General features: G+C 40.4%; 2 protein-coding genes across 3 annotated transcripts; both read right to left on the bottom strand.

Annotated features, from left to right (window-relative positions):
* Window positions 1-97,077: 97,077 nt before the first annotated feature.
* Window positions 97,078-126,214, bottom strand: DPPA2 (developmental pluripotency associated 2). Its single transcript, XM_027587084.2, has 7 exons — window positions 126,005-126,214; window positions 105,189-105,336; window positions 103,221-103,384; window positions 103,075-103,128; window positions 101,887-102,148; window positions 99,434-99,629; window positions 97,078-97,197 (listed from the first exon to the last, which is right to left on the bottom strand). Exons 1-7 carry the CDS (start codon window positions 126,062-126,064, stop codon window positions 97,092-97,094), a joined length of 990 nt encoding a protein of 329 aa, XP_027442885.2. The 5' UTR covers window positions 126,065-126,214; the 3' UTR covers window positions 97,078-97,091.
* Window positions 126,215-128,468: 2,254 nt separating this feature from the next.
* DPPA4 (developmental pluripotency associated 4) lies at window positions 128,469-137,406 on the bottom strand. 2 transcript variants are annotated; one of them, XM_035723045.1, is made up of 7 exons: window positions 137,330-137,406; window positions 135,277-135,430; window positions 134,110-134,270; window positions 133,973-134,023; window positions 133,392-133,704; window positions 131,899-132,094; window positions 128,469-128,974 (listed from the first exon to the last, which is right to left on the bottom strand). In XM_035723045.1, exons 1-7 carry the CDS (start codon window positions 137,351-137,353, stop codon window positions 128,944-128,946), a joined length of 930 nt encoding a protein of 309 aa, XP_035578938.1. In that variant the 5' UTR covers window positions 137,354-137,406; the 3' UTR covers window positions 128,469-128,943. The 2 variants fall into 2 exon arrangements, with proteins under 2 accessions (XP_035578938.1, XP_035578941.1); XM_035723048.1 differs by lacking the exon at window positions 133,973-134,023.
* Window positions 137,407-144,179: the final 6,773 nt, after the last annotated feature.

Here is a 144,179-nt window from a genome sequence, read left to right as displayed (position 1 = left end):
AAAATGAACTACTAGGACTTCATCAAGATAAAAATCTTTTGCACAGCAAAAGAAACAGTCCACAAAACCAAAAGACAACCAACAGAATGGGAGAAGGTATTTGCAAATGACATATCAGATAAAGGGTGAGTATCCAAAATCTATAAAGAACTTACTAAACTCAACACTGAAAGAACAAATGATCCAATTAAGAAATGGGCAGAAGACAAGAACAGACATTTTTCCAAAGAAGACATCCAAATCGCCAACAGATACATGAAAAAGTGCTCAACATCACTCAGCATCAGGGAAATCCAGATCAAAACCTTAATGAGATACCACCTCACACCAGTCAGAATGGCCAAAATTAACAGGTCAGGAAACAATAGATGTTGGTGAGGATGCAGGGGAAGGGGAACCCTCCTACACTGTTGGTGGGAATGCAAGCTGGTGCAGCCACTCTGGAAAACAGTATGGAGGTTCTTCAAAAAGTTGAAAATAGAGCTACCCTATGACCCAGCAATTGCACTACTGGTTATCTACCCCAAAGATACAAATGTAGGGATCCAAAGGGGTACATGCACCCCGATGTTTATAGAAGCCATGTCCACAATGGCCAAACTATGGAAAGAGCCAAGATGTTCATCGACAGATGAATGGATAAAGAAGATATAGTATACATACACACACACACACACACACACACACACACACACACACACACACACACACAATGGAATATTATGCAGCCATCAAAAGGAATGAGATCTTGCCATTTGCAACGACGTGGATGGAACTGGAGGGTATTATGCTGAGCGAAATAAGTCAATCAGAGAAAGATATGTATCATATGACCTCACTGATATGAGGAATTCTTAATCTCAGGAAACAAACTGAGGGTTGCTGGAGTGGTGGGGGTGGGAGGGATGGGGTGGCTGGGTGATAGACATTGGGGAGGGTATTGCTATGGTGAGCGCTGTGAATTGTGTAAGACTGTTGAATCACAGACCTGTACCTCTGAAACAAATAATGCATTATATGTAAAAAAAAAAAAAGAAGAAGAAGGAGGAGGAGGAGGAGATAGCAGGAAGCGAAAAATGAAGGGGGAGAAATTGGAGGGGGAGATGGACCATGACAGACTATGGACTCTGAGAAACAAACTGAGGGTTCTAGAGGGGAGGGGGGTGGGGGGATGGGTTAGCCTGGTGATGGGTATTAAAGAGGGCACGTACTGAATGGAGCACTGGGTGTTATACACAAACAATGAATCATGGAACACTACATCAAAAACTAATGATGTAATGTATGGTGACTAACATAACATAATAAAATTAAAAAAAAACTAATGATGTAATGTATGGTGATTAACATAACATAAAAAAATAAAAAGAGGCACCAAGAACTTTGTAGGATGGTGGGGACAGAGCCAAAGAAACACTGTTCCCTATTTTTAGTGTTAACTGGTTTTATATATTTTCTTAAGATTTTGTTTATTTATTTGATGGAGAGAGAGAAAGGGCACAAGCATGGGGAGGGTCAGAGGGAGAAGCAGACTCCCCGCTGAGCAGGGAGCCTGACCCGGGCTCCATCCCAGGACGCTGGGATCATGACCTGAGCTGAAGGCAGACGCTTAACCTACTGAGCCACCCAGGTGCCCCAGTTTTATGTTTTAATCCAGAGGCTTAAAGTGGTTTGGAGAAGCACCAGTTTGTCAGATTGGTCCTGGTATTGTTTTCTTCGCATATAAATGGAAGTGATCACTTTCAATGAAGGGAATAGTGCTGTGTGACTAAGGGAATATGCTAGTTCTACTCATGTTCTCAGTAGCTGTATGACCTTGGGAAAAGTCCCTCAATTTCTCTGGGCCTCAGGTTTGTTCTCCATGTAGTAAGGGGCTAAAATAAAAATACCTAAAGAACCTTCTTGTGTTAAATGTGTTATACATTAGTTTGATATTATAGCCATTAATTAACTAGCAGTTGTTCCTTCAGTCACCTACTATGTTTGAAACATGGTACTAGGTAATGAGATGGAGGGAAACGAAAGTCTCTGCCCTCAAGAATCTCTCTAAAAATAAATGAACACTTACAATGTAAGTTATTAAAAGTTAAGCTAGAGGTATGCCTTGGTTGCTATGGAATTTTGGAGGACCGACACTTCATAGAAATCAGAACTTAGGCCAAAGCTCCCATAGTAACACTTTATTGAGCAGCAAGAGGGGAAAACAAAGGTGATGCATTCATAATAAAACGAAGTTGACATCTTGGTCACACTAGACATCTCCAGACAGCTATATGAAAACCTCTGTGCTTTAGAATGTCTGAATGGGGCTGATGCACAGGGACATGAGTCTACCTGTCTCTCGCTGGTTAAAGCTCATATAATAAAGGGACTCTCCTCTTTTGTATCTCTAAATGATATAACGTGGACCCAGGACTGGGGTTGTCAGAACTCAGACCCCACTGCATGGTGCTTCATCTGACTCTGGGAGCAGCCGGCGCAGCTGGAAGTGAGAGGGCACAGCAGGTCAGGCCCGAGCACTAGGGTCTCGGCGGGGCTATCATGGGGGTGTGATGGAGCCATGCCAGAGTACCGCCATCACCTGGGCAAGGCTGAGAAAGACGGCAGGCCCAGCGGTTGTGTGTAGAGTAGGTCCAGAGGATGGTAGATGAAGGGCTCTCCACTAGGCAAGTGACTGAGGCCTGCAAAGTAGAGGAGTCCAGCGAATCTGGAGAGGTGTAAGAACTAGGGCCAAAACTGGAGATTTGAAAAGGTTTTCCCAGAGGAGGTGTTGCTTGAATTACTGCTGGAAAGACAGCAGCTTCCAGGTAGACAAGCTGGAGGGAGGTGGGGGGTTGGGGATGACAATGTGGGGGTTCACAACAAGCAATTTTCAGACCAAGAGAATAGGACTTGCAAAGGCATGGGGCGTGAAAGATCATCAGTCCAGTGAGCTGCAAGCCTGGCCTGGATGGGGAATAGGGATGCCTGAACAACCAGAGGCCTTTTCATTCTGACCAACCAATTTACCATCGTCCAACAGAAATTGGACCAAAAAAAAAAAACCCAAAAAGAAATTGAACACACATGGGGCAGGTGAAATGGGAGATTTTGTTACATACAAATGTCATGTTGGAAAGATGACCAATCATCATTTATGTGTTCATTCCTTCAATTCATTGAACAAATACTGTGCATGGAATACCTTATTGTCGTTTAATTTATTTATTAATGAACAAGCAGTAGCTTGTTCACCATATTCACCAACACCTACATTGTTATAAAATTGTGAGAGGAAGAGGAAGAGGAAAAGGAAAGGGAAAAGCATTCCCCTTTCCTTTAAGGACATGTACACCTCTAATTATGTCTTACTTCTAATTATGTCTTACTGACCAAAGCTTGCAGAAAACCATATCTACCAACCACAAGGAAAGCTGAGAAATGTAGTATGCATTTTCTTTCCTTGTGCTGTATTTGTCTGGGTTTTATATCAAGGTAATGCTACACTCATATAATGTATTTGGGTGTTCCCTGCTCTTCATATTTTTTTGGAAGAATTTGCTAAAGCTTGGTATTAATTCTTCTTTAAATATTTGGTAGAATTCACTAGTGAAGACATTTGGTCCCCGGCTTTTCTTCCTTGTGAGATTTTTTTATTACTGACTCAATCACCTTAATCATTATTGGTCTATTCAAGTTTTCCATTTCTTCATGATTCAATCTTGGTAGGTTGTATATTTCTAGGAATTTATCAATTTCTAGAATCAACCTTGAGAAAGAACAAAATTGAAGGCATCACACTTCCTGATTTCAAAATATGCTACAAAGTTACAGTGATTAAAACAGGATGGTACTGGCATAAAGACAGACAGAGAGACCAATATAATAGAATAGAGAGACCAGAAATCAACCCATGCATAAATGGTCAACTGATTGTCAAGAAGTTTACCAAGAATACATGGTGGAGAAAAGACAGTCTCTTCAACAAATGGTGTTGGAAAAACTGGATATCCACAGGCAAGAGAAGGAAATTAGGCCCTTATCTTACACCATACAAAAATCCAACTCAAAATGGATTAAAGACTTAAATGTAAGACCCAAAACTGTAAAACTCCCAGAAGAAAACAGGGAAAACACTTCATGACATTGGTCTTGGCAATGATTTTATGGATATGATAATGAAAAGCACAGGCAACAAAAGCCAAAATAGAAAAATGGGGCTACATCAAATTACAAAGCTTCTGCACAGCAAAGGAAACAATCAACAGAATGAAAGACAACTTAAAGAATGGGAGAAAATATTTGCAAACCATGTGTTGGATATGGGGTTAATTGCCAAGATATATAAGATATGCCTATAACTGAATAGAAAAAAAAATTAATGACCTGATTTAAAGATGGTCTAGAGACTTGAGGGTTGTAGCAACAACAAAAATCTATTTCCAAGATTAAAATCAGAAGAAAGGAGAATTTTCTGGTAAGAGAGGCGGGGAAAGGGAAACTGGCCGCCAATAAGACAAACTATAGAAAAGTAATCACTAGTGTGTGAACCTTTTCCAGAGTAAGTCAAAACTGGCATTTGAAGATCTAGGCACCTGCAGAGGAATCCTTCTAGAGCAATGAGAAAACAATATTATTAAAATTTATTGAACCTTTATTGAACCCTGGCTATGTTCCAGGTCCTTACCTGAGCCTTTCATGGATGTTAATTCATTTCATTCTCACCACAGCCTTATCAAGAAGATATCACTATCTCTGAGAGGCAGAGAGATTAAATAATCTGCCCAAGGCCACATAATTAGGAAGTTAGGGGGCCAGGAGCTGAACCCGGACAGTGTGGTTCCAGAGCCCACGTTCTTAGTTTTTTTAAGATTTTAACTTTTTTAAACTTTTAAAAAAGATGTTAAGCTTTTTAGAGACATAATTTTGTATCATAAAATTCACCCTTTTCGAGTATACAATTCAGTGATTTTTCGTATGGCGGAGTTGCACAACTATCACCACTGTCAACTGCAGAACATCTCATCACTCCAAAAGAAATGCCATACTCCTTGGAGATCACTCCCCTTTTCCCCCTAGCTCCCCAGCAAGGCAAGCACTCATGCATTTTCTGTCTCTGTGGATTTTCAAATAAATTGAAATCATTGAATATGTGGTCTTTTGTGGCTGTCTTCTTTCACTTATAACACACGGTGTTTTCAAGGTTCATCCATGTTATAGCGTGTATCAGTACTCCATTTCTTTTTATTGTTGGGTATTTCATTGTATAGATATACCACATTTTATTTATCTATTCACAGTTAAAGAACACTGGGTTGTTTCTACTTTTGGGCTATTATGAATAATGCTGCTATAAACATTTGTGTAGAAGTTTTTGTGGGGACATGCATTTTCATTTCTTTTGAGTCTATATGTTGGAGTGGAACTGCTAGCTGATGTGGTAACACAGTGTTAAACCCCTTTTGGAATCCGTGCTCTTTCTTAGCCACTACCCTTGTGGTATCTGATTAGGGTATCTCATACAGCAGGTATGAAGTCAAACTGTCTCTGAAGAAAGATATTTCGGTTACTATTGCCTCTTGCATTCCAGAAACTTTGTATTTTTCTTCTTTTGATGGTCAACATCCTATTCTTTCAAAATAAAATAGATGTTGGCTAATTTGAATTTTGAGAAAGGCAAATATTATTGAATCTATGATACATGCCAAGGACTATAATAAGATCTATGAGAGATTTAGAAAAAAATACATATTTATTCCATCCTTTAATAAATATTTACTTAGTATCTGGCAAGTACCATTCACTAGTGGTAGGCAGTAGGAATTCAAGGATGAGTTAAAACCCTGATGAACTCTATCCATGAAAAATTTTAAAACTTCTGGAAAAGACAAATACAAAAAAATGTGAAATGTTACAAGGTCTACTAAAGAAAAATAGGAGTGTTCTGAGACCCTATTATAGGAACATTGGACTCAGGTGAATTAGCAAAGGCTTCCTTGAGATTTAAAAAAAAAAAAAAAGTGAGTGAAGTTCTGAAGGGCAAGAATGAGATAACTGGTAAAATGCAGGAGGGGAGAGGGTTGCAGGCACATGGACTGGTCTGTGCCAAGGCATTGATGCAAGAAGAAACTGTGCAGGTATGAGGACTCCAAATAAAAGTGAGAGCAGAGGATGCTGGCCATGCGACATAGGAGGGGCCAGTCTTACAGGCCAGGTTACAACATTGGTTTTTAAAAAGTAAATTAAAAGGAAGGCAAAAGAATTGAAAAACGGGGACTCCAACAGATAGTTGTATGCCAACTTTCATGACAGCATTATTCACAATAGTCCAAAGGTGGAAACAAACCATGTGTCCATCAACAGGTGAATGAATCAACAATATGTGGTATATCCATACAGTGGCATATTATTCAGCCCTAAAAATAATGAAATTCTGATACATACTACAACATGGATGAACCTCAGAAACATTATACTAAGTAAAAAAAAAAGCCAGACACAAAGGGACAAATATTGTATGATTCCAACCATATCAAACATCTAAAATAGGCACATTCGTAGAGAATGAAAATAGATTAGACATTACCACATACTGGAGAGGGAAAATGAGGAATTTACTGCTTAATAGTTATAGAATTTCTATTTGGGATGATGAAAAAGAATTGGAAAAAATGGCTATATGGCATGAATGTACTTAATTTCCCTGAATTTTACACTTAAAAATGGTTAAAATGACAAATTTTATGTTATATATATATTTACCATAATAATAAATTTCAAAAGAAAAAGGAAGAGGAGCCATTATTAACAGGTTTAAAATAGGTTGTATAGAAGTGTAGGGCATGACATGATCAAATTGAGAGTTTGCAAAGATCACTTTGGTTGTAGAAGAAGATAGGATGAGGTCCAGGATGTATGAGTAGACCATTTAGATTTGCAGTGGGGGTCAACAAAGCAGGACAGATTTCAGGTATGTAAATTTTGACTTGGTAATTGGGGTAAGAGGTAGGGAGGTAATAAGGATGTCAGTCCAACAAATCCTAGCTTTAGTATGCCAAGATAAACTAGAAATTTAAAACAATGATTCAGATTTCTCTTCTAAAAAACTGCCATATTTTTGAGGCCATAACACTTGCCTCTATAGACAAATCAGAAGAAAATACAAGATGGTAGGTGATCAAATGCCAAAACGTTTGACCTCAATAATAATTTGTAAAGCTGTGGAGACATAGAAAAGGGAGCAACAAAGGCAGTCCTGGATTACTGGGCTACATTACCTAAGATGGGATTGGAGTTGCCCTGGGAAGATAAAGATTTGGTTTGTCAGAGAGGAGGAGAAAGAGCACAAATTTGAACAAGGGAAGTGGCGGAAAAGCTGTACTAATTAGTGGGAGATTTTAGAGGCTCAGCAAAGACAGAATTAAAGAAATGGAATTGAGAGTATCAATGGATAGAATAACAATAGGATAACACGATTATACATCATCACCCATTGAGCACTTCAGCCAATCGACTTAAGTCCAGAGAAGCCAGGTGTACTGGCCTCTCACCCCCGTGCCTCTGAAGCAGCCTGGCCTCCTAGCAGGGCTCTAGCTCTCCTGCTGAGCTTCTATTCAGAGAGCCAACCACTGTGCCCAACTTGGCGCCAACTCACCACTCTGCAGAGCACTCATGCTGTTCCCTATGGGGGGGCCACCTGGCCTCGGGAAGGAGCCATTAAAGACCTAGGGCTATCAATGACTACCACAGAGCCAGCTAATGGAGTTGAGGCAATGAGAAAGTATTGTTCAATGAGGAGCACCTCGCTGGGGCTTTGAGCATAGCAGAACCCCTTCAGGTACCATGACTCACAACGCATACTTCTGAGTCAGCGCTTAGATGGTACTCCTAGATCCATTGCTTTGGAACATGGTAAAATGATGTTCCGATGCAGCAAAGCAGGTTGGGTGCTTCTACCCATTGCTAGCTTTTATTACTTACGGTTTTGAGATGGGAAAATGCACCAAATCAGCTGAAATTTCAAAAAGAAAGAAAATATCTATTGTTGAAGAAACTCTGAAACTGGCGCTCATATTTTTTTAAGCAATTGGGCAACACAGTAAATTTTCCTTAAAATTGGCACAGTCATTCTATCTCAAGGAAATGATCCTAAGGACAAAAATCTAAGATACATAAATAAGAAATAAGTTTTGTGCACAAAGATGTTCATTATAGAATTATTTAAACTAACAAACATTGGAGAAATCTTACCGTTCAGCAATTAGAGAATGGTTATGTAAGCTATTACCATGCACTGTAATATTAGACAACAAAAATATTTTAGTTTTTATTTGTTAAACTTTAAAATTTTTACATTGAAACACTAAGCCACAAAACTAAAATAGGAAAATCATATATACAATGTGAACTCAACTTTGCTAAGAAGAAAAAACAACAACAGCTATTCAACAAAATAGATAGTAGTTATCACTATGGTTCATGGGATTATAGACGATTTTTAAAATCTCCAGCTGTACTTCACAGATTTTCTATAATGAGTAGATACTGATTTTGTCATTATAAATAAATAAACATCTCATTAGAAAGAACAGAAATCAAAACAAAACTGGGAGGGGAAATTGGAAATTATGATTGAATTATTTTACTTATCTGGGGTTCAGAATTCGGTTCCATGCTGCCCTGTCTGGTTGACCACAAACACTGCCTTTGCCGTCCCCAAAGGCACCTGCCTCAGTCCCACATTAAGTCAGTGGGGGTACCACTGTCACAGGAAGTCCCAGGGCAGGCATCCTTCTACATCTGCCATCAGGGAAGCTGGCTGGCGTTGGTTTGGAAGCAAGCTTTCCTGCCTCAAGAGTGTCAAACGCAGAGTTCAGCGTGGCCCCTGCCCTCTCATGCCTCGCGCAGCAAGCTGCAAGGCCAGAGGGGGCAGCCTAGACCCACAGCTAGTGTTGCCTGGCCAGCCAGCTTGAAAAGGCAACAGGAAGCAGATGGCCAGCAGTGCCTCCTTTGGCTGGCTTGTGAGAACCATCTGGAGGAAAGGAAATTGGTCCGCCGCCTAGACAGGAAGGTGCCGGGAAGAAAGAACTCTGATTCTCATCACATTTTACAATGTGCAGTGTCCAGAGAGGAACCCAGGAAGATCTCCTTCAGGTGTTGATGGGAAAAACAGTCCCAAATACCACAACTCAGAGGATACCTGCGGTAACCTTATAGGAGGGGACAGCTTTCTGGAGGCCAGGAGCCCACAGAACTCCACCACCCCACTGGCACAATCGGTGACTCAGTGGTGTTGGGAACACCAGAGAAGCAGACACAGAAAATGCAGAAGGCCCTGTCTTCTCCCCGGACCACAGGCTGGTCAATGTGCGTGCCGTGTGGGATCCTGAGGCCCTCCACATTTGCCTCTCAGTCTCCAGGTTCTCCGGCTGCCCTTCATGCCTCTGAGTTAAGAGTTCCGAATGGAACCATGTACAGCCTTGGTCCAATTACTCCGTGTATCTTCAGATGCTTTTTTCCCTTTTGAATTAAATTTCTGCCTCCCCAAATAGCGGTTATAGTCCTGTCCTTTAGTGGTGTAAGTACCTGTGTTCTGGACGTTGAAATGTAAATAAGGTTGTGCTTAAATGAGGGCAAGAGTGAGAGAAGAGGAGATGAGATGAGGTTCTCAGTCTCCAGCTTCGGAAGCTCAGCAGGCTGTCCTTTGCTCTGTGCTTTCCTGCAGCTCTGTAGCCCACAGAAGGGCCAGGTGGAGCACCGCACCCCAGTGAAGGGCCTCCAAAGCCTCTTAGATATACCACCATGGGCAGTCAGTGCGTGACCACAGGGTAACTCTGTCCAAATAAAGTGTCCCCTCTAGGAGGACGCAGCCCTTCTCCAGGGTACATAATCTGGGATAGAGACCAAGGGCTGGATTTCAGACCTTGGTCATCCCTTTGGTTGTTAATGCAGTGAACAACCAGCACAACCATACAGAGAGACCCTGACTGTGGGGTTTCGCCAGCCTCAGGTCTTCAGCACCGACCCAAAAACAAGGCCTAGATTTATCATGGGCCTGAACTGCCATTCACTCCAGGAGCTCAGAAGCATGGTTTATTTATGTGCTCAAGCATGCAATTATTCAACAAACATTTATCAAAAGTTTATTATGTGTTAGGTGACAAGATAAAAAGTGCCAACTTCTATAAAGACTACTTATAAAGTAGATGTCAACTTTTATAAGACTACTTATAAAGGCTTCCTATGGTAAGGGAAAGAGAAGTTTAAATACATATATTTCTCACATGTATGAGATACATACCAAATGTTTGGTAAGCATGGGAGGAAAAGCTTCCTCTGAGTGGGAAAGTTAAGGGAAAAAGAAAAGCATTTTAGCTGGCTTTTAAAGCTGTGAGTTGGACTCTTCTTTTCTATCAGAAACCTTGTATTTATGGGGAATTGGCAATATACCCAGCTCAAAATCTACATTTTGCAGCTTCCCCAGCAGCTCTGCATGGCAATGGGACCAAGTTCTATACAATGAGATGTGTGTAGATGATGTGAGACTTCCAAAAAGTTTCCTTAAGAGAAAAGCAATAAGTATTTTTCTTCTTCCTCTCCATGTCAGCCTGGAACTCTAATGTGATGGTGAGAGCTCTAGAAGCTCTAGAAGCCACCTTGGGTCATGAGGTGTACCTAAGAAGGATGGAGGCCATGTATTGGTAGTAAAACAGAAGATAGAGGAGTGTGGGGCTGGGGTAACTGCAGGGCTGCCACACCATCCTTGCACTGCCCATCTCTTGACTTCTTTTAGGTGAAAGACATTGAATTTCTATTTCGTGTGGGTCACTTGTGACATTTTTCCTTTCCCATAAATCCAAATTTAATCCTAAAGACATACAGATTTTTTTAAATGATATAATTTTTTAAATGTTTTAAAATGTTATAATGGGATGAATAAGGAACATGGTAAAAATAAAGATAGAGGGACACCTGGGTGGCTCAGTTGGTTAAGCATCTGCCTTTGGCTCAGGTCATGACCCCAGGGTCCTGGGATTGAGTCCCACATCCGGTTCCTTGCTCAGTGGGGAGCTTCTCCCTCTGCCTCCACTCCCCCTGCTTGTGCTCTCTCTCTCTCTCTCTCTCTGACAAATAAATAAAATCTTTAAAAATAAATAAATAAATAATAAAGATAGGTATTCTGGAAGCAGATTGATTAGGTTTGGGGTGCTATATGAAGGGATTTGGATGTCTTTACTTATAAAAGGGACATGATCATAATTGCTTCTTTGGAAGCTGTATGATGGAAAGGTGGATTAGAGAGAGGAGAATGTGGCAAGGAAATCATTTAGAAAACTGTTGCTTGAATCCAGGTGAGAAATGACAAAGGGTTAGGACAGGGTGGAAGCAATAAGGATGAAAAGGATGTGACCAGTTCAGAAGACAGTTCTGAGGTAGAATTAATAGACTTGACCTCCCAATGGCTAAGGACGATGGAGTTCACGATTCCATCTTGGTGGATGGTCATGGCATTATCTAAAAGAGGGATGCAGTAGGAGAAATGGATCCAGAGGCAGGTTATAGTTAAGTTCCACTAGTAACTATCTGTCTTGTGATGTTAGACAAATCACTTAACCTCCATGGGTCTCACCTGTAAAAGGAGTAGATTAGACTTGGTGACTTCAGATGTCCATACCTCTATAAGAAAATTAGTTCACCGGGGCGCCTGGGTGGCTCAGTCAGTTAAGTGTCCAACTCTTGATTTCAGCTCAGGTCATGATCTCAGAATCATGAGATTGAGCCCCAAGTCGGGCTCTGCACTTGGTGTGGAGTCTGCTTGAGAGTCTCTCCCTCTCCCTCTACCCTTCCCCCATCCTCTCTAAAAAAAAATTAGTTCACTGTTTCACAAAATAGTCAGATTCCCATGGTGCTGTGTTAGGCAATATCTCAAGGGACAGAAACTATTGATTCATCTCAATGTACCAAGATACAAGTTCTCACAGAAGACATCTGAAGAACTATCCAACAAACTTAGTTGATCCTTTCCTTTTACTAAAATTGCATAAGTTAGGAGTGCCTGGGTGGCTCAGTGGGTTGAGCATCTGACTCCTGGTTTTGGCTCAGGTCATGATCTCAGGGTCATGGGTTCAAGCCCTGAGTTGGACTCCGTGCTCAGCAAGGAGCCTGCTTGGGATTCTCCCCCCTCTCCTTTCCCCTCTACCTTCCCCTCACACTGCGTTCTCACTCTCTCTCAAAAATAAATAAATAAATAAATAAATAAATCGTTTTTAAAAATTGCACAAGTTACCCTTTTGTTTTAGCTAATAATCAATGGATTCATACAAGTCATAAAGAAAACAGATGAAAAGATCATTTTCTAGAGGTTGAAACTCCTAAGAAAAAAACGTGGCTTAGCTCACTCAATATGGCTGGATGTAAAAATACATTAAACAAATAAATGTCAGGGAAATTAATAGATTGTCCTCATACTTCTCATTCTGCTCAATATTAGAAAGGATCTGAAATAAAAATCTAGGAGCGCCTGAGTGGCTCAGTCAGTTAAGGGCCCACTCTTGATTTCGGCTCAGATCATAATCTCAGGGTTGTGGGATGGAGCCCCATGATGGTCTCTGTGATCAGTGGAGAATCTGCTTGAGATTCTCTCCCTCTCCCCCTGCTCATGTTCTCTCTCTCTCTTTCTCTCAGATAAATAAGTAAATCTTTGAAATAAAAATCTAACATGGGGTCTCTACTTATAAAAACTCAGATTTTGTAGATTACTTTTTTTTTTGACCGAATTTTGAGACTTGAGGTCTCTCTGTCTTGTCAGACCCCTAAATCTAAACTCTAGCATTCTCAATCAGTACTTGTTTCTTTAGGTGCATGTTTTCCTAGAGATTTCTAATTGAATTTTTCTGCAAAGGTTTTTCTGATCTTGTTAAATCTAGGCTGTGAGTGGTGAAGGTGAGATATGGAAATTCCCTGAGTTAATGTTAGAAAGTCCTTTCAGCTATGGAAGTCCCAATAAAGTCCTTGCCTCAGAAACCCACTCCAACCATCCATCCATCCAATAAAGTATGTATTGAATACCTTCTATGTGTCAGTCACTCTTCCAGGTTCTAGGAAATGGAACCAAAATTAAAAGATAAAAACTCCTATTTTCATGAGGTTTATATTCTGGTGTGGAAGGGGATAGTGGATAATAATATAAGTAAGTTACATATTCCGTGTTAGATAAGTACTAAAGAGAAAAAAAATAACACATGAAGCAGGGGAGTGTAGGTATTACAGAGGAACTAAACTGTTAGGATTTCCCAGAATGGCCTTACTGAGAAGATGACCCAAAGGATGTGATGCCTGTACTGGAGAAAAAGCAATTCAGGCAGAGGGAATGGCAGGTACAACGTCCTAGAGGTGGGAGAGTCCCTGTCATGCTTGAGAAACAGTAAGGAGGCCAACAGAGTTGGAGCAGAGTTGGGGTGGGGCGCATAGGAGTTAAAGCCAATGAGGTAACAAAACAGGGACTGCGACCAGGTGAGGCTAAGAAGTCAAGCCGGAGGGGTTTCCCTCAGATTGTTAGGGACACTCATAATGTGTCTTTTCTAATGGTCCAGCGGGTTACAAATGCAGAAGACAGGTATCAGGCTGAGGTCATGGAAAGCCGCACAAACATCAGGGAGCCAAATTCCCTTATGTGTTAGGGGAAAATCCATTTTCTACTAGACCTTTTTCTTTCCATCCTGATTGGAAATTCAGCTCTGAAAATAAAACCAAGGAGAACTGACTTCAGGGACTGCCAGGAACTTGGCTCTGTTGAAGGGTCTTCCTAAGGAAGATATGCAATCTTTTTCATTTTTATTTAGAATAAACTCAACAGTCTTGTCCACGGATGAATTACGACCTCTGACAGTTACTTACAGTGCTGTGATCCAACAAGTGCTCTCCTCTGGTGTTTTCCCAATCTGCTTCTGCTTTTTTTTTTTTCTTTTTTTCAATAAGCCCATTCCATCTTCTCATTCAGCCTAATCCCCACTGCAATCAGTTCTCAACCCACACTGAAATTTTCATCAGCTGAGCCATTGCAGTTGAATAACACAGCCATGTCCCCAGGAAGTGGACAAGATGACCTAAGGGGACTTTTTCCTTTCTAGCACCAGTGATACATCGAATACAGTGTCGCCAGCAGCGTGCTCAGCATTGGGAAAGAGTGGAACTTCTATATTTTTAGAATAATCAGTCCTCGTTGGAAAAACAGTGAAAATTAGTGACCCTGACAGAAGTTAGAACATGAACATTTTATTCCTAGCTTTATTACTGATTTAGCACGAGACCTTAATTGATATGCTGCATTTTCCTTGGTCTTATTTTCTGTAGCTGGAGAATCTAAGCCTGCTTTCATTCTGTAGTTTCTGATTATTGGCGCTATCAGAGATGAACAGGAGTGTAGATAATCAAAAGACATTTCCATTCGGCTTAAGAATTATTAATTTACTTTTGTGAAACTGACTTTTTGGGAAGTCACAGTGTTTGAAATTAGAAAATAAAGCCACACTATAAAAACTGATTTAATGGGCGCCTGGGTGGCTCAGTTGGTTAAGCAACTGCCTTCGGCTCAGGTCATGATCCCAGAGTCCCAGGATGGGGCTCCCTGCTCAGTAGGAAGTCTGCTTCTCCCTCTGACCCTACCCCCTCTTGTGCTCTCTCTCTCACTCTCTCTCTCAAATAAACAAAAAAAATCTTTAAAAAAAAACTGATTTAGGGGTGCTGGGGTGGCTCAGTCATTAGGTGTGTCTGCCTTCGACTCAGGTCAGGATCCCAGGGTCCTGGGATGGAGCCCCGCATCGGGCTCCCTGCTCGGCGGGAAGCCTGCTTCTCCCTCTCCCACTCCCCCTGCTTGTGTCCCCTCTCTCTCTGTGTGTCTCTCTGTCAAGTAAATAAATAAAATCTTTTAAAATAATAATGAACAAAATAAAACTGATTTAAGAAAAATTAGAAAATTTGTATATATATCTTTTGTTATCTCATCACTCACCCATCCTTTCCTCCCTCCCTCCCTCCATCCCTCCCTCCCTCCTTTCACTACTCAAAGTAAATTTGCCCTTCCTCTTTCTTTCCAAACAAGCTTTCTAGATATCTCACCTTGTCTAGAATCTGGAAAACAAACAGGTTTGTTTTTAGAAGGAAGTTAAAACTTCCTGGACTTGAAACACTCATGTTTATGATATATCTGTTCCCACTTAAGGTAGCCTGTAAAAGAAAGGTAACCAGATCAAATTACAAGTACCAGGGTCCAAGGTCAGAAAAATCCATGCACACTGATTTCAGTGGCTTCAGCTTTGAATTGTCTCCAGTTAAGCAGCCGGAATGGGCTGGCTCTTTGCTGGATACAATGAGTGCAAGTCTTGCTTTTGGATTTAATATTTTCTGGCATTTTATCTCGAGTCTACATTAGTTCTAAAGCACTTTCCTTTCCCAATAATCCAAGTCATCTATCATCTAGACCTCTTCAAACCAAGGGACAATCTTAGAAAATACACTCGGAAGTATTTAAAGACAAAGGACCATGCTGTGCGAAGCTTACCCTCAAGTGGTTCAGGGAATGGGGAAAGGGGTTCTAGATAGTACAAATTATAAAGCAAACGGGACAAAAAATTAACAGTAAGTGAATCTGGGTAAAGGGTGTATCAGTGTTATTTGTAATATCTTTATTTTTGCAACTTTCCTCTAAGGTTGAAATTATTTCTAAACAAAATATTGTAAAAAGCAGGTTTACAGTATGAGTATATTTTATATATGTATATATTCTATGTATATGTATATGAGTGTATATATATATATATTTTTTTTAAAGATTTTATTTATTTATTTGTCAGAGAGAGAGAGAGCACAAGGAGGGGGTGGGGCAGGAGAGGGAGAAGTCCCCACTGAGCGAGGACTCCGATGCAGGACTTGATCCCAGGACCCTGGGATCATGACCTGAGCCAAAGGCAGACGCTTAACTGACGGAGCCAACCAGGTGCCCCTATATATACATTTTATTTATTTTTTTAAAAGACTTTATTTATTCATTTGAGACACAGAGATACAGAGAGAGAGAGAGAGAGAGAGAGCATGAGCAGGGAGAGAGGCAGAGGGAAAGGGAAAAGCAGGCTCTCCGCTGAGCCAGGAGCCTGATGTGGGGCTCAATCCCAGGACAATGGGATCATGACCTGAGCTGAAGGCAGACACTTAACCATCTGAGCCACCCAGGCGCCCTATATATACATTTTATACACAGAGAAAGTTCCAAACAAACAGGCACTACAGTATTACAAAGGGATCTCTGGAGGACGGAATGTGAAGTTTTCATTTTTGCCTGCCTATACTACTTTTTTGCAACACAAACATACTACCTCTGGAATAAGAACCATTGTTTAAAGAACAGACAAAACCCCCACTTGTCTTGGTTACCCTTGGATAGAGCACTGCTGTCAGTGCTCACTACAGTTCCCCATATACAGTTCTTCTCTACCCCAGGCTCACAGAAAACGTTAAGACCCTTAGAGATGAAGTAGAAGCACTTGGTGCTTTTCTCCACCCTGCCTGCCTTAAACAAGGTAATGAAGCTTTGCCTTAGACATTGAATTATTGGAGAAAGGGAAGAGCCACCCAAATTTTGGCCATAACACTTTTAAGAGGACTTCCAGCCCCTTCTGAGTCATAAATTGCTTTGGCTCTTTCTAAGCAATACTTTTGTCATCCTATATAAAGTGTCTTTGGAAATGTGCATCCACATATCTTGATGGTGAGGCCTGATTTATAATAAACATTAGAATATGTCAGCTAGATCAACCACCCACCAGGCAGTCTAGTTTGGCCTGAATGAGCATTTTGCTAATGGTCCATACTTTAAAAGCCACCCCATTTACATATCCCTGAAATCTGTCAGTAATGGTCCATTTTAGGGCCAGAAAAATAGTAATGTGTGAGTGTATATCCGGTTGCAACCCAACAGACAATGGCTGGTGAACACTGCAGGCTTGTTTCCTCTTTTTGGGCAGAACAGCTCCTAAACCTAGACTTGACATCTATATAGGTAATAAAGGCATAGCAGGGGGAGCAAAAGCCAAGTTAGGTTTCTGTGATTGCCTGGTCACAGGCTTTCAACTGGTAATCCCCGAAAAATTGTAGAGGCCACATGGCCACATGCTGGGTGACCCAAGGCTTTCCCTGCCTTGAACCTTTCTTGATGGGGTAAACTGTCAGTTGTTAATGGCTTAGCAATTAGGGAATACTCTTCACAGTGTCTTGTGGTCATTGCTAACGTCGAAGAACAATGCTAATTTGATGTCACTGGGGTGATCCGGGTATTTTTTTCAGGAACAGTGCACGCCATGCTGTGTCACTTCTTGCCTATCATAATTCATGAAGTTTTGTCAGCACTAATACTTATCAGGGAACATCATCAAACCTGCCCTTCCTTAACTTTAAGAAGTCTTTGCTCTGGCTTTTCCAGAAGCCTGCCAAAATTGATTATGTCACCTAAATAGATAAACGCCTCTAGGTAATTTATATTCCCCAATTACCTTCTCCATTAAACACTGAAAACTGGCAGAAGCCCTGGAAACACTTTTGGGCATATTTTCAAATTAATAGTCTGCCCCCTTTTCAAACACAGGGCAGATAAAGTCAATTTTTTTCTTGGCCCACCTCAGCCATGGATTCTGATCATTCTTATTTCTCAAGTCTAGGTGTGACCTCCAATGTCTTCCTACACACAGTTCAGGAGCAGGTTACTGGTTTATTTTAATGCACTTACATGGAATGCTGTAATCCATGCAATTATGCTCTGCCAGATTGCTTTCAAACCCATGGAGGACCCATACTCAGTTTTGTTGGTGAAGAACTTTAATACATTCACATATGTGCTTAATTTCACACCTTACAACCTATCTAGAAGGCTTCTGAAAAGTGTGTGGGTCATTTCTATTCTACTCTTTATTGTAACTCTGAACACAACATATTTCTTACTCAAAGGACAAAAATTGCTCCTATTTTCTCCTTCCCCTCATTAGGTGCTAGGAAATTTGCAAAATCCAAATTTGGGGCTTTAGTTTAGGAAATACTATGGATGCAACTCTAATTAAAGAGCAAGGGTTATGGCATATATTTCTGTTTGGCCAACATGTCCACTATCTTCTTTTTTTTTAAATAGCAGCAAATAAATATGAGTAAAAAAGAACATCTAAATATACAAGGTGTGTCTGCTGCTGACTCTACTGACTTGCCTCCATAAAAAATAGGAATTCAGGGGCACCTGGCTGGCTCAGTTGGTTAAGCGTCTGCCTTTGGCTCAGGTCATGATCCCAGGGTCCTGGGATCGAGTCCCGCATCTGGCTCCCTGCTCAGCGGGAAGCCTGCTTCTCCCCCTCCCACTCCCCCTGCTTGTGTTCCCTCTCTCGCTGTGTTTCTCTCTGTCAAATAAATACATAAAATCTTTTTAAAAAATTGGAATTCATTCTCATAAGTAATGACACATGCAGCAGGCCTCCTAGATTGGTGCCTATAATTCTAGATTATCTACCTTCTAAATGAACACAGGCCACTGAGAAAAAAAATCTAGTCTAAAATTAAAAGCAAAGGGGCACCTGGTGGCTCAGTTAGTTAAGTGTCCGACTCTTGATTTTGGCTCAGGTCATGATCTCAGGGTCATGGAATTGAGCTCCAGGCTCCCTGCTCACTGGTGGTGGTGGGGGGATCTGCTTGTCTCCCTCTTTCTCTGTCCCTCCCTCTGCCCTTAACCCTGCTCAAGCTCTCTCTCTTTCTCTAAAGTAAATAAATAAATCTTTAAAAAATTAAATTAAAAACAGACAAAAAACCAAGATAATAATTCTCTAACTTAAGTCACACAGGCTCAAAATCATCTACCTCTGCATTGTGGGATGGCATCAGTAATTCCCCTTAGGCTTGGATTCAGGTTTTTAGGGGGTTCAACCTTATTCAATTTGGTGGCTCTCTTTAAGAGGAATTTTTTTAAAGATTTTATTTATTTGAGAGAGAGAGTGAGAGAGAAAGCACATGAGCAGGGGTGGGGGGAGGTAGGTGGGGGCAGAGAGAGAAGGAGAAACAGGCTCCCCACTGAGCAGGGAGCTTGACTTGGGGCTTGATCCCAGGACCCTGAGATCATGACCTGAGCTGAAGGCAGACGCTTAATAGACTGAGCCACCCAGGAGCCCCTAAGAGGAATATTTAAAAATTCATATGCAAAATCAAATATGAAAGGGAGTACTTATTTAGAATGAGAAAAAGTCACAGTGAATTAAAAAGTTCAAAAAGCTGACTATGGTAAAACAAAGATGGTCCAATTTCTTTGCTACTCATCCCATTGAGAGGTGAAATCTAGTTCTATTCCCTTAAATGTGCACTGGTTTTAATGTCTTGATGTCCAATTCACTGTAGTGGAGGTGACATTTGAGGACTTGTACAATTAGATCTCATCAGATGCCCTGCACTTTCACTCGGGCCTCTTAGAACACTTATTCTTAGAACCTACCCACCCACCATGTTGTATCCCCAAGAGGGGATATCTCACGACTATGCCCAAGAGGCCCATGAGGACAGAAGCTGAGGCTGCTGGTTGAACAGTTCCAGCTGAGCAGTCAACCAACAGCGAGAACCAACTTGTTAAGCCATTGAGCTGAACCATCATAGAAATGGACCCTCTTAGCCCATCTGAACCACCCTACCTGAAACAGAAAAGCTATTTTCTCCTAAGCCCTGCCCAAATGGAAGATTTAGGAGGAAATTAGAAGTCTATGGTTTTTTTGTTGTTTTAAGTCAGCACATTGTGAGGTGATCTGTTTTATAGCAATAGATAACTAAAACACTGACAGTATCATAAAATCCAGAAAATCATAATGTATCTCTACTATCATTAACTATCCAACACACCCCTATATTTTTTTCTACCTTTTTGGGCTTCATTCTATTTGATCACCTCTTCCTATGGCAATTTTATAATATCAATTTCTCCCATCCACGTACTAACCAGGCCCAACCCTGCTTAGCTTCCAAGATCAGACAAGATCGGGTGCATTCAGGGTGATATGGCCGTAGACTATAATATCAATTTCTATAGCAGGAACAAAAAGCAATGTAGACCTTTCTATGACAAGACTGATAAAAATTTGGTTTTTATTTTTTATAATTTTTTTAAGTATTCTTTCAGTTTCACAACTTGTTCGAGTTAATGCTTCATGTCTACCTTCATCCAGTTTGTCAGATGATGCTTCTTACCCGTGGGTAACTGTAGCCTTTTGATCTCATATGACCTGGCCTCAGACTGTCAGCTGTTGCATAGTCGCTGGTCCGGCTCCACCAGAAGTCAAGCCTTTGGTCCTGCCCCCACCCCCACCCATTTTTACCCTCCCTACCTCTCGATGGGTTCTTGGTCATAGTGGCCCCCAGCCAGAAACAAATCTTACTCTAACGGCTTCTCCTTGGGATGCAGTTCATGGGAACGAGTTGTTGCTAGAGGCCTGCTAAAAGTGGAGACGGTGTTGACAGCCCTCTGGCTGCACCCAGAGCCCAGGACCACCATCAGACTAGGGAAGTTGTCCCAGGCTGGGCTCTATGCATCTCCAGAGAAAAATCTACCAGTTTGGGGACGGGAATGCATGTGAATGAAAAACCATGAAATTTTAACCTCATTGACTTTATATAAATCTGTCTCTGTTTCTCATTAGAAGATTTGTTCCTATCTGTCTCTGTTTCTCATTGGAAGATTTGTTCCCATCTTCGTATAACCTGCTAGTTAGGACCAAAGAGCTCCAATGCCTGCTCTTCTGCATTTGCAGTAACCTCCACATAAGGCCCTACCAGCCCGGGAGGTAAGAGCACTAGTGCTGTAATCAGGTGTGGACTACTCAGGAAGAGCCTGGAAAAGTCTTGATCATGGGCCCATTTGCCCTTTCCTGATTTAATTCTAGGATCCCAACCCCCAAAATACAGATTCTATACACTTTTCTCATCCCTATCCCTCCTTATCTACCTCTTGACCCCCACAAAATACAATGACCCCAGTCTACTCTGGGAAAGTACCACGTCCACTACATCCTAGCAGCCTAGCTCTTGAGAGGCCAATGGCAGAGTTTTTTTTCTGAAACCCAGCAAGGCTGCAATTAAGAACTGTGTTCATTTTGCTCTCACATCCTCAGTATCTAGACTTTGACTAGTGCTGGCTGATACCCTCTTCCAAGATGTCCTTGCCTGGTTCCTCTAAAGCCTTAGCTTTCTTATCTTTCTCCTTTGGGGCCAGCATTATTAACCAAAAAAAGTTAGAGAAGTAAAGGATCTTGCTCAGATCCTATATAGTGAACCTTAAAGCAGAGGTTTTGTTTAGAGTATTCTCAGCCTACCAGTGGTCCAAGCAATATCAACCTATGTTTCCAGAATCTGAACATCACCTGCCTAGTGCCTTCTGTCCCTCAGGAACCAGATATATATGTGACTTTTGGTGGAAAGTCCTCGCCGTACAGTAAAAAGAGGAATGGCTAATGTGGTCAACCCTTAGCCATCATGTAGAGATTTCCTCTGCTGTTAATAAATGGTCTATAGACATTTGCAATAATGATTAATAGTGATTAATGAGGTTCTGAAACCAGACTGCCCAGCTTTGAATCTCTGACCCCCACTTAAAGCTGTGTGGCTTTGGGAAAGTTATCTAAGTGCCAAACCTCAGTTTCTTCGTTTATAAAATGGAGAAATAATTCTTCTTACCTCATACGTTATTGGGATTAAACAACATGATGAGATTGGTTATTGTAAAAATCGCTTATAACAATGCCTGCCACATAGCAAGTACTTAATAAATGTGAGTCACTGCTATTACTAGGTGTCTTCTACGCTTCCATAAAACTCTTGGATGCTGGCTATCAGAGAATGTTCAGCGGTCTCCTAATTCTAACCTGTTCCTCTTCCACATGATTCTCCGAGGTCTCCCATCCAGTCTCTTCCCCATGGACCTCCTCTCAGCCTTCAGTCTCAGGAAGGAGGAGCAGCTCAGGCTCATTATTACTCTCCAGGTGCATCTTTCTGATGTAAATTCTGGACCTTTCTTCTTCAGGTCTTCCCTTCTGACTCTTTACAATTTGTCAGTATTTTAGTCACGCTATAAAATTCTTATTTCTCATGTTTGATCTGATCAAGGGAAAGATTTCAGACAAGGATGGTGGCTAAGGAAGCAAAAAGATGAATATTTTAAGATACTTTCTGCCTATTCTTAAACAGGAAGCCCCCCATATTCTTTAACTTTCCTGCTCTGAATCCCAGCCTTTCTCATCCTCTCAAGAACTTTGGTCCTTCAGTTATCCCTTCTCTCTTCTACATCAACTAACCCTTCCTCCTGCTGGGTCATTCCTCTCATGCAAAGATGTGTTACTCTCATTCATCCTTAAAAGCTAAACCAAATAAAACATTGCCTGATCCAATGATCCTCTCCAATTACTACACCAACTCTCTCTCCTCGTTCACAGTAAAACAGATTACAGACATTTTCTACATACATCATTTCTACTACTTCACCTTTCATTACCTTCTCAATCTACTTTATTCTCAACAATAACCCGAGATGCCTTCATGCTAAGGTCACCAATAACATCCACTTCTCTGACATCATCTTACTTGACCACTCAGAAGCACTTAGAGCACTAGATACTGCCTCATTCTTGAATTACTCTCCTCTTAGCTTCCCTGACATCATCTTCTCTCAGTCTGGCCACTTCATTTCAGTCTCCTTCACCTGCTCCTCATCTAAAAGTTAGAAATTCAACTGGATCTCTTCTTCTTTTACATATTTTCTTTGTGTGATCTCATCTGTTTACATAGCTTTTGAAACCATCTATATGCTGACAACTCGCAAATTTATGTCTCTATTCCACCCCCTGAGCTTCTGCAGTTGTATATCCAACAACCTAGTCGACATCTCTTAGCACTTTTACATGCATCTCACCATACCAAAATAAAACTTGATCTTTCCCAGGGCTTGGTACTTGAACGAAAAGAACAAGCTTGTGGATAAAACATCAAAAAAACTGGGGAACTCCTCCAAAATATTTTTTAAAGAAAGCATTGAATATGTAATATTTTTTAAATAAAACTATATAGGTGGCCATCAGGGTTAAGAATCAAGCTGTTAAGACAGCTTTTCATTTGTTATAACTTACTGTTGTTTTTATTTTTTATTATGTTTAAAGGAAGGAGGCACCATGAGATTTTTATTGTATGAGATCTCTGAAGATTCTAACCTGCTTCCAACCTCCGCAGTTCTCCTCATATCAGTAAATGCACCAACATTGTCATCCATTCAGTGTCAAAGTCAGAAACCTGGGTACCATCCTTGATAACTTTCCTCATTTCACACATTCATTCCAGGACCAAGTCCTGGTATATGGATTTCCAAAATATCTCAACTCATGCACTGTTCAGCAACACGGCCACTGACATCTCTCACCTTTGCAAAGAGCCTCCTACTGCATGTTCCATGCCCGTGCTGGCTCCCTTCTGATACATTCTCCACTCACCAGGCAGAATGGCCTTTTAAAAATACATACTGCCACTCCCCATTGCTAAACCGCCCTTGATGATTTCTCACTGCTCTCCAAATGTAATTGCAACTCCACACTATGGTTTTGGGGCCCCTCTTGTTCTGGCCCCTATACTTTTCACAATCACAACCTAAACACAACACCAGATCACACCTGAGTCTTGGCTTGATCTTTCTTATCATTTGGCCTCAGCATTCTTCAACGACATCCTCTCAGAGAAACCGTCTAATTTGAATCTGCTCTCGAGTTTTCTATCACTTCACCCTGTTTATTTTCACAATTCGTAATCTTTTCTTCATTTGTTTGCTTGCTTCCTTCTTGCCTGTCTCTTCAATTAGACTGTAAACTGAGCAAGAGTAGAGGTTTCACCTGATTTCCTTGCTCTGTGTTCTCCTATGCCTGACACGTAGTGGGGGCTCCAAAAATTAACGGTGAATTATGGATTCTACCATAAGTAAATTCAAGGCTCAACCCAATCCCATGACAGCAGTGCTTCTTCCACTCCTTCTCCCACTAAAAGAAACAAGTCTAAAATTTTGGACACTAGAGTGAGCCATGACTTACTTGCTTTTGATCACAGGATCCAATAGAGAGTCAAGCCTATAGACCGTGTTTAATGAATGACGATGGAATGGATGCATACATGAATGAGCAAGTTACTTTGGTCTTCCATTTCCTCATCAATAAAATGAGGACAATAATATTTCAAGACCCCTGGAAGTCTCATCAGACAAGAGGTTTAACCACAAATCTGGACCCTGCTTCTGGAAGGTTCTCAGCAAATTTAGTCCTTGAAGTGTTATAAAGGGATTATTAGGAATTCATCATAACAAATGTCTTGCCATCTCCATCATCCTTTGCTGATATTTCATTGTCTATTCTTACATGAAAATGGGGGTGCTTGATCTCATCAAGCACCCCCATTTTCATGAAACACTGATGAGACTGAGCGGTGCTTATAGTTTATCATATGATCCATATAAATGCTTAATAAAGTATCTATTGCAAAGTAAGTCTTCACAATTAATGTTAATATATAAAAATTGTCTACATAGATTGACATATACATCAAATTCACATGGCTTAAGATACAGGAGCTGTACCCAACATGAAAATTTAAAAAGCTGGTGTTTAAAATCCTTTACCCCAATTCTGTCTGCAGAAGAAACCTCACAGACAGCTTTGAAAAATAGTTTAGAAGCACAGATTTGGCCTCCCCAACTAGGTATACTTTCTGTTTTGCTACTCAGAAGATGACATATGAAGGGGGGGTGGGCAAGTTGACAAAATTCAGTAAGACATTTAACAGTTTCTGATGCATTTGGACCCAAGGTTTTTTAGAATTAATATTCTAATTTCCATGGAATATTTTATTAGGCTTCAGTAAATCTATTTGATATGTTAAAATTCAATCCCACACTAAATGGAGCATGGCTTTTAGACTGTTAAATTCAGCCCCTCTTTAAGGGGTGGATATTTACTCCAAATGACCTATCACATTGAATAAAGATCACTTTCTAAAACACTTTTTAGAGGTTCTCATTGGTGTCTACTGAATTAGTGGTCAAATACTAAACCATAAAAATCATCCATTAAAAGCTGGGAAATATACAACCCAAGATGGAATAAATTTGGTAATCATTTTGACAAGAGCGAAATTGAAGGAAGAGACCTTGCTTAATCCACTGAACCAAACGTGAAGGAGTGTGATACAGACACCACCCTTCAGTGCTGTACTCCATCAGGTTCTTGGGTCTGGGGAAGAGGAAATGACGTCACCAGAAGCAGTCTCACTCCGGGTGGGGATGGGTATTCCGCTACACTTTGAACAAGCTGACACCCAGTCCCTACTTGGGCACAGGCACACAATCTAAAATCTGCTCTTAGGCACAGATGCATTGGCACAAAATCTGCCCTTAGACCCAGAAACTGGGATTTTTGGCTTCATTTACATAATATGTCATTCCAACAAAGTGATTGAAACTGCAGGGGTGGGCCAATTGGATGAAATGCAGCAGGCAGAGCAGGAAGAATTCAAACATTGTTGGCAATAGACCTACAGTCTTAAGGAGAAAAAAATAATTCGTGTGGAAATTTTCTGGAAGAAAGTATGCCAAATTGTTCAGAGTAGTTATCTCTTAAAGAAAGGATTATTGGAGATTTTTAAATTACTTATTTCTGTAATTTTGAATTTTTTAAAAAAACGTATTCTAAGAAAAAATACAAATAATTACAAAGCAGCAAAAACACCACACCCATAATCTAATCATCAACAATCAACCCCCAGATCTTTACTTTTAGATGACTGGAAGGGAAATTTGGAATTTCCCCCTTTTGACTTCCACTTACAAGAAATAGTATATCATCTCCCTCACAAATGTTAAAAGAGGGGCGCCTGGGTGGCTCAGTCGTTAAGCGTCTGCCTTCGGCTCAGGTCATGATCCCAGGGTTCTGGGATTGATTCCCACATCGGGCTCCATGCTCCGCGGGAACCCTGCTTCTCCCTCTCCCACTCCCCCTGCCTGTGTTCCTGCTCTCCCTCTCTGTCAAATAAATAAATAAAATCTTAAAAAAAAACAAAAAACAAATGTTAAAAGATTCCCTTTTCCTTTATGGAATAAACTCCCCACAAAGTAGATTTACCTGGTATTCGACATGAAGCTGAACTATATTTATAAAATACTTTTAGGGCGCCTGGGTGGCTCAGTTGGTTAAGCGACTGTCTTCCGTTCAGGTCATGATCCTGGAGTCCCAGGATCGAGTCCCACATTGGGATCCCTGTTTGGCAGGGAGTCTGCTTCTCCCTCTGACCCTCCCCCCTCTATGCTCTCTCTCTCATTCTCTCTTTCTCTCTCAAATAAATAAATAAAATTCATTTTCAGTAAAACAGAATATTCTTAAACTAGTAGTGCTAGTAGGAAAAATGATTTCATTAACAAAAGTGTTTAGCCAAGATACTGGATGGTACCTTTCACCTGCCACAGCAATTAAAATGTCTCTAATAAAATACCATTGAGATAAACGATAGTCCTTTATTCAGAGCTCATCAGAGAAAATCTAATTTATAGCATTGACTATAACTTGTTAAAAAGTCTCTATTTGAAAGCTAATTCCATGATAAATTTTAATTATGTGAATAGAACTAGCTTCAAAGCTATATTAATTATACATTTAAGCTCTACATACAAACTCGTACATTACAGTACACCCCGAACATGTAAAATATAGTCTGAACCAAATTAAAATACGCCAATTTCCTCAGCAGTTATTTGCTTTTGATTATACTGTAGCTATTTCAGTCCATGCTTTATAAACATTAAATTACTGCCGTGCTTTCTTAGCCACTTTCCTCCCCTAGAGACAACTCTGGGCTCTGGTTAACTTTCTGGCATGATTTTCTACTTCTGCAGGTTACAAAGTAGATATCCAGAAGGACTTTTTCCACCCAAGATAAGTACTTTAATAAAAGGGGGGCACCTGGGTGGTTCAGTCGGTTGGGCGTCTGCCTTTGGCTGGGGCTGGGTCCCAGGATCCTGGGATCGAGCCCCAGAGCCCCATGGGTGGGCTCCCGGCTCAGCGGGGAGTCTTCTTCTCCCTCTCCCTCTGCCCCTCCCCTCCACTTGTGCTCTCTCTCTCTTTCTCTGCCAAATAAAAACTTTAATCATCATCATCATACATGATATGTTAATTAGTTGAATTTAAATTTTAAAAAATAAAAAATAATACTTTCACAAAAGGGATGAAAGTTGCAGCAAGTTTTACTTTCTTATCCCAACGTCTGGCAGCTATGTCCACCACACCCCCTGCAGTTCCTGGTCTCACCATCCCGTTACTCTCTAGGTTTAATCCCCAGCATCACCAACACAGGTCAAGTCACCAGTGTCCCAGAAAGTATACGCACACATTCCCTGTTTCAGAAACAGTCTAGACCAGAAGCCTGTCAGCACACTTACCAAGATAAAAACTTGGACAAGACAAAAGCTTGTGCCATATGTAAGTGAACATTCCAACCTCCATTGAGAAAGTCTTGATACCAAGAAAAGATCAACTGAACTGAAGAGTATGCTAGTGCTGTAGTTTAATATAACATACATACAATATACCACACAGCGAAAAATTCAAATAAAAATTTATGGATTAAAAATTTAGTCTATTTCACCTCTCCGTTCCTTTAGTTTCCTAGTTTCATTCCTTAGAAGTAACTTTATCAATTTACAGATATGGGTGTATAAAAGCATACGTGTGTAAGACAAAAAATTACCTAGTGTATACAACATTCTTCACTTACTCGTTTAACATTATATATTGGAAATTGTCTGAAATCAATACTTACAGAACAGCTTCATTCATTATGAAGTTTGTATGGTATTCCATACCATACATGTACGTAATTTTTTAACCAGTGCCTTAATAGAGATATTTATGTTATTTTCAATCTTTTTTTTTTTTTTTACTGTTTCAAAGAACGTTATGATGAATATCCTTGTATGTATTTAAGTCATGGTGAGGATATCTGTGGATAAATTCTTAGAGTAGAATTGCAGGATTAAAGAATATGTGCATTTGTAATTTTGATAAAGTATTGCTCAATAGCTTTTTGTAAAGTTTACATCAAACTAAGAACAGTATATTAAATGCCTATTTTCTCATACCGCTTTCAGTATAGTATGCTATCAAAATTCTTTTATTTTTGCCAAACTGACAGGAGAAAATGGCACTTCATTACACTTTTAATTTTTAAATTAGTATTTTTCTTTCTATGTATAAAGTGAATGTATTTTCATATAAGACCCATTTATATTTCCTATGGCACAAACTGTTCATTTCTTTCTAGGATTGTTGGTATTTTTCTTCCATATTTATTGGTATAGGCTAAGGAACATATCCTTTGGTCTATGTCATGAGTTGCAGACAAATAATTTTCCCTGGTATGTCGTTTGTGGTTTGTCCTTTGTTTATGGTATTTTAATGCCATGAAAATTTTATTTTAGGGGCGCCTGGGTGGCTCAGTCATTAAGCGTCTGCCTTCGGCCCAGGTCATGATCCCAGAGTCCTGGAATCGAGCCCCGCATCGGGCTCCCTGCTCAGCCGGAAGCCTGCTTCTCCCTCTTCCACTCCACCTGCTTGTGTTCCCTCTCTCGCTGTCTCTCTCTCTGTCAAATAAATAAAAAAAATTTAAAAAAAAATTATTTTAACCTTGTATGTTCAAATTAATCTATCTTTTTATTTATGATTTCTTAGTTTTGGATTAACCCAAGAAATTTTTCCCAACTTCAAAGTTATTTACACACACAGATACACATGTAACATACACATCTGTGCATCTACATATACATAATATTTCCCTAGTATACTTGTATTTTAATTTTTCTATTTAAATCTTCAAAACATTTGGAACTTTGATGTAAGTAATGAGGTAAGTATCCAAAAATAATTTCATTTTCCAGATAACTATCCAGTTTTTCTGGTACCATTTGCTACACTCTTCTTGCCATATACTAATATCTAATATATATTTGGGTCTACTTACAGATTTTCTTGACTGTTTCATTTATCTGCATATCAATTCATGCATTATTACATTAGTATAACTACTATAATTGTACGTTTTAAGATATAAGAGGGCTTCTCTTCCCAGGATTTTTTTGAATATTTTTTCTATTTTCCATGTGAATCAATCTTTCAGTTAAAAAAAAAAATGAATGAATAAGTAATGACTTATTGTACTTATTGGCATAGAATTAAGTTTATTGCTTATATGAGAAAGGCCTGACATCTTTATATTGAATCTTATTTAAGAAAATGTATACTTTCAAAAAAAATGTATACTTTCCTTGTTTGTACAGATTTTGCATATTTCTAGTTAAATTTATTTCTATAAATTGTTTTTTTGTTATTATAAATGTCATCTTTTCTTCCATCAAATCTTCCAATTGGTTACTGTCTTGTACTCATGAAAGCTGTCGATTACTGTTTATTATTGTACTCCACCATTTATAAATCCTTGTTTGTTATAATTTTTAGTTGATTCTTTTATATATTCATGTAAGCAAGTATAAGATTTGCAAATAATGATAATTTTATCTTCCTTTCAAATATATATGCCTTGTTTCTTCTCCTTTCTCATTGCATTAAGCAAGTACCTTCAGAACCATTTTAAGAAAAGTAATAGTGACAATGGACACTCTGGTTTTGCTCTTGAATTAATGGGAATTTTTCCAGTGTATTTTCATTAAACATGATTCTGGCTCTTAGATGGTAACTATCAGTTTAAAACATGACCATACAGTACTTAGTTTATTGAGTTTTTTTCTAATACTTCATTGGTATAATTATATGATTTTTTTAATTTGTTCTCCTCCAGGTGAATTGTATTAACAGAGTTGCTAATGTTGAATCATTTTCCCCTTCTTGGAATAAGCCAGTGCTATTTTTCCTACTGTGATCAGTCATTGTCTGGGGGCAACCCAGGGGAAGGAAGTATGGTCTCAGTACGAACACCACAGCGGGTCTGAAGATGTTGGCAGCTAGAATCTGTCATCAACTATGTTCCTCACACTAGGTTCTCTTGAAAGAGATTTGAGAAGCACATTTCTGCAACCACATGAGTCAATAAAGGACTAGAAGTCAGAAAATTTGAGCTCCAGAACTATGATTGCCAACCAGCTATCCATGTTATCTTAGATAAGTAATTTACTCTCCGAGCCTCACCTTTTTCCTTGGTTGATAAAGATAGACAAATAATAGGCCACGTGCATTTAAAGTACTAGAAAGAGATTCTGGCACATAGTGTGCAATAAATATTTAGCTATGATTATTTGTATTATTATTAAAAATCCCTTCAGGGAGGAGTCCCAGAGCCTAGAAAGTAGTATTAGCTGCCATTTATTGAGTACTTACTACATTCCAAACAGTCCGTGTGGGCAAAGAAGGCAGGATCAGAAGGGAAGAGAGGAGTAAAAAGGGAGGAATTGTGGCACTTCATTGTCTTACCACCTTTAAAGGAAGAGAATTTCTAGCATTTAGAATTTTCTAGAACAAAAAGAGAGACCTATGAGGAAGAAAGAAAGTGAACCAAAAAAATTTCTTCCCGGTGTGTTAAATTTACTGAGAAGGAAAAAATAGCAAGGATTTAAGATGACAGCAATGTTCAGAGTATTATGGATACTTAGCTAGAGCTTTCATTTGGCTCTGTCTCCTAAGTTCCCCTGGTGGCAAAATGGGTGAAGGAAATGTATATGGAATTAACATATAAAGACAGAGTAAAAATTTTGCACAGGCAAACATGGCTTCCAATCCTGCTTCTTCCACTTTCTAAATTTGAACAAAATCCTTAACTTTCCAGTCTTTATTCTTCAAATGGGATTGTTTTATGGAATAAATGAGATAATTATAATGTATGTAATGTACTTGACACAGAATAGTTGCACAATAAGCATAGCTATTAATTGATATTATTAAAGCATAACTCATGTTTTACAATGACCCAAATTTTACTTATAAAACTACTATCAGAGGGGCACCTGGCTGGTTTAGTCCATAGAGCATGCAACTCTTGATCTCAAGGTTGTAAGTTCAAGCCCCATGTTGGGTGTAGAGATTACTTAAAAATAAAATCTTAAGAAAAACATAAAAATGCCATCAGAAATGATGTTTATTTTTAATAAGTATTGCTAGCTACCAAAAATATTTTTCATGAATTTTAATCTTACAAGTCTTAGAAAAAAACACACATGCTACTAAAAAACTCAATAATTACACTTATGCTCTAATTGTAGTTTTCATCTTCCAATGAAAAAAATTTTAAAAGAACATTTTTAAAATAAATTCATCTTTTCTGGCCAAACTAGCTGAAATGTTCTTTTTAAAATAAATACTAACCAAAAGCTACTCCCTTTCCAACTCCTAAGTCACATGTAATAGTTGAAAGTACAAGAACCTAAGCCACAAATACCCAGTCATTATATTAACATGATCTTTTATGTAAACCCAAATCAACACACACTCAGCAGACTATAATAGTTAATTTGGAGATGGATGTTCTTATTTCAATGGATGAAATATGCATGTTTTGGGGCGCCTGGGTGGCTCAGATGGTTAAAGCGTCTGCCTTCGGCTCAGGTTGTGATCTCGGGGTCCTGAGATTGAGGCCCACATTCGGGCTCCTGGCTCAGCAGGGAGTCTGCCTCTCCCTTTCCCTTTCCCTCTCCCTCTGCCTCTCCCCCCCCACCCCACCACCGCCCTGTGCTCATTCTCTCTTTCTCTCTCTCTCTCTTCCCTTCTCTCTCTCTCTGTCTCAAAAAATAAAATCTTTAAAAAAAAAAAGAAATATGCATGTTTTTGGAAAATCCTAGGTAAGGTGAGTCTTTTTTTTTTTTTTAATCTAAGGGGAGATTTCTTTGATCCTGAGAGGATGCAAAGATCAAATTAAAAGTTTGCATGAGAACATACACAAACACTTTAAAAGGCAAAGACCACAGTTGATATAAGATGATTTCTAGAGAGAAAGCATTTATTGTACAGCCTTGTAATTGTTTCCATTCACATGGAACAACTCCAGCTGCTTTCAAAAATCAACAAAAGATAAGCAGAAGGAAGATGGGAGGGAACAATAGCATTTTTGTTATGTCCATATGATAAACACTGGGCTGCATATATATGATGGTAAGCATAATTAAGCACAGAATTAACATCATTTGTAATGCAATGAAATAAGATAGCTGAGACAGATGCAAAAATGTCTCCAACACATTGTTTTGATGATCTAAATTCACATTGCCAAGTTATACATTTATAAAAAATATGGAAAAAGCGTCAATTAATTTTTTTCTGGATGTATGTGCATAAGCTATGGCTAAAGGTCTGAAGCAACTTTCATCCTGTTATTCATCAAGTTTGTTAAATCTTAACCTTCCATGAACCATGCTTCTCACACAGTATCTAATTAACCTAGAATGAATCCAAAAATAGCCCCAACCCTACATTTTAGTAGTAGAAGTATCATGGGTAAGAGATACATCTTTTCCTTCATAAAACTTTGGGAACCCAAATTTATAAAAGAAATCAAGAACAAATTATTGAATTTCCAATGTTTTATGTACTAGGCAAGAACTTGAAATATATCATTCATTTACCGAACAAATATTTACTGAGCTCATACTCTGAATAAGCAGGTACCCTATTCAGTGTTGAAGATAAAAGGATTATAAGGATATCACAGTCTGGTGGGAGTGACAGGTATATACAGATGCAATTTCAATACAATGAGAAATACAGTGGTAGCGTGGGGTCCTGGTGTAGGGCAAGGCATGTTACATGATGTTGCGAGAGAAGAGAATCAAGAATAGCTGCTCAGAAAGACATGTATCATATGACCTCACTGATATGAGGAATTCTTAATCTCAGGAAACAAACTGAGGGTTGCTGGAGTGGGGAGGGGGAGAGATGGGGTGGCTGGGTGATAGACATTGGGGAGGGTATCTGCTATGTTGAGCGCTGTGAATTGTGCAAGACTGTTGAACCACAGATCTGCACCTCTGAAACAAATAATGCAATCTATGTTAAGAAAAAAAAAGAAGAAGAAGAAGATAGCAGGAGGGGAGGAATGAAGGGGGGGAAATCGGAGGGGGAGACGAACCATGAGAGACGATGGACTCTGAGAAACAAACTGAGGGTTCTAGAGGGGAGGGGGGTGGGGGATGGGTTAGCCTGGTGATGGGTATTAAGGAGGGCATGTATTGCATGGACCACTGGGTGTTATACACAAACAATGAATCATGGAACACTACATCAAAAACTAATGATGTAATGTATGGTGATTAACATAACAATAAAAATTAAAAAAAAAAAAGAAGAGCTGCTCAGAGGAGGTGATGACCACATTGCAACCTCAAGGATGAAAAAGGGTTGACTTTCCTAATAATCTCTAATAATCCTCGATAGCAGGTAACATAAGCATTCCCATCTTATAGATGAGGAAATGGGTGTACTCTGATTCACAGATGATAACTGACAGGACCAAGGATACCTGATTCCAGGGTCATCCATCTTCTGTTTTCTCTGAAGGTTGAGAAAAAGACTCTGTATGTATCTCCAAGTCACAAAATGCTTTTACCATTACTTATCTCATCTAACAATATAACACAGCATTCCCTTCTTACAGTTGTCACCATACTCAGCTAAGAGAATACAATTGCTGGCATGTATTTCTGCCATATATTCTTAGAAATTCTCAGGAAAGCTCAATATATTACAGTTATCATAGAATAAAAACTGTCACTGAGAGGAGAAGATGCTCTATTAAGGCCTTTATAATAAGTGTCTGGAAATATTTCTTTTAATTGACCAAATAATCTCAGATTTAATCAGACGAAGAGGAAGCAGTCTAAAGATCCTCTGGAATAAGAGTTTATTTACTTCCTCTCATGATGAGACACAATAGGAATTTCTTGATCTTTAGCCTATATTCATAAAAGAATTAGTGGACAGTTTTTTAAATTTTATTTGTTTGAGATAGAAAGAGAGCAAGAGAGAGGTACAAGCATGGGGGAGGGGCAGGCAGAGGGAGAGGGAGAGGGAGACTCCCCTCTGAGCAGGGAGCCCAATGCAGGGTTCCATTCCAGGACCCTGAGATCACGACCTGAGCCGAAGGCAAATGCTTAACCAACTGAGTCACCCAGGCGCCCCGCCAGTTTTGTTTCAACCTACTATATTCTCCAATTGAAAGAGACTATGAAAGAGATTTAGGAATTTCGGAACCATCCTGAGTAGGAAGCACTCGCTGTTCCTGTGTGTCTCTCCTTTACAAACATGTCACTTCTGACACTTCCAGTCACCAAATGTGTGGCTTTTTTCCCCACACAAAGAAATTTTGTGACACCAGTGGGTATCCTACAATTTAACTCAATTTTGACACTACCCAGAGATAGCATCAGATCCCACAGGCTAAGGCAATTTTGACAAGACTGTCTCCCCTCAGCCCCTCACCCCCTACTTCAGATGCCAATTGCAAGTCCAGTCTGTCACTCATGCTTGACTTATTGACTATAAATCAGAGGTTCCCACGACCTCCACCTCAGGTTCAATTAATTTTCTAGAGTAGCTCATAGAACTCAGGAAAAATTTACTGTTTACCAATTTATAATAAAAGGATATAATAAAAGATACAGAAGAACATCCAGATGGAAGAGATGCAAAGGACAAGGTATGAGGGAAGGGGCACAGAGCTTGCATGCTCTATCCCAGAGAACCACTCTCCCAGCACCTCCACTTGCTCACCAACTCAGAAGCTCTTCTAATTCATACTTTAGATATGTTTATTAAGCTTTATCATGTAGGCATGATTGATCATTAACTCTACTTCCACCCCCTCTCCTCTCTGGAGAATGGGGGATAGAGCTAAAACCTCCAGGCTTCTAATCATGGCTTGGTCTTTTTGGTGACTACCCGCTTCAGGAGCCCACCAAGAATCACCTCATTAGAGCAAAAGGCAGAGAAATACATACACATACACACACACACACACACACACACACACACACACACACACAGTATTATATATAATATATAGTATATATACACACAGTATATATAATATAAATAATATATAATATAAATACTATACTAATTATACCCTGTGTATGTGTATGTGTATATATATATATATATATATTTCCATTATCTCACACATCCTCATCACTTATTTCCAGCAGTTCATACTTCAAATTTAGCTATCCATGAAAGCACACAACGTCATCAATATCATATAATCATTAAGCCATGTCATCAAAATGACATGTCATCAATATCATATCATCATTAAGCCATAAAATAAGGGAGCTGGAGAGATCCACAGATGCCTTCAATATTTAACAGATATTTATTGATGCCATACTACATGCCACTCAATGTGCTACCCACTAAGGAATTAATGTTGAGTAAACCATGTAGTACCTGAACTTAGGAAATTGCCATCAATGGTGGGAGACAATCAAGTAATTAGAATATAAATGCATAGTACCAGCTCACTCATTTTACATATGTAGAAAAGAAGATAAGAAAATAAGTAGTTTGTCAAATCTTATTATGCATTGTTGATGGAAGTGGAAATTGGTATAACCTTTTCTGGAAGATAATTTGGAATGTCTTGATGCAACTATCCTAAACAGGAATTTATCCTTCAGATGTACTTGCAGAAATTCCAAAGACATGTGAGAATATTCTTGCAGTATTGTTCATATTAGAGAAACATTGGGAACAATAAGTGATTGAATGAACTACAGAATACTATGCAGCAATTTAAAAATGGAGTAGATTTGGGTGCCTGGGTGGCTCAGTTGGGTTAAGCAACTGCCTTCGGCTCAGGTCATGATCCCGGGGTCCTGGGATCGAGCCCCACATCGGGCTCCCTGCTCCGCGGGGAGCCTGCTTCTCCCTCTGCCTCTGCCACTCCCCCTGCTTGTGCTCTCTCTCTCTCTCTCTGGCAAATAAATAAATAAAATCTTTAAAATAAATAAATAAATAAATAAATAAATAAATAATATAAAAATGGAGTAGATCTGACATAACGTAAACACGGGAAGATATTCAAGATACATGAAAAACGTGGTAAAACAGCATGGGTAATATTATTCTATCTTTGTTTAAAAAGGAAAAATATCACCCAACAAGTACATGTTTAGAAAAATAAAGCTCAGGGAAATGTACACCAAACTATAAACAGTGGATAATACAAGGACTGCAAATATTTTTTATCTTTTATGTTAATATCTCTGTAATGTTGGATTGGATTTTTTTCTAAATAAAGAGTATGTTCAACTAAGTTAATATGATTTATAAACACTGTGTCTTTCAAAAAAAGATTTGACATTTTTAGGCTTGTATAGGTATAAAAATTCTTTGAAAACTGTAAAGCCGTAAATAAATTATGGGATTATCTATTTGTATTAGTGATAAATAATATTCCACATTATTTTGAGGTACTCTGAAAGAGAATATGCTTATGCAGAAAAAAAAGATTTTAAAGTCACTAAAAATAATATTAGGAAGTAGAATAATAATTGCAAGCATTCCTGAACTTTAATCTGGGTTTCTGGAGTCCTGGTCTAGTTCTCTTTCTATGCACTTATCTCTTGCCTTATGGGTAATCTGTTAAAAGCTTCTGCTCAAAGTCAAAAACTTGTCTAAGCAACACAGATTCTCATTACAGAAAATGCAAATATTGGAGTGTTTCTATGAATGGAAAAGAAAGTTGCTAAGATTGCTAATAAGCACTTGTAATGATACATTGATACACTTACTTATAAAGTTAGCTTCACACCACCAGAAAGTAAAGTTGAAACAACCAGTGGCTTGGCCTGTCAATATGCAGGCCTCACAGTATCTAGAACTCAGTTACCAATGCATTTGGGAGGGATTTTTGTACAAAAATGTAATCTTACACAAATAAATATTTACACTTAGCCGGAAGAAGATGTAATATGAGGGTCCCCTCTTACCCAAACAGAAAACTCCAACAAACTGAGATCAGAAACTCAGTGTGTGGGGTACCTGGGTGGCTCAGTGGGTTAAGCATGTGTCTTCGGCTCGGGTCATGATCCCAGGGTCCTACAATTGAGCCCCAGGTTGGGCTCCAGCTCAGCAGGGCTCTGCTTCTCCCTCTGCCCCTCTCCCCAACTCGTGTGCGTGCGTGTGCACTTCTCTCTCAAATAAATAAATAAAATCTTAACAACAACCAACAGAAAGAAACTCACCAAAAGAACGAGGTACACAATTGGACAACTAAAGTTCCCATGCATCTGCAGGCAGGCTCTGGGCTCACGTGAAGCAGAGAAGTTTGCTTGAATAGCAAAATCAAGTGTAAAACCACATAACAGAGGATTTAATGTTTGCTGAGTGTTCTCTTTGCAAATGGATGGAATTCACATACCATAAATTGAAGGATGTAAAATTTAAGGTAATGTAAAATTTATCAATCTTCAGATTTGGCCACTTCAATGCACAGAGGTGAAAGTGAAGCTACCACTTTATTCAAATTTGAATTGCCCAGTTGGGTGGTTGAGTATGTAAAAGGATACCAGGATAAAAATTTCTGCTGAGACCAAAGACCGACATCAGATAACAACAAAAGCCGTGACACACGCCAGCCTCTAGAATTTGGAGTAAAATCTGTGTAACTTTTTATTTTTGATTATTCCTAAACCTTCTCACTTACATGAAAGAAACAAACTGGTACTCTCATATCAAGTCTGGCAAGCGGACTCCCAGGAACCACTTGGAGGGACTGTTATATGTCCCTGCAGTCTGGGAACACTGGGGACTAGTGCCACACTCTCATCTGAGAAATCTAAGTGGGAAGAGGAGCACTGTCTAAAAGCTGGTAGAAAAGGGAGAGAGAATACAGCATTAAATAGCCTAAAATCCCGGAATTATCAGGGCAAAACATGCAGGGGTGTTTCCCATGGATGAGATGTAAGCCATGTGCAAGACAGCCAGGGTGGGGTTATCTTAGAACCTGTCTATGAGGTCTAATAGACCTCAGCAAAGAGAAGCTGGAGGCATCACCAGATTCCATGTGGCTGGAGGAAGGATTAATCCTCCTGTGAAGTGGAGATTGATTTGCCTATCTTAAGGACTACAGATAAGAGATCCCTTGGGGACTCCAAAGTATTCAAAATAGAGTCAGCTCTCTAATTAGAAATTTGAATACTGACTGGATACTTGGTCATATTTAAAAATCAGTAATTTTTAGGTATGATAATGGTATTATGGTTATTTATGTTTTTAAAAGGAATTCTTCACTTTTAGAGAAAGATGCTGATGTATTTCTAAATATCATGCAACGATACATGTGGGATTTCCTTTAAAAGAATACGGGGGGATAGAGACATAAGGAAAACAAAATTGGCAATTCACTGATAATTCTTGAAGCTGAGCGAAAAAGTACATTGCGGTTGATGAAACTATCCTACTTCCGTATAGCCTTGAAAATTTTCCAAAATGGAATTGAGAAGAAGAAAAAAAGAGTAGACTTAAAATTTTGCTAAAGTATTAATCAATGTGTAGAGTTACCATACCTCTGATATAAGAAAAGAGGGGAAATAAGAATATATATTATTTGCCTAAGTTTGAAGGGAAAGAAAGCGACTATTAGAGGAACAGGCAAAAATAAAAATACTTATTTTTATGTTTTCTCCCCATGAAGACAGAGAGAATGAGGTGTTGGAGATAAGGCTGGAAGCAAGACTTTACTGGGGATACCTTTTAACACAGTTCTAACTTTTAAATTATGTAAAGATTTTTTTATGTTCACAAAATCAATTACGGTTAAAAAGCAAACTCTACACTGAAAACAAAGTAATATGAATGAACTGAACTGTACATTAAGTTAGTCAAATAACCATATAGAAAATAATTATTCCAAGTCATTTTGGAAAAAAAAAGTAGTCTCTCTTTTCATCCCAAGTGGGATATGGCCTAAGGACAAAAAGAACTGTAAGTAAACCTTAAACTTCACTCAGTGTACTTGTTATTAGTAGGAATATTGGTATCATAATCTTTTAAGAGTTTATTTATTTAGGGGCACCTGGGTGGCTCAGTCGGTTAAGCGTCTGCCTTCGGCTCAGGTCACGATCCCAGAGTTCTGGGATCGAGCCCCGCATCGGGCTCCCTGCTCGGCGGGGAGCCTGCCTCTCCCCCTCCCGCTCCCCCTGCTTGTGTTCCCTCTCTCGCTGTGTCTCTCTCTCTCTGTCAAATACATTCATTTGACAGAGATGGCGAGAGAGAGCCCAAGCAGGGGCGAGAGGGAGAAGAAGGCTTCCCGCGGGGCAGGGAGCCTGACGCGGGGCTCGATCCCAGGACGCTGGGATCATGACCTGAGCCGAAGGCAGAAGCTCACAACCCACTGAGCCACCCAGGCGCCCCGTGGTATCACAACTTTGAAACCATTTTCTATATAAGATATATACAGCAAATGATAAACCTTGTTCATATAATTAAAAGATAAGATTTACAATGTAACAGAAAAGAGATCCAATTATAAAATCAAAGGAGTTCAGGAAAAAAACTGTATTACTAAATTTGAGTAGCAAATACTGCCATGAGTTCATGATTAAAATATATGCTCCTCTGTCTTGGATCATGGGGGTGGGAGAGTTTCTGAAACCTTGAGAAAAAGACATTTGGCATCTCAAGACATAATTAATTCAAGCCTCTTTGGAAACAAAAAAAATGATCATGACACACACTTGGACAGAAAAAAGAAAACAGGTTCCAGGGGAAGGAGAGGGGTTGCAGGTGGGAGATGAGGTAGAGAAAAGTACAGAAGCATAAAAAGAAGGGAGAACAAGGCAGGACGACAAGGCAAGGAAAGACCCTGTGTGTCAGGCTCCAGTGAGAACGGATGCTCCTGAGAAGCCTCTCAAGAGCGCCTCAGCAGAGCAATGAGAACAGAACCCCTTCTAGAAGCTTGGAATCAACTGACGAGTGCACTACAAAGAAAGGAGACTGCTTTCTGCTCACTTCCTATGACTGATTTTATCGCTCCCAATTACTCCATGATCATTAAATACCCACTGGATTTTAGTATCAAATAAGAGAAGATCAAAAAAGATGACTCCGAGAACTGGAGGGTAACCTCAAGTTAGTGTGTATTAATGTTTACTTGACAACACACCAGACACTATTTCTTATGAAGCTGCAAAATGCTATTACAGGCAGAAATAGAAGTTCTTAGTCAAAGAATACAGAGCCCAAAGCAGACTATGGATGCGTGGCAAACGTGCGAAGAATCCAAAAGCAGAAACATAAAGCAATACCCAACAGCCTAGTGAGGACAAGAGATAATGAAGAGACCGATGCCAAAGTTTTCAAAAGTTACAGTCAGGAAACCAAACTAAGTTAAATGAAATTAAATCAAATTAAGTTAAAATGGACAAAGTTGTGCTTGAACATGAATATAGAAACAATAACTTAGAAAGAAAACAGGAGCAGATTGTGACACACCGTTAAAGAATCTAGAGGAAAACTGACCAGAAAACTTAACAGTCAAAAGGGCAAAGACAATGGGACTTTTCTGTTCTGTGAATGCTACGGTAGGAGAACCAGGCTACTGCTCTGTAAAACCGGGAGTAACGGGAGGTGCCTGGCTGCCTCAGTCGGAAGAGCATGGGACTATTGATCTCGGAGTTGTGAGTTTGAGCACCACACTGGGTGTAGAGATTACTAAAAATAAATAAATAAATAAACTTAAAAAAAAAAAAAAAAGACTGGGAATAACAACCAAAAGGTGTCAGACTGAATGAAGAATATGCAAGAAGATAAAAGGAATGAAGTGGTACACTAGTGATAACGTTCAGTGTTTTGGAGCACACTCGGCCATAATATTTGTAAAGATGGGCAAGGATCATTTTGTTGTAATCTACTTGATTTATGGGGGAGACTCGTCTTCCAAGGGATCTCAGCAGCCATGAGTTTTGGCCACATGCCAAGATTACCCATGCGCTGTACAAATAATTTAGTGCATCTCACACGAGGCCTCTTAGTACCTTCCAGGTGTTGGGGACACCATCCCCTAAAGATGAAGGCCAGAATAGGACAATTGACAGAGCAAAAAATACAGAGGCTACAGAAATGGATCTAGGTTGTTCTGACTCAAATAGTCAGGACAGGCTCACAGCATTGAGTGCAGTGAGGTACAGAACTCCAGGTGATAGTTTTGACTGAAGATGCTGTGGTGTTCCAAAGGAAAGTTGATAAAACGCTAAACTGGTCAAGGAGCTCCAGGAGACCCAAAGCATCCGAGCACCAGGCCTCCTCTGCATACCACCCATTCCCAAGAACGCTATGACAGAGATGCAGCTTGCTGAACAAGTGAGCGGTAATCTTGAAGAGTTGCACAGCCACTCTAGGGGATGTTGTAAGCACATATGGAGTTTAAAAAGTTGGGGTTCCTGGGTGGCTCAGCTGTTAAGCGTCTGCCTTCGGCTCAGGTTATGATTCCAGGATCCTGGGATAGAGCCCCGCATCGGGCTCCCTGCTCAGCGGGAAGCCTGCTTCTCCCTCCCCTACTCCCCCTGCTTGTGTTCCCTCTCTCGCTGTGTCTCTCTCTGTCAAATAGGTAAAATCTTAAAAAAAAAAAAAAAAGTAATGGGGATTTCCATTCCTTTCTCCATTAATGACAACAATTTTGAATATTTCACAGAAGATTTTGAAGCAACTTTTATAAAAAGACTGATTTTGTTGACTAGAGATGTAATGACATGTAATTGGATTTCACTAGAAAACAAAGCAACATTAACTATTTTTAAACTGTATTTTTAATTAAAGTATGGAATGGTTGATATTAGTGTTCCAAAGATTGGGCATGTATTAAGTAATAAGACTTGGGGGGGTTGCGTCTGGGTGGCTCCAGTTGGTTAAGCATCTGCTTTCAGCTCAGGTCATGATCCTAGGGTCCTGGGATTGAACCCCACATTGGGCTCCCCTTCTCCGTGGGTAGTCTGCTTCTCCCTCTCCCTTGGTACTCTCTCTCTCTCTTAAGTAAATAAAATCTTAAAAAAAAATAGCAAGGCTGAATCTTGGACTGGAAAAAATTATACATATAAATATATATGCATATATATATATTATATATGGCTACACATGCACACTCAGACACATATCAAAAAGCAATGACATCCTTGGAACAACTAATGCAACTTATGCCCCAATATTGGTTTCTACATATTATTCCTCATAAGAGGAACCTGGTCTCCTTGAAGATTTACAGATTGCAGGTTTGGGGCAGGAAGCATATTAAGTCAGCCTGGGGTATCTTACACCAGAAGTAGAGGAGAATTAAAATATCAATGGGGTCATGTTAAAAGTATATAGCTTGAGAAGTGCTTATACACTAATCTGAGAATTTTTGAACCTATAATCATTATAAGTAATAACAGGTGAAACTAATCGTAGAAAGAAAAATGAGAGAGAAAGACAGGAAAACCTCATTTATCTCCTCTGCGGGTGATTACCAAACCAATTCCTTATTCTGAAAATTGGTAGTTAAAGGGAAGAAGTTAAACATCTATCCTAACTTTCCAGAAGCAAAAAAACAAAAAACAAAAAAAAACAAAACAAAACTCATAGATGAATACCAAATAATAAATATAGAAAAATGGTAAAAACAGAAAATCCTCAATCTATAACATACCATAAAATAATTGGTATAGGAAATGCTCATTAATAGATATTAATAGATGCTAAAATCTTTAGGTAAAATCATTTTGGGTAACAGGATACCCACATAGCACCCTGCAGATTACTTGCTCATTGCTAATGAAAAAATTCCCCTTTGTAATGGAAAGAGCTTACCATCACCACCTTAATCAAGTGATTAAATTTAGTATCATCTAGCCTCCTCCCCTTCAACCTGAAGAATTGAAATATAAAGTGCTCAGCATCACCTATAAACTATTCTTGCCCAGAATGTTTATCCAAAATCAAATGGAGCCTTTTAAGAAATAAAATATGTATGAAAGAAAAAGAAAAAGAAAAAAGAATATATTTTTAAAGTCAGGAAAAGACAAAAAAGGAAAAGAAAATGAAACCCCCCCCTAATCTTTAGCAGCCATTCCTTATTTAACCCCTTTCTTTTCCTTTCATATACATTTTATTTCTATTTTTTCCACCCTCTTGAAGCATAACTAACAAAACTGTAATATATTTAAAGTGTACCATACGATAATTTTATATATATTTGTATATATTGTGAAATGATTACCACAATCAAGCTAACACACCCATTACCTACCTTTGTTACTTTTTTTTTTTTTGGATGAGTACACTTAGGGTGTAGTCTCTGAGCAAATTTCAAGTGTACAATATAGTACTATTAACTATAGTCACCATACTGTGTGCATTAGATCTTCAGAACTTCATTTTACAATTGAAAGTTTATACCCTTTGATCAATATCTCACCATATCCCCCACTCTTAGCCCCTAGTAACCACTATTCTACTCTGTTTCTATGAGTTCACCTTTTTTTTTAATTAATTTTTTAGATTCCACATATTAAGTGATACCATACAGTATTTGCCTTTCTCTATCTAGCTTATTACACTTAGCATAATGCCCTCCAGATTCATACATGTTGTTGCAAACGGCAGAATTTCCTTCCCTTTTTTTGGCTGAATAATATTCCATTTTATTATATTATATGTATTATTTCTTTATCCATTCATCCATTAACATTTAGGTTGTTTCCGTATCTTGGCTACTGTGAATAATGCCGCAATGAATGTGGGAGTGCAGCTATCTCTTTGAGATGGTGATGTCATTTCCTTCGGATATATACCCCAAAAAGCGATTGCTGAACAGTACAGTAGTTCTATTTTTAATTTTCTGAGAAATCTCCATCCTGTCTTCCACAATGGCCATACCAAATTGCATTCCCACCAACAGTGAACATGAGTTCCCTTTTCTCCACATCCTTTCCAACATTTGTTATCTTTTGTTATTTAGATAATAGCTATTCTAACAAGTATAAGATGATATTTCATTGTGCTTTTGATTTGCATTTCTCTGATGATTAGTGATGGGGAGCATATTTTCATATACCTTTTGGACATTTGTATGTCTTCTTTGGAAAATATCTATTCAGGTCCTTTGCCCATTTTTTAATTGTGCTGTGTGTGTGTTGCTATTGAGTTGTAAATTTGCTCATATATTTTGGATACAGAATTGTTGGATATATAGTTTGCAAGTATTTTCTCCCATTCCATAAACTGCCTTTTCATTTTGCTGGTTATTTAATTTCCCATGCAGAAACATTTTAGCTTGATGTAGATCTCACTTGTTTATTTTTGCATTTGTTCCTTGTGTTTTTGGTGTCAGGTCCAAAAAAGCATTGCCAAAACCAATGTCAAGGATCTTTTCCTATATGCTTTCTCCTAGGAGTTTTACAGCTTCATGTCTCATGTTTAAGTCTTTAATCCATTTGGGGTTGTTTTTTGAGTATGGCATAAGATAAGGGTCCAGCTTCATTCTTTTGCATGTGGATTATCTAGTTTTCTCAATGCCATTATTGAAGAGACTCTCCTTTTTTCACTGTATATTGCTGGCACCTTTGTAGAAAATTAGTTGACCATGTATGTGTGGGTTTACTTCCGGGCTCTCCGTTCCATCCCATGGGCTTTCTTTTTAGGCTGATGAAAATGTTCTGGAGCTGCTTAGCCATAATGTTTGCACAACCCTATGAATATACTAAAAATCACTCCTAAGGGATGAATTTTAGGTTATATGAATTATATTTTTTCTTAATTTAAAAAATAATTTTTATTACAGTATAATTGACATACAGTAAAATTCAAACATTTTAGTGTACAATCCTGTGAGTTTTGACATGGGTATAGCCATGTAACCTCGACCAGATCAAGATGCAGAATAGTTTTCCAGCCCCCCCAAAAAAATCTGAGGCCCACCCCACTGCTTTGCAGTCAACCCACCCCCAGCTCTGCATCACTGAGATCTGATTTCCATCACTAAAGATTAGTTTTGCCTGTTCTCAAATATCATATAAATAGAATTACACATATGTACCCTTTTATATCTGACTTCTTTCATTCAGCATAATGTTTTTTTTTCTCATCATAGTATTTTTGAGATCCATCTATGTTGTTCCATGTACTGGCAGTTTGTTTCTTTTTGTTGACTAGCTGTTGGTATGTGAATTATATATCAATAAAGCTATTTTTTAAAAAAGCTTTGAAGAAGAGAAATAACTGCTGTCCCAGAGATTTAGAAGCCCCTCCTTGAGAGTTTGGTCACATAGATACTTTTCTCCTTTACTTCTCTTCATTTACCCTGCATCAGTCCCCAGGGGTCCAAAACCCCAGTGAGATAGCTAAGTAATAGAAAGGTGGAGGCACAATATGAGAAAAGATAAAGTAAGCCAACCCTGTACCTCTTCTTCTTCTTGACTTTAGGCTTCCTGCCTGAAATAAACCCTAGCAAAAGAGAAGAGAACCCTCAATTTTGAGTCAAGTTTGGAATTTGTACTATTGAATGGAAGTGGACATTTTGATTTCTGGACTGTATTATCTATGAATAGCCAGAAATATTTTAGTGCAACCATAATTTCACTCAGGGAAAAGAAAAGAAGTCGCTCCTTGGGGCACCTGGGTGGCTCAGTCATTAAGCGTCTGTCTTCGGCTCAGGTCATGACCCCAAGGTCCTGGGATCGAGCCCCACATCAGGCTCCCCCGCTCAGCGGGAAACCTGTTTCTCCCTTTCGCACTCCCACTGCTTGTGTTCCCTCTCTTGCTGTCTCTCTCTGTCAAATAAATAAATAAAATCTTTAAAAAAAAAAAGAAAAGAAATCTCTCCAAAGAATAAATTAAATGGAGCAATTGAAGATCAATTGTGATTACCTCCTCTAGGTTGTGCTGGCTGAATGTACCAGTGCAACTGAAAAGTATAACTGACAATTCAGCAGTCATGTAGCCCAAAATACAATAGTCTTTTCCTGGACTTGTTCAGAAACTCTCTTCTGCTCCTCTCAGCCATGATCCTACTTCCTGGACTAGCTGGAGTCAGTCTGTCTAATTTGTAATAAGAAAACATATACAGGAGCACCTGGGTGGCTCAGTCGGTTAAGCGTCTGCCTTCAGCTCAGGTCATGATACCGGGGTCCTGGGATCAAGCCCTGCATGGGGCTCCCTACTCTGCGGGAAGCCTGCTTCTCCCTCTGCCTGCTGCTCCCCCTGCCTGTGCGCTCTCTCTCTGGTAAATAAATAAAATAAAAAATCTTTAAAAAAGAAAACATATACACAGTATGATCATGATGTGTAGTAACATATATTTTAACAAATAGAGTGGTCAGATGTTTAAAAATGCACCTTTTGGTTACCATGAAAATGTTGACATTCAAGATTTCCCCACCTTCAAAAAGGAGACAGTTAAACAAACAAACAAAAAGTAATGAGAGGCACCTGGGTAGCTCAGGTGGTTAAGCATGGACTCTTGATTTCAGCTCAGGTCATGATCTCGGGGTCATGGGACTAGGCCCTGCCTTGGGACTCAGACTCAGCAGGGAGTCTGCTTTTCCCTCTCCCTCTGCTCCCTCCCCAGAAATAAATAAATAAATAAATAAATAAATAAATAAATAAATAAATAAATAAATAAATTTAAAAGTAATGATTATAATAGCATGTGGCAAGGGCTACAGAGAGGGTGAACGGTAGAGTGAAAAGAACATCTGCCACAAACAAGGCAGACTTGGGTTCAAATTCTGACTCTGATCTTAGGAAAGTGGACTTGGGCCAGTTCTCAGTCTCTCTGAGTCAGTCATACGTCCTCTAAGCACAACATTCCTAGTCTACTTCCGTCCTGTATAGTGCTGGTTTGTTATAGGCTGTTTGTCTCAGAAAAAGTTTTATATTTTTTTAAGAGAAGAATGTATTTATTACTCCACTGAGCAGTAAAATTAATATGTATTTTTCTCGTGCCCCATAAACCAACACAGAGTGAGCAATATCATACACTCCCAGCCAACTGATTTGCTTACTCTGACATGATCTTTGTTTCTGCCATTATTTCATGATTTGTTGAGCAGTGTGAACTCTTAATGGCTGATGAATGGCAAACAAATTGAGTGTTGGAGATGCTGCAAGATGCTACAGCCAACTTTTACAACGGATGTTTAAATGCACATTTTATGGTAAATGAGCACCTTCAAACACCTGATGGAGATAACTAATGATAAAGTTCAGCAGTCAATCAGGGGTTGGTGGAGGTCCTTTGACATATGAAGATCAATTTAAATAGCCTTGGAGGGGGTACCTGGGTGGCTCAGTCAGTTGAGCACCCAACTCTTTGTTTCAGCTCGGGTTGTGATGTCGGGGTAGTGGGCCCTGCGTGGGGCTCCATGCTCTGCAGTGAGTAGGCTCCTGAGATTCTCTATCCCCTCTCCCTCTGCCCCTCCCCCAGCTCTCTCTCTCTCTCTCAAAGAAATAAATAAATAAATCTTTAAAAGAAATTTTTAAAAATAGCCTTGAAGGAAGTAACCAACAATTATTGTATAGTAACCTGCAGAAATTATGCCTGGAGATACGTCACAACTTCTGATTTGAAAAGAGGCAAAGGATGATTGCTAATATATGATATTGGGAAAAATACTGTTATAGCCTTTTGCTGTACAGATCCCATATAGTCCAGATTCAGTTATCCCTTCCATATCTAATGGAATCATCCTGTGCTAAATGGAATTTGTAATAATTCTACCAGTGTGTTGTTTTGTGGATTAAATGAGATGGTCTGTAAACATACCCAAATGAATGTGTAGCACAGAGTGGTTCTCAACAAAACTCTCCTTTCCCTATAAAAAAGGATTTTGCCACAGAGTTATAGCAAAAAACAAAACAAAACAAAGAATAAAGAGACCTAATTCGATCTGAAGTCTCAGATGACACAGGCGATAAACCCTGAAGAATAAATAGTAGGAGTTTACCAAGTAAAGAAGCTGGGTGACTGCATTCAGTATGGAGAGAGAACAGCATACACCAAGGCTGGACACACTGAGGCAACTGCCAGTAGATCTGCATGGCTGGACAAACGGTGGTGGAGTAGATGAGACAGGGAAAACAGACCGGGGTCAGATCAGAAGGAGCACTGGGCCTTATCCAGAAGGTCCCAAGGGACGGTGGGAAAATGGCAAATGTGGATGATCAGCCTCATGTTGTGCACTGGCCACAGCATGGAGGTCGTACCACAGAGGAAAACACTGGACCTGAGAAGGCTGCAATCAAGGTGAGATAGAAGGAAGGCCCATATGTAAGGTAATAAGAGTAGTTTGGGGAATGAAGAGATATATACAAAGGATATTAGAATAGAATCATCATAATTTGGTTGGTAAGTGAAATCAGCCTCTGGCAAAACCGTAAAGAAGGCATTATTCAAACTAGACAACTTCTCATCTCTCACTCTCTGTGCCTCTCTTCATGCCATTTCTTCCATCTGGGTTGCCCTGTCCTCCAACCATCTCTTTAGCAGCATGCATTCATTCATTTATTTTTTTTAAAGATTTTATTTATTTCTTTGTCAGAGAGAGAGCACAAGCAGGGAGAGCGACAGGAGCGACAGGCAGAGGGAAAAGCAGGCTCCCCGCTGAGCATGGAGCCCGACACGGGACTCGATCCCAGGACCCTGGGATCATGACCTGAGATGAAGGCAGATGCTTAATCGACTGAGCCACCAATGAACGCAGCCGTCCTGCATTCATTTATTTGTTAGTGTAGCAATTATGTGCCAAGCACTGTGCTATTAAAAATAATCACATACACACTCAAAGTTTGGTTGCAGTCTAGTGAGAGAAGTGAGATGTGCAAATAAATCTTCATGATTACATGTGCTAATTGCTGAAAGAGAGAAATCTCAAAGTCTCAGATCACAGAAAACTGGATGGCCAGCACCAGTGGGTCAGAGAAGGCTTCCCAGTAGAAATGATGATGGGCCTGGCTCTTAAAGAGTCAACTTAAGTTTAAAAAACACAAAACAACAAAAACAAAAGCCTTCTTTCATAAAGCAGTCCTGCAATGTCTACATTAACTTATTTGTCCTTGATAACATTAATCCTTTTCTGCTCTGAAGGTTGTTTAAAATTATGAGTTCCCTCCTTTCCAAGACTTCATAACCTTGAAGGCAGAAATGACATCTGACTCAACCTGGAAATCTCCCCTGGTACCTGGTACATCTTGGATCCACAATAACTATTAGCTGAATGGGCATCAGTGATCTTCCTATGACTTTAGACACCCAGCACTTTACAGCAGCTTCCCTGAGATCTGGTTTTTTTCTGTGGATGAAGCCATCTCTTCGCCAGATGTTTGTTAAATTAACAACCTTTGTCAAATTGGGAGAAATGCTTTAAAAAATACAAAGCATTTCTGTAGCCCATAAATATTTAGAAAACTATCACATATTGGCTGACTGTACTCTCTCCTAAAGAGAGCTGGATGGGTAGCAGGGAGAGGCAGACCTAGTTGGGGCAGGGAGCGGGGGAGTCTGCTGGGAACGGTCAAACTGGAGCAGCTGTGCATTGGTTTCCTGCAGCTACCATTAAAAATTACCACAGACTGGGTGCCTTTAAACAACGAAAACGTATTCTTTCACAGTTCTGGAGGGCAGAGGTCTGAAATCAAGGTCTCAGCAGGGTAAGTTCCTTCTGGGGGCACTTTGGGAACATCTGTTCCATGCCTCTGTTCTAGCTTCTGAGGGCTGTTGGCAACCCTTGGTGTTCTTGTCTTGTATGTGCTTTACCCATCCTCTGCCTCTGTCTCCACATGACCTTCTCCCTTGTGTGTCTCCTCTTTTCTCTCCTCCTATAAGAATACTTTTCATTGGATTTAGGCCCACTCGAATCCGGGATGATCTCTTCTGGAGATCCTTAACTTAGCTACAAATCCAAAGACCCTTTCTCCAAATAAAATCACATTCACAAGTTCCAAGTCAACATGTCTTTTGGAGGGACACCATTCAACCCACTACCAAGTTCTGTTGCTGTCCTCCTTCCCCCCCAAGAAAGGATTGACAAAACTGGCTGGAAAACAAGGGTATTTCCTCAATTAATCGTGTTTTAAGTCTCTTAAGGGAGCAGTCAGAAGGTTCCTAGGATACAACGAAGGAATAGAACCATTTTGGAAATGGGTGCCTAGCCCCTATCAGATCTCATCCCTGCATAAACTCAACCAGGCAAGATTCTTTCCACAGGATAGTTTTCTCTACCTAAATTCATTTTACCTCCATAGCTAAACCCCACAGACATGTACAGGCTATAGGAAAATTATCTTCTGCCCAAACACAAACCATATGATGCCACTCCTTCATTTTTTAATGAGGAATTTTCTTTAAATTTTGGAATTTTAACAGAGGAATTTTGTTTAAATCTAAGTCTGTGGACTTATAGCCTTGGGTTTGTCTTACTATCATCCTGTAACAACATTTTTTTAAAGATTTTATTTATTTATTAGAGAGAGAGAGAGCACACGCCTGAGTAGGGGGAGGGGCAAAGGGAGAGGGAGAAGCAGACTCCTTGCTGAGCAGGGAGCCCAGTGCAACTCAGGGCTCAATCCCAGGACCCTGAGGTCATGACCCGAACTGAAGTCAGGCGCTTAACCGACTGAGCCACCTGGGCTCTCCCTGTAACATTTCTATAATAGCCCCAGACACAGTTTTCTAGGTGTGTTTTAACTTTATTTACTAGGTCACCTCTGCTTGGTGACTTTTTCCTCATTAAAATTGAATTCTGTAACATAAGAACTATGAATACAGAGTTCTTCAGAAAAAGAATGATTTTCCTACAAGGCATTTAGTAGAATAAAACATTTTCTTACAAGCTTGGCTATAACCCACAATACATGTTTATTATAAACCAGATTAGACTAAGAATGTGGGCCCAGAGTTTACCACCAAGAGACAATTGCAAATAGCCCTGAAAGCTATGATACTCACCATCATTTATCACGACCCAAGCACCCTGTGCTTCCAGTTTGGTCTGCCTATGGTCACATCATCACCTTCTACGATTGTATCAATTGGCAGAATTATTTTTATAAAGATTAATTAAATACAAAGCCCTCAACCTTTCCACCGATTCTTTTTAAAACTTTCCCACACTGAAGTGAGGGTTTTGGCATCAACACTGAGAGCAGTGTTGAAGACTGGATTGTTCATTTTAATGATATTGCCTAACTTCTTTTCTTTCTAATTTCATTCTTTTTTAACATATATGTTTAATGCCAAATACTTCTATGTGGTTTATTATAAGAAGCAGTACTCACTTGACCCCACCATTTTCTTCCACAGAGGCAACAATTTCCAACTATTTTGGCTTTTTCCTTTAGCACTTAATTCCTATCTCTAAATAATATATTTTTAATACTACTTGGTAATTTTTCAGTTTGAGCCACTTTAATGAATAACCTCTGTAGAACATGAGAATTTAGTTCCCTTTCATGCTTATACCTCTACCAAGCATAGACTTTTCCCTTTCTTTCATCCTTCCTACAGACATAAAACACAATTTCATTCAAATAAATATTCAGTATTTGCATTATTATGAGTATTAACACTATCCACACATTAGCTATGATGCTCTTTTTCTTTTTATGTAACTTTCATTTTACCTATATTTAATAACCACCTCTTTTTAATTAACCTGGGTTTCTATGTGCCTCTCAGACTCAACTTCTTGGCAGAAGTGCATTCTACCACATTCAACTTGCTGTGCTCTGCCCTCCTGATCCAATCGGGACTGCTTATCTCTGGGCCTGCTGCCCAGCCATCATTATAACATCTCCCTTACCCCTCTTCTGGGGGATTTCCCTTCCCTCTCACTTGTGTTGGATCTCCTGAATCTCATCTTTTTCTCTTCCTCAGCTGATTTTGTCCTTTAGGAATAAGACATTCCTCCCTAGCTTCATCCAGGAGAGGCCAGGGAAAGAGACTGAGAAACAGAGGCCAATGAAAAAGGAAGCCAGTCAGTTGAGGATGACGTTACAGAGAGAGAAGAGAAGTGTTTTATGAAGGAAATGATGTTGAGAGGTAGAGTAAGATAAGAGCCGGAAATATGTGTTGAAGAAGACAACACAGGCATCCCTGATGATTTGGGCAAAGGCAGTTTCTGTGGATACAAGGCAGGAAACCTGACTGAAGTGAGATGAAAGAAGAAATCAAGAAGTATAGGCATAGCCATAGGCATAGGCAGCTCTTTGGAGACCTTTTTCTGGCAAGGGAAGCAGAGAGATGGGGAGGTATTTCATGGGGAATGTGTAGTCGAGAGAAACGACAGTGTGCTGAATGCTGTGGGAACTGACCTGACAGAGTGAGAGAGGCTGAGATGCAGGAAAGAGGGGCGTCTCCAAGGAATCTTCTAGCTCATGGTCTTTGTCCCTCTCTGGTCAAACTTATCTATCTTTCTTTGATGATTTACTTTCTTATTTTGCTCATTGTTCCAAATTAATGATGAGTGGAACATGTAATGGATTTCTCAAAATCTAAGGTTCGTTTTTACAAATTCAACACAAGATTTTATTTTTGTTTTTTTCTGTCTCTTGTGTGGCTCTGAACTGGAAAAAAATTCCCAATCCACTGAGAAGTGATTTATCTTTAGGATAAAGTTTTGATGCCACTTAAAAATTGTTTGAACTTGGGCAACTTACATAAGCTCTTTTTGCTACAGATTCATGAAAATGGGTTTAATAGTAATAGCCGCTCCACAAAATGTTTTAAGGATTAAATAAAACACTAGTAAAGCACAACAAATAATGTCTGATACACATTAAAGCCTCGATAAATGTGTGGTTATTGTTTTCATCGTCACCTTTATCTTCAACTTTGTCATCATCATCATTTGAGGCTGAAAGGAGAGGAGAAAGAATAGCTCCAAATAAATGATATTTTGCCTAAAACCTGGCCCCTTAGGTGGAAGTAGGGTCACATTGTCACATTAGTTTGACCTATCATGTAAATACACGCACATACACACGCACATGCACGCGCACACACACACACACACACACACAGAGGATGCTTATGTGTGTGACAAACTGATGTTAAAATGTTACTTTTTTTTAGAATATTACTTTTTCTTTTTACACTGGGGTTTTCATTTTATTTTATTTTTTTTTTTTTTAAAGATTTTATTTATTTGACAGAGAGAGACACAGCGAGAGAGGGAACACAAGCAGGGGGAGTGGGAGAGGGAGAAGCAGGCTCCCGCCGAGCAGGGAGCCCGATGCGGGGCTCGATCCCAGGACCCTGAGATCATGACCTGAGCCGAAGGCAGACGCTTAACGACTGAGCCACCCAGGCGCCCCTGGGGTTTTCATTTTAAATGGCTAAGCCAAAAAGAATTTTCTATAAAAAAATTTATTAGCTATTTTTGAAATCTATATACATTTTGCATTTGCAATAAAAATTAACTTTTGAGTTTATTATTTTCAATTATAGCTGAAGAAAATAGCAAAACCAAGCTGCTTTCCTGCAGTTGTAGGTCCTTTGCTGACTTTGTAGAACACTTACTTGCCGTATCTATGTACTTTACCTGCCCGTACAAGTTTATTTCAGGATGCTTTCTCAGGCTCCCAACACTGTTCTATGGTTTACTGCAATTCTATCTCCTGCCACAGCACTTCACTTTTTCATAATAAACAAAAAAGCTCAATTAAGAAATGCTAATTAACAACAATTTAATGTTTGAAAATGTGAGAGAAGAATAGTTTGAACAAAATACAGGATGTAGGATATTTCAGTGACTTCTATTTAAACATGACTTTAAAAAAAGCACAAAGGATGGAATTTTGTTCTGGCAATATGCGAACGTTGCCATAAACTAAAAAACTAAAACAAAGACATGAGCTAAGCGATAAGCACCTGATTCCCAGTCAAACAGAATCCTAACAGATTTGTTTCCCAAATGGTCAATGCACCACATCAGCAGTACCAGTAAATTAAAATAAATTTAATTTCCTTATTCACAAAAGGTGATTTTAAATACTCTTGACTATCTCCAGACTATTGTGGAGTGTTTACTTAAACACCCCATTAAGGACAACAAATACAATAATGGTTGAGTTCTTCTATGACAATGATGAAAATGACAGAGCCAATTAAGAGTATCTGCATATCAAAGATTAAACAGGAAAAGAATCTTAGGGGCACCTGGCTGGCTCAGTCGGTAGAGCACGTGACTCTTGATCTCGGGATCAAGAGTTTGAGCCCCATGTTGGGTGTAGAGATTACTAAAAAATAAATAGATAAACTTAAAAAAAAGAAGTATGAAGTTATTTTAAAAAAAGAAAGAAAGAAAAGAATCTTAGAAATAACCTCACCCTAATCTCTTAAATTACATAGAGGAAAAGTGAGTGTCAAGAATTTTGAAGGGTCTGAGATTTTGCCCTGCTTACAAGTGAATGCATTAGCCTGCCCACAGTTTCATAGATGCTGGCAAAAGATACAAGACCCCTGGGTCTGAGACAAAGGACTTTAGTATCGAGGCACAGCAGGCAATATGAGCTTCATGTCCAAATTCATTCCCATTGCTTCCCAAGTCCCATCAGGGTGATGAGCTCTGGTGGATGCTGCACGTTCAGTGGATTTGTGTCATAGCTAAGGAACCTTGAGTTTAGGAAACCCTCAATCTTATAGGGAGGATGCTAGCAAACCTGCCTAGTATTTTCCATGAAGGAAAAACTATCTTATCACCCCTGTCAGGAAGCAAATCTGTCATCTGCCCTGGAGGGAGACATTAGCTCTACAAACATCTGTGCAAACAGAACAGATGCCTTTTACTCAGAAGATGTGCAGAAATGTGAGGAGACACATGTTGAACTGTCCTTCAACACTTTAGGGAGGAGGAAGAGATTTAAGATCACCAACTGAAGTGCTGAGTTCTTAATGAGTGCAATAAAATATGGTAGAAATATATTATTTCCTATTTAATCACTAGGTGGACACATCCTAAAGTGACAACTAATGAGTTTTCCTCTGCTCTCTTGGAATGCAGGAAGGACTGTGACTTGGTTTTAAGCAAAAACTACATGCCAAAGGTGTTAGGATATTATCCCAGGACTAGGTTCCTCATCTATCTATTATCTATCTATATCTTAGGAGACCTATGGCATACAGATAGGTGGGTATATAGATAAATCACTAAGATCATATGATCTCTTTGCAGACCAAGACTAAGACCTGCTGGCCTTGAGGAAGCAAACAGTCCTATTGTGACAGCTTGTGGAATAGCAGGAAATTTGGGGTGTCCTCTTGGACCTAACAACCAATAACAAGCCAGGTCCTTAGTCACAGAGCCATAAGGACTAGAATTCTGCCAACAGCCTAAATGAGTTTGGAAGCAGATACTTCCCTATTTGAGCCCCCAGGGAGAATGCAGCCTAATCAACATCTTGATTGCAGCCCTTTGAAACTCTGAACAGAAGACCCTGAGCTAAGCTGTGCCCAGACTCCTGACCCAGAGAAACTATACGCTAACAAATATGTGCTGTTTTAAGCTGGTGAAGTTGTAATTTGTTTATGCAGCAATAGAAAACTAATGCGATAGCTCAGTACAGACCAGAATTTAATCTGTTGAACATCTGACGCCACTTAGATCATTCCTTAGATTTTCTTAGTCATTTCTCCAAACAAATCTGGTTGGTTGGTTGTTTTTTCTTCATAATCATCCCATCCAGAATAGAACCAAGGTTAATAAGCTTTCAGGTGATTCCCTATTTCCTTTGGTGAAACCTCATTAATTATCGCAATCCACAGAGTCTCTCTTTATTGAACCTATGATTAGTATATTACTACAAAATTTAGCATTTGATTGTTCTTAACAATTGCGTTGTTTTTCCAGCAGGATGTGGGTCCTCTATTTGTCTTACAGATTTTTATATTTCCCACAGTATTTGCAACAGTGTAAGGCAAAAAAGGAGAAGCTTGTTAAGTATCTACTGATTGATGAACATGATTGTGGTTTTTCAGAAGTTCCTGTGAACAACTGATTGGCTTGGATACTACAGAATTTACTCAATATAAAATTACCACACACACCCCAACCCCCATCTGCCCTGAGTTGTTCTGACTCATCTCCAAAGCCCAAAACTAAAGAAACCTCTAGAAAAAATGAGATGTCAAAATCACTTTCTGGGTTAGTTCTATTTTCAGTTACTATGTGGCATAATTTATCCTCATGTCAGAGGGCACATCCATTTCAATACTAAGGATCAGTCCTTATACATACATTAAAATCAGAATTTCAACACACATGCTCCAAAAAAAAAAAAAAAATGAAATGGATAGTTGATCACAACCATGAGGAGAAAAGAAATTACAAAGATACTTCTAAAACTACAGAATTGATTGTAAATGAATGAATGAATGAATGAACATGTGTCTAGGCCAGTCACTTCTAATCCCTAAAACTCTCTGTAGTGGCAAGCAGCCAGCATTCTTGGGATGACGTACCATAAAAATTTTGCATCGTAAACCTTTCATGTTTTACTTCAAACTAAAATATACCTGACAGGAGAAAATAGCACATAGTGTCAGGTTTGGCTTTATGCCTTAAGAAAGAACTGATTAGGCCAAAAAGATTGGTAGTGATTGCTATGACTCTTGTATGCTTGTCCATTTTCTACAATGAGTGGGAGGGGACAAACCCACACATTTGTAAAAGTCTATTCATTAAAAACAACAACACATGTTCCTAACCTAAAAATAAGGTGCTATAGGCATATTTTTTGCCCTTTCCATATTTGAGAAGCAGTCTCTCTCTGTCTCTCTTGCGCTCTAAACCCTTTCTCTCTCTCTCTCTCTCTCTCTCTCTCTCTCTCTCGCACACACACACACTTTGAAATTTCTGTTTATCTCTTATTTACATGGAAATGTCAATAATTGTAAAATTACTGAACAAATCATCTGCCACTGTGACCTTAAATCAGTAGCTTCCTTTTGAAAATAACTCTGTTTAAAAAAAAGAAAGAAAAGAACTTTGTTAAAACAACTGTTATAATTCTAAATGATAAAGTTTAAGTGTACAGATAGTGATAATGTTAATGAACTAGTTTTATTATTGTTGTTATTCACATTTCTTTGGATGAATCACCTTTCCTTTACATGAAATTGCTTGAATTTCAGTTTCTTAGATGACTTTTTTTTTCTAAATTTATATTCTTTTTTTTAAGATTTTTTTTTAAGATTTTATTTATTTATTTGACAGAGAGAGAATGAGAGAGAGAGAGCACGAGAGGGAAGAGGGTCAGAGGGAGAAGCAGACTCCCTGCTGAGCAGGGAGACGGATGCGGGACTCGATCCTGGGACTCCAGGATCATGACCTGAGCCGAAGGCAGTTGCTTAACCAACTGAGCCACCCAGGCGCCCTCTTAGATGACTTTTAAATAGTTTTAATTGATCCTGACTTGCTGCTGGGCCTTATTTTTCAGTCTATACTAAAAGCAAAGTATTTTAAAAATAGAATTTCAAAACAGTATCAAAAACAACCACTTCCCTTATGAAGAATACATCAGACAATTATTTAGTGCCTTGCTCATATTTTGTGGTCAGCATATATTTGGAGAATTGACAATAGCAAAAAACAAAACAAACTGGGAGAGTTCATTACAAACAGAACTATCCTGCAAGAAAAGCTAAGGAAAAATTTTCGGACTGAACAGCAATGACACCGGATAGAAACTTAGTACTACAAGATACAATGAAGAACACTGGAAATACTCTTTTTAAAAAGACAACACATTGTTTAATGCAAATATTATACTACTATATATGGGGGATTATAACATATAGATTTGAAATATATGACAGTAATACCTCAAAGTTTGGCGGGGTAAATGGAAATATATGGTTCTTTTACATAACTTAGTAGAAGTTATGTATTCATTCAAGGTAGACTATCACAAGTTATAGATACATAATGTAAACCCTAAACAACTATTAAAATATAAAATAGAAATAAGTATTTAAACAGCCAATAGAAAAAAGAGGGTGATGTTAGCAAATTGGCAATATAGGAATTCCTAGTGCTTGTCTCCTCCCAGAAACATCAATTTAAACAGCTATACAGTAAGAAATATACTAATCTTACACAAACTCAGAAAAACAGAGGAAGATGGAACCTGTCCCAAATCATTTTATGAGGCCAACATAATGCTCCCATAAACATAGACACAAAAAATCCTGTATAAATTATAAGCAAATTCAAATCAGCAATATATAAAAAGGATAATATATCATGGCCAAACTGGAGTTATCTCAAGAATACAAGGAAGATTTAACACTTAAAAATCAAAACAACAAAAAAAGGATAAAATTACTACCTCAATAGATGTAGAAAAAATAGTTGACAAAATTCAACACTCATGATTAAAAAGCAAAAACAAAACCTCTAAGCAATGGGGCGCCTGGGTGGCTCAGTTGTTAAGCGTCTGCCTTCGGCTCGGGTCATGATCCCAGGGTCCTGGGATCGAGCCCCACATCGGGCTCCCTACTCAGTGGGAAGCCTGCTTCTCCCTCTCCCACTCCCCCTGCTTGTGTTCCCTCTCTCTCTGTCTCTCTCTCTGTGTCAAATAAATAAATAAAATCTTAAAAAAAAAAAAAAAAAACAAAAACCTCTAAGCAAAGTGATAATAGAAGGAAACACTCTAAATTTGGTATCAACAACCCCAATTTATTATCTCACAGTTCTGGAAGTCAGAAGTCCCAAATGGGTCCCACTGGACTAAAATCATGGTGTCAGAAGGACTGAGTTCCTTCCTTAAAGCTCTAGAGGGGAATCCTTTTATTTACCTTTTCCAGATTCTAGAGGCTGCCTCCATTCCTTGGTTTGTGGCTCTCTTCCACCCTCAACCAGCAATGATTGGTCAAGTCTTTCTCATTTTGCAACACTCTGACTCGGCCTCTCTCTTCCACATATAAGGAACCCCTGTGATTACACTGGGCTTACATGGTTAATCCAGGATAATCTCCTTAATTTAAGGTCACCTGATGAGCAACCTTAATTCTACCTGCTACCTTAATTCCTGAGCATTAGGACATGGACATCTTTGGGGAGCCATTATTCTGCCTACCACAATGTATACCTCCACAGACTATCAACCAACCCCTGGATTATTTCAGAGAAATCCCACACATCATCACATCATCTCACTCACAGCTATTTCAGTATTTTTAAATTTTTTTTAGCTGATTTATTTAAGTATTCTCTACACCCAATGTGAGGCTTGAACTCATGACCCGGAGATCAAGAGCCACACGTTCTTCTGACAGAGCCAGCCAAGCACCCCTCAGTACATATTTTTAAAACATGAGAACTCTTTAAAAAACAATCACACCTAAAAATAGCAATAATCTCTTAACATATCAAGTATCCAGTAATTAGATTTCCCTTATTCTATCATGATTTTTTTGTTTGTTTGAAAGAAAATTCAAATAAGATTCATAGCTTGCATTGAATAATTTTCTATTAAAAAGATAATATTTCTGAGGATCCCTAATATTACTTTAAATCATTTTAATTATACTGTTGGTTAAATACATACAAACATGAAAGCAGATATAAATTCTTCAAGTGTATGACTCTCATCTACCTATAAAGTAAAAAAATATTCTTGAAACAAACCTGTGTACCCAATTTGAGAAACATTGTTCCTAGAGCATTGTCCGCTCTGCTCATTTTGAAATTAGTTGTATCATGACCTGTGAGAGCTCTTCATTATTGCCTAAAGCTGTTGCTTAATTTCATCATTTAATTACCATTCCTCAGCACACACCTCGGTCACCTGCTATTTGCCAGGCACTTTTTCCAGGTAGGCAGAAAACACAAAGGTGAACAAAACTTGGTCAATTGCTCACAGTGAAATTTCAAAAGATAATGCATTATCAGAACAACTGGAACATAAGCTCAGTGAAGAGGTGAACCACGTATTATGCATCTTTATATTCCCCAAGGAGCCTAACAGAGTGCTTTTTGTTTTACAAAGTCAGTAATCGATGTTCAATAATTGATTAGACTTGAAGGCCTTTCTTTTACTTGCTCAATTACGTTCGACAGGCAGACTCAGAGAGAACCATGCAACTCTGTCTCTTTTCTGCTTCAGAATGAAGAAGAGGTGAATGTGTGTGTTTGTGTGTTGGCAATTATGGTGAAGAAAGGGATGCTTGGTGGTAGCGACACTGTGACAGCCACTGTGGTAATTTGAAGGCGAACAAGTCATAAAGCTGACTCCGTTGGGTGCAGATCCTTTCTAGTCCGCGTGATAGATGGATAGCTATTATGGGTCAACAGTGACGGATGGAATTTGCTCAGAATAGCACAACACATTCAGCTCTTTGGGGACCATGAACATTTATCATTGATGATTAATCCTTTCAGGAGGTTAACGGAGCTCTTTTCTTGCATTCTTTGTTCTTTGTGTATCAGGCCCACAGCCCTGCTCATTCGGGAAATGTTTACTTTTTGGGACTACGCTATGCATACGGGTCCTAAGTATTTAATCAGGGGACTCCATGGGAGATTTGTCCCAGCTCCCAGCACTGTCTCACAACCTATTTTCCAGCGTGTGCCCAGTCCTTATAATTGCTCCTACTGGAGACATTCTTTGGCTTGTGTCATCTGATAATACATAACCCTTTAAAAAATTCACTATGAGCAATTAGCCAACTTTTATTCATGTGATACAAATTTCAATACAATACCTAAAAGAGGTTAGTTGTTAATAGACATTCACATATTTTAAAGCAACAGATTCATATATTCATTCTCAAAGGGCAAAAACCTCAGGAAGGATATAGGCAGGGAGTGCAGATGAGTTTTGAACCACGTGGCACATAACTGCTATTATCCAAGAGGGTGGGTAAAATTTGGTGGCCTTGAGGAGCATGGAACTATAGGGAGACTAAAAACAGAGTTATATCCGAATTATAAAAATCTGGGGTGTTTAATTATTCATGTGTGTACTCATCTTTGACTATAGTATAAGTCCCTTAAGGGTGGAGACTCGATTGTACACACCTTTGCATCCCAGCCATAGAACTCAATGTGTGCTTCAGAGAACAACACCATCGCCATCACCGGGGAATATATTAGAAATGCAGAATTTGGAACACTTGGGTGGTTCGGCTTAGGTCATTATCTCAGGGTCCCAGGATCAAGACCCGCTCGAGCACCCCCTCAGGCTCCGTGCTCAGTGGGGAGTCCGTTTCTCCCTCTCCCACTGCCCATCCCCCTGCCTGTGTGCACGTTCTCTCTCTCTCAAAGAAAAAAATACAGAATCACAGGCTCCATCCTAGACATACTGAATCAGAATCTACATTTCAACAAACTTTCAAGTGCTTTCAAGGTGCATTAAAGTTTAAGAAACAATGCTCTATAGCACTAGCAAGTGCCATATGCACAAGATTCAATACCTGTGTTAATTAACCTCAAACACAAAGACTTGATAAACTGTAACTCTATCAGGTGTATAGGTCTGAGAGACAAAACATTTAACAGTTCGAGAGAAAAAGATGACCGGCAGGCCTGCCGCTCCCCCTGCTTGTGCTCTTTCTCTCTCTGACAAATAAAAAATAAAAATTTAAAAAGAGAGAGAGAGAGAGAGAGAGACTCCAGCAGACTGACAGTGGTTGGGGTTAGTGATTAATAATAGATAACACTTATGGTGTGTTTACTTTGTAGGCAGACACTCCTCTAATACTTTGTACATGAACTTTATGCAACAGATGTATCTACTGCCCCTCTTTCACAGATAAGAAAGATGCAAAGCTGGTTAACTAGCTAGCTCGAGGTCACACAGCTAGTAAGTAGCAGCACTGGGACTGAAACCCAGGCAATCTGATTCCAGAGACTTCCTTTAGCCTAATTCCATACTCACTCCCTAAGGGCACAGAAATACCACCAATTAAGAAAAGCAGGAAAAATCAACTTCAGGAAAAATAGAAAACAGCATAAGGGTGGAAAAATAATTATAGATTTCTATATGATTGTACTGTGAATGGCATTTTTATAGTCATAATAATATGAATATTAAATATTAATCTAATCAATGTTATGATAGTGATATGTAAAATATTGGGAGATTTAGGAGGTGCTCATGACTAGTGGAAACAGGGAGAAAGGGAGGGGAGCTAAAACTATCTTTCATAGTAGAAAGCCAAGAAAAGTCTAATGTGAAAAATACAAGCATATTAATTAGCAATATGGAGGCTAAAATCAAGAGTCAAAGCATTTAAAAGTGTTGGCCTCTAGGAAAAGGAAAATGGAGTAAAGGGACTAGATAACAAGATGGACACCCAACCGCCTGGGCCATCCTGGCGCCACCATTGATATAGTTTAAATGTACACACATCGTTTAATTTCAGAGAGTAAAGAATCAAGTTTATCTCAGCAAGTTTTTTGGAACTGGTTGATTCTCAATTTATCTCAGCAAGTTTTTTGGAACTGGTTGATTTTTTACCCTATGAAATTAAACTATGTGTGTACATTTAAACTATATCAATCGTGGTGCCAGGATGGCACAGGCGGTTGGGTGTCCATCTTGTGGGTTCGGCTCAGGTTATGATCTCATCAGGGTTGTGGGATCAAGCCCTGAGAAGGGCTCCATGCTCAGCATGTAGTCTGCTTAAAAAGACTCTCCCTCTCCCTCTGGCTCCCCCCCTCAAATAAATAATTAAATCTTAAAAAAAAAAACAAAACTATAGGGGCGCCTGGGTGGCTCAGATGGTTAAGCATCTGCCTTCGGCTCAGGTCATGATCCCAGGGTCCTGGGATCGAGTCCCGCATCGGGCTCCCTGCTCAGTGGGGAGCCTGCTTCTCCCTCTGCTTCTCTTTCTCTCTCTCTCTCTCCCTCTGTCTCTCATGAATAAATAAATAAAATATTTTAAAAAACTATATAGATGTAAAATTAAAATTAAAATTGCAGAAGAAAAAAACATGAAGTAACATTTTTAAAAAATATTTTGTTTGTTTATTTGTCAGAGAGAGAACACAAGCAGGGGGAGAGGGAGGTGGAGGGAGAGGCAGGCTCCCCACTGAGCAAGGAGCCCAATGAGGGACTCGATTCCAGGACCCTGGGATCATGACTTGAGCCGAAGGCAGTTGCTTAACCGACTGAGCCACCCAGGCGTCCCCACATATTATTTAAGATTTTATTTATTTATTTGAGAGAGAACGAAAGCAAGAGAGATCACAGAGGGAGAGGGAGAAGCAGACTTGAGGCTGCGTGGAGAGCCTGATGCAGGGCTTGATCCTAGGACCCCAAGATCATGACCCAAGCTGAAGGCAGACGCTTAACCAACTGAACCACCAAGGCACCCCAGAGTAACACATGTTAAGGAAAGAGAGGAATCCTCCACATTTTCTTCCACTTCTGTTCTGTCCTTTTCCTTGAAGGAGTTTAGGACATGCTACCTCAAAATATGCCACTTTGGCATATTGATTATTTTGAGCTGAAGGCATTTGAGAAACCACAGATGCAGAAAGGGCTCATGACCTACCCTTTTCTATCTAAAAACAGGCCATAAAATTTCCTACAGGAAAGGTATCCTCCCTGTACCAGGAGGTTCTTATCACCAGAGCCTGGGAACTAATGGGTCTTACAAACTTACTAAAATAACCCTCATCTTCCACTAGGTTTGCCTCTCCCATATATCTCATAATCACTTTTCCCAGTTTACTATCCCCAGCCCAAACTCCCTTGTCTTGGCGTTTCCTCACAAATGTATCCTCTCTTTGTCTAAAAGGTATGAAAGCTTCCTTCAGATCTTCATTCCCTTATGAAGACCCCCATGGACATGTAAAAATGTAATAAAATACATGCTTTTCTCCTGTTAATCTGTCTTATGTCAACCTAATTATAGGCCCAGCCAGAGACCCTACGAGGAGAATTTTTCCTCCTCCACACCCTCATATCATGTCCTGGTTCAGTTGTTTAGGACACAGAAACTGAGACTGAGTTAGGAGCACAAATGGTTATCGCAAGGAAACCTGTGAAAAGAGTGGAGAACATGAGGACTGTGCAGAGGGAACCTGACACACGGACCTGACAGATCTCCCCTCAGCCAAGTGCAGGGGCTCTGGAGCAAGGATCAAGAGGAGTCCGACACTGGGGGACGTGGCCTGGCCCTTGTTCCACCGCCTCGTCATTAATGGGGGCACTGGAAAAAGAGAATGACTTCAGCTTGGACACCTAGCAGAGGTGGTCAGCTAACCTCTCTCCTTATAGCTGAACAGTGCGTCCTTTCTTGAAAGAAGACTTGAGCTGTACCTCTCAGGGTTGGCCATCTATTTCTTTATAAAACAGAGGGGCAAAAATAAATAAATAAATAAAAATAAAAATAAAACAGAGTGGCAGCCACAGCACACAGGAACTGCTTGCTGTTATTTTCCCACTTAACTATTTTCTTTTTTTAAGAATTTTATTTATTTATTTGTCAGAGAGAGAGAACACGCACACAAGCGGGGTGGGGGGAGGGGCAGAGGCAGAGGGAGAAGCAGGCTCCCCGCTGAGCAGGGAGCCCGCTGCGGGACTCAATCCCAGGACCCTGGGATCATGACCTGAGCCAAAGGCAGACGTTTAACCGACTGAGCCACCCAGGCATCCCTCACTTAACTATTTTCTATTCTGTATTTCCATCTTATTTAATATTAATGAAAATATTATTACGCTAAAATTATTTTGATATTAAATTCAATATGTGTATGTAATCTCAAGCCAATATAAAGGGGTAAAGTGAAAACTAAGTCCCTAGGCCAGATTCTAGTTATGCTAAACTCCCTTGCTACAGGAACCACAATTCCCAGTTTCTTACATATTGAGAGCTAGCCCATAGAGTAAATGAGTTAACACATGTGAAGCGCTTAGAACACTGCCTAATTCACCAAATGCCATATAAGTTTTTGCTAATAGGAACAATAATAGTAGTGGAGGTGGCGGTGGCAGTCGTGTAGGTAGTCGGCAATACTAGTGGTAGCAGGGTGCATATCTGTTTCCCTTACTCTTTTTTAATGGCTGCATGGTACTTTAATTTCACAGTGTGTAATATAATTTTGTAAACATTCTCCTTACAGAGGGGACAACAAATAACAAAAAGTTACTATAGTTACCCTAATCTCTTTAACTAGTAAAATAAACAAATACAGAAATTAGATGTGTCAAAAAACAAATTCGAGGGTGCCTGGGTGGGTCAGTCAGTTAAGATGGTGGCATCAATATTACTTTTGTATCTAGGACACACGAAATTGCAGAGGTATCTAAATTTCGGTCATTAATTTCACAGATATGCCCTTTTCCAGCACCATTTCTTAAGAGAAATAACTCTGGATCCACAGTGCCTCAGTTTTTTTTTTTTTTTTTCTTTTGTTGTGTGTGTTTTTTTTAAATAATCTCTATGCCCAATGTGGGGTTTGAACTCACAACCCCAAGATTAAGAGTCACATGCTCTACCAAATTAGCCAGCCAAGGGCCCACCTTGGGGTTTGATTTGTGGCTCTGACATTTATAGTTGAGTGACCTATGGTAAATCACTTCTGAGTTTCAGTTTCTTCCTTATCAGTAAGATGGAGGGATGTTAAGGACCACATGACTGTTGTTATTAGTAATGGTGTATCTTCTTTTCCGATTTAATCTAGTTCTAGTTAGTAAACATTTTTTTGCTCAGTTATGATTAAAATAATTTTGTTTAAAAAAGAACCATATTGGGGCACCTCGGTGGCTCGGTCAGTTAAGGTTTCTTAGTAGACTTGACAAGAGAATCACTTGAAAGCAGTACACAGTATTTCCCAGAGGAAATCAGACCATTGGTACTTTAAAAATGATTAATAATGTTAATGAGTGTTTAGCATTCTTGAAACGATAGCTTAATTGGCTACTTAGTCCTAGGGGACTAAAAGTGCAATGTAAGAATGGAATCCTGGCTTTACTTGAGTCAACTTTTGAAGCCAAGAAAATTAAACAAGGATAGGAATCTATGTGTTTCAAAGACATAATTTGAATAGGGTTCTTTTTAAAAAGTCATCAAGAGGGGCGCCTGGGTGGCTCAGTCATTAAGCATCTGCCTTCAGCTCAGGTCATGATAACAGTGTCCTGGGATCGAGCCCCGCATCGGGCTCCCTGCTCGGCGGGAAGCCTGCTTCTCCCTCTCCCACTCTCCCTGCTTGTGTTCCCTCTCTCATTGTCTCTCTCTGTCAAATAAATAAATAAAATCTTAAAAAAAAAAAGTCATCAAGAGCCACGGGGGCATAGCGGGGTTAGGAGGGGGAAACAAAGCCCTATAACTTATGTTGAGGCTGCATCATTGTTTTAAACACCCTGCATTTGCTTGTAGACTGAAACTCTGGTAAAGAGAAGTTAGGCTACCCCTAAATTTCAGGAAGCACATGCAACCTAATAGCCGCTTACCCAATACAGGGCGCTCCTAAAATAGAATGATTTACAGTGGAATAATCACTTGGGGGAAAGACTACTGTTGGCAGAAATAACTGACGGAACCATAGACCCATGTGGTTTTTAGATAAGAAAGTCCTAATTCCTTAGATGCATTATCAAAATTATCAGTGAAGGGGTAATTGGACCTGCAGACTCCTTTTGTAGAATTCTTTAAGGAACATAAATTCCAGATATTAGCATCTTGGTTGGATACCAAGAAGTATAACAATACAATCACTGCCTTGAGGAAAAACTTATTGAAAAGACAAGTGATACTCCTAATGCAAAGTTAAATTACAACAAAAGGCAGTATGTCAATAAAAATACAGAAAACAAGAGACAAATTCTACTCCAGAAACCAATATTGCACTGTATGTTAACTAACAAAATTAAAAAAAAAATTAATCAATTAATAAAAAAAGAAACAGTTCTCAGCTCTTATGTGTGGAGGGCAGTGCTGTTTGGTCTTTTTACTGGAGGGGATGGAGGCAGGGAAAGGTGAGTGAAGGTCACAGGGGAAGATGGAAGGACAGCTGGAATGAAAACCTAGAAGTAGATTAAGAAAAAGAGTTTTTCTGTTTTTTTAAGATTTTATTTTTAAGTAATCTCTATCCCCAACATGGGGTTCAAACTCACAATCCCAAGATCAAGAGTCGCAGGCTCCACCGACTGAGCTAGCCAGGAGCCCCAAGAAAGAGTTTCTACAAACCAGTCAGCAGGAGTAGATTTTGTACTGCAAAATTTGAAAAAAAAAAAAAATAAAAGCTTATGAACAGACATGAACTTCCTATTAAGACACTAAGTCAGATAAAAAGATTTCAAGCAGGAGTGTTAAATGAGGGGAAAAGCTGAAGATTATTTATCTGATTGTCAGGACATTTTGGAGGAAATTGCTATTGGAGGTACTAGACAAAGTGCTGTCTCATTTCCCGCTCTAAGCCTTCCATAATTTTCCAAGGTTCCTGCCTGAGACTGGTATATGTTCTCTTTCCTTTTCCATACTTTCTTCTGTCTACTAAGAGTAACAGTAACCACCGTTTATTAAGGATCTGTTTCCGCAAGGAGATTTTTTTCAGATTTATTTATTTATTTATTCAGAGAGAGTGGGAGGGGTGGGGGTGGGGGATGGGCAGGAGGAGAGGGAGGATCCTAAGCAGACTCCCCACTGAGCATGAGCCAGTCATGGGGCTCAATCCCACCACTCAGAGATCAGGACCTGAGGTGAAACCAAGAGTCAGATGCTCAACCGGCTGAGCCACCCAGGCACCCCTCTGCAAGGGGTTTTATAGACATTCTGCCCCCAAACAACAACTTGGCATTAATAAGAAACATCACTGTACTTTTCTTAATGAGGAAGGGTAAGGAGCACTCTACTTTCTGATGGCTGCTAAGTGATAAAACCAGAATTCGATCACTGCTTTGTTTAATACCATCAACATTTTTTTCACTATGCCTTTGAAATTCAGGGAGAGGGGCGCCTGAGTGGCTCAGTCATTAAGCATCTGCCTTCGGCTCAGGTCATGATCCCAGGGTCCTGGGATGGAGCCCCGCATTGGGCTCCCCGCTCCGCGGGAAGCCTGCTTCTCCCTCTCCCACTCCCACTGCTTGTGTTCCTCTCTCGCTGTGTCTCTCTCTGTCAAATAAATAAATAAAATCTTAAAAAAATAAAATAAAATAAAATTCGGGGAGACTTAAGAAGAGAAGGGATAGGGGCGCCTGAGTGGCTCAGCGGTTAAGCGTCTGCCTTGGGCTCAGGTCTGGGATCGAGCCCCGCATCTCCCTGCTCGGCAGGAGGCTTGCTTCTGCCTCTCCCTCTCCCCCTGCTTGTGTCCCCTCTCTCGCTGTGTCTCTGTCAAGTGAATGGATGAAATCTTTTTAAAAAAGAAAAAAAAGGGGGGGGCGGAGCAAGATGGCGGAGGAGTAGGAGACCTAGATTTTGTCTGGTCTCAGGAATTCAGCTGAATAGGGATCAAACCATTCTGAACACCTACGAACTCAACAGGAGATCGAACAGGAGAGTAGCAACAACTCTCTGAACAGAGAAGCGACCACTTACTGGAAGGTAGGACGTCCGGAGAAGTGAATCCGAGGCGATATTCGGGAGGATAGACGGCGGGGGAGGGGCCTCCGCCGGCCGCTTCTGGCAAGTGCTAGAGCCGCGGAGCACAAAATCGGACCTTTTAAAAGTTGGCTCGGCAGAGGGACGCCGCTGCAGTGGCTAAGCGGGGGGTGGAATCCTCCCGGGACAGTGTGGTCTCAGGACCCTTGGGGTCACAGAGAGACCGGGGGTGCCTGAGTGCGGCAGAGCTGCCAGGTGTCGGGGCGGGGAAGCCGGCTGCAGATACGGACCAGAGTCGCGGGCTCTCAGCTCGGGGTTGCCATAAACTGTGATCTGCGGCCCAGTCGGGGCACGGCTCCCCCAGCAAGGACCCAACAAGCAGCAGATCCGGGGAGACTCCCCTTCCTTCCCGGGGAGGAGCGGTGCGGGAACGCACTGCAGGGATCTGCTGGGTTTGGAGACTCCGAGCGGGGTCGGGTGCCAGAGATAGAAACGCTCGGTCACAGGCCGGGTGAGCACGGAGTGCGGCCGGAGACCGGGGACACGGGAGTGACTGCTTTTCTCTGGGGGCGCACTGAGGAGTGGGGCCCCGAGTTCTCGGCTCCTCCGGGCGGAGACTGGGAGGCCGCCATTTTCGCCCTGGTCCTCCAAAGCTGTACCGAGAGCTTGCAGGGAACAAAAGCTCCTGAGAGCAAACTGGAGCAGCTTCCTTAGCCCGGACCGACAAGGGCGGGGCAATTCCGCCTCCGGCAAAGACATTTGGAAACCACAGCAACAGGCCCCTCCCCCAGAAGATCAACACAAACAGTCAGCAAGCCAAGACCAAGTTGATCGATCAAGGAGAAAGGGAGAACTCCAGCGCTAGGGGAATACTGCACATAGATTCATGGCTTCTTTTTTTTTTTTTTTTTTTTACCATGATTCATTATTTCATCAAAGTTAATTTTTGTTGACTTTTTTTTATTTTTCTTTTTCCCTTTTTCAACCAACATCTTATAAATCCCTTTTTAAAAAAAAAAAAAAAAATTTTATTTTTTTTTTCATTTTTAGAGTCATATTTTATCCCTTCATAGTAGTTATCCTTGTTTTTGGCATATATATATAAGTTGTTCTCTCTTTAAAATTTTGAGGTACAGTTTCTTCTAACAGATCAAAATATACCCTAAACCACTAGTGTATGGCTTTGTTCTAGTCTAGTCTCCTGCCTGATCACATTCTCTCCCTTTTTCCTTTTTTTTTTTTTCCTTAAATCTTCTTTCTTTTTTCAAACAACTTATCTTACCAAGTCCTTTTATAAAATCTTTTATAATTTTCATCTTTACAGTCATCTTCCATCCCTTCATTGTATCAACCCTTATTTTGTACATATATGCCTTTCTTCCTTTAAAATTTTAGGAGGCACTTTTTTCTAACAGACCAAAATACGCCCAAAATCTAGTGTGTGGCACTGATCTATGCACTAGCCTGATCATATTTGATCATATTCTGCCTTTTTTGAATTGTTTTCTTTTTGTTTTTATCTTTTTTTTTTCTTTTTTTTTTCTTTTTCTCTTTCTTTTTTCTTTCTTTCCCTTTCTTTTCCCCTGGTTTCAGGTCTTTTCTGATTTGTATACAGTATATTTGCTGGGGACGTTGTAAACCTGTTAGCCTTTTGTTCTCTCATTCATCTATTCTCCTCTGGACAAAATGACAAGACGAAAGAAATCACCTCAGCAAAAAGAACAAGAGGTAGTACCGTCAGCCAGGGACCTACTCAATACGGACATTAGTACGATGTCGGACCTAGAGTTCAGAATCATGACTTTAAAGATACTAGCTGGGCTTGAAAAAAGCGTGGAAGTTATTAGAGAAACCCTTTCTGGAGAAATAAAAGAACTAAAATCTAACCAAATCGAAATCAAAAAGGCTATTGATGAGGTGCAATCAAAAATGGGGGCACTAAATGCTAGGATAAATGAGGCAGAAGAGAGAATCAGCGATATAGAAGACCAAATGATGGAAAATAAAGAGGCTGAGAAAAAGAGAGAGAAACAACTACAGGATCACGAGGGCAGAATTCGAGAGATAAGTGATACGATAAGACGAAACAACATTAGAATAATTGGGATCCCAGAAGAAGAAGAGAGAGAGAGAGGGGCAGAAGGTATATTGGAGCAAATTATAGCAGAGAACTTCCCTAATGTGAGGAAGGAAACAGGCATTAAAATCCAGGAGGCACAGAGAACCCCTCTCAAAATCAATAAAAATAGGTCAACACCCCGACATCTAATAGTAAAACTTACGAGTCTCAGAGACAAAGAGAAAATCCTGAAAGCAGCTCGGGAGAAGAGATATGTAACCTACAATGGTAGAAACATTAGATTGGCAACAGACCTATCCACAGAGACCTGGCAGGCCAGAAAGGACTGGCAAGATATCTTCAGAGCACTAAACGAGAAAAATATGCAGCCAAGAATACTATATCCAGCTAGGCTGTCATTGAAAATAGAAGGAGAGATAAAAAGCTTCCAGAACAAACAAAAACTAAAGGAATTTGCAAACACGAAACCAGCCCTCCAAGAAATATTGAGAGGGGTCCTCTAAGCAAAGAGAGAACCTAAAAACAGCAAAGAGCAGAAACGAACACAGACAACAGACAGTTAACAGTCACCTTACAGGTAATACAATGGCACTAAATTCATACCTTTCAATAGTTACCCTGAATGTAAATGGGCTAAATGCCCCAATCAAAAGACACAGGCTATCAGATTGGATTAAAAAACAAGACCCATCAATATGCTGTCTGCAAGAGACTCATTTTACACCCAAAGACACCCCCAGATTGAAAGTGAGGGGGTGGAAAACCATTTACCATGCTAATGGACGCCAAAAGAAAGCTGGGGTGGCAATCCTTATATCAGACAAACTAGATTTTAAAACAAAGACTGTAATAAGAGATGAGGAAGGACACTATATCCTACTTAAAGGGTCTATCCAACAAGAAGATCTAACAATTGTAAATATCTATGCCCCGAACATGGGAGCAGCCAATTATATAAGGCGATTAATAACAAAAGCAAAGAAACACATTGACAACAATACAATAATAGTGGGGGACTTTAACACCCCCCTGACTGAAATGGACAGATCATCTAAGCAAAAGATCAACAAGGAAATAAAGACTTTAAATGACACACTGGACCAAATGGACTTCACAGACATATTCAGAACATTCCATCCCAAAGCAACGGAATACACATTCTTCTCTAGTGCCCATGGAACATTCTCCAGAATTGATCACATCCTAGGTCACAAATCAGGTCTCAATCGGTACCAAAAGATTGGGATCATTCCCTGCATATTTTCAGACCACAATGCTTTGAAACTAGAACTCAACCACAAGAGGAAAGTCGGAAAGAACTCAAATACATGGAGGCTAAAGAGCATCCTACTAAAGAATGAATGGGTCAACCAAGAAATTAAAGAAGAATTAAAAAAATTCATGGAAACCAATGAAAATGAAAACACAACTGTTCAAAATCTTTGGGATACAGCAAAGGCAGTCCTGAGAGGAAAGTATATAGCAATACAAGCCTTTCTCAAGAAACAAGAAAGGTCTCAAATACACAACCTAACCCTACACCTAAAGGAGCTGGAGAAAGAACAGCAAAGAAAGCCTAAACCCAGCAGGAGAAGAGAAATCATAAAGATCAGAGCAGAAATCAATGAACTAGAAACCAAAAGAACAGTAGAACAGATCAACGAAACTAGGAGCTGGTTCTTTGAAAGAATTAACAAGATTGATAAACCCCTGGCCAGACTGATCAAAAAGAAAAGAGAAATGACCCAAATCAACAAAATCATGAATGAAAGAGGAGAGATCACAAGCAACACCAAAGAAATACAAACAATTATAAGAACATATTATGAGCAACTCTATGCCAGCAAATTAGATAACCTGGAAGAAATGGGTGCATTCCTAGAGATGTATCAACTACCAAAATTGAACCAGGAAGAAATAGAAAACCTGAACAGACCTATAACCACTAAGGAAATTGAAACAGTCATCAAAAATCTCCCAAGAAACAAAAGCCCAGGGCCAGATGGCTTCCCAGGGGAATTCTATCAGACCTTTCAAGAAGAATTAATACCTATTCTCCTGAAACTGTTCCAAAAAATAGAAATGGAAGGGAAACTTCCAAACTCATTTTATGAGGCCAGCATTACCTTGATCCCAAAACCAGACAAAGACCCCATCAAAAAAGAGAATTACAGACCAATATCCTTGATGAACATGGATGCAAAAATTCTCACCAAAATACTAGCCAATAGGATCCAACAGTACATTAAAAGGATTATTCACCATGACCAAGTGGGATTTATCCCTGGGCTGCAAGGCTGGTTCAACATCCGCAAATCAATCAACGTGATACAATACATTAACAAAAGAAAGAACAAGAATCATATGATCCTCTCAATAGATGCAGAAAAAGCATTTGACAAAGTACAACATCCTTTCTTGATCAAAACTCTTCAGAGTATAGGGATAGAGGGTACATACCTCAATATCATAAAAGCCATCTACGAAAAACCTACAGCGAATATCATTCTCAATGGGGAAATGCTGAGAGCTTTTCCCCTAAGGTCAGGAACGCGGCAGGGATGTCCACTCTCACCACTGCTATTCAACATAGTATTAGAAGTCCTAGCCACAGCAATCAGACAACAAAAAGAAATCAAAGGCATCCAAATCGGCAAAGAGGAAGTCAAACTCTCACTCTTTGCAGATGATATGATACTGTATGTGGAAAACCCAAAAGACTCCACCCCAAAACTGCTAGAACTCATACAGGAATTCAGTAAAGTAGCAGGCTATAAAATCAATGCACAGAAATCAGTGGCATTCCTATACACCAACAACAAGACAGAAGAGAGACAAATCAAGGAGTCTATCCCATTTACAATTGCACCCAAAACCATTAGATACCTAGGAATAAATCTAACCAAAGAGGCAAAGGATCTGTACTCAGAAAACTATAAAATACTCAGGAAAGAAATTGAAGAAGACACAAAGAAATGGAAAAACGTTCCATGCTCATGGATTGGGAGAATCAACATTGTGAAGATGTCAATGCTACCTAGAGCAATCTACACATTCAATGCAATCCCCATCAAAATACCATCCACTTTTTTCAAAGAAATGGAACAAATAATCCTAAAATTTGTATGGAACCAGAAGAGACCCAGAATAGCCAGAGGAATACTGAAAAAGAAAAGCAAAGCTGGCGGCATCACAATTCCGGACTTCCAGCTCTATTACAAAGCTGTCATCATCAAGACAGTATGGTACTGGCACAAAAACAGACACATAGATCAATGGAACAGAATTGAGAGCCCAGAAATGGACCCTCAACTTTATGGTCAACTTATTTTTGACAAAGCAGGAAAGAATGTCCAATGGCAAAAAGACAGTCTCTTCAACAAATGGTGTTGGGAAAATTGGACAGCCACATGCAGAAGAATGAAACTGGACCATTTCCTTACACCACACACAAAAATAGACTCCAAATGGTTGAAAGACCTAAACGTGAGACAGGAGTCCATCCAAATCCTAAAGGAGAACACAGGTAGCAACCTTTTCGACCTTAGCCGCAGCAACTTCTTCCTAGAAACATCGCCAAAGGCACGGGAAGCCAGGGCAAAAATGAACTATTGGGATTTCATCAAGATAAAAAGCTTTTGCACAGCAAAAGAAACAGTCCACAAAACCAAAAGACAACCGACAGAATGGGAGAAAATATTTGCAAATGACATATCAGATAAAGGGCTAGTATCCAAAATCTATAAAGAACTTATCAAACTCAACACCCAAAGAACAAATAATCCAATCAAGAAATGGGCAGAAGACATGAACAGACATTTCTCCAAAGAAGACATCCAAATGGCCAACAGGCACATGAAAAAGTGCTCAACATCGCTTGGCATCAGGGAAATCCAAATCAAAACCTCAATGAGATACCACCTCACACCCGTCAGAATGGCTAAAATTAACAAGTCAGGGAACGACAGATGTTGGCGGGGATGTGGAGAAAGGGGAACCCTCCTACACTGTTGGTGGGAATGCAAGCTGGTGCAACCACTCTGGAAAACAGTATGGAGGTTCCTCAAACAGTTGAAATTAGAGCTACCGTTCGATCCAGCAATTGCACTACTGGGTATTTACCACAAAGATACAAATGTAGGGACCCGAAGGGGTACGTGTACCCCAATGTTTATAGCAGCAATGTCCACCATAGCCAAACTGTGGAAAGAGCCAAGATGCCCATCGACAGATGAATGGATAAAGAAGATGTGGTATATATACACAATGGAATATTATGCAGCCATCAAAAGGAATGAGATCTTGCCATTTGCAACGACGTGGATGGAACTGGAGGGTGTTATGCTGAGTGAAATAAGTCAATCAGAGAAAGACATGTATCACATGACCTCACTGATATGAGGAATTCTTAATCTCAGGAAAGAAACTGAGTGTTACTGGAGTGGTTGGGGGTGGGAGGGATGGGGTGGCTGGGTGATAGACATTGGGGAGGGTATGTGCTACGGTGAGCGCTGTGAATTGTGCAAGACTGTTGAATCACAGATCTGTACTTCTGAAACAAATAATGCAACATATTTTAAGAAAAAAGAAAAAGAAGATAACAGGAGAGGAAGAAAAGGGGAGTATGTCAGAGGGGGAGACGAACCATGAGAGATGATGGACTCTGAAAAACAAACTGAGGGTTCTAGAGGGGAGGGGGGTGGGGGGATGGGTTAGCCTGGTGATGGGTATTGAGGAGGGCACGTTCTGCATGGAGCACTGGGTGTTATGAACAAACAATGAATCATGGAACACTGCACCAAAAACTAATGATGTAATATATGGTGATTAACATAACAATAAAAAATTTAAAAGAAAAAAGAAAAAAAAGAAGAGAAGGGATAGCATTCTGTCTTTCTGAAATTTAGCAACTTGGGATTCTATAGACGGCTCCATTTCATAGCTAGTATCTTCATACTTCCTTCTTTCACTGGTCTTCCTATCTGGTGGAGAAACATGAAGACTGAGAAATATAGTCTCCTTAAACATCTCCTTTGATTTTTTTGTTTTCTTTTTTTCCCCCCAGCAATTATCCCCCACTGGCCAGCAAAGGCGTTCAGAGATGCCAGGGCTTTTGGAGGGTCTGTCACATGGGCAACGATAGGGCACTGATGGTAGGGCCATGGTCCCGTGATGCGACAGTCTCCTCCATTTGCCTCGCTGGGCTCGTCAGAGTCTACAAAGCACCCCTGTGTTGCTCGGAAGAGCTCACATTTCCAGTAAGAGCAAGCAAGGGAATCAAGGCACACACACGCTGGGCAAAATGGTAGCTTTCAGATGGCCGAGCGCCCAGGCTCTGGCATGGTGGCCACCATCGCTCACACGCCCGCATGCAACCCTGCAAAGGTAGCACGGGGCGTGCGGCCCCCCAAGTCAGTGCCGTCCCCCGTCCCCCGCCCCCGTCCCCACACGCACAGTAGGACTACGAGGCACCCGTCCAAGCAAAGGGCCAGGTGTATTTCCCTTACGGACTGTACACCCGACTCCTCGGCGCTCCAGTGTCAGTGGTGACCCCGGGGTGGGGGTGGGGGGCAGGCGCAGGGAGACACAGATAAGAGGCCAGCGCCAGTGTCCGCTGCATCAGAGCACCAGGCCTCCAACACTGCGAGGCAGAGGGCAGGAGGGCAAGGTCAGGCCAGAGGCTGCACCCCCCCCCCCCCCCACCCGGTCCTGCACACACTGCCAACCCTTGGGGAGGAGAGAACACGGTGTCACCACAGTCGTCATCTCCTTTGATCTTTTATGTATTAGCTATTCATTCACTCATGAAAGAAATACTTACTGAAAGTTACTATAATGCTAGGCATAGGGGATCCTAATCCAATAGGGAAGATGGAAAAGGTTCTTGCATGTTCCAGTAAGACACATTTATATGCAAACAGTAGGCAGTTGTACATTTCATTACCTCATGTACCATTGTCTAACCTGAAGGACAAGTTTAATTTTTAAAAAATAGATATAAACCTTCACTCTATGGAACATTTACTTAGAGTTTCCGAAAGTACATTTTGCTAATAGGAAAATGTCTCTGGCTTTTTAGAAAGCCTCTTTTACTTTTCTAAATCTAAAATCACTTCCAAGTAATGTTAGATAACTTATCATTTTGGCCATATATCCACTAATTTGCTTTCACAAAATAAATGATAAATAGCAGAAGGTCAAGTGTGTTTTCACTGAGTTGTTAATCTCCTTCCCTGACTAGTGCATGTTTAGTATTTTTTTTTAAAGATTTTATTTATTTATTTGAGAGAGAGAGAATGAGAGAGAGCACGAGAGGGAAGAGGGTCAGAGGGAGAAGCAGACTCCCCGCCGAGCAGGGAGCCCGATGCGGGACTCGATCCTGGGACTCCAGGATCATGACCCGAGCCGAAGGCAGTCGCCCAACCAACTGAGCCACCCAGGTGCCCACATGTTTAGTATTATAGATTAATAATACCACCACTCATTTTCAATGACCTGTTAATTCCTATGTAACACTTTTTAAAAGACAGACCACTTGGCACTTTGCCTTCTTTCTCCTGACTTCCTGAGAGCCTTACTGGGAACTAGACTGAGGTTTCTAAATCATATCTGAAAGGGAATGCATATAAATATTTGCATGCATAGGCACAAAACATCTCTAGAAGGCCCTTTGAAAGTCCAAATGATTCTCTCTGGGGAGAAGATCTGGTGGACAGAGAACAGAGGCTTTTCACTCTTTGGTGCCTGAATTTTGAACTGTGTGAGTGAATTCTCTATTAAAAAATAAAATAAAGATAAATGAATCACATTTGTTCCAGCTATTCTCACTGTCAGATTAGGGTCCTGCTAAAATAACCTTTGATTTTGGACTACAATAGCACTAAACTTCATTTCTCTAGATTTAAAGAGTCTTGTTTTAATTATACAAGTGAAGAACTGCAGAAATGCACAGAAGTGAAATCTCTCTCAAAAAAAAAAAAAATGTCTAAAGTGTAGCCCGTGGAAACAAAGAAATGGCCCTAATTTGTTCACATCTCTCTACATCCCTCCCTTGGTTAATCCTCTCCCTCTCTAACTTTGTGCTTGGCTGTGTGACTAGCTTTGGCCAGTTGGATGATGGAAAATGTGACTTACACAGATAGTTGCGAGGTGTTTGTACGTTGAGACTTGCCTTCCCTTTGCTGCAGGGAACCCTTCGGCCACCATGGGATGGAACTTGGCCAAGACTGCTAAATGTTGAGACTTATGTTGCCATTGTCCAGCTCACATGGAGCCAACCTCCAAATTCATGAACAAGGGTCCTCCTGACCAACTAGCGTGTCCTCTCCAGCATATGAGTAAAGCATCCTGGACCACCCAGCTCAGGCTAAACAGCCCAGGCCAAAAGAACTCCCCAGGGATCATTTTCCATTGTTATGTTTTTAGGGTGGTTTATTAAGCAGCCAAAGCTAATAGATAAAGTCTACAATATGCATTAAGATTCATTTAGAAAATAGTTAAATAAATCTGAGAGCTATTTTAGAAGTTTTTCTTTTAGTTTATATGAGCATGTGAAGACAAGACACAGCTGTGATGGGGGCCCAATTGTGGTCAACAGACCTAGAGTTTATGTAGTCAAAGGTTCTACACGAGGGAATGCTCTTGGCTGTTTATACCAATTCCCTTTCTTGCTCATCTTTATTGACCGTGGGCTTTTCATTAACCTCAGAGGCCTATGAAGTAAATGACGTTAAGTTTGCTGAGCAAGAGTAGAGTCAGACCACTTTACGCAGGCCTCTTTCTTGAAAGCAGCCAGTTAAATAAAGAACACAAACCTGAGAGCCTTGAGCAGCTGCAGCAACAACTGAGAGTGGTGGGTGAAGAGGTGAATGGAAAACAAGAAGAAATTCCTCTTTTTCTTCACTTTGGCCTCTCATGCTACCCCACTCTATTGATGTCCTTTCCTATATATTCATCAATTCTCAGACTGAATATTTGTGTTCCCCTAAAATTCTTATGTTGAAACTAACCCCCAGGGTGAGATATTTGGAAGTGGGGCCTTTAGGAGGTAATTAGGTCATGAGGGTGGAGTCTTCATAAATGGGATTAGTGCCATTTATTAGAGGCCAGAGAACTAGATCACTCTCTTTCCACCATGTGAAAAATACAAGGGAGAGTCAGTGGTCTCTTACCTGCAAGAGAGTTCACAGCAGAACCTGACGATGCTGACATCCTGATCTGGACTTCCAGCCTCCAGAACTGTGAGGAATAATTTTCTGTTTGTTTGTGAGCCACCCAGTCTATGGTATTTTCTTATAGCAGCCCGAATAAACTAAAACCCCTTCTCAAATTGATCACAATGTCAAGTTCTTGTCTGATCCCTAACTGACCGTTTTCAGTCTCCACTGTTCTGCTGTACTAAATTGCAGGAATCTTTAGGACTTTTTCCTTAAGACCAAATCTCTCCGCATTTTCTAAGCAACCTCATCCACAGGTGTCAGCTACCAATACTTGCCAGTGTTTCCCAGAAGGTTCTCCAACAGAAGCTTCTCTCCTGAGTTCTAGACCAAATGACCACAAATAGATCTGAACTTGAGCTCAGTGCCTTTCACTAAATCTGATTTTCTGCCTCTATTTCCTATCTCATAAATGGTAACACCAACGACTGAAGACAGGAAACCTAGAATGAGGCCATCTCAGCCCTCAGACTACCAATAGTCCAAAAGTCCAGTGATTCTACCTTCCAAAGTACTCTTGAGTTTGTCACATTTTTTTCTTTTTTTGGTAATTTCAAGTTGTTTTTGTTTTTTCTTTTTTAAAGATTTTATTTATTTATTTGACAGACACAGCGAGAGAGGGAATACAAGCAGGGGGAGTGGGAGAGGGAGAAGCAGGCTTCCTGCTGAGCAGGGAGCCTGATGCAGGGCTCGATCCCAGGACCCTGGGATCATGACCTGAACCAAAAGCAGATGCTTAACGACTGAGCCACCCAGGCACCCCATGTAATTTTAAGTTTTTATTTAAATTCTAGTTAGTTAAAAAAAATAAAAAATAAATTCCAGTTAGTTAACATAGTGTAATATTAGTTTTGGGTGTCAAATTTAGTGATTCATCACTTATATACAACACCCAGTGCTCATCACAAGTGCCCTCCTGAATACCCATCACCCATCTGCCCCCCCACCCCCTGTGGAATTTGTCACATTTTTATCCCCTCTACCACTTCTTCAGCTTAGGCCCTAAATTATTCCTCACTTGGATTCCTGACTAATTCCTCAATACTCGATTCCTCCTCATTGATTTTCTTTTATCTTCTAGTTTTCTCTATAATGCAAGTCAAATCAGTTCAACTCCCTTGTGATCACCCAACCCTTCAGCACGTGTAGCTGAGCATCATAAGCAGGGCTGCTTAGAAGTTCTTTAGGAGCTGCAATTTTATGCAAAAGTGTGTATTCACCTTTTTCTGGCAAGAGGGTGTATGAATTCCATCACAAGATCAAAAGAGGTTTAGGTCCCAGAAATGATTTAAAAATTGGCTCACAGGACAAACTGATGATTTTCTTAGCTCCTCCACTACCATTATATATCGGGTCCAGTCTTTAGAGTTGGTAAAATGAGTCACATTTTTCTCACTTTCATGCTTTATGTGCACTGTTCCCTTTATCAAAATACTCTCCACTTCTTTTTTTTTTTTAAAGATTTTATTTATTTATTCATGAGAGAGAAGCAGAGGGAGAAGCAGGCTTCCTGCTGAGCAGGGAGCCCAATCCGGGACTCGATCCCAGGACCCTGGGATCATGACCTGAGCCGAAGGCAGACGCTTAACCATCTGAGCCACCCAGGCGCCCACCATTTCTCTTTCCATCCAAAACGCTACTTGGTTCCAGGACCTTCCCTCTGCAAGATTTCCTTCCTTACTCTGGTATCTGAAGTACAGGTAGATACCCTCTGTGGATACTCATAGCACCTGCAGCTATCCTATTTTATGTTTACATATATATTTATATATACATATTTTACATTTTTTAAAAGTTTTTATTTCTTTGAGACAGAGAGAGCAAGAGAGCATGAGTAAGGTGAGGGGCAGAGGGAAGCAGGCTCTCCACTGAGCATGCAGCCCAACAAGGGGCTTGATGCCACCCAAGCCGCAGGCAGATGCTTAACAGACTGACCCACCCAGGTGCCCCCATATTTTATATTTACATATCATATGTTTATATTTTAAAGACGGAGCTGCTTGAAAACAAGAATTTTGGGGCGTCTGGGTGGCTTAATCAGTTAAGCATCCAGCTCTTGGTTTCAGCTCAGGTCATGATCTCAGGGTCCTGCAATCCACGATGGGCGTGGAGCTTGCTTAAGGTTCTGTCTCTCCTTCTGCCCCTCCCACCACTTGTGCTTCCTCTTTCCCTCTCTTTCTCTCTCTCTCAAAAAAAAAAAAAAAAAGATTTTATCTTGGCTAATACATAGAATAATAGCCTCCCAATGATGCCCCATGTCCTATTTCCTGGAATCTGTGAATATGTCACCTTATCTGGCAAAAGGGACTGTACATATGTGATTCAGTTGAGGACTTTAATATGAAAAAAATTATCCTGCATTGTCGTAATGGGCCCAGTGTATTCATGGGGCCCTTATAGGAGTAAAGGGGGAGGGTCAGAAAAGGTCTGATAATGGTGGCAGAGGTTGAAGTGACAAGGAAGGGCCGCAAGCCATGGAATGCAAGACAGTATCTAGAAGCCTGACAAGACAAGGGGACAGACAGTCCCTTAGAGCCTCAAGAAGGAATGCAGTTCCTTCAGACACCTTGATTTTAGGACTTTTAAACTCTCGAACTGTAAGATAATTTGTTTTAAGCTGCCATATTTGTACCAATTCATTACAGAAGCAAAAAAGAAACTAGTGCACTTGGTAACCTTGGTATTCTAGATCCTAGTAGAGTACTGAGTTAAGTGTACAACCTTTTCCTGGAAGAATATCTCACTAACATTGAGCATGGCTAAAGTCCTGACCGTGCTGGTGACTCACTTTGTGCCTAAACTAAGAAGCCACTTAACTGATTTTTTTTTTTAGTATTTTATTTATTTGACAGAGGGAACACAAGCAGGGGGAGTGGGAGAGGGAGAAGCAGACTTCCTGCTGAGCAGGGAGCCTGACGCGGGGCTCGATCCCAGGACCCTGGGATCATGACCTGAGCTGAAGGCAGACGCTTAACAACTGAGCCACCCAGGCGCCCCTTTAACTGATTAATATTAGTTAATGCTTTTGCTTAACTAAGCAATCTGTCTTAACCCTATTGACCCTCTTGGAGGAGGTACCACAACATGAAGGATAGATTAAGAAAAGTGGTGGGGGCGCCTGGGTGGCTCAGATGGTTGGGCATCTGCCATCGGCTCAGGTCATGATCCCAGGGTCCTGGGATCGAGTCCCGCATCAGGCTCCCTGCTCGGAAGGGGGCCTGCTTCTTCCTCTCCCTCTGCTGCTCCCCCTGCTTGTGCCCTTTCACTCTCTCTGTCAAATAAATAAATAAAATCTTTAAAAAAAAAAAAGAAAAGTGGTGGGCTATGGCCCTTTCTCTGAGAAAGTAAAGTTTGATTGAAGACTTGAATTCTAAGCAGCTTTTAACCAGGCCAAAGTTTTTTTTTTTTTTAAGATTTTATTTATTTATTTGAGAGAGAGCGAGCACAAGCAGGGGAGAGGCAGTTGGAGAGACTGATCAGGGAGCCTGATATGGGGCTTGATCCCATGACCCTGGGATCGTGACCTGAGCCGAAGGCAGATGCTTAACCGACTGAGCCACCCAGGTGCAAAAGTTTATTAAGAGTATTCAGCCATTGGAGGTAAGGAAAAGGCTGGTAACTGTGAAAGAATGAAAAGAAAATCAGTTTAGCTGAAGGCTAGAGAGCAAGAAAGGGTGTGAGATGTGGAAGATACAGGAGATACAGAAGAAAATCCTGCAGAGAAGGGGGTCCCCCTTGGGTAAGAGCAATGGAAAAACATTGAAAGAGGAACAAGGGGTGGGTGGGCACAGATAATCTCAAACCAGATTTGGCTTTTGAGAGGAGGTCTCTGGCTTTGGGTACTTAGGTATTGGATTAGGGTAGACCCCTATTGAAGGGAAAAGATAAGAGGGCTCGCTTTGTTTTCCACACAACTTTTTTAATTGAATAAGATGAGCTCAGCAAAAATAATAATACAAATTCTCCACCACACCCATGAATTTCTATCAGTGAATATCTAAAACCATTTTATTAGCGTTCTCTAAAACAAATCACGTTTATATCAAAGACCACCTCCAGGAATGCCCAGGTGGCTCAGTCGGTTAAGCATCTGCCTTCGGCTCAGGTCATGGATCTCAGGGTCCTGCATCAAGTCCCACGCCTGCTTCTCCCTCTGCCTGCCACTCCCCCTGCTTGTGCTCTCTCTCTCTGACAAATAAACAAAATCTTAAAAAAAATAAAAAGACTACAACCATTCAATTCTAAGGGCAAGTGCAGATTGTGGCTATAGTAGTATACCTAAAAAGTGACAAAACTATTGTTGAGAAAAAGAGAAATCGGGGGCGCCTGGGTGGCTCAGTCGTTAAGCGTCTGCCTCCAGCTCAGGGAGAGCCTGCTTCTCCCTCTCCCACTCCCCCTGCTTGTGTTCCCTCTCTCGCTGTGTCTCTGTCAAATAAATAAATAAAATCTAAAAAAACAGAAATCACCACATGTTATAATAAACTTGATGTTTATACTCATCACCCCATTCTTTATAAATCCACATGTCATTTATTTTGATTTATTATCTTACCCCATGTATTCTAATCAATATATTAATTGATGTATTATTTTTCTGATTTTCCTTTAGTTGCTACACATTTTCCAAGAAAAATTTTTTAAATATTTTATTACAAATCTATTAACCATTATTTTCAAATAGATTTTGCTCAAAAACATGATAAAATAACCAATCATAAGATATAATGGAAGAAAAAAAACAAGTTATGTACATGTATGCATATATGTTTACATATGTAATATATGTATCTATAAAATACAGAAAAAGAAACTTCATTTAAAAAGTGACGAATTTGTGGAGCACCTGTGTGGCTCAGGTGGTTAAGCCTCTGACTCTTGATTTCAGCTCAGGTAATGATCTCAGGGTAGTGAGATTCAGCCCTGCAACAAGTTCCATGCTCTGGTTCTTCCCCCCTCTCTCTGCCCTTCCCCCATTCACACTCTCTAAATGAATGAATGAATAAAATCTTTAAAAATAGATAAAATACGGCTCAGGTCATGATCCCAGAGTCCTGGGATCGAGCCTCACATCAGGCTCCCTACTCAGCGGGCAGCCTGCTTCTCCCTCTCCCACTCCCCCTGCTTGTGTTCCCTCTCTCGCTCTCTCTGTGTCAAATAAATAAACAAAATCTTTAAATAAATAAATAAATAAAAACGTGAACAATTTGTATGACCAAATTTATAGAATAGTCCTTAAGTCATAAATGACAATTTTACAAAATGGAAAGGTATAACATATTCTTGGAAGGAAAACTCTAAGACCTAAAAATGTCAAATCTCTTTTGAATTATCTATAAATTTGATGTTGTTCCAATACAAGCACTAGAGATTTTTTTCTTCTGGGAGCCAAATAGTTTTAAAGTTCATATGTAAAAATAAAATAAGTGATAGATGGGCAAAAAAATTTTTCAAAAAAGGTAGCAGTATATGCTATCCCCAAATATGCTGCTTTGACATATTGTTTTTAGCTTTTTCTTTTTTTTTTTAAGATTTTATTTATTTATTTGACAGAAAGAGAGAGAAAAAGATCACAAGCAGGGGGAAAAGCAGAGGGAGAGGGAGAAGCAAGCTCCCCGCTGAGCAGAGAGCCCGATGTGAGGTTCAATCCCAGGACCCCGGGATCATGACCTGAGCTAAAGGCAGATGCTTAACTGATTGAGCCACCCAGGTGCCCCTATAGTTTCTTCATTGTTGTTGAAGAACAACAAATTGAGGAAGAAGCTTTCTATGAACTCCCCTTATTTGCCTAAAGACAAAAAAGAAACTTAGTTGTCATAAACCTCCTCCCCAGGGAGCTTCATCAACCAGGGAGGACTGACACATCACTGGAGAGGAAACCAGATGTCAATGCCACACCCAGATAAACTTTGTCACAAACTATCACACTGCCCATCTGTTCTTTAAGGGCCCATTCATCTTTCCTGAAAATCATTTACTCTCCCCTAAGAAGCCAACATCTCCCCTCACCTTTCCCTATTAAGGTGACATTTAAACCTGAATTCTAAGCTGCTTCTTCAAGTTGCTCATTTTTCCCTGGGTATCTCCCACATATACATGAGGTATACATGTAGTAAAGTTGCTTTTTTTCTCTCTTGTATTTGTCTTTTATTATATGGGCCTCAGCCAAGAACTCAGGAAGGTAGAATTTTTTCCTTCCCTATAATATTAAAATTTATTACAAATCTACATTTGGAGAATGTTAATCTACAGTAACTACAACTTCAATAATAATAGTAATAAATGCAGGGTGGGTGCCGGGGTGGCTCAGTTGGTTGAACATCTGACTCTTGGTTTTGATTCTGGGGCATGGCCCTGCATCAGGCTCTGCACTCAGCAGTGAGTCTGCTGGAGCTTCTCTCTCCCTCTTCCCCTCCCTCTGCCCCTCCCCCTGCCCGTGCATTCTCTCTCTTTCTCTCTCTCAATAAATAAAATCTTTTAAAAAATAGTAATAATAGGGCGCCTGGGTGGCTCAGTTGGTTAAGCGACTGCCTTCAGCTCAGGTCATGATCCTGGAGTCCCGGGATCGAGTCCCACATCAGGCTTCCTGCTCAGCAGGGAGTCTGCTTCTCCCTCTGACCCTCTTCCCTCTCGTGCTCTCTATCTAAAATCTTTAAAAAAAATAAAAATAAAAAATAGTAATAATAAAAGCTAACCTACGGATATCCATACAAATCCATAGAACAGAATTGAAAGCCCAAATATAGACCAAAATACATAGGTGCATTTAGGATATGATAAAGTTAGCATTTTGGGACACCTGGCTGGCTCAGTTGGTGGAGCATGTGACTCTTGATCTCAGGGTTGAGAGTTTGAGCCCCACATTGGGCATGGAGATTACTTACAAAAAGGAAATCTTAAAGAAAAAAAAAAAGAATAAGAAAGATAGAGGTAGCATTTAAATTTAGAGTGCAAAATGTGGATAATTTAAAACTGTATTGGTACAATTGGGAAGCCACCTTAGAATTTAAAAAAATAGTTCAGTCCAACATAATAAACAGTAGCAAGTATAAATATCAACTGCAAAAAGCAGGAGTGCAAAATTGTATATAAAACTGACCTCCCCCCACCCAGTGGTGAAATACATAAAAAAAAAAAAATAATAAAGGAATGACATTTAAAAAGTTGAGTTCATAGCTCCCACCTTACATCAGAAAACATTCCAAGTGGGTCAAAGACTTAAATATTTAAAATTAACCTCAAAAATAAGGAAATACATAAAATGAACCTTTATCTAAACATAATCAGAATAAATCACAAATATTTGTATATTTGTTTGTGTACATATAAAATCTAGGAATGAGGAAATGTTTTCTAAGTATGATACAAAATCCAGAAATCACTAAGAAAAAGACTGATAAATTCAACTACATAAAAACAAAAAGGCATGTTGCCTTGATGGCTCAGTCAGTTAAGCATCTGCCTCCAGCTCAGGTCATGATCCCGGAATCCCAGGATCAAGTCCCGAGTTGGGCTCCCTATTCAGAGGGGAGTCTGCTCCTCCCTCTCCCTCCACTCCTACCCCCAGTCATGCTCTCTCTCTCTCTCTCTCTCTCTCTCTATTAAAAAAAAAAAAAAAAAAACCTGTTTGAAAAGATGGCCACATATAGTGACTTCCTTCCAAAGAGTAAAGTTTGGAAAGGAGGCAGGGGAAAAGTAATCTAATGGTGGAGAAAACTTACAAACACTAGTTCAGTCAGGCAATCAAGGTCAACATCAACAGGGATTATCATGTTGATAGTATAGTCTTATTTTTTTAAGATTTTATTTTTAAGTAACCTATCCACCTAATGTGGGGTTCAAACTCACAAGCCTGAGATCAAGAGTCACATGCTCCACTGACTGAGCCAGCCAGGTGCTGGGATAGTATGTACCCTTTTTTATTTTTTTTAAAGATTTATTTATTTATTTATTTATTTTTAGAGAGAGTGAGAGCATATGCACACAGGGGTAGGGGAGGGGGAGAGAAAGAGAGAATCTCTAGGAGATTCCGGGCTGACCGTGGAGCCTGACTCAGGGCTCAATCTCATGACCTTGAGACCATGATCTGAGCAGAAATCAAGAGTCTGATGCTTAACCAAGTTAGCCATCCAGGCATCCCTGGACAGTATGTACTCTTGATATGATATGATGAGAATGCCAATTTACCTCTGTGGTCTTCTTCCCCAAAACTCATAACCCCAATCTATTCATGAAAAAAGTATCAGACCAATCTGAATAGAGGGACATTCTACAAAATACTTGACTAGTACTCTTCAAAACTGTCAAGGTTATCAAAAATAAGGAAAGTCTGAGAAGCTACCATGGCCAAGAGAAGTCTGAGAATTGACAACTAAATGCAAGATGCTATTGTGAATGGGATCTAGGAAGAGAAAAAGGACGTTAGTAAAAACTAAGGATAAATCTGAATAAAGTATGGAATTTAGTTAATAATAATGTATCAATATTGGTTCATTAATTATAATAAATGTACCATAGTAATGTAAAATGTTACTAGTAAGGGGAATTGGTCTGGGGTATATAGAAACACTGTTTATTTTCACAATTTTTCCATAAATCTGAAACTAATAAAAAATTTAGCTTTACACAAAACAATCCTCTACAGATATGCCATTTTCAGTTATCAGACTGACAATGCTTAAAATTTGATTTTATACTCACTGGTGAAGGAGTAAAAAAGCAAGCCTTCTTATATATTGTGGAATGAGAAGTATACACTGGGCTGATCTCCATGGAGGACAATTTGGCAATAAATTTTCAATTACTAATATCCATACTTTTACTTAGCAATTCCACTTCTAGAAATTTATCATAAAAATAGACTCACGGGGCACCTGGGTGGCTCACTTGTTAAGCATCTGCCTTTGGCTCAGGTCATGATCCCAGGGTCCTGGGATCAAGCCCCGCATCGGGCTCCCTGCTCAGCGGGAAGCCTGCATCTCCCTCTCCCACTCCCCCTGCTTGTGCTCCCTCTCTCGCTGTGTCTCTCTCTGTCAAAGAAATAAATAAAATCTTAAAAAAAAAAAAAAGACTCATGATGGTACAAAATAACATATACATGAAATTATTTATTGTGGCATTTTTGTAAGAATGAAAGATTATAAATGATAAGTTTCCTGAATGCACATTTCATATTTTGGAGAGAGAAACAAAAAAACTTAAGAAGGAAGGACAGGGAGAGACGATATACCTTTTCAGCAACTTACGAATTTTGAACTAAAATAATGTAATAATGTTCTATGCTTCTACCTATGAAAATCTCAGTATTTCAAATGCATTTATAATAATTCATTAAGTACCTACTATGTGCCAGATTTAAGATAGGGTAATAAAAATACAGCCTCTGAGGAGCCTTGAGAAGTTTACTTTTTTTTTTTTTTTTTTTTTAAAGATTTTTATTTATTCATTTGCGGGAGAGACAGAGAGAGAAGAAGCAGGGGGAAAGGCAGAGGGAGAGGGAGAAGCAGACTCCCTGCTTAACAAGGAGCCCGATGTGGGACTCGATCCCAGGACCCTGGGATCATGACCTGAGCCGAAGGCAGACGCTTAACCATCTGAGCCACCCAGGCGCCCGAGAAGTTTACTTTTTGAGGAAACATTGAATCATTAAATATCAATTATGGCTTTGGCATTAGGCCAACTTAATTTGAATTCTGGATTTTAAAAGTATTGGTTCTGTTTTTTAGGCAAATTATTAGTCATCCTAAGCCTCAGTTTTCTGAATGGCTCCTTTTCCTTCTTTGAGTCCAAATGTGACTTGTTAAAAAGTCTTTCCCTAACTACAAAATGATAGAAGATCCCCTTTAGTACTGACTCTTCTTGGCTCCTGTTCTCTTTCTTCATAAAAGTTGGATCTCCAGGGGCGCCTGGGTGGCTCAGATGGTTGAGCATCTGCCTTCGGCTCAGGTCATGATCCCAGGGTCCTGGGATTGAGCCCTGCGTCAGGCTCCCTGCTCAGCAGGGAGTCTGCTTCTCCCTCTCCCTCTGCCATTCCCTCTGTGCTCTCTGGCTCTCTCTGTCAAATAAATAAAATCTTAAAAAAAAAAAAGTTGGATCTCCATTTGTACATTGTATAATATGTCTTCTCTACTATACTGACCTATCTAGGGGCAGGGGCCATGTCTATTTTTTTCACGAGGGTCCACCCAGCTCCTAACTCAACCTCTGGCACAGAGGTCACTAACAGTACACATAAGCCACCCTTATTCTCTTTACCCTGGTCTCCAGGATTAAGCTTGGGCAGACCCATTCGCTCTGTCCCCTCCTTACTTGAGTCAGGCACCTCTCCCTTATCTCTCCCATCTGCAATCTTGTCTTTCATTTTTCTGTGCCCCCAACCACAATATCAGCATGAGTGTTTCTAAGGATCATTAAGATACAATGAATGAACAAATAAAAGTCTGATTGCAGCAACTTTATGTTAGTGGCTTTTCAGTCCTTAAAAAAGATGTCTTTAGATGGGGTTGTCTCACTCAGGCAACCATCTTCACTATGGAATCCTAATCACTATGATCCCGTGTTGTAAATCACAAAGATTCATTAAAATGACCTCCTCTTCTATTCCTTCATCGTCGGGAGCCTGCTTCTCCCTCTCCCACTCCCCCTGCTTGGGTTCCCTCTCTGTCAAATAAATAAAATCTTAAAAAAAAAAGGAGCTTCTAGCTACATGCATTGATTTTGAGGTCAAGAGGTTTTGGTTCACAACAATAAGGAAAAAAAGAAAAAAAATAGAACTTTTTAATGAAGAAAGAATGATAAACTGAAATAGTAAACAATAAATAACATATAGCCAGAGTTGGTGTTCTCTGGGTTGAGTTAGACTCCTTCCTAGTTATTTCAAAGACTGACAATATCGTGTTTTTGTTTTTTTGTTTTTAATTCTGTTCTGGTCTTCAGGCAAGAAATGTTTACACTAGAAGACAATTCATTTGTGACAGTTTTGGAAGATAGACCACCTAGCATTTTGCCCTAAGTCTATTTTGTCCTGAGGGTCCAAATATACTCTACTGGGAAGGCTGTGACATTTGATCTTTCTGTTTGGGCTCTCTCTAAAATAGACTGACTATTGGACAACTGTGCCATTAACCATCAATAGCCTGAGTTCAGAGGAGCTTCTTAAGTTTAATTCTACAAAATATATGGCAGGTCATAAACACTCATATTCTCAAGCTTGTAGAGTTCTAAACGCAAGCAATAAAAGTGTAAAGGGTAAGATTAAGTGCTTACTTGGGACCATAACATCTCCCTTCTCTGCCCTCCTCCCCTCCCCCACCCAGAGCTACAAGTATGAGAAATTGCAGACAGCTAAGTTTCAAAACACAGCTCTGAAATAGAAGCATTTGGAAAGAGCATAAACGCTAGAAGCCATTTGTTCTCTTGGCTGATTGGATATAAATGTTAATGAAAAAGAAGAGCAAAGCAGTCTGGAGACCCAGCTGAGTGGGAAGTAACTATGGCAAGTGCTACCTTTTCTCTGCCTTTGGGTGATCCTGGAGGTGGTTAGGAATCCCACTGGCTTGCTGAGGAGGAGCGAGTGCCTTTTATGGTAGCACAAATTTATTCTGGGCATTTACACGGCTATGTATCAGAAGAAAGAGAAGAATCCAGGAACTCCTTGCTCAGGACTCTTTCCATCTGACAAATGCTTACCAGTCCTGGTCTTCCAGACAGAAACCGAAGACAAAGTTATGAAAGGGAAATTAAAAGCTATGAAGGAAGAAAGTTAAAAATATTTAATAAGAGCCCTGGAGGAGGAGATAAGAATACAGGGAGGGAATGTTTTGAAGAAATAATGATTGAGAACTTCCCAGATTTAGAGAAGCAGTTCTTGTGAGGAAACTTCTAGCTTTAAAAATATTGATCAGAACAAAAGGATTGAATATAAATGAGCCAATAATTTAACTCAAGGAAAATTACAATTCTAGCTAGGAAAACAAATGAATAAATTCGAAGAACCATGGAGGAAGGAAAAAAAATACTAAAATAATAACAGAAATTAAGAAGTGGAAAACAAACCAGCAAGGTAGAAGAAAAACCCCACAAAAAACAGCAAGGCAGAGATTGATCAAAATCAGATATCAACTGCAGTGAAATTGGACAAGAGTTGTCCAGGTTCCCCTTCAGTGAAGGAGTGTTGTGGAGACAGCTTCCAACTGTCAGTCCCTGGGAGAGCCTCTCACTAGCAGAAGGTCATGGCTTTCCCTGAGCAGCCCACAACCAGTGACTAACTTGGCTAGGGTGTAGTGCATAAACAGTTGATCCACAGCAAGCCAACTCTGATATTTTCGCTCCAGAACTTTCCCCAGAAGTTGGCCAAGGCTTTGATTCTAGTTTGTATCACAGTCTGATTTCTCTCTCCCCGGTCCTGCTTTCTCCCTTTCCCTTCCATGGGTGTCGATCCTAAAAGTGCTCCCCAACATTCTGTGTCCTGCACTCTGTCTCAGTCTGCCTCCTGAAGAATCCTACCTAGACACTGTTCTTTGGAAAGATTAATAAGAAGAATAAATCTCTAACAAGACTGAATAAGAAAATGGGAGACATCAAATAAGTATAGAATCTGAAAGAGAAGTTAACTACTGACACAGTGAACAACAACAAAATATATGGTGATAACCTTGAAAACTTGGAAGAAACAAAGTTCTAGAAAAAATATATAAGATGAAACAAGTAGCATAAAAATATAGAAAACTTGAATAAGCCAGTAATGATTAAAGAAATTGAAATGATAATCACATACTCTGTCCTCAATAAAAATCCTTACCTAGATGTTTTTGCATGTGAATACCAAACTTTCAAGTACTAAATAATTCCTTTATTACACAACTTGTTCCATAAAATAGAAAAGAAAGAACATTTCCAAACTGTTAATGAAGCCAGTATAATCTATAAAACCAGTTAAGTCAGTATGTGAAAAATCACTCATGTAAAGCAAAAGATAAACTAATTGAATCCAAGAGTATCTTAACACATCATAATTAATTGCGGGGCACCTAGCTGGCCCAGTCAGAAGAACATGGGACTCTTGATCTTGAGTCCTGAAGTCCAGTCCCACATTGTGGGGCAGAGGTTACAAAAAATAAATACAGAAAGAAAGTTAAAAAAATATATATTATATATTAACTGGTCATACCACAAAACTAAAAGTTAAATTTAAAAACAATTTTTAAAATTAAAAAATAATTTAAATGGTACTCAAAAAGAGAGGGGGAGTTTTCTTTATAATAGAATGCCAGTTAAAAAGAAATGAATAAAGGTCGAAAAGATTTACAACCATCAAGGTAATCATTGATTCAGATATGAATGACCATTGTGATAGAATAGGCAGTTAGCTAGATACGAGCAAGGAAGGGGACCTTCCCACCATTAAAAGATAAAAATAAAGAAACTGCCGGGCGCCTGGGTGGCTCAGTTGGTTAAGCGACTGCCTTCGGCTCAGGTCATGATCCTGGAGTCCCGGGATGAGACCCACATCGGGCTCCCTGCTCGGCGGGGAGTCTGCTCCTCCCTCTGACCCTCCCCCCTCTCATGCTCTCTATCTCATTCTCTCTCTCAAATAAATAAAATCTTAAAAAAAAAAAAATAAAGAAACTGCCAACCATCCCCTAGTATACAAACAGCTAGAAAAAGCACCAGGGAGCATGCATGTGCCCTTCCCTATAACTGTTGCCCTACAGTAACCTACAGGTTTATTTAATACATTTACCTTGTGGTTTCAACACCCCCTGAGGGGGAAGCCAGTTCCAACATGGACTATATTGGGCCAAAAAACTCCCCCTCCCCCCAAAACCCGGTAGGAGGAGTCCCTTAGATGATTGGAAGCAACCTCAGTCAGAGACTGCTCTACTTATGATCCATAACCTATGCAAACATAAAAAGAAAAGGCACCCCCAACCTTGGTGCAGTTGCCACCTCTGGGCCAGCCCACTCTCGCATCTTGAGAGTGCACTTTCCCTTTAACAGCTATTAATTTCTTAATTACTTGAGGGGTTGGCTCTAAATTCTTTCTTGGCTTAACTTAAGAACCCAGGTCAGCAGAGAGGCAGGGAAAGGGCCAGCGATGACAACTGGATGCTAAAATTCATTGGGTGAAGTTGCCAAGGGGCAAGATAGTCACATTGTGTCAAGGTATCACCCTACAAAACAGTTACATATTCCAAAGTGAAAACTGCTGGTAGACCTTAGAGAAATCTAGAGGTCACCACTTTAATAAGGTGATAACATTTTTAATATGAGATAATCTGAATTATGTACCTTCTCATGCAATGCAGTATGAAGTCCTCAATCTTATGCATAAAGTATTCCTGCCAAAATTTTTTTATCTGAATCTAATTAAACCTCTGGCTTTAATTTTGAGTTTATAGGAAATGCAGAGAATTAGTTAAGGAACACCATGAGGAAACAATCCAGAATGTGGTATATTGTACAAGAAAACTGACCCTTTCTCTTCAAAAAGTTAGTATCATTAAAAAGATCTTTCTTGATTAAAAGGAAATAGAAAGGTATTACAATCAAATAGAATGTCTGAAACTCTATTGAATCCTGGAGTTTTGAAAGAAAAGTACACAAAGTACTTTTGGGACAATTAAGCATATTTGAGTATGAACTAGATATTGTATGTTATGCAATGACTGTTTCTTAGATTTGATAATGATACTGTGATTATGTAAAAGAATGTTATTTTTAGAAGGTACAGGCTGAAGTACTGAGAGGCGAAGAATGTGTCTGCTTACTTTATCTGGCAGGGTAATCAGTCAAAAACAAATGGAAAAAGTTTCATCAAATGTGGCAAAAATATTAACAAATAGTGAATTCTATTCTTTCAACTTTTCTTTGGAACAAAATTTTTCAAATCTATAAAATGTAATAATAAAATGCATCATTATAAGCTAGCAATATAAAAAGTAAAAGTGTGTTCTTATATTTGAAAAAGGTCAGTGTATTTTACCACACTAATGAACTAAGAAGGAAAAGTAGTTCCAGCAATGTTTTGTAGTCTTCAGGGTACACGTCCTGTACCTCAAGTTTATCCCTTAGTTTATACTATTTTTGATGCTATTGTAAATTGAATTATTTTGATATCCTTTTCAGATCATCACTGCTAGCATATAAGAATACAACTGATATTGGGGCACCTGGGTGGCTGAGTCGGTTAGGCATCTGGCTCGATTTCAGCTCAGGTCCTGATCTCAGGGTCCTGGGATTTAGCCCCACCTGGGGCTCTGTGCTCTGCGCAGAGTCTGCTTGGAATTCTCTCTTCCTCTCCCTCTGCTCCTGCTCTCTATATATAATAGAAATAAAATCTTTAAAAAAAATACAACTGTATTTGGTGATGATTTTTATATTCTGAAAATGTGTATTTGTTAATTTGCTTTAACAATTTTTTGAGGGGTGACTTTTCTATATATAATGTCATCTGTGCGTAGTTTTACTTCTGCCTTTCCAATGTAGATGACTTTTTTTCTCTTGTCTAATTTCTCTGGCTAGAAATTCCAGTACTATATTGAATCGAAGTGGTGAAAACAGGCATTTTCATCTTGTTCATAACTTTAGAAGAAAAACTTTCAGCCTTTTACCATGGAGTATATTAGTTGTGGGCTTTTCCTATATGGCCCCTATTATGTTGAGGAAGCTCCCTTCTATTCCTTGCTTGCTTAAAATGTTTTCATCATAAAGGGGTTTTGACTTTTGATAAATGCCCTTTTCATTGAGGTATTTTTCTTCATTTTATTAATAGGCATATTACATTGATTTTCTTAAGTCGAACCACCCTTATATTGCAGAGATAAATCCCACTTGTTAGTAGTATATAATCCTTTTAATATGCTATTGAATTCAGCTTGTATTTTGTTGAGGGTATACTGGATTATATAGTGCTTTGAATTCTGGCGACTCTAACAGGTGTGTACCGTTCCTAGGAATGTAAATTGTTGCAGCTGGTATGGAAAATCACAGGAAGGTTCCACAAATAACTAAAAATAGAACTACCATATGATCCAGCAATTCCACTTCTGGGTACTTACCCAAAGAAAATGGAAACAGTAATTCAAAAAGGTATATGCACCCTTATGTTCATTGTACAACCACCAAGACATGGAAGCAGCCCAAGTGTCCATTGACAAGTGAATGGATAAATATGTTGTGTGTGTGTATATATACAATGGAATATTACTCAGGCATAAAAAATACCTTGCCATTTGCAAGATGTATGGACCTAGAAGGTATTATGCTAAGTGAAATAAGTCAGAGAAGGACAAATACCATATAATTTCACTTATATATAGAATCCAAAAAAAAAGAAAAAAGAAAACAAAATAAACAGACTCAAAGAAAAAACTGTTGGTTGCCAGAGGGGAGGGGGTGGGAAGATAGGCAAAATAAAAGGATTTGGGGGGATTAAGAAATACAAACTTTCAGTTATAAAAAAAATGTCATAAATAAGTTATAAAAAAAAACTTGGGAATAACAAGTACAGCATAGGGAATATAATCAGTAATATTAAAGTAACTTTGTATGGTGACAAATGGTAACTACACTTATCCTAGTGAGCATTTTGAAATGTATGTAAATGTCAAATCATTATGTTGTACACCTGAAACTAATACAGTATTTTGTCAATTATACTTCAATTTTTAAAAGGATTGCAATAGTAGCAATATAGCCTTAAGAGCTTATTGATCATTAAAAACTTATATAACATGAGCACCTGGGTGGCTCAGTTGGTTAAGCACTGCCTTCGGCTCGAGTCATGATCCTGGAGTCCTGGGATCAAGTCCCACATTCAGCTCCCTGCTTGGCGGGGAGTCTGCTTCTCCCTCTGACCCTCCCCTCTCTCATGCTCTCTCTCTCATTCTCTCTCAGGTAAATAAATAAAATCATCAAAAAAAAAAAAACCAACTTACAACACATAAAAAAGGGCAATGAAAACAAATACAGACCTTAGGCCATTTGTATCAACATCAATGATCTAAATACAAAAATTTAACAAGAGAATAAGACAAGACAGACTAGGAAAAATATCTTCAAGACTTACCCAGTAAAAGACTATCACTCAAAATATAAAAGAACCCAACAATAAGAAAGTGAACCGGATGAAAAAATGGGCAAAAAACCTGAATAGATACCTCACCAAAGATATACAGATGACAAATAATCATATGAAATGATACTGCATATTTCAGGTCATTGGGGAATTGCAAATTAAAATGAGATACTTCTACACACCCATTAGGATGGCCAAGATCCAAAGCACTGACACCACCAAATGCTGGTAAGGATGTGGAGAACAAGAACCCTCAATCACTGCTGGTGGGAACGCAAAATGGTACCAGCCACTTTGGGAGCCAGTTTGGCAGTTTCTTATAAAACTAAACATACTTTAACCCCATGATGCAGCAATCATGCTCCTTGGTATTTACCTAACTAAGCTGAAAACGTATGCCTAAACAACCTGCACACAAATGTTTATAGCAGCTTTATTCGTAACTGCTAAAAGTTGGATGTGAATGAATAAACAAACTGAATAACATGCAGGCAATGGGCTATTTAGCGCTAAGAAGTGGGATATTAAGCCATGAAAAGGCAGAATCTTAAATTCATATTGTTGTGAAATTAGTCAATTTGAAAAGGCTACCGTATGATTCCAAATGTATGACATTCTTGAAAAGGCAAAAGCTGCAGAGCGGTCGGGAGTTGGAGGGAAGAGAGTGTTGAATAGAAGAAACATGAAAATTTTAGAGCAGGGAAGCTATTTTGATGACACATAATGGTGGATGTAGGTGGCCATTATATACTTGTCAAGGCCCACAGACTATACAAGTGAATCCTGTTGTAAACTATCGGCTTTGGGTGGTAATGATAAGTCAAAGTAGGTTCAACAACTGTACCACTCTGAAGGCTGTTGACAGTAGGGGAAGGGGCTGGAGCAGTATTTCAGAACTCAGTAGTACTTTCTGCTCAATTTCTCTGAAAACCTAAAACTTAAAAAAATCTATTAATTAAAGCAGAACTAAATTATAATCTATAGAACCAAATACTTGAAGCAGGAGTAGTAGTCATTTCTTGGCAAATGTCCAGTACAAAACCCAGACATTCACATCTGTACTCAAGGTATCAAGCAACAATGAGGCTGGCTAGGACAGAGCGCAGCAATCAATCGCTGGGATGCAAGTCAATGGTAGCTGTGGGCTCGCCACCATTTATTCCTTATTAAGATACGGCCCATCCAAAGGGAATGTTGGTCTGTTCAAACGAGGTCGCTTTTCCTTCCCCAGTGCAATTAATCTTTTCATCATCTTCTTATTTCTATAAAGAAATTTAGAAAAGAATTTTGAAAAAGAATCTTAGAGTAAGATAGACCATTCCATACCCACCGCAATAAATAAGGAATCCACTTCTGGAGTTCCTTAGTAGTTTGCCCCATCCCTAAGAATGGTGGGTAAAAAGATTTTATGTGGTAAAGAAAGGAACAGGATTGTCCACTTAATATCAGGGCTCATATTCTATATACTACAATACTATATACTTTCTTTACTTATTTTTAACATTATTTATTTATAAGTAATCTCTACACCCCACTTGGGGCTCAAACTCATGACCCCCGAGATCAAGAGTAGCACACTCTACTGACTGAGCCAGCCAGGCACCCCAGTTGCACTCCTTTATATTTACACTTTCCCTTTTCTTACTTCAGCTTCTTCCCACATCCCCTTCTCTCTTCATACTCGATCATGGTTTTCCCATTTATAATTAAAAAGAAAAGTAAAGAATAAAGAAAGCAAAGAAGGGAGAAAAGAAGGATGGAAGCAAAAAGCTCTCTTAATATTATTGCCTCAACTACTATCTCATTCCCCACTAATATGTCCTGTTCTAGTTCTTCATATGTTCTACACCAACTTAAAACTACCCTATTTTGTTTTTGGGTTTTTTTTTTAATTTTTATTTATTTGACAGAGAGAGAGAGAGAGAGAGAGAGAGAGTGAGAGCAGGAACACAAGCAGGGGGAGTGGGAGAGGGAGAAGCAGGCTTCCCACCGAGCAGGGAGCCAGATGCGGGGCTCGATCCCAGGACCCTGGGACCATGACCTGAGCCGAAGGCAGACACTTAACGACTGAGCCACCCAGGCGCCCCTACCCTATTTTGTTTCTACTGCCCCTTTCAACGTATCCTCAAAAAGGCCACCACTAATGGTGTCCTAAACTGACATTCCCAACAGCACTGCATTAGCCATAGTCTTACATGGCCACCTCACCGCCTACCATCTCCTTCTGAAACTCTCTGCCCACTGCTTTCTTTCTCCACTAATCTTTCAGCTTCTACCTGTACTTTTTCAGTCCCCATTACTCACCTGCCATTGATATGCTGATTCTCTTTTGGGTTCTTTCCTCTACCTACGCCTATGCACAATTTATATGGTAAAGACTCCCAAATGTGTTTCTGTCTAGCCTACACTTCTCCCAGAACTCTAGACTCCTGGCCGGCATGTCCCATGTATCACATTCCTGGCCACTGAACCAGACTGCTGCCTTTCCATCTAATAAGATAACAACTATTCCTTGTACTCCTACATCTCTTAAATTTGTTCCATTCCTCTTTAAATTCTTTGCCAAGCTCATAGATTATCTTTCCAGAATTATTATAGCAATCTCTTACCTTCCAATTCCAAGATTTCAATCCACTTCCTTAAAAAAGCCTTAGTTTTCCTCCACTCTCATTTCATATCACCTCTACCCAATTCCACTGTCAAAAGTTGAATTTTGTACTCAAAACATTAGGAGTGTGGTCTATGTAAAATCTAAAGCAGGGCTTCTGTGTATGTTCAATGTGTATTCCCCTGGACGGTGAGTATACAGTTATCATATTCTCAAAGGAGCCCATGTCCCAAAAGTGACTAAGAAATTAAGATGATAATGAGACCTTTTATATAGAAATAAAACCTGGGGGGAAAAAAAAAACTTGCAGTGGTCTGCTCCTCCCTTTCCCACTTATTAGTCAGTATAAGCCTCAAACATACTGACCTGTTTGCAATTTCTAGATACGTCATATTTTTTCATGTCCATGTATTTGTATGGGCTGTTTCCACTGTTTAGACCAATTTAATTATTCCTTTCCAAATGGTAAACTCTTCCTCGGTACATGTAATCCCTTGGGAAGTTTCCCTAAGCTACTGCAACATAGGAACTACCCCTATATTTTCATAGCATCTTTTACCCCTTTTCATTCCAGAGAGCTTCAAGGACCTTGTAAAGAATCTGACATGTGAACTCCAAGTCTTTTTTTTTTTTTTCCCTTAAAACATGTCTCTAAAATGGAGGCAGTTAAGGTCCTAACTTGAATACTTTGTTAAGGTTTCTAAGAAGAAGCTACATCTATCTGAGTTCTAATCCACTACTGTTTTTTTGTTTCCTATTTTTGCCTGAACTATATGGCAAATTAAGCAAACAGCTTATTGCCCTCCGCCGCCTTCTACTAAATTATTCAGAAACCTCTCCAGACATCTCCTTTGCTGTATGCCGTACTTAGAAAAATACTTAAGGGTTACCTCTTAGCACATTCAGGACATAACATATTGTCTTCTAGGCCTGGGGATGGGAACGTGCAGGCAGGTAACAGGAAGAGAGAGATCATCCTTTTGGGAGTGTCAGGCACCCAGGCCTGACCTGCATGAAACTGCAGGCGAACCCAGCCTTGTGTATCTGCCAAGAGAGGTCTGCCATGGACCACACACCACCGGACACCTGAGGAGGGGAAGAGAAGCAAATATAAACAGCAAAAATCAAGTAATGGCGCCCTAATCCAACCTCTCGGCAAGTCACTCTTGGTTTTGCTCTTATATTCTATTGATGAATCAACTGAATGAAAAGTAAGAAAAATGTACACTGAAGATACCATAATCTGACTTCACAAATTATATAGCACAAGGGATAACAATTAACTTTTTGGAATGGTTGCTCTGTGTCCAAGATTTTGCTATGTGGTTTACATGTGTGAATACATTTATTCTTTTTTTTTTTTTTTAAGATTTTATTTATTTGCGAGAGTGAGAGAGAGAGAGAGCACAAGCAGGGAGAGCGGCAGAGGCAGAGGGAGAAGCAGGCTTCCCGCTGAGCAGGGAGCCCGATGCGGGACTCGATCCCAGAACCCTGAGATGATGACCTGAGCCGAAGGCAGACGCTTCACTGACTGAGCCACCCAGGTGCCCCTGAATACACTTATTCTTAAGAGCATTATTAATATTTACCTTCTCTTTACTTTTATTTGCAGGTACAGTAACTGTAGCTTATCATGTTAAATATCATAATTTTCCCAGAACCAAAACATGGATCTAGATATTCTGATTCACAGCCCATATGCCCAACCATTACATTACACTGCCTCAACTACACAAAACAGGCAAAAGGATCTTTGTTTAGAAATCTTAAGGAATAGGGCGTCTGGGTGGCTCAGTCGGTTAAGCCTCTCTCAGGGTCCTGGGATGGAGCCCCGCATCTGCTCAGTGGGGAGTCTGCTTCTCTCTCTCTGCACCACCCACCTCCCCAGGCTCTTGAGCTTGTGTGTGTGCAGCACACTCTCGCTTGCTCTCTCAAATAAATGAAATCTTTAAAAAAAAAAAATTAAAAGCCTAAGGAACAATCTAATTGGGAAGATGGGAAATTTGAGAAAAAACAAAGTCCTACAGATATCAAATGTATGAAATCGAGAGAAAGGAGCAGTCATAGGGGCTTAAATGTCTGTAAAATCTCTCCAGACTGTAAGCCGAGAGTATAAACTACGTGTGTTTCACAAAGTATATCCGGAGGCTAGGCACACTCCTGGATCACAGTAGGTGCTTAATAACTGCTGGATGAAGAGGAACTAAAAGGCTGAGTTAGCGTGTGTGTGATACTACTAGCTCATATGGCACATTAATGAAAATCGGAAAGAGGTGTCCTCTTCGGGAAAGCAGTCCTCCAGAGGCCGCTCCAGGGCTGCAGTGTGCTTGTGCAATTCAGCAAAAGGTGCCCACTCCTCCTCACCAAAGGAAGTGCAGCGTGGGGAGCAGACAGTAGGCCAATTTCAGCTCCCTTTCTTCCTTTTGGCTGGAATTCTTGTGAGTGAACATCAGCCTTGCATATAACAAAAACCCTGAACACTTCTGGTAATGGGGTGGAGAGAGGGAAAGAATTCAAGCCAAAAAGAAGGAAGAGGACTTTGTGCTGGCCTGAGATGGGTTCTGCTGGAGATGAGAACAGAAATATGACACACAGGAGTGGGAGTTGGCCAAAGTGGGGCTAAGTTACTCTCAAGATCCCTTAAGAGGACAGGGGTCCCAAAGGGGCCTACTTTTAATGTGCCAAGTGGAATCTTGCAAGGCTCAAAATTATTCTATGATGCAGAATAGTTGCAATCATCACTTTGTACATACATCAGGATACCAGGGCTTTAGCTAAGTAACTTGCCAATGCCAGGCACCTAGGCTCTCTCAAATAAATAAAATCTTTAAAAAAAAAAATTTTTAAAGCCTAAGGAACAATCTAATTGGATTAGGAAGTAAGGATCTGAACCAAAGCTGTTCAGTTCTAACACCTGTGTGCTTTTTTACTGTGTTACAATGGCCTTTGAAAGGAGAGAAAGGGGAAGGCCTCAGACTGTGGCTGACCACATCAGATCATGCTTTCTTCCCACCTTGAACTTCTGCTTATGTTGAGAAAGGGTCACCACTCAGTCACCTAGCTTAGACATTGATCCATGCAAAACTTTACTACCTGTCAATGAAAAGATAATTCCTAAGTAAATCTAATATCCAATCTATGATATTTTAGCTCTTTCCCTTTTATTGCCTTTCAGTATGGGACTAATAAAATTTAACCTTCTTTCTCTGGACTAGTACTCAGTCTATTTTTTTTTTAAGTAGGCTCCACACCCAATGGGGGGGCTTGAATTCATGATCCATGAGATCAAAAGTTTGCATGTTCTACGGACAGAGCCAGCTGCCCCTTTTAAGGATGATCTTACCAGAGGCTTGCAGCAGAAAGGTCTCAACAGAAGCAGGAATGGAACGTGAATTCACAGACTTGGATTGACCGGCTCTTGCAGCAATTCTTGACCATGCTGCCAACATGCCTTCCTGTGCTGAAGTTACCACCTCGACGGTATTAATCCCTTCCTGTCTCTCACTCTTCTTACAACTTTTCCAAAGCCTTGCTTTCTCGGCCAGCATCTTGCCTTTCCTTGAACATGACTGCAATTTAGCTTCCGGTGATGTTTCAGGAATATTCTGCAAATGGGATTCATGGTGAGTTTTCAGCAAAGTGCTACTGCCTCTAAAGACTTTTGTGTCCATTTTATCATTTTTTATACATTGACCCATGTGTGGTAAGTGTAGGAAATATTTAGGATTATTAGTTCCCTTAGAGCAACTAGGAGAAATTTTTGATTGTTAAAACTGGGGGCAGAGGAGTGGGGGAAGCAGAAGGCATTGCCACTGAAATGTAGTGGGTAGAGGCCAGGGATGTTTAGGCCTAAAATGCACCAGACAGCCCCACCCCCAACCAAAACAAATTATTTGGCCCAAAAAAGCATTAGTCTCTTTTTTTTTTTCCAATTGAGGTGTATTTTGCATACAATATTATATTAGTTTCAGGTGTAAAACATAGTGAGTCAACATTCACATACATTACCAAGTGATCACCGTGTAAGTCTAGCTACCATCTGTCACCATACAAAGTTGTTATAATAAGACTGACTATATTCCCTATGCTGTACATTGCATCCCCATGTCTTATGTACTTTATAACTGGAAGTTAGTAACTTTAAATTCCTATCCCTTATTTTGTCCAGCACCCCCCATCTCTCTTGTAAGGCAACCCCCAGATCTTTCCCTGTTTCTATGAGTCTACTTCTGTTTTTGGTTTTTTAGATTCCACATAAGTGAAATCATATGCTATCTGTCTTTCTGACTTATTTGACTTAATACCCTTTAGGTCCACGCATATTGTCATAAATGGCAAAGATTTCATTCTTTTTTATGGCTGAGTAATATTCCTTTGTATTATATCTACCCCATCTTTTGTATCCAAAATGTCAATTGCCCTGCTTGATAAGTCTTGCCTTAGAGATACAACATCTATAGAGATGGTGGGATAGAAGGAAAAGTACACAATCAGAACTCACCTTTACACTGTCACCACACTCCTTACTCACCTGGTTTATTCCAGGGTAAGCATGTTTCTGGAGCCTCAGATAAACCTCTATTTTCTAAGGACATTAAGACGGGAAATGAAAATTACAAATTGGCAAAGCTTTCCACACTTGCTCTGTGCTGCAGAGTTTCCCACCAGTATACTCACCCGGCCATCGGTACTCAAATTCAATTGTTGGCACCAGCTGCGCAAAGTGTCCCAACGTACTTTATTAAATGGAGGCAAACTGGTTGGCAAGGGAAGGATTGGTGTATTACAACAACTATGTTTTGGGCAAAACTTGAATTGTTCATTTATTTGAGGATGACAAACTGAGAAAAGAAGGAAATCAAAGTAGTAATAATTTAGTATTTTTAAGATGACAATTTAACAAAGTTCTTGCTGATTTCTCACAACCCAGTTTACACACACACACACACACACACACACACACACACACACACACCAACTATTTTTCCTCTATTACAAGTAATAGATTCTGTAATTAAAGGACTTACCCAAGATCACATCTCCATTAAAGTGGCAGATCTGGAAATCAAACCTACATTTTGAAATCCTTTTTTTTTTTTTTTTTAAAGATTTTATTTATTTGTCAGAGAAAGAGAGAGCACAAGCAGGGGGAGCGGCAGGCAGAGGGAGAAGCACGCTCCCCGCTCAGCAAGGAGCCCAATCCTAGGACCTGGATAGAACATTATACTGGATTGCTATTCCAAAATGTCTAGATTTTGGACCAGAAACACTAGTTGTCTTTAGAGAACTCAAAGAAACCACCCAACCACCAATGATCCTGCATTCCGTCAGCCTACCTCATTTTCCTCGGCAGCACCCCATCTCCCCGCACTCTGCTTGGGTGTAACCTATCACTGTTTACTTTGCACTGAAGTCCTCGTTCGTGGCCCAGAAAATAAAATCATTCTGAAAATACTTATTTGATGCCTTTATGTGAAACACTAAGAACAGAGTCAAAGGGTCATGACATTAAGAGCTGCTAGATATTTGATCAGTAATTACTTACCAAGCAAAATACTAATCTGAGGAGATGTTGATGAAAGGGTACAAGTTTTCAGCTATACGATGAATAAGTTCTGGGGATCTAATGTACATCGTAGTGACTATTGTTAACACTATTATGCTGTATGTTTTAAAGTTGCTGGAGCAGGGGCACCTGGGTGGCTCAATTGGTTAAGCATCTGACCCTTTTGATTTCGGGCTCAGGTCATGATCTCAGGGTCGTGAGATTGAGCCCCACATCAGGCTCTGCACTGAGTACAAAGCCTTTTAAAGATTCTCTCAGGATGCCTGGGTGGCTCAGCCAGTTAAGTGTCTGCCTTCGGCTCAGGTCGTGATCCCAGTGTCCTGAGATCAAGTCCCACATCAGGCTCCTTGCTCAGCCAGGTCCCTGCTTCTCTACCTGCCGCTCCCCCTGCTTGTGCACTTGTCCTTTCTCTCTCTCTGATAAACAAATAAAACTTGAAAAACAACAAAAAGATTCTCTCTCCCTCTCCCTCTGGCCCTCCCCACCCTCCACATGTGCTTGCTCATGCATGCGAACACACGCTCTCTCTCTCAAAAAAAAATAAAAAATAAAGTTGCTGAGAGCAAATCTTTAAATGTTCTCACCATGGGATGGAGTGAGAGTAGGGAACTGTGTGAGGTGATGGATATGCTACTTAACCTTATTTTGGTAATCATTTTGCAATATAAATGTGCTTTTATCAATCATCACATTGTACACCTTAAGATTACAAGGTTAAATGCTGATTATATTTCAAAGCCGAAAAAAAATCACTTGTCTTTACAAGTGATATGTAAAGTATGTATTAACCAAAACGAAGACAAGATTGAGTTTCATGGGTTGGGAATTTGAATTCCTATCTAGCTGACTGTAAGAACCATGCCCTGTCCAAGGCATACCACATGACTATTTTTTGTGTCTTAAAAGCAAGGCATGGTGCCTAGCAATTGAGAAGTGTGGGAGTTTGAGAACTCTCTCACCACAGGTAATCAAGGTAAGGTTTAAGATAGGTGTTGTACAGTCGAAGGATAAGAAACAAATCTTTTTCCTGGGCTTTCCAGGGCTGGGGGAGTAGCAAACTGAGCAATCCGTCCTCACACCTTTATCACTTGACCCAGGCATCTTCAGGCTGATTTCTGAAGTTGAAGAAACACTTGGTTCCATTTGATGTTCTTCATTAGGTTCCTCATTAACTGGAACCAATGTGAGAATCACACTCTCTTCCTCTAATGCCTCCTCTGAGAAATTCTGGAAAGGGAAAGGTCAATCGAGGATTCTCATCTGATACCATAAAACTAACTGCTTACTTTCAAAGCACAATTAATAAGAAACTCAGAAACCAGTAGGTGGCTGGAGAGAAGACTCACGGTGATTCCTTGAATTTGATGTTGATTAGCAGACCATTTATTAGATAAAAGAAACAGGGTTGCCTGGCTACGAGGTGTGTGACTCTTGATCTCGGGATTGTGAGTTCGAGCACCATGTTGGGTGTAGAGATCATTTTAATAATTTAACATTTAAAAATAACGGTAAGAGGGGTGCCTGGGTGGCTCAGTCAGTTATGCATCTGCCTTCAGGCAGGTCATGATGCTGGGGTCCTGGGATTGAGCCCCCGTCAGGCTCCCTGCTCATCGGAGAGCCTGCTTCTCCTTCTCCCTCTGCCTACCATTCCCCCTGCTTGTGTTCTCTCTCTCTCAAACAAATAGATAAAACCTTGTAAAAAATAAAAATAAAAAATGGTAAGAGAAACAATGAGGAAATGGACAAAAGTAGATTTACAGGTGGATGTAAATGAAAGGATAGGTCTCGAGTTTGGGAAAACCACCTCTTTCAAGGCTTTCCTCTCCCTCAGCTAAAACAAATACTTGCATTTTATCTGCTAAATCTGTACAGAACGCGTTCCTGCCTTCCCACCTTCTATCATGATTCCTGATGATTCCCAACTCCAGCTATCATCAACTCTCACTGGTAGATGCAATAATTTCCTAGCATTCCAAACTCCATTCTGACACCATTCTTTCTGAAGATTGCTCTCCTGCTTTAAAAACAAAAAAACACAAACACTTCAATGGCTTATCATTGCTATTCAGGTTAAAGACAAAACTCCCTTGTGTGACCTACAAATTTCTGGAGTCTGACCTCTGCCTGTCACTCAGCTCAAGACCCCTGAGCATTCTGAGATCCAGCCATACTGGCCTTATTTCAGCTCCATGACCTGAAGGGAATGAATATACATTTTATTCTGTTGCAATCACAGCAACACTCAAAGTGCCCAGCACCGAGTGGGCAGTCAGAACTCTTTTAATGATCTAATGAAAGAAAAATAGAATGGATAGGTAGTAAGGAGCTAACATTTACTGGTTTTGTATAGTACACATGCACTGTGCTAGGTGCTTTCTGTATTTGTCATTTAATCTTCAGAGCACATTTATAGTAATTTATCATTTTTCTTATTTTAAAAATTAGGTAACTTAGTCTCAAAAATTACATGAACATGCCATAGGGTATACTATGCTTCCAAGTTTACTCCCAGGGGCGCCTGGGTGGCTCAGTCGTTAAGCATCTGCCTTTGGCTTAGGTCATGATCTCAGGGTCCTGGGATCGAGCCTCGCATTGGGCTCCCTGCCCCGCGGCTTCTACCTCTCCCACTCCCCCTGCTTGTGTTCCCTCTCTCGCTGTGTCTCTGTCAAATAAAATCTTAAAAAAAAATTTTTTTTCCTCCCAAATCCAAAGGTAAATAAACTCCATTCCACTCCACTCCATTGCAAGTATTGCCAATACTTTCTTCTCAGAACAGCCAGGTGGATCTGCTGGGGCCACGCCCCTCCCGCCTCCGTCCCTTCAATGGCTTCCCATTGCTCACACGAGCATTGCTCACACTCTCGTCCTGCGTATGTGTAGCTTCTTTTTTAAGATTTGATTTTTAAGTAATCTCTACATCCAGCGTGGGGCTCGAACTTAGAACCCCCAAATCGAGGGTCACAGGCTCCACCGCCAGAGCGAGCCAGGCGCCCCTGTGTACTTTCAAAGCACTCCCGCACACATCCATACAAAGTAACCGGGGGAATACTACTCCATTCTTGAGATACGTGGGGGCTCAGAGCCGCGATATGACTCGCCCACCACCATATACTTAATGTCTAGGAGTAGGACACACTCCCAGAGGAAAGAAAGCAAATTGGTCACTTCACTTTCTGACCTTATCCACATTACCTTTTCTCACTTTCTTTTTATTGTCGCTCTCCACTTCTTTACGTTTTTCTCTTGCCCAGCTACATCTTTCTACGGAATCCATCTCTTACTTCGGCCTAGGAACGGCAATCTTTGTCTTTTTCACTCTCACCCAAATTTTCTCAAAGCCACAATTGTGCAATAAAAGTAATAATCCACTTGTAAAGAGGAGAGACTCCAAGACCGGAGATTTCTTACACCCAGAAACTAAAATTGGGGGCAAGAAGGAAACATAAGCAAGCTCTGGAAAGTCTCTGAAAAGTAAGTCTGTGGGGAAAATTCATTCTGTCGGAACTAAACTTACCTGCTCATTGTTCTCGTAAGTTGAGTGCGCCATTTCCAGGAACAGTCAGAAGAAGGCAAAGCTGGTAGCAATCTTAGGACATCTGCCCTTCACTCTTTTTCACCTGAGGGCTTCCAACCTGATTTCTCCTTTTATAAGCAAATGTCTCTGTCTACTTCCTGTTTCCCAGGAGAGCTCTTTTCCTTCCTACTCTTCTTCCCCTCCCACACTATCTGACGGTGTGATTAATGCCATCGGTTTTACACCCCGTCTTGTCCATTATATGACAATTGAGTTATTGGGTAATTAATATTACTCCTAATACATTTTAATACATTTTAAAATAAAGATTTTTAGGGCCTGGCTGGCCCCGTGGAGAGTGCATGAGACTCTTCGTCTCGAGGTCTGTGATTTTGAGCCCCATGTTGGACGTAGAGTTTACTTAAAATAATAATAACAACAATAACTTAAAAATATTTTTGTCTTTATTTCTTTAAGGTGAGACGGGAGAAAACTGGAAGTGACGAATTCTTGCTAACACATAGCAACTGAATAAAAAAATATTTTTAAAACATCTCTAGGACAATATTGGTGATGGAATGAATGATGTTACTATGGAGGGAATAAAAAAAGAATCAGAGGTATTTTTTTTTTAAGATTTTATGTATTTATTTGACAGAGAGTGAGAGAAGGAACACAAGCAGGGAGAGTGGGAGAGGGAGAAGCAGGCTTCTCGCTGAGCGGGGAGCCCAAGTCGGGGGGCTCGATCCCAGAACCCTGACCTGAGCCAAAGGCAGATGCTTAACGACTGAGCCACACAGGCGCCCCGAATCAGAGGTATTTCATAACTAGTTTATGACCATGGGGGGGGGGTGTCATTCACTGGGAGATTAGATTTAAATTCCTGGATTTAGTTCTAAACACAAACATTAAATCTGCCTTACTGGTGAGCTGGCTATAAAGGGAAAGGTTTGGCTGTTAAGGATAGGAGCAGCAAAAGCCAAAACACTAAGGCAAGTGATGGACTAATGAATACAGAGCTGCAAGCATTTGGGAACTGCTGGAAAGATGAGGCTGGAGAAGTCACAGATGTTTTCGTAGGTCACTCTTAAGGAGCCAGGGCTACTAAAGGAAAATACAAAGAGTGTGGCAACACCAGCATCCATTGCTCTCACTGTGGGCTTTCTCTGTCCCTAGGAAAATGGTCTGGTCCCTTGGTCTCAGGACCCAGGGAGCCTAGATCAGTTTAATTTAACATATACTATATTCAACGTGTGGTCTGCAAGCGCTCAGCTTCAGTTTAATGAATAACTGGTTGGAAAAATAAATTACAAGACTTTACCCCAGACCTCCCGAATTGGATCCCTAAGGGCAGAACTCAGAATTCAACAAGCCCTTAGGGTAATTCTTTTGCACCTAAAGTCTAGAAACTTTGACTAGATCAGGGTGTGACCAAATGCATTTGGATTAGGCAGATAATGGTTGGAATCCTGGCTCCTCCCTTCCAGGATGGAAACTAAATCAGCCCATGGAAATTCAGCCAAGAAAGTACTGTCTACACCCACTTGGGTGTGACCCCACCTGGTGCGCTTTTTCTGGCTGGTTTTAGAAGGTAGCCCACCTGGTAGCCTGTACTGATACCAGTGTCTTAAGCTAGGGCAGAACTTCAGTGGAAAAAGCATTTCATTTCCATATTTTTTTTCTCTTAGCATTTATTACAATACAATTATTTTATTGATTTTCCTCCCTCCTCTTTGAAAATGTTATATTATGGGAAAATTCAAACACATGCAAAAGCAGACAATATCATGAAGCCTCATGTATCCATCATCCAGTTTCAACAACTGTTGACATACAGCCAATCTGATTTCATCAAAACCACCCCCTAGTCCCTCCCTCCTGGGTTATTTTGAAGGAAATACCAATCTGTAAATTCTCCTTCCATCTCTTATTTTTCTTAGAATTTTTTGTTACTGTTCTTGCTATTGTTTAAAGAATTGTGTGAATTTCCTGTAGTCTCCTATCCGGATTTTGTTACTTTCATTTCTTGCTCCATTTAGCCTATTCTTCTATCCTTTGCATTTATTGTAAATTGGTTTGAAGAGATTCGGGGATGGCTTTTTTTTTTTTTTTAAACACTTTTTCCTCTCTCTTCACTCATCTGGCTCCTCATTCTTCAAACTTACTTTTTTCCATTGAAGTGTTTTTGACATATAACATTGTGTAAATTTAAAGTGTACAACATTTAGGGGCACCTGGGTGGCTCAGTCGGTTGAGTGTCTGCCTTCGGCTCAGGTCATGATCCTGAAGTCTTGGGATCCAGCCCCACGTCTGGCTCCTAGCTCTGTGGAGAGTCTGCTTCTCCCTCTACCCCTCACCCCACTCATTCCTCTCTCTTTCTCTCAAATAAGTAAATTAAAACATAAAATAAAGTGTACAACATTTAATTTGATACATTTTCATATTGTAATACTATTGTCATTGCAGGGATCATTAGCCCCTCTATCAATTCTTTAAACTTAAATGCCAATTTCTTGGAGTCACCCTTAAAATTTTGCTCCTGTTATTTTCTCACTCTTTTCCTTCATAGAGTTCATTTGAATGTGTTATTCTATATATAGTTGGGGTTTTACTTGTTTAATTTCATCTCCCCAATTAGACAGCAGGCTCCAGAGAGCCATGGCCAGATGTGTGTGGGTTACCCTTGGTCTACACAGAGCCTTGCACTGTGTCTGGCTCAGAATAGAGGCTCAATCAATGCTAGCTATACAGATTGCATTAATTTCCACCTTCCCCCCCCATCCCATGTGATTCCCTTTTGAGTGAAGTCTCTCTTCGCGCTGCTTCTGAAGGATATGGTGCTAACACTGATCACAGACTGATGTGACTCTTGTCTTACCAGACTGTGATGCTCTGAAGTTCTCAGACTCACCTTTTTTTCTCTTGGTGCTCAGCACAGTGCCTGGTTCAAAGCAAGCTCTTAATTATGTGCAACAAACAACTCTCATATTGTACCAACTTAAGTTTGCGGCTCAGTATATACCTAAAAGCTCAAAAGCGGCCATTGAAAGAATGCTAATCTATAAAATACAATTTAGGCCGTAGGATAGAAATTTTTTTTAAAGAAAAAAAATTGTTTATGAACACTTATGTTCTAATATTTATTCCAATAACAGACAATAGTTCTGAAGTAAAAATATATTACCTATTTCAAAAATATTTTATTTACTATATTATAAGTTAAATATTTATAAATACATATGTTTCTTATTTAAATAAGTGCTTTTCAAAATCTCTACAAGAGTAAATGTTTATGAAGCACCAATGTATGGTAGATAAAAGTGAAGCAACTCTCTTAATAAAGCCAATTAGATCATCATATTTCAAAAAACAAAGTGAGGGAACTCTTATCAGGAAATAAAAACCCATAAGGCATCCCACAGAACCGTAAGTTTCTGAGAAACAGTCTGGAAAGTATGGGTCAGTATCACTACTAGGTGGAAGGGACAGCTACTGAGTTCTTCAGTGTCCTGAGGAAGAAAAAGAAAATTGCACTGAAAGATGATCCCAACTTAGCCACATCCTTCATTTCAAGAAATTCCCACCTAAAAGGATTATTGAATATATTTCTACTTTAGAACAATAGTTACAATCCTCACCTTCTGATTGAGAAATAAATGAGCATTTTTGCTTTTTTTTTTTTTTTAAATATCTCTTTGGGATCATGGATAACAGTCACTATTAGGAGAATCTAAATTTAGAATCCAGACCCGTTATCTGTCCTCTACCATGCTATATAATTCAGAGGATGTGGTTGAACAGAGCTCAACAGTCCTGGGGAAATGAGGTGGGGAGGGCAACTTTGGGCAGGGAACTGATTTAGCTATAGATTCTCCAGTAATAGTTGCAAAATTAGGTATAGCCCTACCAGCAAGTGTAGGAACTAAGCAATTGCCCTACTCTCTGAAGATGGTAGATGAGGAAGGATGGAGACTTAAGTAAAGCCCAGGCTCCCTGCTCCTATGTCCTCATCACTTACTTGTTCCTTCCAGAGTTTTTTATCTTTCCCTCTGCAGGTTCTGCCCTTCCAGCACACAAATGTTTTAAACATGCCCCACTTAAATGAAACACACTCGTGTGTGTACACCCATCTTCTCTGACACAATCATGCTTTTTTGGGGGGAGAGAAAACCACTTTATTCTAATTAATTCACAAATGAGAACATCACAAAAGGTGATTTAAGGAGGCACACAAACATCTGCCCACTATTATCGCCCCCTTTCACAATTCAACTTTCTGAACATATCTTCTTACTCAAGTTCCTTTCCATTCATCTAGTGGTCTTTCCTTCTTTTATCACTGTTTAACTCCTAAAATATTGGTGTCCCATAGGGTTCATTTCTCTACTCTTGACCATGCCTTATACTTTCTTAGAGCAGCCTTGTCCATTTCTTTAATTTCAGCTACTACCTACATGCTGATGACTCCTACATATGTATTTCTTTCTTTCTTTTTTTTTAAGATGTTATTTACTTATTTGACAGAGAGAGAGAGAGAGAGAGAGAGAGAGCACAAGCAGGCAGAATTGCAGGCAGAGGGAGAGGAAGAAGCAGGCTCCCCACTGAGCAAGGAGCCCAATGCGGGACTCGATCCAGGACCCTGGGATCATGACCTGAGCCAAAGGCAGACGCTTGACCAACTGAGCCACCCAGGTGCCCCTCTTACATACGTATTTCTAACTCAATCTTTTTCCATGTTACTGACCCAAGTTTTGGGTTATCCTATTATGAACTTCAAACATGTTAAAAAACTAAACTCACTGACTTCCCCACCAGCTTTCAACCTCCTTCTGCAGGCTTTTCAACATCACGGGTTTGAACTGCATGGGTCCACTTATACACAGATCTTTTTTAATATAGTACAGTACTGTAAATATATTTTCTCTTCCTTCCTTTCTCCTCTTTTCCTTCCTTCCTTCCTTCCTTCCTTCCTTCCTTCCTTCCTTCCTTCCTTCCCCCCTTCCTTTCTCTCTTAAGTAGGCTACGTACCCATCCTGGAGCCCAATGTGGGGCTTGAACTTACGACCCTGAGATCAAGACCTGAGCTGAGATCAAGAATCAGATGCTCAAGGGTGCCTGGGTGGCTCAGTTGGTTAAGCGACTGCCTTCAGCTCAGGTCATGATCCTGGAGTCCCAGGATCGAGTCCTGCATTGGGCTCCCTGCTCGGCAGGGAGTCTGCTTCTCCCTCTGACTCTCCCCCTCTCATGCTCTCTCTCTATCACTCTCTCTCTCAATAAATAAATAAAAATCTTTAAAAAAAAAAGAGAATCAGATGCTCAAGCAACTAAGCCACCCAGGCAGCCCCTTTTCCTTATGATTTTCTTAATATCATTTTCTTTTCCCTAGCTTTTTGTATTGTAGGAATACAGTATGTAAAACATATAACACACAAAATATGTGTTAGTTGGCTGTTTATGTCATCAGTAAGGCTTCCAGCCAACAGCAGGCTATTAGTAGTCAAGTTTGGGGGGAGTCAAAATTTATACATGGATTTTTGATAGTGCAGGGGACAGTGCCCCCAACCCTTGTGTTGTTCAAGAGTCAACAGTATTTCTTCTCTTTTGAGATGTATTATTACCCACCCAGTGATTTAAGATTTTTTTTTTTTTAATTTATTTGAGAGAGAGAGAGAGAAAGCGCACATGAGGGGGGGAGGGTCAGAGGAAGAAGCAGGCTCCCCGCCGAGCAGGGAGCCCAACGTGGGACTCGATCCCGGGACTCCAGGATCATGGCCCAAGCCGGAGGCAGTCGCTTAACCAACTGAGCCACCCAGGCGCCCATACCCACCCAGTGATTTAAAGGCAGAAAGATAACAATTCTCCTTAAACTCCAAATCATCAAAGTCCTATGGAATCAATCACATACACTTCTTGCTTGATTTTGTCTCTCTTGTAACTCTACTGCCATTGCCATTTTTCTTGTCTGAAGTCTCTCTAACTAGTTACTGAAATCTCTAATTGGTCATATTATCACCCAGCCAATCCATTCCTTTTTTTTTTAAGATTTATTTATTTATTTATTTATTTGAGAGAGAGAGAGAGAGAGAGAGAGAGAGTGTTTGTGTACATGGTGGGGAAAAGCAGAGGGAGAGGAAGAGAGAAACTCAAGCTGACTCCTCACTGAGTACAGAGCATGGAGCACAAAGCCCAATGTAGGGCTCGATTTCATGATGGGGAGATCACCACCTGAGCTGAAACCAAGAGTCTGACACTTAACTGATTGTACCACCCAAGTACCCCTGGCCAACCCATTCTTGATGCTACAAAATACTGATTATATGTGTAGGGGAGGCAGAAATTCTTCCTCTACCCTTCAACGTCTTCCAGCTGGACTAAGAATTAAATTTCCATGAGACAGGTTAATAGGAGAAAAAAAACAAAATTTGATTATGTACACACAGAGGCCCAATCTTGAAATTGAGACCCAAAGAAATGACCAAGGTAGGCAATTTTTTATACATTTTAGAAAAGGGACAATATGTTTGTGAGGAATTGACAGGATAAAGAAAACAAGTATTTGAGACCTTTAATTAGTAAGGAATTCTTTTTTTTTATTAACATATGTATTATTTGTTTCAGGAGTACAGGTCTGTGATTAATCAGTCTTACACAATTCACAGTGCTCACCATAGCACATACCCTCCCCAATGTTCATCACCCAGCCACCCCATCCCTCTCACCCCCCACCACTCCAGCAACCCTCAGTTTGTTTCCTGAGATTAAGAGTCTCTTATGGTTTGTCTCCCTCTCTGGTTTCATCTTGTTTCATTTTTCCCTCCCTTCCCCTATGATCCTCTGTCTTGTTTCTCAAATTCCATATATCAGTGAGATCATATGATCCTTGTCTTTCTCTGATTGACTTATTTCGCTTAGCATAATACCCTCTAGTTCCATCCATGTCGTTGCAAATGGCAAGATTTCATTTTTTTTTTTTTTTGATGGCTGCAATTAATAAGGAATTCTAATTGGAATTTGGGCTGAAGTAGGAGATTAGTAAAAAAGTAGTAAGGTTCATTTCTACAGCTTTCTCGACTTTAAAGTTTCCATGTCTGGTGATAAGGATGTCTTTTTACTTAGTAAAGGGAGAATATTTCCCATATGGAAGATTTATTCCCTGCTTTCATGGGGACAGAGGAGTGTCTGAGTGTCCTTGCACTGGTTGTTTCCCAAGTACCTTCAATCCAAAATAATCAGTGTGCCATTGGGGTACATTTTCAGGCAGCTTACCCTGGGCCCCTACATGTGCTACCTCAAGGTAAGTTTCATAACTACAGAATTTGGGATTTATACATATTAGGGTGTGATAGGAAGCAGTTTCATTAGTTTTGAATTGGCCTTCTCACAGAAATAGCTCTTATTCCGTAAGTCAAGGACTCAATGTGAGGATTACTTCCAATGTCAAGTGTATCAATTCCAGTCATACATTCAGAGACTTGGGGAAATGATCCCTGGGTATATTCATAAAACCAGTGAGTCTCCTTGAGTTAGTCTTTAGCCAGAACTCCAGTTGTTACCTGCCTCCTTTAAACCTCCAATCTAACAAAGTAGTGGGGTGGGGGGGCAGGGGGTGGTGGTGGTCATGATGAAAATTTGAGTACTGATATTGATTTAGATCCTGTGTCCAATCATTCTCAAAATGTCTCATGTCTCTTTTCCAGTGTAACATGGTTAAATGGCTATAGACCCCTTTGGGAGAAAGGCTGAGGAATCAGTATAAGAAATACTTGTCATAGTGGTACAGAGTCCTTCCTCCCAGGAAACCAGCCATCTCCTCACCTAGTAGGTTCTGGATCTGAAAATCAGTTCAGGTCTGGGAGCCGAGCAAGACATGGTGACTTTTTTTTTTTTTTTAATGTTATGTTAGTCACCATACACTACATCATTAGTTTTTTTTTTTTTTTTTTTTTTTTTTTAAGATTTTATTTATTTATTTGAGAGAGAATGAGAGATAGAGCGCACGAGAGGGAAGAGGGTCAGAGGGAGAAGCAGACTCCCCGCTGAGCAGGGAGCCCGATGTGGGACTCGATCCCGGGACTCCAGGATCATGACCTGAGCCGAAGGCAGTCGCTTAACCAACTGAGCCACCCAGGCGCCCCCTACATCATTAGTTTTTGATGCAGTGTTCCATGATTCATTGTTTGCATATAACACCCAGTGCTCCATTCAATACATGCCCTCCTTAACACCCATCACTGGGCTAACCCGTCCCCCCACCCCTCTCCCCTCTAAAACCCTCAGTTTGTTTCTCAGAGTCCATAGTCTCTCATGGTTCATCTCCCCCTCCAATTCCCCCCTTCATTCCCCCCCCACTTCATTTATCCCTTCCTACTATCTTCTTCTTCTTCTTCTTCTTCTTCTTCTTCTTCTTCTTCTTCTTCTTTTAAATATAATGTATTATTTGTTTCAGGGGTACAGGTCTGTGATTCATCAGTCTTACACAATTCACAGTGCTCACCACAGCACATAGCCTCCCCAGTGTCTATCACCCAGCCACCCCATCCCTTCCACCGCCCACCACTCCAGCAACCCTCAGTTTGTTTCTTGAGATTAAGAATTCCTCATACCAGTGAGATCATATGATACTTGTCTTTCTCTGATTGACTTATTTCACTTAGCATAATATCCTCTAGTTCTATCCACGTCATTGCAAATGGCAAGATTTCGTGTTTTTTTGATGGCTGCATAATATTCCATTGTGTATATATATATATATATATATATATACATATATATATATATATATGCCACATCTTCTTTATTCATTCATCTGTTGATGGACATCTTGGCTCTTTCCAAAGTTTGGCCATTGTGGACATTGCTGATATAAATATTGGGGTGAATGTACCCCTTCGGATCACTACATTTGTATCTTTGGGGTAAATACCCAGTAGTGCAATTGCTGGGTTGTAGGGTAGCTCTATTTTCAACTTTTGAGGAACCTCCATACTGTTTTCCAGAGTGGCTGTACCAGCTTGCATTCCCAGCAACAGTGTAGGAGGGTTCCCCTTTCTCGACATCCTCGCCAATGTCTGTCATTTCCTGAATTGTTAATTTTAGCCATTCTGACTGGTGTGAGGTGGTATTTCATTGGAGGTTTTGATTTGGATTTCCCTGATCCCGAGGGATTTTGAGCACTTTTTCATGTGTTTGTTGGCCATTTGGATGTCTTCTTTGGAAAAATGTCTGGTCCTGTCTTCTGCCCATTTCTTGATTGTATTATTTGTTCTTTGGGTGTTGAGTTTGATAAGTTTTTTATAGATTTTGGCTACTAGCTCTTTATCTGAAATGTCATTTGCAAATATCTTCTCCTATTCTGTCGGTTGTCTTTTGGTTTTGTTGACTGTTCCCTTTGCTGTGCAAAAGCTTTTTATCTTGATGAAGTCCCAATAGTTCATTTTTGCCCTTGCTTCAAGACATGGTGACTTTTTACTAGGGTGATTGCCCTCACCTTTTGGTTTCTCTATTCTTGACTTTTTTTTTCTTTAAATTTTTTATTGTTATGTTAATCACCATACATTACATCATTAGTTTTTGATGTAGTGTTCCATGATTCATTGTTTGTGCATAACACCCAGTGCTCCACACAGGACGTGCCCTCTTTAATACCCATCACCAGGCTAACCCATCCCCCTACCCACCTCCCCTCTAGAACCCTCAGTTTGTTTTTCAGAGTCTATCGTCTCTCATGGTTCCTCTCCCCCTCTATTCTTGACTTTTGATTGTAGATGTTAAGAAGCATCCTTTTTTACAATATATACATATATCAAATTAATATATTGTACACCCTAAACTTGTAGAATGTTATATGTCCATTATATCTCAATAAAACTGGGAAAAAATTTAAAAATACAAGTAATTATTTACTTCCATATTGAAGAAGAAGGGGCACCTGGGTGGCTCAGTTGTTAAGTGTCTGCCTTCAGCTCAGGTCATGATCCCAGGGTCCTGGGATTAAGCCCTGCATCAGGCTCCTTGCTCGGCAGGAAGCCTGCTTCTCCCTCTCCCACTCCCCCTGCTTGTGTTCCCCCTCTCATTGTGTCTGTCAAATAAAATATTTTTCTTAAAAAAAATAAAGAAGAAGAAGAAAATTAAAAAAGGAGGAGAAGAAGGAGAAGCAGCAGCATCCTTGTTGGCTGCCCATCTCTTTTGCCCCAGGGATGCCAGGCTCGGTTAACCATCTCCACAGCCCCCTAAGAGTCAGCTCCCCTGAGCTGCCCTTCAAACTTCCTGGTTACTGTGGCCTCCTGGTTTCTGCTGGTTAAGTGACACCATCTAGCTCATTTATTTCAGAGCCCACCATCCCCAAAATGACATTAGCAAGCCCAGTTCTATGGCTGCCTCACCTACAATCAGCCATCTCGGCAGAGGACCACTGATCTTCTTGGCAATGCTCGTGACCCCTCTCCACCATGTTTCTTATGGCCTTGGTGAATGCTAGATCCTCTCTCCCCTTCTGAGGAACATCCTCTGGTGGGTGTCTGGCCTCAAATAACATATTGACACTTTCAGCGACAACCCACCCAATGTTTAAAGGTCCAAGATTTTCCTACCCAGGTTGCTGACTTTAGCACAACAGACCAGCCTTTGCCAAAATATTAAGTGTCTGTAGTCCTGCAATTTTAGCTATCAGAGCTTCTGTTTGTAGCTCAGCTCTGTCCATTCTTCTATCAACATGAGATATGGGCCTCGGGAACTATAAGAACCTCTTTGGCTTTTACATCTCATGCTTAGTCTTTCAACACTTCTTACTGGCCCTCAGTTCTTCATTATCCCATTGATGAGCATTAATACAACTTACCAATAACCAGCCAACTCCACTGTATTTATAGACCCCTAACATCTATATTTTCCAAATGCCTGAATTATTGCATTTGCAAGGGCATTCTCTAGAACATTTTTTCCAGGTCACCTCCACTAAAATCTCTAGGAATTGAATACCACTGTGTGTGAGGGACTAACCAACCCTTACACAGCACTCAGAATTGGTCCTTTTTTGTTCACCAGCAGGTGAATGAGCCAGTTCCAGCATCCCATCTTATTTTCTCAATTTTCTCAACTGTTCCTGGCACCATATGTTTTTGTTCATGTCCTCCAAGAAGCAGATGCCAGGATAAGATTAGGTATGCAAGAGATTTGCCATAGGAAACAACTATGAGGGAAAAGGAGAAAGGAGCCAGGAGGCTAGGAGAGCTGTCAGAACATGATGAAGTTGACCCCTATGAAGGAGAGGGGAGGGAGTTTGGGAGGAAGAGTCTTGAACTATAGTGCAGTTGCAAGAAAGGTTTTGCAAGCCTGATGAGGAGTCCCCGAGTCTAAGCCCGAAGACTGACCCTACCTTAGCGTTCCTGCTACACTTAGTGGCTGGGAATAGCAGATAGGAGTTTTAGTGTAGGCATGTACTCCATGGTGGTTAAGCTAAAGTTGGGGCCACTAACCAATTATTCTCCCTGCAGTACAGAGCTGAAGGACACTTTGCATGATTACCACATCATAATGAGATACTTTCTTTGCCTGAATGTCTTGAAGAAACGGAAGAGAAATTGGGTTTACTCAGGTTGTGGCACTCCTCTGCTGAGCACATTGACACTTTATATTTCCCTCTGAAATTATAATTACACTCAACGATGGGTAAAGAACAGAGCCAAATTACTTGGCTTAGAAATCAATTTAGGAAAAATGTTGGCATTTGCCAGTAAAAAGTGAGCTATGGCAAATGGAGAGATGCCTTATGGGAAACTATTTTCCAAACTATGGACTGTTAACTGGTAAGTGGCTTCATCCATCACTTCCTTTCTGTTTGAAGCTTAAACTTGAGCTACTTCCCTCTTTCTGATTAGCACTAACTTTTTTTTTTTAAGATTTTATTTTTAAGTAATAGGTACAGGGTGCCTGGGTGGCTCAGTTGGTTAGGCGACTGCCTTTGGCTCAGGTCATGATCCTGGAGTCCCTGGATCGAGTCCCGCATCGGGCTCCCTGCTCGGCAGGGAGTCTGCTTTGCCCTCTGACCCTCCCCCCTCTCATGTGCTCTCTCTCTCTCTCATTCTCTCTCCCAAATAAATAAATAAAATCTTTAAAAAAAAATAAGTAATAGGTACACCCCATGTGGGGCTCAAACTTACAACCCCAAGATTAAGAGTTGCATGCTCTACTGACTGAGCGAGCCAGGCACCCCAAGGACTGACTATTATCATCAGTCTTATCAGAGACTTTTCGGGTCCGGGACTGGGAAGTGGTAGTAACAGTAGTGAAGACTACTGCTATACAGTTCTCTGATCTTAATCTCTTCCTTGAACATAATAATCATGCAGCCTCTTGGTCTGGGTTGTTTATCACAATTCTTTTAGCCATGTCAACAGTTGTGGCCCCTTGTGTCTTCTTCCCTCTATTGCATCTGTGCTGAGGCATTGCTAAACTGGCCAATATCAAGCCTCTTCTTGAATATGACAATTTCTGGACACTTCAGCTGAGGTGAACATATTCTGCAAGCAGGTCTTGTGATCAGTGTCCAAAAATGTGGTGCTACTCCATTAAAAAGAAAAATGAATGTTATTTATCTCCATAGTTCAAAACAGGTGGAAGCAGGGTGGACCGTGGAGATGTGTGGGAGTTGAGATCAAGAATAATGTCCTCCCCATCTCTATCCTTCTGTTTTGTCTGGCCTTGCTTTATACAAATTAGGCAAAATAATTCCTTATAAGAATTATGACTTTATACTATTACTGCCTTCCAAATAAGTGACTTTTTTTTCATATGCATGTATAAGCAGTCTAAGTTAATAAAAGGACTCACATTCCCATTTTTGTTCTGAGCAACACAAATTCCCAATTTACTAAGCCTGCTATCAGTACTCAAGTTCTTTTTTGGCACCAGCTACATAAAGTATCCCAAGATAGCCCATCCATGGGAGGCACACTGGTCAGCCAGGGAAGTATTCCGTTTGGGGCAACTTGATATGAAAGAACGGAAGTTAAGAAAGATTTTAATGAAATAGTTATACATCATGCTTGCATAGAACACAATTTTTGAAGTGTATTACATATAATTCCTCATTATATCTTTACAATCCTTTGAGATAAATATTATGATTATTGTCATTTGGGTAACAGATACTCAATATCAGCTAGCAACTATTTTAGCCTAGCCAGTAGTCAAACCTAGGTCTTACACTCCTTACTCCCTTTATCTTTGCAGGTCATTAACACTTTACCCAACATACATATCTGCCATCTTTTTTGTTTTTGTAGCCTCTACCCACAGGTCAGGTCATTGCATCAGATTGTAGCTGTGTTATATTAAGTAAGGCAATGGAGGCTTAGTAAATTAGCACAGAAATACTCAGCTGACAATTGCCTTCATTTTGCAACACACACCACACTGCATATAACCCAACTGCATTCCATTATTGCCTTCTTCCACTTTGCAGAACTCCTAACACACTGCTGCATTCTACCTAAGTCTAGATCTTTTCTTTAAAATAGGTTCCACACCTAGCATGGGGCTTGAACTCACAAACCCAAGATCGAGAGTCACATGCTCTACTGATTGAGCCAGCCAGAAGCCCCAAGTCTAGGTATTTTCTTACAGAGGAATATAACTAAATGTAAGAAAAACAACTATCCCTGATACATTAAAACACAATACCAAATATCATTTTCCTAGAGTTCCTCCATTCTGTTGGGCCTACAACATGCCACTCTTGCCATTATTCTCTGGCCCAGAAAACCCATCAAAAATCCCTGTAGGAAAAAAAATCGCTGCTGGATTTTTGTTGTGAAAGGTGACATGCTGATTCTAAATTTATGTATAAAATTCCTCAACCTGAATAATAAGAAAACAAATGATTCAATAAAAAGGGGGCAAAGTACTTTAACAACCACTCCACTGAGAAACTATATGGAAGGTAAATTGATATCACAATAAGATCAATAAGATACCATTATTCACCTATTACGATGGCTAAAATTTAAAAGATGGATCATATGAAGTGTCAGTGAGGAAAGAAGGCAACTGGATAGCATACATTTCTGGTGAGAAGACAATATGTCGCAACCATTTTGGAAAACTGTTGCAGTTTTGTTTTTTAAAGATTTACTTATTTATCTTAGAGACTGGGGGGAGTGGGGTGTGGGGACTGGTAGAGGGAGAGAGAATCTCCAGCAGACTCCCCGCTGAGCATGGAGTCTTTCTCAGAGCTTGATTTCATGACCCTGAGATCGTGATCTGAGACAAATCAAGAGTCGGACACCAAAACGCCCAACCAACAGAGCCACCCAGGTGCCCCTGGTAGTTTCTTATAAAGCTAAACATACGGTTAACACATGACTAAGCTCCCTGCTTGGATATTTACCTCAAACGAGTGAAACTTGAGTGTTCACATAAAAACTACATAGGAAAGTTAATAGTGGACTTCATTTGTAATCACCAAAACCTAGAAATAACCAAATATCCTTCAACTGGTGAATAGATAAACTATAGTACATCTATATAATGGAATACTACTATTCATCATAAGAAGGAACCAACTAATGACACACACAAAAACATGAGTCAATCTCAAATGTACTATACTAAATTAAAGAACCAAGACTCATTCTATTTATAAGACATCCTGGAAAAGACAAAATTGTAAGAACAGAAAATAGATCATTGGTTTTCAGGAGCTGGGAGTGGGTAGTAGTTGACTACAAACAGACCAGAAGGAATTTTCTGGAATGATTAAAGCTCTGTATCTTGTGTTTGTAGTTACATGACTACATGCATTTGCCAAAACTTCTAAGACTATACATTAAAATGGATGAATTTCACAGTATGTAAATTATGCTTCAATAAACCTGAGAAAGCTAAAGAGATTAAATAAATTCCCAAAGCCACACAGCTATTGAACTGGCTAGTATGTGTCTGGTAATTACAGATCACCTCAGTTCAGGAAACAAAGATAGAGACAAAACATAATAGGAATTACAGCAATTACTCTTGGCTGAGTATCTATCACTTGCCTAACACTAATTGTTTTACATGTATTTTTTTTTTTTTTTTTTTTTTTTACATGCATGAGGTTTTTTGAATCTAGCAACCCTGCAAGGGTGGTTTGTTATCTTCATTCAAATAATTTGTAAATTGAGCTTCAAGGATGAGAAGTTGAAGGCAACTCTCTTGGGTCCCCCCCCCCTTTGGGAGCTTAGTACTATCACCAATAAACTTTGCTTTGCTGCCCACCAAAAAAAAAATTTTTTTTAAATGATGGGAAGTTGAACTTATATCTAACTACCCCAAAAGCTTGGGGTTCTTGTGTTCTTAACAATAAGAAATGTAGTAAATTCCAATCCAGTATGGAAAAAAAAAAGGTAGTTTTAGGGGCACCTGGGTGGCTCAGTTGTTGAGCGTCTGCCTTCGGCTCAGGTCGTGATCCCAGGGACCTGGGATCGAGCCCTGCATTGGGCTCCCTGCTCGGCAGGGAGCCTGCTTCTCCCTCTCCCACTCCCCCTGCTTGTGTTCCCTCTCTCGTTGTGTCTCTCTCTGTCAAAGAAATAAATAAAATCTTAAAAAAAAAGGTAGTTTTAAGAGTTGGAACATATCAAAGGAGGTTATCAAAGAAGTAAGATTTAAGCAGGGCTTTGAGGAAAGAGCAGAATGTAGAAAGTTCTGACCTTTGTTTTTCAGCATTAAGAGCTGCATGTGGAGGACCTCTCATCCAGTCTCTGTAAACCTTTAAAGCCCTCCTCAGTGTTAAAAATCCCCTTGATGTATTGGGGTCCTCCTCTTTGTCATCTATCATGGCTCTGAGGTCTCTGTACAGAATCCTAGGAGTAGTAGAGTCATATGACAGATACCATTTCCTTCTTGATCTCCAAACTTTTTTCCAATTCAGGTAGAATTGCAGCACCTGGGTGGCTCAGTCAGGTAAGTGTCTGCCTTTGGTCATCATCTCAGGGATCCTGGGATTGAGCCCCATGTCCCTGCTCAGTGGGGAATCTGCTTTTCCTCTCCCTCTGCTCCTCCCCACCACTTGTGCTCTATCTCAAATATTTGTCAGAGAGAGCACAAGCAGGGGCGGGGGCGGCAGGCAGAGGGAGAAGCAGGGTCCCGGGATCATCACCTGAACCAAAGGCAGATGCTTAAACAACTGAGCCACCCAAGCGCCCCAATAAATAAAATCTTAAAAAAAAAAACAAAAACAAATTCAGGTTGAATATCCAGATCTTAATATCCAACATCCAGATCTTAGGTGTAGGTTGTTAAGTTTGAAAACTGAGAGCTGATTCCAGTTTTAGAATCACTTTTCTGTTCTTTATGCATTAGCCTACTCTCAATATCCAGTCAGTAAGTCCTGTCAAGCTTGCCTCCAGCTATCTCTACCAGAGTCAAAGTGGCTAAAATCTCTTGCTAGAAAGACTTAACTGGTCTCTGTAGTACACCCTCTGCCTTCTGGTCCTTTCTCTACACTAGAGGCAAATAATCTTTTCAAGATACAAATCTGACAGGGGCGCCTGGGTGGCTCAGTTGGTTAAGCTACTGCCTTCGGCTCAGGTCATGATCCTGGAGTCCCGGGATGGAGTCCCGCATCGGGCTCCCTGCTCAGCAGGGAGTCTGCCTCTCCCTCTGACCCTCTTCCCTCTCGTGCTCTCTCATTCTCTCAAATAAATAAAATCTTAAAAAAAAAAGATGCAAATCTGACATTTCAGCCCAGCCCCTTGAACTTCTAAAGGCTCTAGGGTCTTTTAGGTTTTTTTTTTTTTTTTCGTTTTCTTTTTTTAAGATTTTAAGTAATCTCTACACCCAATGTGGGGCTCAAACTCGCAACTCCAAGATTAAGAGTGACATGCTCTACCAACTGAGCTAGTCAGCGGCCCCAAGGCTTTTGTTTTTTAGGATAAAGACAAAACAAAGGTCTTACATTGCCTGGGCCTCCATTCCATTCCAGTTTCAACCGATACCTATGTTCCCAGGCTCTGAACACCCAACATACTGGCCCTCCATTTCTTTGTTACTCACCTCAGGATCCTCACAGGCCCTTCCCACTGGCTGGAATTCCTTTCTTCTCATTTTCAACTTAATGCTTATTTGCCCTTCAATTTGATGTCAACTCAAAACTTTTTCTCAGGGAAATATTCCCTTAAGTAATGGACTCAGAAGAGATTAATAACTTTTGGAATAATTTACTTCCTCCCAAGACTTCCAGTGTAGCTATGTCAATAGCCAGAAACAAGATAACCAAAATTAATCCTCCTAATTGTCTTCTGGGCCCAGTTATGTCATTTTTGTAAGCCAGTATCTCCCCCTACTCCCTGTCTCCTCCCAGGACTGAAGTTCTTTCTCCTTTCTTATCCTTCAAAACATATTGCAATGTCAATAATGTTCTTATCCTTCGGGTAATGGTGATTGAAATGTTGGGTGATTACTGCTGTTTTTAATACTGTTGGACTTCACATTCTACAACAGGAAGATGGGGTGTTGGGAAAAAAAGACAACTTCCTAAGTTTAGAATTTGCTAGAGACCTAAAATAGTACTTTGGAGGGAATGACATAGTGGGAATAGAAAACAGAATTCTGAGCGCTAAACACAACAGAGAACATTTTTTCTTTCCAAGAGGGGACTCAAATTATTGTCCTAGACAATAGAACACCAAGTAAAATTAGACAGTGAATATGTAGTAATACATTAGAGGACAGAGACCAATTTTTTATTTTGATTCCTAAGGAACCTGCAGTCCATTTCCTTTTACAGTTCACTTCAAATCTTTCCATTTATCATTCGAGAACGTTTATTGAGCACCAACCATGTGTCAGATTGTTCTAGTAAATTGTGATACCTAAGTGCACAAAACTGACAGAAATCCCTTTAGGCTATTAGTAGAAGACAATAAATAACAAATTACATTTTATGTTAGAGAATTGCTACAGAAAAATAAACTAGAGCAGGGTGGGGGGAGAAATGGTGCTGGTAGGGGTTGATAAACAGCTTGTGATTTTATTTTTTAAAAGGTTTTACTTACTTATTTGACACAAAGAGAGAGCACACGCACAAACAAGGGGAACAGCAGAGGTAGAGGGAGAAGCAGGCTCCCCGCTGAGCAGGAAGCCCAATGTGGGGCTTGATCTCAGGACCCTGGGATCACGACCCAAGCTGAAAGTAGACACTTAACCAATTGAGCCACCCAGGCGCCCCCAGCTTGTGATTTTAAAGAGGGGTTTGGAGTATGCTTTTTTGACCACGTGACTTAAAAGGTTTACCATACTAACTTCTGGGTAAAAATCATTCCAGCCAGTGACAAGATGAGGGAACAAAGGCAGGGTATTGGAGATGAAATTGAAGGTGGGGGGAATGGGGTAGGAGATACTTACATAGTCTTTGGAAGTCATAACGAGGACTTTGGTTTTAACTCTGAATGAAACAGGACCCATAGGAGGGTTTTGAGCAGAGGAGTGTCATGATTTGACTTGTGTTTCAAAAAGATCTTTTCATATATACAACTATTTTGAAATGTTATTTAAAAATTACAGATATAAAAGTTAGCACACCTGTGTACTGTCCCTCACTAACCAATTGTTAAATGAAAATTCTGTAGTTATCACAACCTAGACATTAACACTGCTGTAGCATCATCAAATTTCCATTCTATATTCAAATTTCCCATTATTCCACCTAACATGCTTTTGTGACAGAGCTATATAACTTGTTCAAACCAGGGCCATTTTAAAAAGATATATAGCTTACATATGGTAAAATATACATATTAAGCACACAGCTCTGCAGATTTTTACATATGTATAAACCTTAGTAACTGCCACCCAAAACAAGGTAACTCACTTTATGCTGAGACAATAGGTATAATCAGGACGGCTTGCTCTTCTGAGTAGATTCATATTAAATCTTTTTGGCAAGAATATCATGAGTGATATTTCCCATCAAAAAACACATTTCTGTTTGTGTCATTCCTGGTGATAAGCCTGAATACTTGGTCAAGGTGGACATAACCAATTTTTTTCTATAAGCCCTGTCTTGCAAAATGTAGATTTACTTGAGGAACTTTCAGATAAGTTAATTCCAATTCAGTAAGTTAGTATTTTAAAAATTTCCCCATCATTTTCCTCCCACATCTGCTCCTTGGGGCTGGGATCCTTGGAGATGTAGCCATTTCCAATTTTGCTTCCTGGCAGGGAGTTCACAGGCTTCTTCAGACAGATCCATTCCACTTAGCCAGCCATGTCTTGGCAGAACTTGCCTCCAAAGCTCAGTTACTTAACATCAACTCTTGGGAACCTTACATGTCCCTTTGGAACCAGGAGAAATTCGGAGGGCGGGATCCAGACGTCTCCTATCACCATTCCCATGGCACCACATACCTTGCTCACACCATGCATGTGCTTCTGGGCAGACAGATCTGCATGACCATGACTTTAGTTTCCAGGTGGGAAATTGGAAAATTTTCTCTCCCCCGGCTCCTCCCAGACATCAAGATCATATGGCAAGTTCCCTTTGCCACAGAATTCATCTGAGGCATGGAGTATTGAGCTCCAAGTTGTCTTTTTTTCTTGTAATATTTTGGGAGCCCGGGAGGGACACAGTGAGGGAGGGGTAGACTAGTGTAGTTAAAACTATAGGAATTTTGGGGGAGGCTTGTGGGGAATAGGGAAATGCTGGGGAATTAATGTGACTTTAGAGATTTTACCTTGCTAGGGGCAGGAAAAAGGGGTAGATAGTTATCTTCATGGTGGAATACAACTCATTTATAGAGATAACTAAGTTTACTTTTGTGTGTTAGGAATGGGAAGTTATCCATAAGCAGATTGGGAAGGCAAAAGAATAGAAACTTGGGCAATCCACTGAAAATAGGGAAAAAGCTTAAAAAAGGAAACAGAATTCAAATTCAAATTCATGTGTACAACAAGATATAGGGAATAAAATGTGTATATTATTTATTTACACTGAAAAATTCTGACCATTAACGAGTAATGGGTGTGGAGACAATGCAAGATCATGGAAGTGTCTTGCTCATCAACAAATATTCCTCTCTAGTTTTTAACATTTATTAAGGATTCTTGCCCAAATCCATCCATATCATGATGGTTAGAATCTTTCCAACTCTACTACTCCTTCCAGTACATTTTGGAGGGGGAAAAAAAAATCTCATAATCCAAAAATCCACAACAATAAAACAAGGTTGGAAATTGCCATAAAAACCAAGTGAAAAAAACCACCTTGAGTGGTTTTAAAAAAAATCATGCTGAAGAAAATAATGATTTTTGGCTTAATCTCGAATTAAGAATATTAATAATTTGCCCGCAATGCATATGGTCTCCTATATACAATAGATGATTTTATATAAACGTTTGAAATCCAATACATTATGAATTTATGATTCAGAAGCACCCTTAAATATTTTTAAGCAGTAGAAACATACATAATAGCTACACGGGGAAATAATACCAGCAAAGTGTTCTGTGTTTTTATCCCAGAGACACACCATAGAGGTCTCAGGTTATTAAGAAAACATCAAAAAATGTTCTGTTATATTAAGAGTACGTTTGGGGGAGTGGGAAGGAATAGCAGCTTTCCCTTAGGTTTAAAATACTCAGTGCGAAGTCATGAGCCTGAGAGGAGTTAGACTCTCGTGAGAGAGAAATCCAGCATGGAAGCCCATCCTGTGCTTCCCACTCCACTCCTTGGCGAGGGGAGGCTCAGGCTCCCACTTTATTTATTTATTTATTTTTAAAAAAGATTTTATTTATTTATTTGACAGAGAGAGACACAGCGAGAGAGGGAACACAAGCAGGGGGAGTGGGAGAGGGAGAAGCAGGCTCCCTGCTGAGCAAGGAGCCCGATGCGGGGCTCGAACCCAGGACCCTGGGATCATGACCTGAGCCGAAGGCAGAAGCTTAATGACTGAGCCACCCAGGCGCCCCTCAGGCTCCCACTTTAAAGGAACTGTTAAGGTCACTTCTATTTCAGAAGGGTCAACATTGGGTAGTGTGAATGACTTTTTCATCTTATTAAGTAGAACGAACGGTGATTTCTGAAATGCGTTTCCAACCTAAAGCGTTAAGAGCCCCTGTATCCCAACCCACGACCCTGCAGGCCCAGGTGGGGGTCAGAGGGTAACACCTGCAACGCACCAGCCTGTGTGCCCTGGAGGCAGGAAGATGGAGGGTGTGGAGCAGCCTGCCGTCCCGCCGCCAGCCAGCCAGCCAGCCAGCCAGCCAGCCACACTGGAGTTGATTGTAGTTTCCTTTCTATCATTAATTATAATCACAGCTGTACCCCTTTTCCTGGTACTGTAAGGTCATTGGAGGCTTTTCATTAACACCTTATTCCTACAAAGCAAACAAGATGTTTGTTTTTAAGAAGATGAGATCCAAGAAGAAACATTTAGTTACATCCTTGGAAACAGCCAGGAACCCCACTGGTGGAATTGTCCTTAACTTGAAGATAGTGGGTGGAAAGCATGCGACCATGTCATCAAGGAGTGACTACTAGCCACGTTATGTCTCTTGTAATACATTCCTGTCCTGTGCAGCTCATGGGCAGGAGAGGCCAGCGAGTGGATCTTCTACCATTTGCCCAGTGGCCTCGGTGGGTCATCAAAGGACTCTCCAGAGAGACCTCAATTTTATTCAACTTGCTTGACAGCGACAACTATTGGCAGAAAGTAGGACAGCCAGAAGGGGGGAAAAACAAGCGCACCCACATCCGTTCTCCCGTGGGAGACAGTAACTGTGCCATAGCCCAGGGGCTGCCACTGCTGGCTGGGGGAGGGGGAGTCTAGCCTGAGGGTCCCACCCACTTTAGGCTTCTGTGCTCTGCCAGCTGGCCAAGACCCTGCGCGTTCAGTAAGCTCGACACTAAGGATGGGCCTCCTTGTAGGCCAATGGAGGATGGTTCCAGCACAACTGAGAGCTGGGGACAGGGGTCTCTGGGAGGCAAGTCTGGGCTGCACCAAGCTCCTCCATTCAGAGGGATAGTCCTCTTTCCATCCTCCCTCTCTGTAGGCTCCTCTCCCAAACTAAGCCCAGAAGCATACTTAGGCTCACTTTCTCTAATACAGCACAAACGGAAATTTCCTTTGAGCATCCTATTGCTGCACCTCTCCATTTGTGCTTTTGGAAAACACCTCCAGCCATCCTTTCTACTTGTCTGCTCCCCATATTCAAGCCTCAAAAAGTCACCTGTATCCTTTACTGCTTTGACTCTCACATTAACCAAGCAAGTATATCATTTGTACCTTCTTCAGCTTCATTTGATATCATTTGATAGCCAGATATCATTTGATAGCCAGATTCTATTTTGGCACCTTTAGAAGATGTGAGGCCCTTAAAACCTATTAAAAACAACTTTCCCACAACATTTTTCTAACAGATCTCACACCCTTCCCTCTTTGGCAATGTAAGCCTCAGTACATTTACTTGTCTCCAACCCTTCAGTGGCCCATCACCCAGGAAAGAGCTGCCTGACCAGATTCCTTGTCCTTCACTGTAATCTTTGAAACTACAAAATTTTGTGTATCTATCCTTTTCTTTAAAACTGGGTGATGGGCATTAAGGAGGGCATGTGATGTAATGAGCACTGGGTATTATTATATAACACTGAGGAATCACTGACCTCTACCTCCGAAACCAGTAATACATTATATGTTAGTTGAACTTAAATAAAAATAAATTTTGTTGTTTATATTTTCATTGTATTGTAGTCCTATACTATGATCAATAAAAAAATGTGAATTCTTTGGGGAAAAAAAAAACAACTGCACTTAAGTCTCCTCAGTAGGTTCTCTGTAAAAGTAAGTACAATGGAAACAAACAAACAAACAAAAACCCTAAATACAATAGCCTTTTGGAATAAGTGTTTCTTTACAGGCATATAAACCTCTTGGTGGCCTCTTTAATACTTTGGTGACTTTTGTACACCTCCCTGTCCACGTGGCTTCTCATATTAGAGATGTGGAAATTGAGGCCCAGAAAAGTGAAGTGGCTTGTGTAAAGTTATGGAAATGGTCGCTGGTAGAAACGCGACTTTGGTGGAGGACTGTCCCCTTCCCTGAGCCAATGTTGTGGCTGTGGCTTCAAAACAGAACAGTACTCACCCCACTCCACCTTACCCCATTTTGTCAATTGTAGTGGCTTATTTAACTAAAAATATTTCCCATCCTATTTAGAAACAGAAATCTTAATGAATTAGCTGGTTTAGTTTACACAGAGAACAAATTTATCAAGTCCCTACCCCCCTGGCCTATTCCGCATCAGCCAGTCATTTAATGTGTTGATTTCAATTGGCTTAGAATTTAAATTATAGAGAAAAACCTTGTGTCTCTCTTCATAATTGTGCTTCTAGAGTGGGTTGTTTGATGATTACAGATACTACATTGATCACATCACATAATTAATGACATTTTTTGAAAGAACACCATGGGCTACTGGGTAAATTCTAAGCCTTCAATGCTTACTATAATGAGACCCCAAACTAATGATATTACTGAAAATCTAGAATGCTCAATTTGAGCCAAAACTGTTTTTTGCATACATTGTATATTTCCATCTTAAAACTTCGTTGAAAGGGATCCTTCCTGCTGGAATAATTAACACCCACATTTTTTTTTGAGTGCTTGTCTATGTCAGATAAGCGCTAAGAACTTTACACTTACTAACTCATCTAATCTTCACAATACTTCAGATAGGCATTATTATGCCCATTTTGTAAGGAGGAAGCAGACTTTTTTTTTTTTTTTTTTTTTTTACCATATTCTGTTACCAAATTTCTACTTTGTTCTAAGTTCTCAACCTTGGTGTTGGTCCCTATACTGAAAAATGAGCTTTCTCCTTCTTTCCATGTAGGCAATTCTTCCTTCAAGTTAAGAAACCTCTTCTTGGTACGAGTCATCACATGGTATTACAGCTGTTTACATACCAGTACCCCCATTAGACTGTAGTCTACTTAGTGGATTTTGTTGCTGTTGTTTTGCTAGTCATTATTTCTGTGAAGTACATACACCTGTAATACAGTAATGAATCAATACTGTTTCTCCATAATTATGGGTGGGTCTCTAGTAGAAGCATTAAGCCCTGACCTATAAATGCTCTTTTTCCTAGGAATACACTAAATTCATAATAATTTTCTTGGAACTCTTTACTGACAGCTTGTTCAAGAAATACAGGGCTATTTAACATTAACATGCATCTCCTCTCTCCCCTAACTAAAAACCAGGTGTCCAGTTTTAGTTTGTAGAAAAGCACCAGGTAGTTACCTTCGAACACATTTGGGGCACAGCATATTGTCCTCCAGGTGTGGGGGTGGAAAATTGCAGGCCGGCAGCAAGAACAGGGCACATACTCTCCCTCGTTTTTCAGGCACCCAGGCTTGTCCTGCATGAAATTGCAGGTGAACCCAACCTTCTGTGTCTGCAGGCAGACTTCTTCCATGGACCACACACCACCTGACACCTGGAGAAGGAGAAAGGTAAGTACCAACACAGCATGGCCAAATTCTAATGCTCTTCTGGTCAAGACTATATCATGGTCTTTGTTTCTTCTACTTTTCTCAAGTGTCAGCTCCAAGGTATGAGCCCTGGAATCCTAGCTTAACCTACTCTGTTCTGGTCCCTTTTAGAAAACCATACAAAACAGCTCCTGTTAAAACTTTAAAAAGGAAAAAGTATAGTTGGAAATGGCATAGCTCCAGGTAGGCAAATGACAGTGCAAGGGAGGCAAAAACTTTACCTCTGCCCATCCTGGGTTTGCAGCAGGGACTCCTTCACAAAAAGATCAACAAGAGAAAATCAGTTTATTAATGCGTACGGCACACATCACTTGGAAGAAACCACCAACGAAAACAGACTCAAAATGGCAGCTCGGAGTCCCCGCTTTTACAAAGAACGATGAATTTGTAGCAAAATAACAGGAAAAACAGAAGCAGTTTTAGGCTCCTGGGGGTGGGAAGGTCAATATATGGGAAGGAACTAAGAAGTTCCTTAGGTTTCTCTGGTGCCACCTCTCAGTGGATTGTCTCCAGCAAAAAGAGAATTTATAACCTGCCTGGAGGCAGTAAAAAGAGACCTTTTCCTGGGTTTGCTGCTCTTCAATTGCCATTGGTTCAAAACAATTTTTATTATAAATTTTAAAACACTTTAGGACAGGTGACATATTCTGGTTTCCTTCAATAGAAAGACTAAACCGGAGTGGTCTGGGAAGGCCTTCATGAAATAGACTGGAGGTCTCAACAGGCATTGTACTGTGCTAACCAGTTTATGGTCTCTCTTAATTTTATGTCCTATAATTCTTACAGCATTATGAGGTAGATGAATTATCAACCTATTTTATGAGGAGAAAATTGGGAACTATATTAACCAACTTGTTAATGTCACTCACTTAACAGATGCTAGAACATCCTAGGGCCTAAGCTCAGGCAGTTGATTTTAGAGCCTGCTTTTACTTTTAATTCCTTAAAGGGGAAAGAAATAAAGCCAAACAGATTGCCATTCCCTTCTGATGACATCAATAATTTGCAGCAGTCGTTTTCAAAGTGCGGTCCCCAGACTAGCATCCTCAGCACTGGCTGAAAAATTGTTAGAAATGAAAATTCCCAGGCCCTACCTCAGTTCTGAATCAGAAACTGTGGGTAGGGCCCAGGAATCATCAACCCTTCAGCTGATTTTGATATACCCTAAAATTGATTGGAGGTTAATATCAACAGCTTATTTTCCTCAACTGGACCAGAACCAGATCTCAATCCTGGGCTTACCGTGGGCCTCCTGGGGCGATTCCACTGTCTCCATCTTCCCAGCCCTGGCTGCAATTCTGGACCAGGAGGCAAACACAGCATCTGGGGCCGAAGTTGTCACAACAACAGTATCGACTCCCTCCAGGAGAGCATCAGACCCAACATGGGCAGGGGCCCCACCCTCAGGGGAAGCAGCCACTTCAGGAAGGTAAGTTCCATCAGAAGATATTCTTTTCCCAGAACTTGCCAGAGACATTTCCCCCTGGTCCATCTTTGATCTTCTTTGTGACTGTGTGAGAATCTTGGCCTCCTCTGCGGTGACAGGAATGTTCTTCTACAAATAGGGTTTACAAGGTTAAGGTGCTGTCAGAAGTGCAGTCTCATTTTTATGATTTCGCACAACCTTGTGAGAAGTGGCGGGGGGGGGGGGGTGTGTGGAAGGGGGTGGTGATGGGGGGTGGGTGTGCTGTTCCTCCTCAGAAGGAGTGGAAGGAGGGAAGGAGGGGCTGAGGCAATCACTCCACTGACTTTCTGATGCTAAAATAGGTAATTAGAATGAGAACTAAACCTTCCACTCTGTCAAATCCCTACAAATCACTTACCTTCTGATCGGGGTAAGCATATTCACAGATTCTCTTATATACATCTAGTTTCTAAGACAAGAGAAAAATGAGTTAACAATCAAGCAAGGATCCTACCCCTCCTCCCAGGAGCACAGTCTCCAACCCTGGACCCTCACCTGGCCTTTGGTGCTCAGCTTTAGTTGTTGGCACCAGGCCCGCAGGACGTCTCGGTGAAGCATGTTGGCCGGTGGCAATTTAGAAGGTAATGGAGGAACTGGGATTTTCTTCCGAAGTCTTACTTTTCCATCGCCTTGTGCCTTCTTTTCTGAATGAGAAGCTGGAGGAGAACGGGATGAAATTAGTAATAATTCACTTTTGTGTAGCCTTTTAAAATGTCCAAGTACAACTTCCAGTTCTCACAGCCCAATCCCCATTGTATAGTTACTGACTTGCCAAAGACCCCAGAAACCTCCAAGGGACACAACCTCAAACCTGGGACTGACAGACTACTTCTGAATCTCCAGTTTTTACTTCCTGAAACTCCCTTACTTTCTCCTTTGTGAGCACCTAAACCCACAGACTCCAGCGAAGTTGTACTAGAGATCTTACTTCCAATCCAGGGGAATGATAGGAATTTTAAACCTGACATCGTAAATCCTCAGTGGTGCCTTGTCCTCTCACCAAAGAACCAAATAAACCACTCGGTAATGCTGCACACAACCGCCCATTCTCAGGATTATGTCCGCCCGCCCCACTCAGGGCAGCGCTCTGGTCTCACTGCACACAGCTTTCTCACACACTCAACTGTTCAGGAAAGACTTCCAGGACACACCTCCAGAACAGACAACTATAAAGACACTAACAGTTGTGAGGCTTTACTGAGTGCACTAGTCAGGTATCATGTGGGCATTATTACCCTAATTATGCCATATACATTACAACTGAGGCTGCACCCCACCCCGTCCGACCCAGCTAGGTTAAGTATTATCCTCAATTCTTAGAAAAAGAAGGTGGAGTTTCAAGGATGGGATTTCAAATTTATAGCAGTCTGGACCCAAATCACTGCACATTGAGATCCTTAACACTAAGCAGCGAGTGAAGGCAAAATGATGATCAGAACCAAATATATTGTCAGAGTTTGGAGACCTGAAGACACCAGTTTTAACAGAGGTGGCTGAAAGAAGGCTTCAGGGAGGCGTGATGTAAGTTGGGCCCCAAAGGAAGTGAAGGGTTTTCAGAATACAGGACCAATTTTCTTTCCTACTTGTTCTACTCCTTCCGAAAAGTTCCTTGGTCTTCTTAAGCCCAAGGACATGAGATTCGAGGCCTTGGAGACTTCTTACCTTTGTCTTCTTTCATAGATCTTTTGCGTTTGGTCCCGCTCATGGAAGTTCTTTGCAACTTTGGTTCACCAGAAGCCTGCTGTTTCCCTCTAGCTTCTTCTGATACTGGTTGGGATTGGCCGGCCAGAGAGTCTTCCCCCGACTTCGTGGAGTTCTGATGGGGACAGAGGCCAGTCCGTCTTCCCTCGGGTGCCCGACCCACCGCACACACTCCCTGACTCAAGATAACTCACATCCACGGCGCCAGGATAGTCATTACACATGCCACTGGCTGTGTGGATTCTCCTCCGGGAAATCATCTTAACCCCAGGTTTACTTACAGGGAAGATGGGGAAACGGGAGGCCGATTTGAAAATACGAAAAAAGACCGAAAATATGGATACAAACCACAGAAGCAGAAGAAACTAGGCTCTCTGGGGCGGGGGATGGGAGCCCTTTTATCACCCACCATATCCATTATTCTCTTACCTGAAGATTTTCTTCCCCCATTCCTTTGTTCTTGACCTCTTCCAAAGAAAGTTTTCCTCTACTATTGCCAGAGGGATTCTATATACTCCTTCAGTGGTTCGTTGTGCTCAGCATGAAGATATACAAATAACTCCATGGCCCCAAGGGCTAGTCACAGAATTCCTTTCCAGCCTCGTTACCAAGGCCTGAAGAGATATCGCTCACTCTACCCCAGCCTTATACTCACTTTCTTAAACCTTCTTCTGCAGAATCTCATCTCCAGGATTCCTGCATCCGGCAGCCCTTTCTAATCTTCTCACACTTTAAGTCACTTCTACACTTTGCCTCACTCCTCTCCCTTATCAGTCGTAGTTTTTTACATTTGTTTGTCTGATTCGATCCATGCTGGTTACTCCATTTGGCTGGTAAGCTGCCTAAGGGCAGAATCTCTCTTTCCTCCTGAGGCCCTCAAACATTTTTTAATTGAACCAGAAGAAACAAGAGAACAGTGGGGATCCAGCTATTTGAAAGAGAAACTAACCTCTTACATAAGTTGTTGACACATTTCTTATTTTCTTTCATTTACTGCCCACAGCAACCTGGTGGCAATTTCTAACTTTGGTTTTCAGATGCAGAAGCTGAGGCTCAGAGGCTACACAGACAGGCATTGCAGATAGACACAAAATCCCTAAATCTAAATCCTCTCCAGTGTCCCCAAGGTGGGAGAACAGGACAAATTAACATTTGTATGGCATTTTACATCTCTATAGCAGCTTTGCGTTCATATTCAAATTTTACGTTTGCATGGCTTTACACAAACTACTCACTTTGGAGCCTGACTGACTTAAAATCCAGAGAGTAAAAATGGTGGTTCCAAGGAAAGAGACTCTTATTGAGAGTACTCGGGTTCCCTTGACACTGGCAAGTCTCAAAGCCTCTCTACATTTTCTTTCTTTCTTTCTTTTTTTTTTTTTTAAGTAGGCTCCACATCCAACCTGTAGCCCATTGCGGGGCTTGAACTGACGACCCTGAGATTAAGACCTGAGCTGAGATCAAGAGTCGGATGCTTAACCCACTGAGCCACCCAGGCACCCCAAAGCCTCTCTACCTTTAATTTCTGTCTGTGGTGCTTGTCAATATGTCTGGCTTTGGATTATTTCTGTAGCTCCGGTGACCCTGGGAAAAAACGGGTTCAGACCCACCACTTCTGGTTTAGGACCGGTGTCTGTTGAGGGCAAATTAAAGGATCTATTTCTCCCCCAACCTCAGGTCCATTACCTCTTCCTAAAGTTTTCCCCTCATCTCCCTTTTTCTCCTGTTATCACTCCCCTCCAGCCCTGATACTAGATTCTTCTTTCGGACAGGATAAAGTATCTTTTCTAAACCCAAATAGGAAGCCCCATTTCTTACAGTCTCCTTGCCCCAATATACCAGGTTGCAAGATCGTTATTTAGGACTTTACTGTTGTTTTTTTTCTTAACAAGAGGAAATTCTAAGGCACATTCTTTTCTCCTCGAAAGAAGGATCAAGTGTGCTCAGCAGGAGAGAGAAACATGAGGAGACGCTCAAAGACAGACAGAAACAAACCCGCTAAAACTGTAATTACCTTTTTGCCTTTTGCTTTCTCCATACCCAAAGAGAAGTCAACGTTGACAGAAAATTCTTACTTCTGAAATGGCCCCGGGCCCAAGACTGCTCTTTTAAAAGTCTCCTCCCACTTCCTGTCACCCAAAGGCGCTTTCCTTTTTCTCCTCCCCCTTTTCCCCTCCCCCACAATTTGTGAATGCTAATTTTGTGTACTCTCTTATTCATGAGGTGACTCTTGTATGAATTAATTAGTAATACCTTTCCTACCACTTTCTGTGAGCTTTTTAACATAATCACCTACCGTGTGGTTCAGGAGACATCAGGAAGTTGGAATCTTCTGAAAAAACCCAAGGGAGAAACAAAAGTTCCTGGAGACTTCTGAACGGGATGTTCGAAGGGATTTAATGAGGCAACTTGTGGAAACAAAAGAATTCCAGGGCCGGACTGGTGGTTTGAAGAAAGCAAAACCTTCTTTGTGTCCCACATAATTTTATTTCTTAAGCAAGCTTCTCAACCAATCACAACTCCAGCATTCCATTTGTACCCATAAAAACTACCACCTTCCCATCTGCCAACAACTAGTAAGAGTAGTTTTTTTTTTTTAAAGATTTTATTTATTTATTTGAGAGAGAGAGAATGAGAGATAGAGAGCACGAGAGGGAAGAGGGTCAAAGGGAGCAGCAGACTCCCTGCAGAGCAGGGAGCCCGATGTGGGACTCAATTCCGGGACTCCAGGATCATGACCTGAGCCGAAGGCAGTCCCTTAACCAACTGAGCCACCCAGGCGACCAGTAAGAGTAGTTTTTAAAGTCTATTGAGTATTTGTTTTGACCAAATTTTAGGTTTAAAAGTTCACAGCCATTATTTTATGGTCCCCCATTTTATGGATGACAAAAGTATGCATAACATTATATTGGTAACTTTTTGGATGACGCAGTAAGAGCGAGCCAGAAATCAAGTCTAGGTGAACTTTATTCTACCCCTCAAGCCCCTGACCTACTAACTTCCAAACAAGGTCAAGTTTCTCTCTTTAAAGTTAGTCTGAAAATACCTCCCACTCAGATTGCTCCTCCCTGTCAAACTGTGGGGGATCAGAAATGTGAAGTGAAGGAATCTTCTATGTTAAGAACCAGCGATTGTGGGATTCAAACCTTCCTCTGTCAGGTTACAAAGTCTACTATGTGCCTTTGTTTTGTTTTCCTACATCTCATTGCGTGCCCCAAAATGATGAAGATGAGATGATCCTTACCCGGGATGGAGGTGATAATATTCTCCCAGGAGAGAACTACGTGGACACAGGACGTAAGTAAATGGGATCCAGGAGTGGAGAAGCAAGTATAGATGAGGACTGAACAAGCCCCAAAGCACCAAAGATGAAAGCAAGTGTTTAGAAATCTAGATCACCTGGGAGGTCATATGGAAGTTTTGACTGTTAAGTATTTTACCCTGGTTCACAGACAACAAGCAGTAAATACTTACTAGGTAAGGTTTATATAATGTATATACAAAGTATTTGATTGAATTATTTTTCTCTCCTCAGTGTAATTGGAGGTAACATGGCTAAATTCTAGATTTAAATACAAACCCAGATATTGAGACATCTCATCCTGAGCAAGGTACAATCTGTAATTTCTAAATTAATAGATGGAGTATATATTGAGATTATGACTTAGGAATTCTTAGGCCTACCATGATTTTGGGGAAAATAATTTTTGAAAGAATTGCACCAATGATTAAAAAACAATAACAACAGGATAGCTGATGTTCTATATATAAGGAGGGTTAGCACGATTTAATTTAAAAAAAAAATTGAAGATAATTGGAAATAATACTGAGTTCTCAAATGAAGCAAAACGCCAAATGCTTTTGTTGGGCTTGGAGTTGTGGTAATTTATAAGCAATTTTGAAGAAATAACAATGTGTTTGTGCTTTGGTTTCTCAAATGTAAAATAGGAATGTATGTTTGTTTCTTCAGAGAAATACGTTTATGTGTAAAATTTCTTACGAATGTTTAGTAGTCAAAAGAAAAAACTGCTGCTTTTTAAAATGTTTTTATGTCAATGCGTAAATCTCTATTCCTCCTTAGTTGGAAAAATATTCATGTTGAGTCTCATTCATTTATTGAACAAAAATGCTCGATAAATGGACAGCGACTGTGTGTTTAGTACAGGAGATACAGTGGTGGACAAAAGCAGACAAGGACCCTGCCCTCAAGGGCTTATAGCCTGGAACGAAGAACAGACATTAGGTAACTCATTATCAATAACAATACAATCTTTTACAGGATCTTAAAATGCATTACATTTATTTATACATATTATCAAAACAGGGAAAACTACTCAATTACGACACCTAAAAGGCAGAAAAGCTCCCTACATTTGGTGGTCTGCAGTAGGGGTTTTGACCTCATCAAGGAAGTCAGGAAAGTGTCACATTTGGAGGACCAGAAGAACTGAATTAACTGAAGAGGAGGGATCAGTTCAATTCAGGAACAAAATCAGGGCTGGGAGGCTGGAGCTCAGAGGGGGAGGAGGAAAATGTTAGCTGAGTCTGGATAGGTTGACCTCATCTTTAGGCAAAGAGCCATGGAAAGCTATTGAAAAATTCCAGGTGGAGGTGGGGGCGGGCGGACTCCGCTGACCATTTTGTAAAGATCTTTCAACCGTAACGAGGAAAAAGAGTTGGAGAGGGATCATCGTAGACACCAGACGGTGAGTTGGGAAGCCGCCGCGGTAGGTTTAGGCTCCAGATGCGGGCCCCTGGCGTGGTAAAGGGGAGTTCTGGGTAAGAGCGAAGACTCCACCGCCGGGCTGCATTGAAACACCAGCCGCCCTTTAACTAGCTGTGTGACCTTGGGCAAATGATCTAACACTTTCCTTACCTGTAAGATGGGAGTCTGGAAAATGATAGGTCTTACTCAGAGGGTTGCAGGGATGGCTAAATAGGCTCTCACACGTCTCACACCTGAACAATGTCTAACGGCAGCACGTGTTGGATCAAGGCTAGCTGTGCTGAATAGAGCAAATGGTAATTTTATTTACGTAAAAAAATGAGTTTATACGGGAATTGCAATTCAAGATAAGCCAGCTTTGGTGAACCCGACGCAAATCCAAAGAGGCAAAGAGAAGGTCAGCTTTTATTAGGTTTTTGGAGGAAGTTGGGGAGGGTTGTTTTGAACAAAAGTTGATTGGAGAAGGACAACAGTTTGAGGTTGGAGTTTCTCACCGGCTGCGGGTGGAGTTAGCGTTATTGCTGGGGCAGGGAGGGAATCTTCCTTTTCTTAAAGGCAAGAAATAAATTTCCTATGTAAAAAGTGCCCTCGTCAAAATAATTCTTCTCTTCTGCTGGTTCTCTGGGTCGCAGTGAGTGGTACAAGCATGAGTGCTCCCGCTTCAGAGCTTTCCCATTCCACCTTGAATGAGGGTTCCTTTATTTTCACAGATGTTTCTATAAATAGTGTTGGAGACTAAGGTTGTGAGAGATGTGGCAGATTCCTGCCAGGTTTTTGTTTTTGTTTCTATGTGTATTTTCTCTTCCAAAAAGAGTTTTAGTTGAATAAAATTAGCTGAGTTAATGAGGCATTTAGTTATTTACCTGGAGGCAATGAATCTTCCAGAGTCATTAATCTGCATTTACAGAAGACAAAACAGGATTGTATCACACAACACAACCACCATTTCATATTTGACGGTGGGAGAGCTTTGGTGGGAGGTGACTGTGGAGTCTGGTTGGGGTACTTGTCCAAATCTGTCGGCTAGAAGTGCTGGTTCAAAAGCTGAGCTTATTAAAAATTTATATGGTTCCGTTTTTATCCAGGATGACTTCTACCAATTTATAACAGGGTCTAAGAATAACTTTTTCTCCATATCTGGTATTGTAATAAGTACACTAGAACTCGACACGGCAAATTTATTATACTCAATCTTTTAAGTATCCCCTATAGTAGGAAGTCAGTGCCCCTTTTGGAGTTATTTTTTTTAAGAAACAGATGAGTCATTTAAGCATCTGCCTTCGGCTCAGGTCATGATCTTGGGGTCCTGGGGAGGGTTGTCGGGCTCTGTGCTCTGGAGGGAGTCTGCTTCTCCCTCTCCCTCTTCTGCCCCTCCCCATTCTTGGGCTCGCGCAAACTCTCGCGTGTTCTCTCTCTCTCGTATGAATAAATAAAATATGAAGAAAAAGAAACGGATGAGTCACTTAGAAGTAAATCTGGAGGGGCGCCTCCAGATTTACTGAGGGTGGCTCAGTCGTTAAGCGTCTGCCTTCGGCTCAGGTCATGATCCCAGGGTCCCGGGATCGAGCCCCGCATTGGGCTCCCTGCTCTGCAGGAGGCCTGCTTCTCCCTCTCCCACTCCCCCTGCTTGTGTTCCCTCTCTCGCTGTGTCTCTCTCTGTCAAATAAATAAATAAAATCTTTAAATTAAAAAAAAAGTAAATCTGGAGAGTAAGGTAGGCTATCAGGTTAGTTAGTAATTTGGGATAGGGAAGAGCATATAGCTCTTGATACCAGGGTCGTGGGTTCAAGCACAATGTTGGGTGTAGAGATTGCTTAAATAAAACTTAAAAAAAATAATAATAATTTGGGCTAAAAAGGGAAAAGTTGGAGGTAGACGGTAGAGTTGAAATCATGGGGAAAGGGTGCCTGGGTGGCTCAGATGGTTAAGTGTCTGCCTTCGGCTCAGGTCATGATCCCGGAGTCCTGGGATTGAGTCCCGCATCGGGCTCCCTACTCCTTGGGAGCCTGCTTCTCCCTCTGCCTCTCTCTCTCTCTCCCTCTCTCTCTGTCTCTCATGAATAAATAAATAAAATCTTAAAAAAAAAAAGAAATCATGGGGAAAAAAAGCCCATCTGGTTTCTCTGTTTATAAACTGTCTCCCTTCCTCCATTCCTTCCTTCCACCCTGTCAAGCACTAGTGGTGAAAACTGGTTCTGGTCCTTAATTACTTCCCAATAGGATGAATGCCAGAAATGCGAGGAAATACAGTGTCATTGAGTTACATACCTACTTTTCCATGACTTCTGCTTTAAAGAACAGGACATGGGGGCGCCTGGCTGGCTCAGTCGATGGAGCGTGTCACTCTTGATCTTGGGGTGGTGAGTTCGAGCCCCACATTGGGTGTGGAGCCTATTTAAAAAATAAATACAGAACAGGACATGTTAATCAGGGGCACCTTTATCATGAAGCTGTTGAAGCTTGTAAGTGGTCCATTCCAAGTTTCTGTGGAGGCCCTAGCAATTTTGCATATCTAATTTGATATACTTTATCTTAAAGAGGGAACTACAAGTTATAGAAGCCTCAGGTCATACAGATCTGTCCTATTGATACATGAATACTGAAATGTTTGTATACAACAGAAACTTTACTTGAAAATCTGTTTGCTCTCCTTTGCTTCTGCCTACCTGCTCCCCCCACCCTCCTCCCGATTAACTGTGGTCCAGGAGAATCACTACTTGGTTATTAGGTGTCCAGCTTCTGTTCCCCCTGTATGTGCTAAGGGCCAAAGTCACTGTGTGTCCAAGGGCCATCACTTGCACGTATGAAATTTAGTATACATTTGAAAAATAACATACCTTGGAACTAACAAATTGCAAAAAAGCATCCACTCAAGTTGGCCACTTAAAAAAGGTTGCCCCTGCCTTCAGGCTATGTAGCTTTGAGCGAGGCCACAGGGCTTGGCAGGTGGCTCCTGAGCTTTGTATCAGCCTCAGTTCACATTCTTTCTCTGGAGCATGAGCATGGAGCCCCCCATCTGTACAATTACCATGGCAGCCCTGTGTCCCTAGTTTATCCCAAATATGTCACTGAGGACAATGCTTTTTGAAACCAAGATCAACTATATCTATTAATATTCCAGGAGATTCACCATTGCCATGGAGGATATAGGTAAGTTTCTTAAAATGTACTCTTCACCAAGCCAACAGATGGTACCTGGAGATTACCTAGGGTTGATTACCCAAGTCGTTGGCTGGTAAGTGCTTGGGAAAGAGGCAACTGGGAGCCTGCAGGCCTTAAGAAACTGATTGCATTTGAAAATGGGGAAGGAGCTGGCTCTGTGCTAGTGTTTGTGGTCATTAGAACTCGCCTGGAGATGACGAGATGACTTACTTCGAAGTGAAGGAGAATACAAAGATTCTGACAAGATGTGGTGGCTGAGACCATTTCTTCAGCTCCCAGTGTGAGGACAGAACCCTACCTCAGTACCCACCAAGTATTACTGAGTCTGCCTCCTCAACATTTGACAGCACTGATTTCTCATCATCCTCACAGCTACCCTCTGCATTCAGGCTTTATTTCTTCTCACCTGCACTCCTGTAAAGCCTCTTTATTGATCTTATCCTCAGCAACCCCCACCCCCCCCGAAGCCAGCCTGCACACGAGGCCTCTGTGTAAGTTGTGTGGTCTATTTCCAGGGACACGGGGATGAAGCGAGTGGTGCCTCCGGGAGTTCTTTCAGCTCTAGTGTCCCAGTGACTGGGAATCAAAAACTCAAGAAGCACGTGAGGCTTTTTTACATAGTTAATCATTCCAAGGAATTTAGGAGTGAGAGTTTATAAAAGTAAGCCTAATTTACTTCTCCTGCAGCATGTATGCATTTTTGTTCAGAAGCCTTAACTCTTGTCAAGTATAATTCACTTTCTTGTGGCTTTAAATTTTACCCAACTCTGAAAGAGAGTGGCTTTTGTGATAAGAATTGCTTTCCTCCTGAGCTAGAAGCATAACCATGCAAAGGACAGTAAGAGTAACTTAAAGGAGAATGATTACTAAATGCAGCCTCAAAGACAAGATAGATAATAATGCTTTGCATCCATACAAGCCTGCCTTTCATCTGAGTATCTTCAAAGGGAGGCAAAAATGTAGCTGATGCTGTGTTA

Source organism: Zalophus californianus, chromosome 1 (genome assembly GCF_009762305.2).
Source record: "Zalophus californianus isolate mZalCal1 chromosome 1, mZalCal1.pri.v2, whole genome shotgun sequence".
NCBI lineage: Eukaryota > Metazoa > Chordata > Mammalia > Carnivora > Otariidae > Zalophus > Zalophus californianus.
Note: the sequence above shows the minus strand (reverse complement) of the source record. Positions and strands in the feature narration are given on the sequence as shown.

Bases quoted from the DNA above. Each gene is read 5' to 3' on its own strand.
- DPPA2 (XM_027587084.2), bottom strand. From the start codon at position 126,064: ATGGGTCCTGTTTCATTCAGAGTTAAAACCAAAGTCCTCGTTATGACT. The intron at 105,337-126,004 runs GTAAGTATCTCC...TTCCCTTTCCAG, and splicing joins TTATGACTTCCAAAGACTAT to AATTTCTCAGAGGAGGCATT. The intron at 99,630-101,886 runs GTAAGATCATCC...TCCCCTCCTCAG, and splicing joins CTTTCTGCTGCAAGCCTCTG to GTGTCCGGTGGTGTGTGGTC.
- DPPA4 (XM_035723045.1), bottom strand. From the start codon at position 137,353: ATGGAGAAAGCAAAAGGCAAAAAG. The intron at 134,271-135,276 runs GTAAGAAGTCTC...GTTCTCCTCCAG, and splicing joins ATCTATGAAAGAAGACAAAG to CTTCTCATTCAGAAAAGAAG. The intron at 132,095-133,391 runs GTAAGCCCAGGA...CTCCTTCTCCAG, and splicing joins ATCGCCCCAGGAGGCCCACG to GTGTCAGGTGGTGTGTGGTC.